We start from the raw sequence: 144,179 nt of genomic DNA on the forward strand, positions 1-144,179 counted from the left end.
TTTTTGGCACAAGACATATCTGCTTAGCAAGGCAAGACCAGAGGAGTGGTGTGTGTGCACACACAGATATATATACCCAGTGTAGTCTCTCTCCTTATTAGTGAGATGCCTCTAAAATCAACCCAGTACAGGAATGTCTTGTGTCTGCAGGCAGAACAGAACCTACACTCTCTCTACAGTGGTACAGTGAGAATCAGTAAATGACAGTGGTTTATTTTTATACACACTCAGAAAGCCAGTGCTGCTTTTTTTCCATCACAAGAATTTCTTAGCTCTTGCATTGATTTTGGTAGTTACTCTTCAGCTACCTTTCTCATTAATTCTGTATACAAATTACCCTTGTAGCAGGCATGATTAAGAACTGAGAGCCCTTGTTCACAAGTTGCTTTACTACCAGATGATTCAAAACAAAACACTTTAGATATTTCTGATATAAGGAACTGAACTTTTTAAAGGGGCTGTTTTGAAGCTTATTTCGAAGTCTGGATTCACCAAAGGCATTATTAAAGAGCTAATGATTTATTCATATGTATAAGAGCCATGCTAATAGTGTGTTTTGCCTCTTGTAATACATAACTGTCTGCCACACCATAGAGACAGTTGTCCTGTGCTTCTATCTTGTGAATGCAATCACAAAACACTGTCTTTCTTGGCCATATTGTGTTTTTGAGCCACCTTAGCCCTCTAAGAAAAATGTCACATAGTTTTTACAGTATGCCTGGCATAGCAGCATTGGTAAATAACTTCATTATATAACAGATCCAGCCTCTGAGGTACATCACTATGTGCTCTGAAGAGTTAAATTACTAAGATAATTTTTGGTGTTTGTATTTTGAGGGTAGAGGAGTTGGAAGTATTGCTGTGTTCAGTTCAGAGAGATAAACCTGAGGAACCCAAAATCAGGTAACTGACATCACACACGCAATGCAGCACAGAGTTAACACCCAGCTGTGTGTTAGTATTGGTTTTCTCTTCTTTCTCTTTCCTTATTTTTCCTACCATCAGCAAGGTCATCCTGCTTTTCTAGGCAAGCAGTGTAATACCATTCCACCGAGGAATTAAACAGCGCATGGTTTGGCCCTTTGCAGCCACAGTGAAGTATTGTGTTCAGTAAAGACATCTTTCAGCAATTCTCTAAAGAAAACCAGCAGAGAACACAGCAGTTCAAAGCACTCGAGAGGTGCCATCTGATCAGCCCTTGAGGTCCTCCTCCTTTGATCTGTAGGAGATTCCAGGGTGTGCTTTGAAGCAGGGTGGGGAGTCGTGCAGAAGGAGTGTTGTTTTCTTTATATTACCTGTCACATATTTTGAAATCTTTGGTAGGAGTCAAACAACTCATTGTAGCAGAGTTCATGCTTCACCATGTAGTATTTTTCCTTTGAGAGGACAAGAGTATCTTGATCAAACACTAACCAATATGCTGAGTATTTTCAGCACGGCTTTTGGTGTCAGGACGACTCGGCACTGGAGCTGTGTCTTATAGAGTCTACCTGATTTTCTCACACTTGTGAGAGATTCTCCCACAGTGGAAAAACAAAACCAAGTTACTTGAGGGCAGACAGTTTCGATGCCACATTGTGTGCAGCTGATTGTAATGTTTCCTTAGCCAGCAGATCTCTTCTTTCGAGGTGAAGCACGTTAACAGGCCATTACAGCCCTCTGACGGCTCTCCTGGGTCCTGGCAGGGTAGTGCTTCCACATACATCATGAAAGCTTTCATTAAAATGGGTAAAAGTCTATAGTAACACTTTCTTTCTTTCCTGATGAGGGAAGAAATGTAGCATTACAGATGCTCCAACCATGGGAAATGGGAGGATGTCAGATTGCTGGCTAATTGCAGTGTCAAACATTGGTCATCTCTGCGAAGTGCAGCGACACATCCGTGGCTCAGCTCCCTTACAGCCAGCCGGGGTGTTCTAGGCATTTACTGCTACTTCAGGTTTGAACCTGCCAGTGGCTGCTGTTACTTAGTAAATAAAGCTGATGGGGGAAAAAAGGAACAAAATCAGGGGAAAAACAGCCTTGAAGCTGTGGTAAATATCTGAATACTAACCACATAAAATCCCAGCAATATCTCCCAAGTAGAAGGGGGAAAAAGGCACAAAAGCACAAACCTCCTCAGCAGAGCACAGATTGGGATTTATTCAGTTTAGTTTCAATTAGTCAGTGGTGTTTGTAACCAGGAGTAGTTCTCTCCAGTGTTGCCTCCTGTCACAACAGAAGGGTTTCAGGATTTAAGTAAGCAACCAAATGGCCTTAAAATGAAAAATAAATACATGCCAGGAGAGAATCCATTTCTCTGCTTGTCTTTTCCCCATCTACCAACCAAAGCCATCCTTCCTACCATGTATTCTCTGTTAACAGCTGCTGGAAACATACTGTAACAAAACCTTCTGGTCTATACACCAGGGTTCAGGAGAGATTGGATGTCACTAAACTAGTGACCTGTTCAAATGCAAGCCATGACTGCAGCTGTGAAGGCAGCTCATTGCTTCACCATTTCTCACAGACTCTGTAATGATCCCTTCTAAATTCTGTGAGGACAGAACAGGACTGAGAATTAGACAATGGTGTGCATTGTATGTTGAGCTGAAGCATCTGAACACATTAAATGACCATATGCTTATTTTACTGAATATCTGCTTCACACAAAGCAGCATGTACTTGTTCTGCTTTTCTTCAGAAGCAAGTGAATGCAGGGCAAGGAAGACACGACTGTTCTAAATGGAGTGTGACAGTGTTCTGTGGAGCTGGAGAAGCAGTTCTTACAAGATCAGACTTTAGACCAATCCGGCAGCTTTGGCTGGCTCCTGTGATTATCTTTAGTGGGACACTCAGTCTTAATCTCACCTGGTAGTGATTTCAGAACACAAAAAGAGTATGTCCAGTGGCTATATAAATTCCTCTCTTCTTGGTATTCCTCATCTTGAGAGCTGTGTTTTCAACTACATGTTCTCAAAGCACATCTCTACATGCATTACAAAACTCATTCTAAGCCAGTCTGGTTTATTTTGGAGACCAAAATGACTTTACTAATCAGAATAGATGAGACTGTCTATTAAATACCATTCACCAGTTGTTTGTATCACAGTTTAGATCTTCACCTCCTTTCAGTTTCAGGTTTTATCTTCTTCCAGCAGTGTCACCCAGGTTTTGCTATCTTCAAAGGCAGATCAGTGCTTTATTATCCTTGAGCTCGTGAGCTGACATTCTTCCTCTGTTCAAAACGTGTATCTACAAACAGCACATGCTTTACAAAGCCTTCATTCTTCAAAAATCTGAGTCTGCACAAGATGAGGGGAATGAGAGTAATTACAGTTTTAATTGTGTCAGTAAAGATTACCTCCTGACTCTGGCAGGAGGAAGATGCTGATAGTGGCAGCTGACTGTTTAAAATAAAATGAATTAACCTCAATATGGTAACTGCAATGTTGAGGTTCCTTGTTCATCAGGGAGCTATGGCAGGACAGGTGTTTGGGCAGGGAAGGCAGCACAGGAGCACTTGCAGTTCCACAGTGTCCTTTACACTTTGCAAAAAAGCAAAATTGACAATGCAAAATGCCCTTGTGTTTTGGGTACTGCCTCCATTTCTGACGTACCTGAGTGCAGCAGGGCAGAAGATTTGTGGACTGTGGACTCTGTTTGTGGGGATGTGGCTTGAGGATGACGAGGCTGTCACCACGCTTCTGTGTTCAGTGGAGACCATCTCTCTGTTTCCAAGTAATCTGACAGCAGCCTCTACTTGCAATATAATTTCTGAGTGGCTGTTCACTAAATCACTATGCACTGAATGTCTTGGAACAACATATGTTATTTCTCTGCAAATAATTAATCATGAATAATTTTACAATGCCTGTCAAAGGCAGTTAACATGATGGTCCTATTTATTATTAAGGGGGGCCATTACATTATATGGGGTGTGATATCTTGGCCAATAACAACTTAAATGCATGTAATAAAGTGTTGGAAGGCTATGATGATTTATAACAGCTTGCCCCAGCATTTCCTTCTGTGTGTGTATGTATAATACATTTCATAGTATAATACATTTCATAACATGTCCCTTAAGGTGAGTGCCATATTTAGATTATCACTCTGTCAGGTCAACATAGTTGTAGTTGCAGCCTCAGTGTGTATCTTAATGTGACACAGTCCTTTTCTGGATGGGCCAGTTACCACTATGTACTGTGTCTAGCATGTGAGGATAGCATCTGGCTAGGATTTCAAGGGGCCCAAGGAGCTGAGCACATGGTACTTGTAATCACTTGCACCCCCCCCTTGTCAGGTTGCAGTGTGGGCGACAGCTTTGCAGTAATCAGAGGCTGTCTGATTGCAGGAGTAAAAGTGCCTTATTCGCTGACAGCATATTTCTGTTCTTTTAAGTGGGATCTAAGGTTAGGAGCTCATCTGTATGGGGAGGATTAATCAAGACAATGAGTTCTTATCTATCTGGCACATCTCAGTAAAGGGTATTAGGAATAAAAAGATTACATTTACATGGTTAATGGAACAGAACTGTGGCTTTGTTTCCAGTGATACAGGATTCAAAGTACAAGCACTTATTGAACGTGGAGCCATCTGCATTTTAGAGAGGACTGTGTGTACAGTCACACTCAGAGAGTTTTTGCATCTTTTGTCTTGCAAAAAACCAGAGTAATGTCTGTCCTGGAGTGGGACTTGTACATATGTTCATGTGAATAAGGCATTTAGTGAAATATCTTAAATCTCATTGTAGGTTAGCTAGTATGAAAGCAGGATGACATTCTTGAGTTGTTTTAATGTTGTCAGTAAATCTTCAGTTCTGGTCTGATTCCTGCAGAGTTTACAGGTTTTCTGGACAAAGGAGTCCAGTACACAGTCTTCCAGCATAAACTCCCATACAAGGCTCACTACAAAACCTGTGAAGCAGCCTAAAGCACTCAGAGCATCATAGAAATTAATGTGCCACCCATTCAGTAATCTAAGATGTCAGTAAAAGACTCTTTATTAATAAATAACTGATATGCAGTAATTTACGTCTGTACATTTCTCTTCAAAAGGCTATAGCCATACAATTTTTGCAAACTCTACATAAAACATCCAAACTGTCCATTATTACTTTTTCAGTACAATATAACACAGCTGTTTGGCATTACCAAATATATATATGTATATATATTTATATATGTACATGTGCTGAAAAAAGAAGCCAGTGCAGCCTTTTCCAAGGAGTCTTTCCCAAGTATTTTACTGTACAACATTCAGAATTTACATTGATAGAACAAGGCACAGAAAGTGTGGTATGAAGCCAAGGCCATGCTTTATAGTTAATGTTCTTCTGTCTCTCTTCCCTACTCCTTCAGCTTCATACTAATGAAAGCATTCCAACCTATGCTCTTTTTTCAGTTCTAAACACATTGAAACTGTGGGGAGAAGCTGGGGGGAGGGAAGAATGCTCAGTTCAGTGAGCAAGAACCAGTGGTTTCAGACCTCTTCATTGTGAAATAAGCAGGAGATAAGATAGCTCTCTCTAGAGGAATTCTCTTTCTTCCCCCTCTTTTTAAATACTTATTATTTATTATGTGTGTGATTAGGTTGAAGTTCTTCCTCCCCTTTTCATCAAAAGGCTGGTTAAAGGTTTTGAAGGTTTAAAATGTAATGGAAAGTTTTCAGTTAGCTCTAGTCATGCATAACACTGTTTTAAGCCTCACCAGACTGACCAGCATCACGTTTTACTTCTTCCAAAATAGCAAAAGGTTAATTGACTCTTTTTTACTCCCATATAAACTGATGTCTGCAGTCACAGTGGGCGTGAATTTGAGGAGGGAGGAGGCAGCTACATCTCCCAAGTCACCAATTATATGATGTCAGTTTGCTGTTCCCAAATCTATACCAGAAGTGTGTATATGCCACATCCCCAGTGAAGCATATGTGTGTGTGTATGTGTGTGTGCTGCTGACTGGTGCAGCGGGTCAGTAATGGTTATAGTATCTGGGTTTTAGACCTGAAAGTGGAAAGAATGCAAAACTCTACAGCTTCAGGTAAAAATATTCCTCCCTCCCTCTCCAAATGAAGTGCACAAATTGGGGAAAGTTGAAGGAATTGCTTGAAAAAATATGATCATCATAGGGTTAATATTCCAGACTTTAGCATGGGAATTACCAGGTCTTTTGCTTTCTAAACTGTAAAAGCTTCAGTCAGTTCTCAGGATTAGTTAGGAAAAACTCTTGTTTTCTGTAGCAGATACACTTGCTGTTGGATCCACGCTGGATCCATGTCTTCCCCCTCTGCTGTGTCAGAAAAAACCCTTTAACTAGGCTTGGTGCTCAACATCCTTAACTTCATTTTGTGCTACACATTTCCTTTTGGGATTGGACAATAAGATTTATATACAGAGACCAGATAACACAGGGTTTTGACATCTTCTTAAATCTGCAGAAGTACATTCTCAACCAAGGTTATCACACCAGGGGCAGACAAACTAAGCAGCTGCTGACAAAAACCACAGTTCTACAGTAGGTGAGTGTCTAATCTCATTAGGTACAGTACACTACATTACAGATCAGGGATGGGTCATCTATCCTCCCTATCCCTTAGCTAAATGTTCACAAGTGACTTCAGCTCGAGTTACCCTGTGACAGCAAGGCAAGGAGGCTACCCATTGAATCCTGGCTCGCCTGGACTCCCGTGTAAAGCACAAACCAGTTAGTCAATACAACTCAACAGCTTATTTAAAAGCAGCTTTTGCAATAGCTTGAGAATTACAAATACACCCCTACCCACCCAAACCCTAGACAAGAAACACTAGTAGAATCTGTACTATTCACTTCTAATACAAAAAATATAGTGGCAAGTTCCTAGACACTTATTTTGGCTTTGGACAGAACAGTGAACATGGACACTGACAGATTTCCCTCCTACTTGCAGCAAGAGAAGTTCTGTTGCCTGCATTGCGGACACTGTTACTATCAAATGATTCTCTAAGTGATTCTTTAATCTTGGAGTGATTTATCTATTTTTGTTCCTGTTGGAAAGGAGATTTTTGCCACCAGTTATGCTGGTATTGGCAATGAGAGCAAAGAGCTGGACTGTGTGTTACTAGAAAATGATTCGTGATCTTTTGCCAGCACATTGAGTTTTATTTGTTGCTACAGGGTATAGTGTGTTCTATACCTAGTGTTTTAAGGTACTGTATTTGCTCAGGAATCCTTTATGTTCTAAGTAATTTAACTAGACAATCATTATATATCCAAGAAAGGATAGATGTGCCATTTTACATGCTGCTGTGGGAAACCCAACAGCCTCCTGTGAAGCAGGAACATTGTCAAGCGAGGAGTTTTACCAAAGCGTGTACCATAAATGACCAACTCATAGAAACCATTCTTCAGCAGTTTATGATGAAAAAGATTCTCAGTGAATAGTGTTACCATCTCTGCTGCTGTGTAAAAACCCAGAGACCTTCCTAGGTATAATTCAAGTTAGTAGAAGAAAGGCCAGAAAGACAAATCTGATGACCATTTATAGTTGTTATGGACTTGGCTTAGAAGTCTAATTTCCTGCTTTCCAGACAGTTCATTACCATGCAAGAAATAATGCAGCCCTTTGCTTAAATCTGTGTTTTATAGGCAGGAACAGACTGGGAGAAAAAACAACTAAATCATGAATAGAAGTCCACAACAGTTCCTCTGCACTGTCTACACAACCTATATTTTTTGTAGTGGAAAATATGATCTGGAATGGATCAGCTACTGAATGTTTTAAAACACTCATACAGCACTATCTTTCAAGTGAAAAAAAAACCCCAAACAACAGGCCTTTACTATGCTGACACCATAGAGTCCTACAAGAAGATCCCTGGTTTAGTGATTTATACTGAATAAGCTTCTCTCATAACCTGCTGATAGCAAGCTGTGCACAGGCTTGTGGAGGAGACCAGCTGTTGCCAGAGATAAAAATAATAACAAAAATAGTTCCCTGTATTTTAAGAGGGTTTTTTTGATATCTTTTCATCTATAACAAAAAGCCCAATACCATTTTTGTGGGAGTCCATCCCGGTGTTATGGGATTTGCACTGGTAAATGAAGCTCGAATTTAAATGTATAGAATGGAGTTCCTTTCCTTGTGGCTTAAAGGATCTTAATGTAAACTAGTGAGATTGCAAAAGCATTGTTGTAAAAACTATAAATGAGCTTTACGAGGCTGCAGCCTGGCAGAGCTCTGAAGTGCACCATTTTGGTGACAAAGCCCTACATCACTTTAAAAATGCAACTATTACTCTTAAATGACTCACAGCACAGAAATAGCCAGGAAAAGTGCTTAGGAAGAAGAAAATATACTGGAGCAGACTCTTTGGTGATGTAAAATCAGAATGGCTATTTTACCAGCTCAGACTCGGGGCAGCTGGCTGGACTCTGAGCATGGAACATGCCCTTTCTCCCTTCCTCTGTCTCCCAGTAAAGAAGAGATTCAAAAAAATATTTTAATTCAAAAGCTATAATTTGTAAAATACAGGAAAGGAACCATCTCCAATTCCTCACCTCTAATCCCACTTCAGATGCTCCTTTACAGCTGTGTTTTGGATCATTATATATATGTGTGTGTATGCAGACTGCAAAAACATCTTTTTAATGCAGACATTTATGTATAGCAAATTGTACAGCAAATTGCACCTACACTGGGCTTGTGGGGGAGCTGGCAAAGCTCAGCTCACTGTACAAAATAGGATAAGAATATTAACCTCTCTTTCTTGTATTCTTTAGCTGTTTGTTAATAGTAGGAAAATCTATGTGGCTGCCTCATTTATATGGTAGCAGAAGCATTTACCTAATTCCTCCACCTCTAAAACTGTGACTGTGCATAAAAAAAAGGGAGAACTGGCGTAAACCTCCATAAGTAAAAGTGCTAAGTGCTGTTCATATCCTCTGGTGATGAGAATGCAAAACAACAGAAAGAGCATCTGAAATCAGGCACGTCTGCACCAGGCTGATCAGGTAATCAACAGATGCAGTGGGGGGTAAAGGGGATAGAAAAAACTTGTAGCCTGTTTTTCCATGCAAGGCTCTAACTTAGTGCTTTACTGTCCAGTTACTGTCTGTTAATACTTGTCATTATGGGATAGAGAACAAGTCATTTCCCCTTTTTGTGTTAATGATTTTGTCACCTTTCTCCATCACCTCAGGCTGGTTTTCTCCAGCTGCACGTTTGGATGGTCAGGATGCATTAGCTTGAGCAATCTGTGTAGTAATGTCAGTTACTGTAATCTCAGGTGTCCTGCACTCTCACTGGTGTTTCTTGTGGCTTTTATGTTACACGGAGATCTCAATCCTCTGTGGTTGCTACTGAATGTGGGAACAACAGGAAACTGAGGAAATGGAGGAATTGCATGATTTAGTCTGTGTTCCTGTTGAAAAGCAGGTTATTGGTCTCTATCTCCAAAAAGATACAGACAGTAATGGAATAAATCAGGTCTTTCAACCTAGACAGGAGGGTGAGAGGAAATGAAATGTGAGAAGCCTGTAAAATAATCTGTAATATGGAGAAGATGGTTTGGTAACAGTTACTCCATGTTCTTTACTACACAGAACAAAGAGAACTCAGCGCCAGTGTGAGGCAGCACACGTTAACCCAGGGCAGCTGGGAAACAAAGGGCAGGTTCTAAAAGTGACAAAGATGGTTGTGGTACTTTCTCCTGGATTTTGTTTAAGTGTTTCAGTGGGTTCAAAAAGGGATAAGTCAATTTGCTGAAGGACAATGTCAGTGATTCTTAGACACAGTGGTCTAGCCCTGTGCTGAGGAGGTCCCTCAGGGCAGGGCACGTTCCTTACAGCTTCCCTACACTTTCAGACCCAGTCACTATTCCTATTAAATGATTCTCACTTGATACAACATGGCAGTTTTTACAAGGCTCAGGTGTACAGCTAGACAAGCTCACATTAGAAATGTAGGCTAGTGGTTTGGTTACTGTGTCAAACCCCATGCCAGTGAGAGAAAGGTAAAGCAGCAGTACTGAGGCATTTCTAGTCCACTTCCACAACACAAGAGCATCAACACAGTACCAGCTTGGGAAAACCAGAGTTCTGGATTCCAACTGACAAATGTAAGATCAATAACAAAGATGCTGCTCTAGCAAAAGTGAAGAATAACCAGGAAACAAAACTTAATGGGAAAGGAACAATACTGAGCAATGTAAAATGAAGATCTTACCCTCAGCCCCAAAACTGAGCAGTTTCTTTTCTGGCATTGTAAGCAACTTTGACATTTACTTCCTTTTCAGTCCATGAACTTGGACACTAGACCTCATTGGATTTTGGATCTAACTTGGGTTTAGGTGCACAACCCGGATCCTTTCAGTCTGGAGGCCCTTTTAGACACACTTTGGAGGAAGTCAGTCGAGACAGCTTCTGCCTTCCTCTCTAGGCTTTACTGAGCAGTCAGTAGGCAGAGTTGGTGTTTCTGTACACAGAGGTTTGTCAAAGCTACCCAAGTCTGGGCATTTCCTGAGAAAAAGCTTTAAGATCTGAGCTCCACATATCACCTCTTTTTGACCCCATGTGCTGTGTGTAGCTCACATATATTTGGAAAACAAGAGGAGAAAACACATACAGCTCTTTGGAATGACATGAGTACATTACAGCACCTGGGAGGTACCAAGGTCATCGTTGTGGCAGCTGACCTAGGCTAGTCTGCAAAGTAAAACTGAATCTGAGTGGAAGCTGAGAACAAATTAACTGCTGGAGAGAGACTGGAGCTGGTTTCCCAGACAACAGCAGCTCACTAAACTCCACGGCTTTGCTGTGGATGCCATTCTCTATTTTGTTAATTCATGACATTTTGTCCAATGAAGAACAGGTTTCTGAGGAGGAGAACTGGAAGTCACTAGAAATATAATTCAAACACAGTTAGAAGCATGTGCTGCTCAAAACAGTGACAGCTTGCTGCCAAATAAGCTGGTATTTTTGTCTCAGTCTTAAATATGCTTGGAGCCATTATGATTTCCCACTGCAAACAGGAACTCTCTTGTCAGGCTGCATGAAACACTGAAGTGCAGAAAACGTTTGGGGAAGTCGTAAGTATTTATAAGTCTGAGACTATTCCAGCCTTCTGAGTTGGGAAAGCAATGAAATCTGCAACTTCAGATCACTGAGAACAAACAAAGTCTTATATCAAGAGTTGTTCATCATGCTTCTCAGAACTGCAGTCTTGGGTAAATAAGTCATTCCAGAGTGGTTTAGATTTGCACCCCAAGCAGCTCTTGGACAAATATGGAGGTGAAAAAAAACCCAGAATGATTCTTAAAAACTTCTTGTATTTCCATAAAGCTCCTGAAGACCTGTTTGTGTTCCTGCTTTAGACTGATTCCCTTCCCATCACAGAACTGATAGCCTAGGGCCAGAGCTAATGAGCACCTTGGCTAATTTTAAAGTACATATGTGTAAAAATAATGGTTAAATTTGGCTCAGTAAGAGTTCCACTGCAGCCCTCACAGTGACAGCTTGCTTTTTGGTTCAGTTGAAGTTAAAAATGGGGTTTTTTGGTATGAAATGGATAAAAAAGGAGGAGAATTCTTTAGCTGGATTCTGGTTTTGGTGGTAAATGCAATATGTTTGTGACTAATCACAGCCAGCCTTATAACCTGTGAAATATCCAAATTGTACAATGAAATTAAAGGCAGTTTTTGGCAGTACAGAACCATGGAATGGTAGGGTTGGAAGGGACCTCTAGAGATCATCTAGTCCAACCCCCCAGTCACATGAAGTTTATTTCAGTCTGAAACTAAACCTAAATGAAGCTGTGCTGACTGACTTCACTGCTGCATTTTAGGTTAGCCCCAGAACGCGAAGTAATAAAAACCTGTGTGAACTTGATAAATCAGGGCTGGCAGCTTCCTGTGGTTTATTTGGTTATTTACATCCACCCCCAAATAAACATTTGTTGACTAAATGAAAGTTTTCAGACCAAGAATTTGAGAAAATTCCTCTTGCACAGGCACACTCACTAATTTCAGAGAAAAGGATCTTGTTCTGTTACTTTGCCCACAGAACAGGCAGGAGAGCTCTGCAGCAAACACACATTCATTAAGTGATTGAATCTGTAAAAGAAATTGTTTTGAATACACATGATATGAATTAAATAGTCATGAGATCTTCTGATTCCTCAAACATCTGAACAGGATAAGGCCAAATTTCTAGTTTTCCTGTAGCAGATCCAACGTGATGATATCAAATGACGTTTTAAACCCACTCTTTTAAGTGTGGTGAGTTAGAGATGCAGGGCAAAGGGAACTCGAGGCCCCAAAAGACAAACCTTTAAACTAGGATTAATCTCTAGTGGCTCTAAATAGTCAGTAGCATATTTGTTGATTTTCACTAGGCATCATCTTAGCGTTACTGTTTCCTAACACATTATGTCATAATATTTACCTTTCAATGGCTCTGTGTCTCACTCCTTCCTGCCCCAGGAAAGATAGTTGTGTAGATCTGGTTTTGACATTAAAACATAAACTTCCAATGACAGAGAACAGGGAGAAGCTTGTGTTTTCCTTATTACTGTGGTGATATTTAACAGGGCTGCTTCTGCTCCTCCAACTGAAAACTTCATTGTAAAAATTAATGTCTGTTTCCATACACACTGTGCAGAAACCCTCATTTCCTCCCTGCCAAAGAGAATTTCTAGTGTTAGAGTCAAAGCTGGCCATCGGTTCTTGAATGGAACAAAGAGACTAGAGTCCATTTTGTCTGCTGTAGTTGAAGTCAGGCTCCTCACTCTCAGTTTCTGTTATGTCTGAGATTTTGGAGTGTGTCCTTCCTATTTCTTCCAGAGCACATGCTAGGGAGTCAAGGTCACCATCATGTTGATGTTGGGCTTCCCAGAGGTCCAAAATGACAGCAGATGGACTGCTTTGTTTAGCAAAATAGGAGAGGTTCCTAAAAGGAAGGGAGAAAAAAGTGAAACAGAAAGGATTTTTTTTGAGAGAACATGCAGCCTCCTGAGCACTTTAAAGCACTGCTTTTGTAGTACAGAACAGGGCCAAAATCCTTCCATGACCTTGTCCTTTAGCAAGATCCCACTCTTATGGGTGTACAAGGAAAAGGTCCAGTCCAGAGCAAAGAACCTGACCTTAAAAAGCAAACATCAAGGTAGGACAGGGCACACATTCAGAGGAGAAAGCAGTTCCTGTTCTCAGTAAGAGAATGTGTGAGTTACAGCTTATCCTTGAGAGTATGGAAATTACCCTGCACACATCTTTAATACCAGCAGATAAACAAAAATTCCCCCTGTAACAGCAGGAAATTATTCTCACTGCATTTGTACAACCTTCCAAAATTGTCTCCCATTACCTGTTAATGCTGTTTTTTTGTGCCAACATCTGCCAGTCTTTGCCTTTGGCGTTGGGTGTGTCAAAGGTTGCACAGATACGTTGTCTGATGGAGTAGGGGATTTTGAATGCTTTTGGCCCCATCTGTGCAGGGAAGTTGCTGTCATCATGTGCAAAGAAAGTGATGGCTTCTCTTTCGTTCTGCACAGAACACAAAAGCAAAGCAGTTGGTAAGGGCAGCAGGACCCTGCCTGGCTCTGAAGGGTCTCTCTAGCTCAGGAGCAGCATAACACAAAGACTTCTGTTAGACACAGGGAACCAAGACACGATTTGTTGTGCAGCGTTTGCAGAAGGAGAATAGCTGGGAGTGCAGGCAGCCTGTGCTCTGTTGGCTGCCTTGTTATGCAGGGAGCTGCCTGCAGCCAGCCTCCCTACACATCCTGATTGGGGTATCTAGTCTGCTAGAAGAAAGAAGAAGAAAGAATCAAACCTCAGCCAGAGATCCAGCTGTGGAATTGACAACAGAAAATCCAATAGCTAGGAATTTTTTTCCTATTTGTGAAGCCCTTCTGTACAAAAACATGTAAATGTTATCATCCATAAACCATATATAAAAATATCCCCTGTATAAATAGGCTCAATTTCCTTTACAAGCTTCCTCCTTTTGTTTATTTTTGTGTTTCAGAGGAAGTCCAAGAGAGCAGTGATGGGTACACAGACTGCCACACAAGCATGTGAGTTTCCAAGTCTTTGCTTGCCTAAGCCTAAGCTGTGGACACATAAGGCTCTAATTTGTGATTTTTTTAAAGAAACACCTAAATTCTTGCAGTGCCTCAGTCCTTCCATATTAAACATCTCTTTGGAATCCAAGTCCTTTTATCTGGCCTGTTATTTTCATATGAAATTATACCAGTTCTGTGTAATAGAGTCACATTTCCCTGCATTATTCATTTCAGCACAACACAGTGTAAATATTAAATAACAATGATGTTATAATATCTTCATATAACATTTATGACACGTCCCAAAAGTCATCCATACAAAGTAACAGCAGGGATGCAGATACATCACATGGGCTGACTGTTAAATTAAATATGCAGAACAACAGTAGATTTTCATACCCTGCACATGTGAGATAAGCTAGTGCTACCTGGTTAGCTCAGGGAACCATAAAGCAATGAACAATTCAACTATTCCACTGTTACTTATAGATTTGTTTTACAGTCAAATTATCCTCAGCTTTCAATCCCCTTTTGAGATGGGCATGAGCAAGCCTTCCATGCCAGCAGATCCACTTGAAGACAGCATTGCAATGTGCTCTGGAGACTTGTGACCAGAGAGATCTCTTATAAAACAACCCAAGCAGCAGCAACATTGCATTGAGGTACACACAGAATGGCTTTTTTTTAAGAAGCAACACTAAAGCACCAGAAAATCGCCAGGGTGTGTTCCACTGATGCCTTTACGCAGGATGGTGTTTGTGGTTCTCAGTCGCTGCATTCTCACGCTACACAGCAACCTAATGAGAAGAAAAGAGAACACCTTACCTCTAGAATGGATGTCTGGATGTGCAGGACTTGCTCGTGGCCCTTGAGCTGGCGCACGCAGACCTTGCAGGACAGCTGCGTGGTGGCGGGCGTGTAGCGCTCCAGCGAGAAGGCGCAGTGCAGCGGCTGCCGGCTGCTGCCCCACACGCGGGAGAACGGCACCTCCTGTGACAAGCACAAAGCAGGCAAAGATCCATGCCTTGTCCAGACAGACACCTGCACAATGGGATCTTTTCTTTGTCCCTGAAGAACTTAGCTATGTGCTGGTAACCTGAGAATACACAGCTTCAACGATGAGCCTCACCATGCACTGTGACACTCAAGATCAGGCAGGATACCATGGTGCTCGTAGCTGATCTGCAGCTCACCACCTCTGCAGTGTCTCAGGCTATCTGTGGTGATGCACTAAGTGATAATGATAAGCTCTGTGTTTAGATCCTGCATTAGTAGCAAATACCAACAGTGATAAAGAAAACATGAGCACAATATTACAAGTGGAGCAACTGTAATTAGATTTTCCCAGAGTAATCGTCTCTGCTTTCACTGAGTGGAAGAACCACTCAGCTGAAAGGAATGATATGAAACATAACACAGAGGGGCAAAGCATGGTGAAAGCTGGGTGTTTAAAGTAGTCCAGAAATGTTTGGAAGTTGTATTCTCCCTTTATAACCAAATTCTTATCAGAGACAGACAACCTAAATCATCTCATAACTACAGACAGACACTGGATGCTCCAAGAGACACGAGATGCTCAGAAGACCGTTGGTTTTTAACCCCCAAAGGTGTCTGTCTGGCTCCTTAACAACATGCTTGTCGCAGCCTCTTCCTGTTCTAACACCAACCAGTTTTTAAGGGTTCCCCCTTGTTACTTGTGAAGGCAGCGGGAAGGATTCCAAGTGCTCAGCATCTGCTCCTGCAGGACGGCCAGGACAAATAAATGCACTCTGCATAGTCTGGAGAAATTCTAACACCTGCCATTAACTGCTTTTATGCCATAGTTTTACATGATGATTTATTCATTTCTTCAAGCCTTCAGGCAGGATCTTTACTTATCTAAGAAATCATTAACATAAATCTTTCCTCAACATACTATGTGACAACAGTTTCATTTGGTGGACCAAGTAGATAATTATAGAATATGCTTTTTTTAGTTGTTCTTGACAAGCAGAACAGGCAGCTTGTTTTTAAAGTGTGGTACATAGGAGACAAACCAAGTAAACACTGGAAGAAACTCCACATAAATAAATAGATTCTTTTATATATAAAGAGGCTGGAACCGAATCAGAGCTGTCAACAGCCAGGACGTTTCACAAAACACTTCACTGAGAGGGATATATAAAGCCCAGAGTTGTTCTGCAGTTTCTGTTAGAAACAACTGGAAACTCTCTCTACATGCTTCTAGGAAAAGGGAGATTATTAAAGTTCTGTATTTTAAAAGACCAGCCAACCCTATGTGCCAGTACATTGCTTATGATTTCCAGTAACCAATATACTTACAAGTTCTTTTGTTATGATTTTTACTTTCCTGTCTTCAACAACCTCTTTAATGTAGTGCAGCAAAAATAATTTGCTCTTCCTCAAGTCTCAGTACATACACACTAGAGACTCAACACATGGCACTGAAATGCTTATATTTAAAAGTAATTTTAAGCCATATATTCATCATCATATCTAAGACAGAATGACAAAGATATGAAAAACATCTTAATAAGTGATGAATTTTAACAAGCATACAGGCTTTCCGTTGGAGGTAGCTGAAATGAGGAAAAGTACAAGCTTGCATTTGTGTAAAATGAAAAATGTAAAGCATTCCCTTCTAGCCCCTACCAACCTATGACTCTGTGATATATGAAACCTGTGTCTGGAGGCACAGACAATACATTTTTGTTGCATACTCAACAGATTAAAACCACACCTTTCAAAAACAAAAGGGACCATTTTATTCTTTGGATTATGCCTCTACCAGTGAAAATTCTCACCTCCTCTGATCTCACAGGTAAAGGGGTAAAATTGACAAGTACCTGACAGGCAGTAAATGGTTTAATTCTCCAAAGGAAAGGAGGGATATCGAGGACAGACATCTGAAGACTGAAGGTGTTCCCTTTGAAATGCAAGAGTTTTGGTTCTTCCAGCAACTGACCTCCCTGGAGCCTCTCATCCAAAACCACCTCCTGCAAAAGCAGAGCAGGAAAGCGTTTTTCAGTATTAGGAGCAAAAACCAAATCTAGTGAAGATGAATTTTTCAAAGGCTGTTTGGGCATTGTCAGCTCTATTTCCATGGAGATAACGATGGTACTTTCTTGTTGGTACCTCGGTATCAACAGCCACTCACATAACTTCAGGCCAGAAGCACACAGTACTTGAGAAGGACACTTAAAGGGTATTGCAATACAGTAGTGGTTGTCATCACGTTTTGGTGTGGCACTTTCTTTTGTTATTAAAAGTTGCTCATATCTGATTGTTGCTACTTCATTGCCTCCCACAGGATTAGTTACAGAGCAGCAGCTGACCAGCAGCTCGGAGTGCTCTCCAGTGAAGAGGGAAGCAAGACTATCTCAGCCCACTTCCAGATAAAGCTATTTCTGTCTGAAGAGGAACATGGAAACTGGTTAAACTGTGACATGATTGTAATTTAGTCCCTCTTCTGTTCTGAAATGAGACAACTATCCTTGGTATTTTAATTAAGCATTTGGATAAAAAGCTCCTATAGGTTGTGTCTAGCTCACACACTTGCATGCAAAGCTCAGCAACGCACTGACTTCACGGACTAAGAGGAAGGATAGACAGAACAAAGCATATTTGGTGACCATTCTGCTCATAATGCATGTGGTCCTTAATTCCACAAGCAGCAGCACTACAGCAAAATACAAAGGACTTGGTTCTCTTATTTTGAGAGCTAAGAGTTTCCCAACACATCAGGAACTGCAAAAGGGGCACAGTCACCTGTTAGAAAAGTAAGTTTTCACACAGGGGCAAAGGGAAAAAATCAAGGCACTCTGTACCTTATATAGGACTGCACTGTAAAGGATTACCAGCATCAAACACTCCAACACTTTACCCAGACAAATCTGCACTTTCCGTGTTCCGTGCCCGGCGTTTACACCAGCACGAGGCTGACGCAGCACGCCGTAAGGGAAGGGTAATTTCACACACACAGTCGTCTCATTATGTACAAACACCCTGTTCCAATGCCTGTGCATCCGGAAAACTGCTCATTATTCTTCAAACAATTTCCTACAGATTCATCCAGGAAAATGCTGGTAGGCCATGAGCTGTGTAAGTATTAGAAAGTGTATAATTACAAAGGTATTGTAAGTCTCTAGCAATCCTTTCAGGGGCTTTGCTTTATGAGAAGCACGCAGACGTTGGCATGTGCTTCATTAAGATTCATGTTTCTATTCTGTGTGATAGGAAAAAGAAGCAAAAATTCATCTGTCACAACTGTCTTCATTTCAGTTCCCACAAGAAAACTGTTTTGTTAGGTTTTCTGCATTTACTGAGGCTGCAGAAGCCAGTGGATTTCATTGCTTTGTCTTGGACTGCCATGGAGAAAAACCACACAGATTCGAGCCGCCCCTGGGGATGGGTTTGTGTTGGGGGGTTTTTAGGGGGAAACACACGGCTGTAATTTAATTTTTGTTTAAAAAAGATGGTGAGGAAATCTCTTTCTTCTTGGTCCAATTACAAACAGGAGAAGAAATCCTGAACTGACTAATGGCAGTGTAAGGGTAATGAGCAATATAAATACTGTACATCAAATGATAATGGCTTACATTTTCTGCTTGTAGTGGAGTGGCACTCAGCTCCAGATGCAAGTAAGCTCTGCCTGCACCATGGAGTAGTCCAGGCCCAACCTGGCACTGTTTATCAGCAGTGGCATTGTGCTGGGTTAACTGTGGCTAACTTTGGTTAGTCTAGAATGTGGGCAGAGTGGCTTTCCATCTGCCTGGCAAAACACGAAGAGAGTTTGGCTGTCCTAAAGCTCTTGCAGTGTAAATCCACAAGTGAAACAACACTGTAGAGATATTATAGGGCTTCGAATCAGTTGTGCAGCCGTGGCATTGAAAAGGACGGTGTTCTCATGCTCTGCGCCGTTGCTGTTGCCCAGGGACCATACCCAGGAATAAAGAAATAACAGTATTCTATGAAAAAAACAACTAGAAGCAAATGATGTGAAGTCATTTACCTGAAATGCACAAGGTGTGTTATCCATACAATATACCCTCAGATTGTAATCCAGAGAATTGCAAGACAGGCAGCCAAAAACCGCTACTTTCAGCTGTCGAACGGCACAGTCAGAGATCGGTTCTCCAATAAGAGCATAAGTTCCAAAGCTGTTTAAGAGAATGTGACAGGCATAAGGATCCAACAGGCAGTAGCAAGAAGTAGTTTCCTCTTCCACAGACATCACTTCCTGCAAAATGAAATTCAGGTTTAAAAAAAATACAAAAGAATGAAATCAAAAGGCCTTGACAACAGGAGTCGTGACAGTAACGATGGATTTTTACTCAGCTGGGATGTGAAGTATTTCTAAGAGCCTGTCTGCACACTCTTTACTCTTGTGGATCTCAGGGAAGAAGGCAAACTGTCTACATGAGTAAATACTAACTTAGCACTGAGTCAGCAATAGGATTTATGGCACTATGCTGGGCAGAATTCAATGTGTACAGCATATAAGAAGGATGATAATGTGTAAGCAGTTTTGGCATCTTTTTTGCAAGTGCTCTGGACTTCCCAGCTATATTTTTCCCCAATATCAAGTTTAGAAATTTCCCTGAAGATTAAAGTCAATAAGCAAGCCTTGAATGACAGTTGGTAATTGGCTTCTTTTCAGACCATTCATTACAGCTACATTTACCTTCATTAAAAAACTACCTGTCCCACTCTTTTGCCTTTACAGGCTTAGTTCTGCATTACAGCACCATGAGATGAGGCACTTGAGCAGTCTACAGCCTGGTGTTATGGCCATTAATTCCACGGTGTTTGCAACCAACACTAATGGAGCCAAGTATTGAGTGCATCCAAAGGAGGAAAACTAAGCTGAACTTGAAATGATTTAAACAAGGGCAACAGAAAACTTAGTGGTCTAGAGGAAGAAAGGGATAGAGTGAATTATGACACCCCTGAATGTTTTAATTGCTGGTTTTTAATTGTTGATAACACAACAAATGAAGTGGTTCCATCTGCAGATTGAGTGTGGATTTCTGTCTATTTACTGTGTTCTGAGGTTCCAATAACACACACAGTGAACACTTGATAGGTGGGAAATTCGGAACCTTTCTATCCTTTGGGCATTTCTTAAATGTTGAATAATGGTTTGGTTGGTGCTTTAGCCATGCTTTAGGAACATTATTAGCAGGCTGTCTCCCCAAATGCTGCAGAAAGTTGAATACATTTGAGAGTGCTGCCTACCAAACCTTTTCAGTGAAAGATGGCCAGTGGGCTTCAAAAATGCAAGTAGACAAACAGAGATGATCAAATGCCCAAGTTTAATCCCTGCAGTAAATTAGGATGTTCAACTCAAGAAGCAAATCTGTTCTGAACTGATTCTCCTGGAGTGTTGGGACCTATCAAAACAATGTTTTTAAAAATAAATGGCTCCTGCCTCCATTATTAAGTCAGTTGAGAAAATGCCTTCTCATGTCACATGGGCTACATCATAAAGGTGACCCTCTTGTTGCACATCTTGGTAAGCTAACTGAACACAGCTTAGCTGCTTCTTAACAAAATGCAAAATTGTTTGTTGCTTTGTCTCTTTCCATCACTGACATCATCTTTGATCTGTGCTTGCATGAGTAAGAGTAATCCTGTTTCCATGGTCAGTATGTTTTAAGTGGGAGCAGAAATTTAAACTCACCTCCCATTTCCCTTGCTGTGTCCTTTTTTTCAAGTGAATATTCCAGTGCTCTGGATTCACTTCTGCACAGTGTGGTATTGTCAGGGCAAATGGCGTGCTGACAGACACATCCGAGGGGCCACAAGTTACTTCTGGTCCTAGAAGAACATCTGTGCCTTCTGGCTGCAGGCTTTTGGGGGGAGGAAGACAATAACATATGTCAGGCTCCTTTTAATAAAGAGTGAAAATTTAACCGCAGATTTTAAAATATTTGAGTTAAAATTAACCAAGTACCACGCTCCCTCATCTGTTACAGAGAAGGACAAGCAGCCAACTCCTGTGCTAATTTTCATGTAGAAGCAGTAGCTGGAGATTAAACACAACTATTAGGCCACATGTACTCAGATCACTGGCAGGTCAGTTTAGGATTCTGGTCTTTAAAATACATTTCAATTTGCTTAAACCAAAGACAACACTAAAATTTCTCTACCCAAGCAAGTCTGGCTTCATGCACCAGCTGGCAGCATCACATCTAATTCTGCCTTCAAAGACTGTCATCAACAATATTTTCACAGTAGTGAAGATAAAACAAATTATGGTTTAAAAACACAGCCTCATATTTTTTTGCAGATTGAGTGAGATCTCCCTGATTTGAAAACACATTTATATTCTGCAGAAAGAACAAGCTAGGTAACTGGGCACCAGGGACAGGACTTCCTCGCTTGAATTTAGCACTCTGCAGAGGAGAGATGTGCAAGTGGGCTCCATTATGGTCAGTGGAGAACCCATCAGCCCAGTTCAAGCCCAGGGATTCATCTAATCTGAATGTAGTCACTTATGTTTTGTTAGATTTACTACTTGCTAAGTTTTTAAGATGAAATATCTGACAAGAATCATCTTCTCTTTTGTTCAAACCTAAATACAAACAGCATTTGATTTCCCTAAAGCCTTTCAGCATTGCCCCATCACCTCTCTTTGCAGCTAATTTTAGAAACCATCCAGCTACTTAGAGATACAAAGAAAAATGTCTCAAAATTATTAGAAGCCCTCAAGCCAACTTTTCTACACATTTATTTTTCAGTTCATATGATTCCTCTGCTGTACCACCACGAAGGCTGGTGCACTCTGTTTCCTTATCTCTGTCTTGATGCAGCTGCAGGAAGGGGGTAACAAAAGCCCATTTCCAGAGGGCGAGTGAGACTGAAGTTATTTAACTTGGTTGATGCATTTCTAGCCTATCTCCCAACACACTCATCCTGTGCCAAGTGGCTGCTGCTGACAAATGCATAAAATAAGAGAGGGTGAGGAGGTGGTGGCAGTGGAATTTTTGCTGAAGTCACTTTCAGTACAAAGCTTGACAACTCATCTTCAATAATGGGAGCAAAGTATAGGTTGTTTTCAGAACAACACCCTTAAGAGACATGAACCTGGAGTTTGCTACACTACTAGAGATGATTCCCATCAGATACAGCTCAGGTTTTTAGCATCAAGAATGAAACAAAACACAAATATACAAGACACAAAAAGAAACCAAATCATCAGTGGCAGAGTCCCAGTAGCAGCCTGGGTAATGGGCAAGGTGACTGGGACACTATGATTGTAGTCTACCCAGTCCACTCCCAACCACCTCCTTGAGAAAAACCCAAACAAAACAACCCAAAACACCAGAAAAGCCAAAGTGGTGTGGGCTCTGGGCTCTGGTCACAGCCACCAGCAGCTTCCCAGGGTCACGGTGTGTAACCACCACCTGCATACACCGTGGGGAGTCAGAACCAGGCTGTGTGAGTGACCAGGGACAAGCGACTCAGAAAGGAGCTATGCAATTGCTTCTAGAGAATTCCCCTCGTAGAACATATTGGACAAACATATGGGAGTTCTGGGAATTATTTAATGCCAAATGAAGGGAAATCAGTTAATTAGATGAACTCTCACACTCATTACAAGTAGCAAGAGTCTTTCTGTGTAATAACTGATGTGATACTAAGACTCTCATGCAGTTCTGAGCCATTTATTAGGCAAAGCAGGAAAGGGAAACGTTACCAAGTGAGAGTGTTTAACATTCACAGTGTTGCAAGGTAAATCAAATCAGTAACCAGATCTGTCCCTCAAATCCATCAAAATGAAAGGTCTGTAAGGTTTCCAGTAAAAGACCAATAGTCATTATTGCTGATTAAAAATGTAAAAATGTCCTTTCCAAACACACTGCACTGGAAGGAAACAGCAGGGATTGCACCCCGCAGCATTCTGCCCTTGCCAAGCACTAGTAAAGAGATTTCTTGCACTTACTTTTCATTTTCAGTTTGGAAATTGCTGCTAGAGGGAATCTGAAGCTGAAGTGTCACACCATGGGAAAGGTGACAGTACTTTCAGCGATTTTGTTCCCAGCTGCTCTCATCTGATATTTAGATTCCAGTGAAGCCAGCTACTCTGCTACAGCTGGCAAACATTTCTCTCCTTCACAGCAATCTGAGTGCATTTTTTAATTTGTTTTTCCCTTTAAAACCTCTTTAAGCCTGTCTGCTGGCAGCAGGTGCTTGTGAAGGTCTAGCTTTTAACCACACACTAGACCTTGTGCCAGCTCTTCCGTGCTGAGCACGTGGAGCTCAGGAACAGGCTGCTGTGCAATGTCTAGGAGCATCCTGAAGTATTTTGTTGCTCTCATTTGCTGCTGACACATCTACTGAAATAATGGTTTGTTTTTCTGGAAGAAATACATTTTACCTGCTTACTTGGTGGGGAGATGTTAGTGATGTGGGTGAGGAGTCCTTCCACATGAGTCACCTACAGGCTCTGGCTGACTTGGCTGGACAGAAGTAGCAAGATCTTCCAGCTAACAGTACTGACATACACAACCAAGTCCTGCTGACCAAGGGACTATTTCTAATGGCACAGAACCACCCACTAGCTCTAATTCCCTGCAGCCTGTAACTAACTACAGTGATGCATCTTGAGGCACTCAGGTTCAAGGAGCAGACAGTGATCTCTGTTGCAGCATAGCCCTGTTTAGTCTTTCTGGCTTAATTATGGAGTCAGAATTACACAAGGAGGCAAGAGACATTTCACTCCAATTCTTGCTTGGGCCAGAATCAACAGCTTTGTTGTTACTTTCACAGACATCAATAACTTGTACTTTCTGCCAGCATCAAAACATGTGATGCCTGAAGGTTGAGCTTAGCTATTTTTCTCTGTAAGCAGGCCTTTAGGAAATTCCAGCTGCGAGAAGCATCCAGGAGGATGTGTGCAGTGAAGCTCTGTATGTGTCCCAAAGGCTGTTTGGTTTGGTGTCTTTCTGGAGCAACCACCAGTTCCACCACTGATTTGTTCAGTTATACGAGACACTGAAGAATTTTCAACCCTGAATTTGATTTCTGTGAAGGATACAAGGAGGTTTTCATTCCAGAGAGGATTGTACCAATTTACAGCAAAACCGACCGATAATCTCATCCCAATATCTGTAGGGCACAAACAGGGATTTTCTTCCCCACTGCACAGTGACAGTGAACTCAGCACACCTCTGTCAGCTCCCCTACCAGCTCTGCTCCTCTGTCTTTTAACCTATAACTCGTACCAACCTACCTCAACAGCTTTTGTCTCACTTTCCAGAATCTCACTTTAAAGAAGAAGGGAAAATCTCCCTGTGATAACCTTCAGTTTGGTTTGCTACCTCTGCTTCTGCCCACAGAAAAGGAAACCGTAGGCAAAATTTGCTGCTTGTTTTTAATTAACCTATTTTAATTCATTTCTGCAGAACCCTTGCATATAAAACAGCTGTGGGGGCTTTTTCTTCCTTCCTTTTACATATCTTACTCTTTCGTTGCAAATGATCAAAAATCTATGGCAGAAGATGAGGATGGGATATGAAAGTTTTCACAAAGGACTTCAGACAGCACAGGAGAAAAAACTTAAAAACAGATGTCACTTTCAGTTTTGAAAATATTTCTAGGCTTTAAAATGTAAAGGCAGCCTTGTATCTGTCAGTTCCTACAGGAAAGTTCCAGCAATCATGTGGCTGAAACCTACTGCCAGTAAATATGCACTGCATGTGCAGTTATCCTCTTCATGTCTCCTTGGATATACCCACTAATGAGGTACAGATAAAATGATTTATATATAAATTATAAAGGGGTAGCTTGAGAAAGCTAAGAAAGACTGAGTTCTGGCACAAACTCAGAAAGGAGCACAGTGCTTCATACAGACACAGCGTATGTCACAACAGTGTGGACACACCAGCAACAGGGATGATGCAATAACTCTTGCACATTCTATTCCTTAACCAAGATTGACAATAAATCCCTTAAATGAGACCATTCCACAGATTCTAGGCTAGGTGTGTGTGATGTTTTATGCTTTTTTATGGTTTATGCTATGTTCTTACCTGGACTCCTTTTGAGTGATGGCAAGATAGATTTCCCATGAACTTTCTTCAGGAATAGCTCCATGTGGTATCAACAAACTGACTCCTACAAAAGAGCAAAGGCAGAACTTGTGTTTGGGAAAGGCCCTGGATGCACAGAACACTGCTCAACTGGCCTCTGAGTTACAAGACAGAAAGAGGGAATCTGCCAGAGCAGAAAAATGCTCCTCTGAAATAGTGTCCTGACTACAGCGTAGGACGAAAGGAAAAGACATTATGATCCACATAGTTATTAATATGTAACTGTCTTCGAGCCTGGAATCACCACACCTTCTAGTTCATATACATAACTATTAGTTAAATCCCAGTTGTATGATTTTCCTTTTACTGCACTACTATAAATTAGAAGTTAACAAGGATGCTTTCCATGGGTACCACTGACATTAAACTGTTCTATAGCACACTCAATACAGCAAGACTCTATTTTCCTTTGCATATGTCTCGGTGCAGAACCTCAGCAAAGCAGTGACATGATTGCACTATAATTTATAATTGGGTCACCAATTTGATGTTGCATAAATAGGCAGAAGGAATTGCATAAATTGCAGATCATATATGTATTTAAATAATCTAATTGATAGGGACTATCATTATATAAAGTAGCTAAATATATAGTATGAGGGACTTCTTCATTTATGACTTAACTTAGTGCCTCCTCCTTTGCAATACTCATTCCTGAACATAAAGCAATCTGGGAAGAAATGAATCCACTGAATGTGTTGTGCATGACTGTACACTGGATATTGCATCCCTGGATTATACACTCGAAACACAGAGCACATTTTTTATGGTATCCTTCAAAAGTACCCATTTGATGAAAGGTGAAGGATAAAGCTCTAAATCATTCTGTTTAACTAGATACTAAGTGATATGCCTGGACACACTCATCCAATGGAAACAAAGCTGAATTCAAAGTGAATAAAGATCAGAGTTTGAAAGGCTCTCAGCCAGCAGTGGTGGCATCAGGCCTTTTCTGCAACAGTTGTTTTGGAAAAGAAAGTATCCAACAAGGAATCTTATTGAACGTGATCAAACATTGTGATGGCTGCACAGACTGCAGAACTGTGGCTCTGACATCCTTTGATTCAAATTTGCTGATGCATGTTTTCAGCTAATTTTAAAACAGGATCCTTAAGTCTAGGCTGTGTCTCAAACTCTGAAGTCACAAAACAAACTCTACTTCTTAAACAATGCAAACTGAGCAGCTCTGCCATGATGTTTCAGTGCACAGCCCAATCTTGAAATGCTAGTTGACTTTGAAGTACTCCACTCTAGAAATCTGTTGTTAAGCTAAAAGAAGGAGAAAACCAGAAAGCCAGGAGTAGATGCTAACAAAAGCCACGCTGGAGTTTTCATTGAGAGTGGAAGCTATTCTCCAGAGTCCTCTGTTTGTTATGTGCTGCAGACTTCAATAACATAATGAAGCCTGACAATGTTAGTGCAGTCAGATGTTGATGTGTGTAGGTTCTGCTTTGAATATGACCCCATTATATAAGATGTTGATCCACTATCGACCTGCTTCCTGGGGAGCCCTTCTTTTGGATCAGGATCCAAGTAAGCAACAGCTTTGATTACTATGACTTTCATGCTGAAGACATCAAGAGAGGCAGTAATTTACAACAGTTCAAATAGGCATAATGCCTCTTTACTACTCATCCCAAGCTTTCTTCTGATCACTCATCACCTGTGTGGGCAGCATGCTCTGCTTCCCAAAAGCTGCATTAAGGGAGCCTCTGCTTTTTCATTTCTTTCATTTTTTCTCTATTTAGATCTATAATATGTCATCAGGCAAAATAAGTTTAGAAGTTTTTAATAAGAAAGGATCTGCCTACCTGTGTTTGGAACCACTAAACGGCCACCCAGGTGTCCAAAAATGGCAGTTGTCTTCAGCTCACTTGCTGTTGAAATAGAAGACAAGTTCTGAATATATGTAGCCTTGTTTCTAGCCTGTATTGTACCAAAAGCTCTGTTATTCCCATGAGGAAAAGTTCCAGAATGTGCCTTCCCATGATATTCAGGCCTTTCTGTCACCCCCAGGGACACCATGAATGAACTCTGAACTTTGACTTTGATGTCTGACAGTGGGTTGAACAGCGACGACTCTGTCATCAGCTCCTTGTCCATGGGATCCTGCAGGCAGATGGGGCCACTGTATGTTCTGCTCACTGTCAGGTCTGGCTGCATGGATGAGTTCAAAAGCAGGGAGTTACCTGGTAGGGTGAAACAGATCAGGGAGTTAGTTACTGCATTAGGATGATTAAATCAGAAATCTCTTTCTGACCTCTCCCCCATTTCCATTTTGCCCCACTCTTCCTTCTTGATACTGTCAGAGCTCAAAAATTACACGGAGTAAATGTTAAAGACCAGATGAAATAATGCAATAGATCTAACAGGCACTTGATCACGATGTTTTCCACACTTCAGGCAACTCCAGAGTGCATGAACCCAAGAAGGAATTTCCTTCTTTTGGATTCAGGTTTGGGTGTAAGCCTTTTTTCTGTCTTTTTTTTTCTCTTTTCTTCAATATAACCCACTGGGTGCAAACACATTTTCCTGCAGCCCTTTTCTGAGAGCTCACACAAAGCAATTGCTTCATGCCTGAGGGAAACTGAGTGGTAAAGAAAGCGGGACAAGAGTAATACAGGGGAAAATAGCACAGTTATTCATTTAGGAGCATTTTAGCTCAGAAAACACTCTAAAAAAGAGAAGGAGCAGGCAGCCAGGGACTGAACCCCTCAGCTGGTTTGGGCTTTTTCGTTTTTAGGGTGTGTTTTTTGTCTGGGTTTTAGTAAAGAGAAGCAACTAATGTTCTGGAAATTACCTGTTCTGTATCCTTGAAAGTTTGATCACTTTAAGCAACCGCAGGCTGAGCTGCTAGAACTTTATAATACATTTCTCCAAAGATACAGTTTGGGTCACACTGATCAGTTGTCTCTGTGAGACAGGGCAAGAGTGAACCTCTTACAAGCATCCTTGTCTAACAAACCCTTTCTCCAATTTCTTTCAATTTCTGCTTGGTGAGGAACATCTCCCAGAAAATAAAGTAACTGTAAAACCAACCACACACACAAAAACAACCAACAAAAACCCCAATCCACAAACTCTGCAGCATATTTCACTTTTCCAAAGACAAGAAGAGACATGGGGATACTTTCACACCCCACCAACACACCCACCCACCCACAATAAGGCAGGTCTGTATGTTAGAATGTCAGGACAGACTTAAAGAAACATGCTGGTTTACAGTAATCATCATTTGTGTTCTTCCCCACCTTTCTGTGCAAAGGAAATAATCTTCCACAAACCATCTGAGTGCTGCTTGTAGCAAAAGTAAATATTTCGTCCATATTTTCGTTATATTGGTGGCTTTCTGGAGGTTTTTTGTGGCGTTTTGGTCTTTTTTAAGTCACTGTGTTTACACACCTTTATTTCCTGCTGACCTCAGAATCAGGGTGTTGGCACGCCAGCAGCACCTTGTAAAAATACTTGAAATTGGGTTTCTCAAAATAGCAATGAAAATTAATCACTTTTATTAGAGTAAAGGAACCAGAAGATCTCTGTCTGAAGAGGCAGGAACCACAGACACGCTTGCTGGATCTGGTTTGATTTGGTTAGTATGTTTTGGGTTGGTTGGGCCTTTTCTAAGCCTCAAATGTTAGTGCAGAAGCTGGTGCACTTGGAGTGGAGGGTTATGTACTTGTCCAAGTTGCCGTGGTGCTTCAGTAGCACAGACAGAAAGAGACAGTTTTGAGCAGCAGACTCCAGCCCTCGCACTGCAGCTGCCCGTCCCTGCCCCTCAGCAGCTGTGCTCTGCAGCGAGCTGCGTGCCCTCGCATGGGCACTGACACCAGCTCAGGATCTCTTTGCAGTGGGAGCTCTGGAGAGAAGAAGAGGAAATCACACCACTAACCTTGTCTGACTGTTTTAAAATTAAATGTCTGGAAGCCTCCCGTCAGTGCAGATGAATCAATGACATCCACGCCGTACTCACTCTGACTGCGCCTGTACAGGGCGACGCCGACCACCAGCACGGCCACGGCGACCACCGCCGCTCCCAGCCCCGAGTACAAGGCAACGTCGCTGGCGGCCTCAATGTCTGCAAGGACAAGGAGCGGCACCAAGTCAGTCACACAGCCACGTCCTGAGTGGCCGTGAGCAAAGGGGGTTGTGCGAAGCCTCAGCCACGTGGCTGGGCAAAGCTCGAGAGCAGCCGAGGAGCAGCTCACGGGGAGCACAGGGAACACTGAAAAGCAAGCGCTGAGTAAGCAAATTCCCCCACGCATTGCCCCATGGGTGAGCTCACGTTGCTTTAGGGACTGCATCATGGTCTTCTAAATGGGAAAGTAAGGGCCTGAAGCAGAGTGCTTACTGCTCACCTGCCCTCCCTCTTTGGGCTCCTTGCTGAGGTGTGTCACCATTTTCCAGTCCAGCCCAGCGGGAATGTGTTTCCAGTTCAGGTCTGGTAACACAACCCTTGAAGCGTGGATGTGGCACAACCACAGACAGGGAGCACTGCTCTTGGTCTCAGCACCAGCCTCAGCTTTTGCTAGCTTCCAGCAACATGGAAGTTTTAGGTTTGAACTATGGAGCTAATCCAGGTCATGAATCCTGAGAGAAATCTTGGTTAAGATTTCCCCTTCCCCGCTCTTTATTTTCTTTATTTCAGCAGAAGCAGGAACAGTCCATCCTCTGACAGCTCAGAGAGTGGCTGAGGACATCAGACCCCTGCAAGCACCTTCAGCCTTTAAAAACAGGTTGGAAACCAAATCTTCCCTGTGATTGCCCCCATGCATTAAGTTTACAACCCAGACTCCTAAGACTTCAAACTTTTACAGCAGAGAAAAAGAATTCATTGCTGTGAAAGAATAAATCCAAATGAAACCTTCAGCATTATGTAATTGAATTATCCAGTCCTTCTATTCTAGATCTTCCGGGATTTGGGACCACATACCATGAAATTAAATTGCTTGGTAGGTCCTTAGATTGTTCCCTTAATGCCAAACTCCAGCTTAGAGGAAGAGATAATCATGTATTCAGCCTATACATCATCTGTTATGCTACTATGTGGTGTTTCTCCTGTCAAGTGAGAAGCACTTAAAAATGACAGTGACAAAAAATAGCTAGGAAATTCAGACTACTCGCCACCACTAACCAAACTGCAACGTACAGAAATAGGGTAGGAAGTTAAACTCAGCATTTAATAAATAGCCAATTACTGAAATGACTTAATTAGTGTTTGGGAAGAGGCTTCTGTTGTGCACATGTTCCTGCAGAAAGTCACATAAATATATTTTAGCTGAATTTTTGGAATGAACCTGAAGCTTCAGGCTGTTGAGATGAAAGAAACGAGTCACCTACGGGCAGCATCAGAAAAGCCAGTTTTCCTGGCTCATGTAAACTAAACGTCTGACAACCAACACAACCAGCAGCTGAAGTTCCTGGGAAGGCAAACTGGCTGCCAAACGCAGCAGCCGAGCAGCGACTGTTCTCCAGCAGAAGTGAAACGCCATCGGACTTGAAGCAGCGAGGAACTGTCGTCCGTGAGCACAGCTTTGGGTGGGCTGGGGCACGGGCAGGTCTGCTGCGGACGAGGCAGCGAAACCCATTTCTTAGCTGGGCAGTTGAATCAGAATTAATCTGTTTGATGCAAACATCCACTGTAGAAAACACCCTTTTCCATCCCTGTTCTCAAACTACTCCCAGTGAACCCTGAGTGCAGCACTCCAACATCTCTCAGCTTTCTGTCTTTTCTGATGGACAATTCCTCTTACAGCATACTAGAAATTAAAGGAAAAAGAAGAGCCTGGCGAATCTGGGCAACAGGGTAATTTTTGGCTTCTACTTTTTCCCAGAAGAGAACAAAGTGAAAAACAAACAAAGAAAAAAACCCATTTATAGTCAACCAATTACTCTGTAATGAACTGCATCCTCCCAGCCCAGAGGAGGTAGGGACTCTCATAACGCACTGAGGTTTTTATACACTGCAGTTCCAGGATACATGTTTGTGATAATTGTAGCCTGTGTTTCACTCCACCTCCTGATGCTGTTACACAACATTTATTGAAAGCACATTTGATGGTAATGAAGTTTCTATTAACTATGATTAAGTTTCATAAAGCACCTGAAGATAATTTAAGATGTGCAGGAGCAGAAAATGAAACATTTGGTTTAGTACATTAGGAAATGTAATTGATTAAATTATCTCATTTACAGTAAGTGCTTTCCAGGAGCTGTGCAGGGCACACACTTCCCCCTGTCTGTCATTAGAGTTTGATGGGAGATGGGAAAGACTCTTCCCAGTTCCCATCCTCCTCCAGTTCTCCGTCTCTCTCCCTTTTGGTGCCCTTTGCAACTTTAATCTGTTTCTTCACACAGCCAGTCTTTGAGGAGGATCAGAAGTCAGAGAATCGTGTAAGAGGTTGTTTAGTGGAACAGGCTGTTTCTCAATTATCTTCATAATTGGCTTTGATTTTACATCAATGATGATTCATGCAGTCTTAAACTAAGTTCCTGTTTCGCTGAACAGCAACAAGCTGCATTCTGTATTTCTAACCCCAGAGCTATAAAGAAACCCTTTCATTCTCCCAGGCATCTTACAGGCTAAAATCAATGCCATGAAAGGTGCTTTTTTAATAAATCGGAAAATAAAGGGATTTGGCTGATATTCTTTCCAGATTCTCTGTTTATCTGCACAATTTCCATTTAATTAAACAAAACCATATCAATTGCCTGAGTTAAGTTATGACACAGACCAATTGTACGTGACTGATGAGGAGATGAGTCCAGTGAGACAAAGACAAGATAATTAACAATGCTTTACCAGTCAAGGCAACCACAGCACGTTTTTGAGCTGCCTAAATCTGGGGTTGTGCACCCTTAGAAATATTCTCACACAAGCATTCCACACACTCAGAACCATTCACCAGGAGATGCTGCTCCCATGCTCCCTACAAAGTTACACCACATGAAACACTGGGAGCTTTTCACTCCCCACAGTTTGGTCCCATCTGAGACACAACTGGGCTCCTCTGTAGTCATTATCTTCACGTTCAGAGGTTGTCTGTGGGTTACATGGACAGGAACTTGAGCAGTGCCTGTTTCAGCAGAGCCAGGACCACGCTGGGCTCGGACCACCAAGCAGCTTTATTTCAAGCCACCAGGAAATCCCGCCATGGAACAGTTTTGACTTTGCAGTCCACAGCATCTGAGCTCTGAGGAAACACACATCAGGATCTCCAAATGTTTTCCTAATGATTCAGAGCCAGAGTTCCATGACATTTCTCTGTCCTGGAGGAACACTCAGACTTAAAAGCTACATGTTTTATAAAAGAAGCTGTCTTCAAAGCAGTCAATTCTGTGTTCTGTGTCTCAGCACAGGTGGATTCTTGGTTTAAGCCCTTCAAAGAAATTCAGCCAAATAATGTGTTATAAATCTGTTTGCCAAAAGTCTTTTTTTTGTTGTTGAAAATTAAGCAGCCCTAAGTGCTTAAAACTTCCCAGACAGCTTATTGAAGAAAAAAGCACCGTCTTTGCTTCAGAAGAGACAGACCTGGTGGAACTGTGGCTTTGAGGAAATTGTGTCCTTTTTTTTCTTCTTTTAAACAAAATCTTTCCTTACTCAATTCACTGAAAATGTGCTGCTCTAAACTAAAATTCCACTGAAATCAATCTGAGATTAAGAAAGAGGGCAGGACAGAAGCCTCCCCAAGCAGTACAGAAATACTACCCACACACTCATCATGGGGCAGAGCAAACTTCCCCCGTAGCAGTCGATAAATGAAGGCTGCAGTGAGCTGAACAAGATCACAGTCAGTAGCACAACCAGAGCAGAACCAGGAAAGCCAGGCTCCCTTATTAATGTCTTTATCTTTTTTTCTAATGACAAGTCCTCAAGACAGCAGTGCCTTATCTTAAGCATGCCTGTAGGAAGGGCTCCCAGTCACATACAAACTGCTAAAGAGTGGTCACTTTTCTATTCTCAGTCTAAAACCTGTGATCCCAAAGTTGCTGAGAAGATGCTTTGAGTGGATGTGAAAGCCTTTCCTATAACCTTCAGTTTTATTTAGCTCCTAAACAAACAGAACAGAATGGCAGAGATGAGAAAAATCATATTTACAAGAGAAAAAAAAATAACTTACTTTGGGATTTTATTTCATGAAGAGGTTTTTTATCTGAGAGAGAGAGAGAGAGAAAGTTGCACTTAATAAATTTACATGGAGCATATCTATTTCCTATATTGCTTCTGTCTAGCTCTATAAATGAAACATTTTCTCCTTGTTTGCTGACAATATGAATATTTTATGTTGTCCATATTTTTCCCTTCATCTCTTTTTTCTTTTTTTGTAAATCTTTCTCAGGATGTCTCTTTGCAGTAATTTCTCACTTGGTTAATTCAAGTATTTGTTAGCGTTATTGGATGCTTCTATTTAGAATATTAAATCTCTCAGCAGTGGGGAAGCTCGGTACTTTGCAGTGGATCACTTGGCAAAGAAGCCAGATAAGAATGAATAACTTCTTTCAATGTTTGATATATGGAAAAGTTACCATGGACATATATAAAAATGTACAGTGTGTTCACATTTACATATCAATGTATCCAGCAATAGTGACATCCCTGTGTGTGTACAGAGGACAGACAGGCTCAGTGCACTGCACACACATGTAAATACAGACTAACCAGGTTTTCTACAGTAGCTCAACTCTGAAAAATGAGGTTTCTCTGTCTCGTAATAAGCACTTGAGTTATGCTTTTTAACCCAATACTCGAGGGGAGACTCGAGCTTGTGCTGCACTCACACTACCTGAGCACAGGCACCACAGGCAGATGCAATGAGGCAGCCCCTGTGCAGCAAATCGTGCTGGGGAGGTGCCAGGACTGTCTCAAGCTTCACTCTGCAAGTGTCATCTCGTGATTTATGATGCACTAGTAAAAACACGTTTGTAGTTCGTGTGTTTACAGACTACTTGTTTGTATCTCTTTTGGGCACTGGGAAAAGAAATCAATAGCTTTTGAAGTTACAAAAAAGAACTTTAAAGCAAATAGATAAAAGTAAACCAAAAAACCTCTACAAAACCCTCTCTTTTATTAAGCAAAGAAAAAGCTTTCACCTCTGCAAGACAGAGAGAAATCCACCATGGCAAAGTATACTACCAAGAATACTGATAGGGAACAAACAAGGGAAGAACAAATATGCAAGAAACTGGTAAGTTATTAGGACTGTGTTGTGTGAAAGGGACCTTTGCATGCAGACTGAGGCAATCTCTATTTGTCCCCCAGCGTGGCAGGCCTGGCCATCTGTTATATATACCAAACCCCCAAAGAGTTCAGTTCTATCTTTCTCCTGCATATAGGTTCATATCTGTTAAATTGCTACAAGTTCTGGAAGAAATTCCCTGATAGAAAAGTACTTTCAGTTGCTCCTCAGTGTAGGACACACCAAGAAAATCAAACAGCAAAGTGAGAAAAAGGATGTTGCTGTGAACAAAAGGGAGTTTTTTGTGTTCTCCCAACCTCTCCTGCTGGGGACTGAATAAAGGGCCTGAGAGCAGGGTCTGGTTTATCCCTGTGTCATTTACTGACTCCAAACCTGAAAGTTCATGGTAAGGATTGGTGTTTTGTCTGGCAGTTCAGAAATCAGGTCTATGCTTTCCTGGCATCTTACCTTCTCACTCTTACTTTCAATTAGTTTCTTAACCAAAAAAATGCTTCATTTCTATTTCTGTCTCACGAAAGGAACAAAGTTAACAAATGGTGCCTGATAAATAACCTCCAGGATTAGTTTTTGGTAGCACAGGACAGCATTTCCCTCACAATTCCCCATGGGATGAAAAGCAGAGCAGGGCACATCGAGGCAGATGAGCAGAGGAAAGAGATTAAAAAAAATAGGGTAATTGCATCAATTCCTATTAGCTGAGAAAGCAATTACAGTCCCAAAAATAATGTGACACCCAGTATATGCACACAGCAGGACCCATAAAGGAGTAGTATCACACTCCAGGATGAAAGAAACAAGAGACACTCATCCTTGGGTCTGAGCGCTGGTGGAAACGCAGCATTCAGAGCCAGCACATCCCAGCACAGCCGAGGAAGGAGACGGGTGGGTTTAAGACACAACACACACATCGGCCAGGGCTGATGTCGGCTCTGCTCAGCACCAAACGCTCACAGCTCTCGCATCACCAGGCTTTAGCTTCCCCTTCTAGGACTTGGCTTACTCAGCTCCAGGGAAGCACTGTTACACACCAACAACATGCTCAACTCCAAATGACACTGGATAGGCTTTGTTTTCCCACAGACTACCTGGAGATCCGTTTCAGATCCCAGCATTAGGTGAGAGATAGTTGGTGTGTGCAGCAGAGACAACTCCTCCATTAGATCTGTGTCTGAATTAATTTTGGAGCATTGTTAGTTCCCAGTTTCCCTGGCTCCCATCTCATCTGATAAAAGGAACACAAAGACTTTCCCCAACGAGGCTTCTGCATGGAGCAATCAGCAGATTTAACCCCCCTCCCCGATATTCAGCTTAAACTGAGGATTTAATTTGTTAATTTTCAGCAGTATGGCTTTGATGGCAACGTGTGCATCCCATGTAGGCTGAGATTTTAAATGGCTTTTCATTTCAGTCATAAAATTCGAGGTTTATTACTTATGCCACTTATCCTCTGTAAAATGATTTTGATAGTTCATTTTCAACATCGAGGTTCCGTGTGACAGCCTTTGTGATTCACAGCTTACACAGAGTTGATTAAATCTGTACAAAACATACTCATATTTTAAAAATGCTTTTGTATCTTTTTACTGATGATGAGTAAGAGAAAGCAGTCACTAACAAAGCACGTTCTCAGCATAGGCAGAGCACGGAATGGATGCACCTACACGTACAGAGCTCACCCCTGAGAATTTTACAAGGCAGCTTTTATACTTCTTACCATGAAAACCAGCCTTGTTCTAGGGAACACAGATGTACCAACCCCAAAACCACCCAGTCCTGAAGCTGGCACTGGCAGTGAGTGTGTGGGCAGAACTCCAGCACCCAGTCCCCTTTCCTCCATGTGCAGTAACTCCTTCCGCTTGACCAGTATGTGAAGCCTTTGCTCATACAAAAAGCTTCAGAGGGCTTTATCCTAGAATAGTCCCTGGAAATGCACTCCTGGAATTAGCAGTAAATATCAGAGGTAGCCCTTCAAAGACAGCTAAGCAAGCACAGCACCAACCTTTCACACTTGTGTGACATCTGAGGACTGGCACTGTCACTGAAGTGGTAATTCACCAGTGTGCAGAGCATGACCTGCCTGTAGATGGTGCCTGGGATGACAAACCTGGTATAGAAGAAGGTGACCCTGCCCATGCAAGGACAAACTGAAAGGCAAATCCTTTCACTAGGAACTCACCATGAAGTAGAATTGCCTTTATCTAACTTCTCTGTTAAAGGCAACAAATGGAGTAACATTTGACCTTAAACAGCTCTTGCACCTAGAGCATTCATGGTGGCGTGCTGCCAGTTTACTTGCAAATGGAACTCAGGAGTACATTCTGTGAAAGATCTTGCAGCAGGTGGGTGTAACTACACACTGCAAAACTCCGTTTAGACTTCTAGAATCATCTGATAATTAATAGGTAAAGTGTCTGCTACACAAATCCAGTGACTTGCGAACCACTGTGGGTTGCAAACTTCACACACACAACCCTCTGAAAACAAGCAGTTATTTCACAGCAACATTTCACCCAGAAGAGTTCTACTGACACGAGTGTGCAGCAGACCCACTGCAGTACCCAGATTACAGCTCACATCTCAGGCTGTACCTCCTAAATCCAACTCAGTGCAACTGTTGCTCACCTTGAATGCAGAGCCCTTCCGTGCAATTCTCTGACTCCTGATTCAAGCCCTCACAGTACTTCCCCCCGTTCCTCGGAGGCGGTGCGATGCACTCCCGAACCCTCAGGTGCTCGCACTCCGGGCTGCACACCGACCACTCGCTCCACACCTCCCAGCTTCCATCCACTGAAGAGGGAGGAAGAAAAAACAAGCATCACCACTGGATAGCAAACTGGTGAGGTTAAGAGGTCCTACCAAGAAGACTTGTTTCATCTCCTCTGGCCACAGCAAGTAAAACAACATGCAGTTCTCAGGATAAGCAAATACAGTTTTATCAGGTGCAAAGTTAAAATCCAGCATTAGGATCTGCCACCTCAAGTGTGCAAAATGGAAGCCTTTAGAACAGTAGCAGTGTATCATATTCTACAAATGCAGGCAATTAAAACTGTAGGAGGAAACGTTTCCCTTGCCACCCAGCAATTAGCTTCTCTTTCAATACAAATTCTACCTTAACCCAGGCTGATGGAGAGAGGCTACACACTTTCCTGCCAGAGAAATGATGCTGACATTCACAAAAAGAGCACAGCTGGCCTTGTGGACTTCTGGCTAATACCCCGAGCAAGACAGTGGATCAATATGTTGTTTTGCTGACTGATTTATAGCTGTCTCTGACACCGTCCCAAATGAGAAGGGTTTCCACAGTTCCCTTCCTTTTTCGTGTATAAATCAGATTGAACATTGGTCAGATGAACACAGACATATATGAATAAGTTCTTTAAATCCCTGTTCAGGACATGATCTATCTAGGAACTCATAAAGCTAGAAGAGGGATTTGCCAGAACCCAGACAAGTTGTGCTGTGACCACAGGCAAACATAGTCCCTTAAAACATCCATGCACACAATCCTATGAACTTCCCTTAGCTGTACACTTGAACCACCAATTCCAAAGACAGACAAGGGAGGTTTCAGGTGAACAAATGAGGAAATGTTAACACCATGCTCCATGTATAGTGTAAGCTCAATTTCAAAAGGTTAATGTACTTGAAAGGAAACTTCTGCAAGCTAAATAATACCTTAAAGTGAAGCTCCTCGCTTAGGTTTCCGTGTTTTTAGCGTTACTAACACCAGCAGCCCTTTCCTCACCCACTGCCTGACTTTCATAGTGAACCACCTGCTGTCACTGACCATTTCATCAGCTTCAGTGTAAGTTGGAGCAGGTTGGGCCACAGGTGCTTGTGACTACACAAGGCTCTCAGTGTATTCTCTCTGAGGATACAAGTACCTCCAGTTTCCCTTTAGACCTCAGGGGGCTTTCCAAGGCAATTGTCTGCCTGGAACGAGCTCTCCCATAAATGTGACATCCAGAGTTACTGAGAGCAGACTGTGCATGTCTCACCAGGGCAGAGAGAAGTGCAGGTGATTTTCTGCACGGACATTCCCTCGCAGAAGGCACCTCCGTTGAGAGGAGCAGGGTTGGTGCAGGTCCGCGATCGCTTCTGCCAGCCCCGGCCGCAGCGCGCGTTGCAGTTCGACCACTCGGTCCACGACGACCAGCCTCCGTTAACTGCACAACACAAAGCCACAGGCGTGTGCCGAGGCATCAGCTAACAGCTCTGATCAGCTCATTTCCTTCAAAGCCATGGGTTTACATTCCATGGGGTAATTCCAAGCTGAAGTAGGAGCAGTGCTGCCTGTCACACACAGCTAGGAAAGGGCCACGGGGTCACAGAAGGGAAACGTTTGGTTTAGAAGAGTAATGTGCAGTGACTGCTGGAGTCTGGGAGGGAGCGAAAAGCACCTCAACCCTCATAAAATGCACTTTGCTTAAACCACAAACAAGACTCCTTTACTTCATAAAGGGTGATTTAGGAATGTTCAAGACACCAAGGCTCCAGCAGTCAAAGCACACACGTCTCAGCTGTTCCATAACTGCCACGTGCTCACTGACCGTACACCACGACTGTGGCAGACATGCTTCTTCTCTTGGCTACGATGTTGGCGGCCATGCAGGTGTAGTTCCCAGAGTCAGACAGACGTGCCTGTCGAATGATGAGGTTGTGGTCTGCTCTGGTGTCAATGTTCTCATCCAGGTTGGAATCTATGGGCTCCTCATTCTTCAGCCATTCCACCTGGAGAGGGATGGAGCAGAGAAGAATGTGAAATAAGGACGCAGCTGAGGCACAGCAAGGTGCTGCCCCAGGAGTGAGAAATTAAAAGTCGAAGCAGAATCAACAGATTCTATTAAAAGACGGGATAAATGCAAGTTACTTTAATAGCTTTTCCAGGCCTGAAGGAGGTATGGCTGTACCCTGAGGCCAAGTACCCTTCTCACGTCTGTTCAGATGAATAACCTCGTTCAGGAACTTGCGGAAGGGCTTGCAACTTTGCAGTAATGAGCTTATGGATCTGCTAGCTACAGGCATTCATTAGCACACTGCTCTGTGCAGATGGTCTGCAATTTGTAGATTTTTCCAGTTTATAAACAAATCTGCAAAAGCTGACCATCAAAGCCAATTAGATTCCACGCCAGACAGCAGGTTCCCCTTCAGCAGCATCAGTCATTTGGGTTGGCTGGGGACAGCCGGCGTGTGCCTGACACATCGCGGCTCCTCACGGCCCGGCGCCACAGCCATCAGCTGGGGATTCACCTTGGTGAGAACCTGTGTCCATGGCACTGCTCTCCTGCAAGGAGGTTTTAGCTCTGTCTACTCTTTTCGTCACACTGCAGTGAACCAAGAATGATAACAAAGACAGAAGGTCACCAAAGCTCACATACAGACAGACCTGTCTATGGCTGCAAAGCTCTGCCATAACAACACTGCTTTGGTTTGGTTTTCTCCTCAAATCCTCTCTCGGCACCATGAGGCTTTGTTTGCTCACCTCCCTAGGGAAAGCCAGAGGAGACTTTTCACCCAAAGCATTGCTCCCTGGATTTGCTTTCCTTTGTGTTGTTAGGAGTCGTGGTCCTGTTTTGTCATGAACTTAACATACCCAGTAGCTGAGGCACCCTGATTCCCATCACCAGGAACATCCCAGAAGTCTCATGGCTGGCATTCACACTCACTGCTGTTCCTTCCCTGAGCAAAGGGACACTGATGCTTTTACCTGCAGCAGCTGCAGGCAGGCTCAGCTCTGGAGCAGGAGCCCAACAGCCTCACTGCATCCAGCAATGCTGAACTCTTCCCTCAGCAATGTCTCTTTGATGCATTTTCCTTTGGTCTGAGTAAAATGAGGAGCAATCAGGTAATCCATTTACTATTCAGTTTCCCTGCAGTTAACTTTAATACTAATGATCAGAGGGGTTTTCAGCAAAGAAACGAGGAGTGCTCTCTGAATTATGGAACAGCAGCACTTGCATAAATCAAGTGACAGGAATCCAATGGTCGCAGACAGAATGAAATTCACTTTATGGGCAGTGTAATGACAAACAGCAACCTCCAAAGAAATGACAAACGTGCACTATTGCAGAGTTCAGTATTCCACAAGTATATCTGCACGTTTTGACTCCCCTCGGGTCGGGGCTGTTCCAGGGCAGTGACGGGGGCACACGAGAGCCCCGGGGTCCTTGTTCCTGTTACACTGACATGGTACCAGAGGGGAGTGCACATCGACCCGTGAGTTACCAAGTCCAGCACTGCATGGCTTGCTGAATGAAAAACACTGACACTAAAGCTCGGCATTTATAAGAATGATGATCACAGTGAAGGGAGAACATTAAACTGATGGAACACAAACATGAAAGTGTGGAGAGAGGTGTGATCAAAGGATGATTTGTGAGGGCACGTGTTGCCTTTCCTTCTTATCTGGGGGCTGGGTGACACTAAGAATCCTCATCTCTAATTCCAGCCTCTCCCTCCCTTGAAGAAGAAAAAGACTTGCCCAGACTCATGCACTTCTTTTGCCTCAGCAGACGAGTGCCTTCAGAGATGGAGAACTAAAGGATGAATTTATAGGATGAACTGATATATTCATAAGAATCACGATGAAAAAAGGTTGTTGCTCCTTGCAGTGATGCAGTCTGTGGAAAATGCAGCACACACACACAAATACACACACACAAACCAACCACATAAAGCCAACAGAAAACCTGCAGTGTCTCCATCCTGAAATGAGGCAGCGTTCTGAGTGCAATGCCTGAAAAGTAGACTCAAAATGCGTTTGTTTTTACCTTCCCTCGCTTTCTCATCAGTGGGGGTCGTGCAGTCGCTTGTAACTGAAGTAAATACATTTATTTTTAAGAATTAGTCTGTCTGAAGATCTTAAATGTTTCTATCTTGAACTAGACTTACAGACTGCTACAATATGCTATAGGTTTATATAAAGTTATCTGATTTTTCCCCCCTAAATTAAATCTGCTTCGAATTAAAATACTCCCATCAGTTTCTAACAAAGGCTAATCACATAATGATCTACAAAAGAAATGCAGGGGCAGATATGGATTAACTCAGCTCTGACATCCTGGGTGGCAGCAGATGAATTAGCATAATCATACATTTGTTCCAATTACAGAAAGCAATTATCAAGTACAAGCCACAAGCATTATCAAAGTAAAACCAGTGGAATGCCCCACATCCTGGGCAGACTGTGACAGGAGTTAGCAAACTCTTTTCCTTTAAAAAGAGAGCTTCTCCCAGCTGGTCTGTCTGTGCAGTGCCCACACCACTCCAGCAGCCTGTCAGCTGCGGCAGGGGACGGGTGCTAAATAAACGATGCATGTGTGTCAGCCCTGGCTCTACACGGATCCGTACGGGTGCTGCAGACGTGCGTCTGCCAGCAGCAAATCCAGACACTGGGGACAAATCTCCATGAGAACATCGATGGAGGCAGGAACCAAGCTCTGGCACAGGTTGCAATGGTTTCTCAAAACCTCAGCCCACCATGTGGGTTCCCAACTAGGAGCAGAATGTTCAGCCCTCACACCTCAGCTGCTCTTGGTACCTTTGACAGGCACCAGGTTAGGTCACCTACAGGCCTGAAATGATTCGATGAAGTTCTGATCAATCACTCAGTCTGATTGAAACACCCTGAGAGCTGGAGAAAGCTGCAAACTCATCCTTAACCTTCCAGCAAGCCAACACCACTGTTCATTGTGTTCTTTGAGAAGAAGCCAGTATTTGTGTCTTTCGCATGAAACTGCTGTGTCAGTCCCAGGTTCTCTTCAGCTTTTAGATGTAGGGACAGCACACCAGCGTTTACAGCGTATGGTAGAGAATGCAGCGAATAAACAGGTACATTGCTGTGCATGAGACTGGAGAGAACACAACACTGACACCTTATGCTTCCCTTGTCGTGAGGAGGAGACTGTTTGTGACCCAGACGAAGCCAGAAGTAGCCCACCAAGAAGTATGACCGAGCAGCAAGTGACAATGATGGCAAATGTTCTTCAGATGCTGCGCCACACCTGACTAGACATTAATTTAAAACCAATGACCTGAGATGAAGTGCTTTGCAACTCCACATTTTGTCAGTGGCTCATATATTTCTCCAGCACTTCTTTGTTCTGATTTGTTTATCCTCCAACTTCTCCTCCTCCATACATTTGCCTCCTGTAGCTGAAGGTGCCCAATGTCTTGTCATTGCTAACACGAGCTCTAATTCTGTGAGGGTTGGAACCCTGTGTCTCAATAAATATTGTCCCCAAAACATGTTGAGTGTGAAGCTGTTAAAAATGCCTATATAAGTTCAAGACTTCTGTGATATAGAGGACCAAAAAGTGTGTTGTGGGGCAGAATGGAGACCCAGCATGTCTTGACCATAGACCATTTAAAGAAAATGTGGCAGGAAAGACTCTGGAATAAGGTGCCTTTTTGTCTGTAACACCTGTTTGACATATCCTTCATCTGGGTTTTAATTAAACAATCCTCCCCCACAACTTTCAATAGAGAGAATTAGTTTGCTTGTGAAACGTTGACCTGACAGAACTAAGGTATTCAAAGTGACAAAAAGTCATTAGAGTAGGTCTCTGAGAGACACCTCTTTGGATCTTAATTCTTCTTACCCTGCCACAGTGACAGCTGCAGGACAGTGAACATTATCTTTAAGTGGATTCCAATACCATTTTTGCTGTTGCCCTTAAAGGTACTTAATTAATTCAATATAAATCATACAGAGGGCAACTCAAGCTCCTGGCTTGACAAAATTAACACCGTTACATATACAAAAGAACTGGGCAATACCATAATTTCCCCCTAGAACCTGACATTGCATTAAAAAAGAAGGGAGAAGAAGGCTGAGAACTTCTACAACTCAGAACATCCAATTTTGAACAAAAAGCTGGTTTTGAACTGGAGAGGAAATTGTGTTTGGAGCACATTGCTCTTCTGCAAAAACACTGAATAGAAAACACTTGCAGTAGGCTCTCCTCCCCAGCATGGCCAACAGCAGGAGCATCAGGCTTCTGACTGGCTCTAGAGCAAGCTCAGGGAGGTTGTGGCACTGGCTAAGATGAACTGTTATGGATATTCTCCCCATACTATCCCTTGCCTGAGCTGATGGGATTTTTCTGCCTTATCATTGATTTAGGTCTCATGTGCCCCAATCTTTAAAAGCCTTATTAAGGATGGCTTCTTCAGTGACCTGTAATGTTTGGTGGAAGGATGCAAGATACATTCCTTTCAGCTCCAGAATGAAACTCCTGTCTCTAAAAACTCCAACATGTCTAAGCTGGAGAAATCTTCATTCCTGTTCTGGTTAGAATGGCTGGATACCAGCAGGGCAGGGGCTCCAGTTACAGTGATGCATTAAGATGGCAGCATGTCTTTCTTACAACCTTATTTTGCTTTCTACCCTAAGACTCAAACAAATAAGCAGGAGAAGCCTCCATCAGCATGAATCATTGTGGGAGATTAATACAAAACAAAGGCCAGTTTGCTGGCTACGAAGCACTCGTATCTACCTTTATGATCACACAGTTATTTTATCAACACAATCAAAAAACATTAATCTTCCTCTCTAGGAGCCCATTGCCAGCAACACACCAGAAGCAGGTCAGCTGTACCTGCTGCAGGTTTTTGTAATTAATCCACAGAGGGAATGGTGTTAGGGAATCATTTAATCACAGCCCTGTCACACTGTGCTGGTAAGCATATTTTTCCTTCATTAGATTGAATATATAATCTCATTACATAAATCTGACACACCGAGTAACTCATAAATCAGCCTGGGCTTTTGCTGGCTGTACTGTGGAAAGCAGCACAGGAATCTTCTCTTTGAAGAGAGGCACTCAGTTGTTGCAAGAGGGATCATCTGAAAGGCAAGTGCTGCATGCTGCTAAAGCACATTTTCTTTCTTATTATTTCACTTTATGTGCCATGCAGCTACTGCATTTGCCACTTAAACCTCCAACAGCAAGGGATGCCAGGAGAGATGATCTGTGCTCGTGGCACTCTGTACCAGAGCTCATACGCTGAGCTGTGTCCAGTTGGCAACGAAGGGAGCAGTTCTGTTTGTGTGCTTTAAAATCACAACCCAAAATGCATACTGCTGAAAAATCCAGAGAAGGGAATAAAGGCTGATGTGGGAGAGGGTGAGCAAAGTGAGATTAAAATACAGCTGTGAACAAGCACAATGGGAAGGGTGACAGCCTGCTTGGAGACCTCTGTAATGCTGAAGGTGGGCACCAGTTGACTCAGGCATGCTATTTTAAAACACCGGTACAAAGACACATTGCTAAATATGGTACATTGTCTGACTGTTACAGATACAATCAGATGCCCAAACAGGTTTATCTTCATTGCCATGGAATACTGGCTTTTACCTCCATGTGAAGGTTATGAATGAATCAGCATTGATAACCCCACTGGTTATTACATGGGCTTTTGCAAATGACCTAGTTGAAACTTAAATCCTCATCCCTTGACTATAAAGCACTGTATCTTTGCTAATATTGTGACTTAGGATGGTTAGAAGCAAACAGCTAAAGCTCCAGGGATGGTGTTTGTGCTGCCACACAGTGAGGTTTTATTTGTTTTTCAATGCACAGACATTTAGAAAGTAATTTTAAGTGCAGTTGAGACTGAAAACCAGATAAGATTATTGGAACTTATGTTTACAGTGTTCTCCTAACATGGCACCCTGATATAGGCAGTATCACTCTTACACCAAATTCTTAGAGATAAGGAAACAAGCTTACAGTAATTGCAAACAGAGAGTACAAATCCAGATACCTCTCCTCTTGCATTTCTAACTGCTCCTGATGAAACAGCACTGCATGGCATTACGAAAACCCAGCAGCATCCCTACCCATGCTGCAGATTACTGATCTCAAGAAAACCTACACGAAAGGTCCAAGCCTCTGGAAGCTGCGTGCCAGGAGTGGTGCTCAGTGGCAGAGCTGTGAGGGAACAGCACCCTGCCTTCAGCTGTCACCTCTAGTGCTCGTTCTCTCTATCATTTTATTTCAGTTCTATCAAGAAAAGATTGCCAAACATGCTGAAAAACGGACCCTCCAGGATCTGGGCCAGACAAACCAGGCACTGACACACCACGAGTGAATGCCCACAAGAGCCGCTGCTTCTGCTGACCGCAACAGTCCACGACTGATAAAGCCTCCAACAACCTTGTTTGGTCAAAACCTGCACCCAGTAAAGTCTCCAAATCCTTGTAGGGCTCTTTCACACAATTACCTTTATTATTTGTCATTATAAACATAATGACAGAGTCTTACAATTTGCCCTTTCATGTTCCAGCATTCCAAGTTAAGAACATTTCTGAAAGTACCACCAGAAAAACATCTGCCGCTGCAAAACAGCACATCAGAAAAGAGCAGCCCCAAAGCACGTGGCTTTATAAAAAGGAATTATCTATTCAGGGGAACTACAAAGTTATCACACTTTTTTTCCCCCTCTCCTTTTAGCAATCTAATTCAGAAGTGTTTTGCTCCAGCATTTCAATTTCATGACCTCAGTACCTCCCGGGTGATTTATGTAGAACAAGCCAAATCTCAGAAGGCAGAGCAGCACTTTTTCTACTGGAGGAAAACACAGTACTCGGTTCATTTGCTTGTATGAAATCCAGCACACAGACTTGTTTTGGAGACAACATCCAACGATATTTTTTCAAATAAAGGGTATATATGCAGGAACTAAGATACTGCCAATAGCTGCAAAAGGTACAAAATCAGCGAAAGAAGCACCTGGAGATACTATTAAGCAGACAAGAAGAGAGCTGGAGAAATGCCAGTGTTTCAAATAATTGCTATATATAAGAAATGAAGTGACAGATTCATCATAGAACATGGTCACCTGGGACTGAATTCTCTTTTCACTCAGTGATAAACACTTACTAGGAGAGGGGTTTCCACAACATCAGTACATTGGGTATTTCTTCTGGTCCGGTCAAATAGGCAGATGGGAAAACTGAATTTAGGTGACTGCTGTGTCACAGATGAGAACAGAGTCCAAATAAATAGGCCAGTTGTGGGCAGACCTTGGACGATCCTGAGGACAGTCTCAGTCCCTGAGATTGATCACATACAACACAAAGTGTTTTGTGTATGAGGCTGTGCAGACTGGCAGGTCCTTTAGGATGAGCTTAAACAATGGGCAGCATCAGTGAACACATGAAAATATGCTCAGAGCATCTCTGCAAGAAGCCACACAGAGATTGGTCTTGACTCCAGTACTGGAAAGGCGTTATTTTATCTGTCCATGGCATTTTGTTAACACTACTGTTTGAAACAATACAAGACAGTCCAAGTATTAAAACATATTATTATATGCAGTGGCTCTCCATGTGACTCATCAGCACACCTGCATGACCTTGTTTGCTCACTCGAGCATGTTTTAAGAGAGAGATTTGTTTTCTCATCAGCTGTCTGCAGTAGAAACAAGGACAAGTAGTAGGAAAAAAAGCATTCCATTAACCACACCAGCTCTCCAGAACATTTCAGCGTTGCCAGTGCCCAAATAATAGCATCCACAATATTGCCAGTTCAATGTCAAACAGCTGAGCAATATTTTTCTTTTAAATGGGATTGTAATGAAGCAAAAAGAAAAAGAATTAACTCACCTTTAACCTAACGAGCAACCGGGTATCCCAACTTATGTAACTGCTGTGTTGCCCTGATCGCTGAGATCTCTGCAATGCATTTAAAAGACTAACAGTTCCATGCCAAACCATGTCCTTTTCATTCCCCACTTACACAGAATCAATGGCAGCTAAGGCTTTTTATTTTAGCATCCTGAGCAATAGCATTAAAGTGGTTTTACAAGCACTGATAATCACACGCCTTTTCTGCCTTTGAAACCTGGTCTTTGTTTGAACCTCTGCAGAGCATTACTCCAGGCTCTGTGCTGTCTGTATTACAGCTCCTGTTGTACTGCCTAATCCATGATCTAGGCTGAGGTAAAAAGAGTGCAGGGCATTGAAGATGAAGTACTTTAGGGAGAGATGCAGACATTTGTCTCAAAGGCGACAGGTGATGAAGGGCAGGAAGGAACATCAGATTTGACCAAAGATGAAACAGCATCTGAAACAAACGCCACTGTGATTCGGGTTTGTGTTGTCTGTGCCTCTACAAAGCAGTCACAGGCTTGAATGAAAAGGTATGATCCATAATCACTGCACATTGTTAGGTGTGAAACTGACAAATGAACATTCTCAGGTTGCTTTTAAAAGCAGGTAAAAACCTGCCCGACCAGGGCACGTTGGTGTCTGTGTGTGCAACAGAGAAATGGTGCCATTTTAACATGCACAGCAAATAAACTGGAGAAGAATTTACCAGAATAATGAGCAATTATCAGGTGGTTCTGTTTCATTCGACAGGGTGTGTTGAGAACTGATAAACAGAGATTAAGGGAAGGTAATTTGGTGGTTCTGAAAACTGTAAGGACTCTTCAATAGAAATTTAAGTGGGTTCAAAACTGCTTTGTCCACACATGCAGCCATCCACTCATTAGCTGAGAAAGGCTGCTTAATCTGTGCTGGATAGCGTCCAGTAAAGAAAAATCTGAATTCATGTTGATTCTTGAAGGAATAGCAGACTTCATGCCAAAACTGATGCTGTGAACAATTCTACATGAAGAACACTCATAAGTTTGGTATTTGTGGAATCCTTGGCATCTCCAGGAGATTCACAGAATCACAGAATGGTGGGGGTTGGAAGGGAACACTCATAAGCTTGGTATTTGTGGAATCCTTGGCATCTCCAGGAGATTCACAGAATGATGGGGGTTGGAAGGGACCTTTAGAGATCATCCAGTCCAACCCCTCTAGATCAGGTTCCACAGGAACGTGTCCAGATTATGTGGGATATATTTATAAACTGTCACTAAAATGTGTCTTTCTAGAATAGAGGCTTTTTTCCCTCTCTGAAATGTCAGCATTTTAAAGGTACCATTCATAAACAGCAACACCAGAGAGTATACAGACCAATCCACCTGAATTTTAAGATCTTGTATTTGTCAGCTGGCTGTCACCCAAATGACCTGAAGGTTGTGCATGTCCTGCTGTGAGTGTAGCATCTCAGAAGACCTTATTAATCATTTTAATCCCTTCTCAGCTCAGAAGTCTGTCCTGCTAACCATCATAATATGGCACAGCCTGTTTCAAGGTGAATGTGTCTGTTTAGAGACACCAGCAATCGCCAGTAAACTTGGATTTGTAATGTGACCAATTTCTTTTGCAGAAGCAAGCCTCCTCATTTACAGTCTGCAGCAGCACCTCACCCCTGGGCTGAAGATCTGAAGCGCAGGACAAGATTCCCAAGAACAGGACAAGAGACCTGAGAGCGCTCACAGACACGTGCCACCAGTCAGCAACACACAGTCGCTATCAGAAGCGTTGGAACCCACTTTTCATCGTTAACAGTAAGAGTTAAGAATTTGCATCATTCCCTCACAAAGCCAAAGGAACTTCCTTCCCCGTTCCCAGTGCAATGCCACCTCTCTGTGTCACGTCTCAGCTCACTCTCCATTTCTTGCAGCTTCCCATACCTTTATCATTTCTAAAATGTGAACGTTGGCTGCAACAGCTGCTGAAAAGTAAAACCAGTCTGTGGGAAGAGCTTACACGTAGATATCTACATCTATTATCTACATCTACATGTAGATAAGCAGAGGCACACTGCACACAGCCGAGCTCAGTCTGGAAAGTGAAATGCCTTTGGTGAAAAATGAAATGCGTTTATTGTAACTAATATACCTTAAAACTAAAGCAAATATTGATATTCCAGACACAAGGCCCAAGATCTATAACTACCCGTATAAAATGCCTGCTGTTTGCATTTAGTAATCATACTCTGTTTTCTATAACTAGAAACAAGATTCATTGAAGACTATAACTCATCAGCCTTTTTTTGCCACAGAGTTTTACTACAATACCATTATCCTGCCATATTCCATTTTACTATATGTGCACAAGTCCCATAAATACACGAGCCTATGTAAAACAGGCAGCAACGGCTCTCGCTGCTCTCGGAGTACTCGCTGCTTTGGAATTTTATGTGGGTTTCACATTTTGTTGATGTGTTTGCAATGGAGTGTGTACTGCCCAGAAGAGAAACGATTTTACATTTCCATTAGAAGCTACAGCAGTAAATAAAGCATCGGAACTCGTGCAGATATTCACTGGAACATCTACAGGAGTCTATTAAAATGTCAAAATCTGTGTTAAACGTTTGATGAAGTGGCACTGGATACAGCACATTTAAAACTTAAATACACGCATATATTAAGTGATAGAGATATTTTAGAGTATTCCAAAATCCTCTGCAGAGAGCTCAACACAAGTTCACATCCATCAGTTGTAGTTTAGCACAACAGCTTCTCTTGTATTTCAAAAAACCCACCAAAGAACCCACAATCAGATGCAGAAAGAGCTAATGCTCCAACATGAGCAACTCACAGATTAGGCTCAAAGAGTATTTATTTACAGTAAAAGGGATTCAGAATGAATTCTAAGGTCAGCTTTGGCTCCAAGTCACACCTCATGCGTGGCAATGGGCTTCACCCTCTGCTGCCCAGCAGTGGTTGCTGTGGCTGCAGACCCCACAGCACATACTGCAGCATTGTGCTAGCAAAGATGAGCTAAAGGTTTTCTGGCTTTTGTTTAACTTATCTGAAAGCCTGAGGTTTACAAACACTTCTCTCTAATATCCTGGGTTATATGCACTTCAATGCAACGGGACTGACAGTGCTACGAAACAGCACAGACCCACAGTACCTACCCAGGACGATGGCTGCACTGACCAGAGGCCACCCGTGCACACTGCACTGGCACGGTTAGAAGGCTCCATTTCACAGCACTATCCCTTTCATGCCCTTCCTCCAATTCAAGACACAAAGTTCACATCAAATCAGGTCTCAAGGTGGTGACAGACACTCCTTCTGATGGTTAATGTCAGTGCAGAATATGAAAGCTCACTATTGAATTAGAGACACTCAAGAACCTGATTATCAAACCCAGTGAATTAAACAGCAACACCCTGTGACAGCCAGAGAAATTTAAAGCCCTTTTGTCACTGGCTGAAGATTCAGTAGCAATGACTCCAACATACTCCAGCAGCTGTCTAGAAAGAATACTTGTTACAAAAGCAAGCACATTTGTTCCTGTACCAAAAATAATTAATATGTGACTCTGAAGCACTAATAAGGTAGAACACAGAACAGAGATTACCCTAAACTTAATTAAAAGCATATTGACCAAGTATTGTCCAGGTTTCAGTTCAAGCCTGGTTTGACACCAGTCACAGAGTGCAGCACCACGGCTATCAGGAACCAGACAGTGAGAAGGAATTAGCGTCAGTGAACTAAAGAGGATGTTGTAATTCATTGTGTTTGCTGACTCTGTCGCAAACTGCCAGGATCTATTAGCTGCATTGATTCCAGATGCTACACCTAAGCTGGTTCTGAGCTGCATAAAATGAAAGAATCAAGTTGTTCGCATCCTTCATTGCTTCACTTTGAAAGTAAATGACTGTGTCACAGAGGCAGTGACTGCAGTGCTCAGTGTGTTCCTTAAATTAATAGAAAGAAAAACATCCTTTGCCAAGAGTACAGGAAAACACTGCAGGATGATCAGGGTTTACCATCCTGCCAGCTTTCTGGGTAGGAAAGCTTTTTGCCTCAGAAAAGAAGAGTTTTGAGAAAGTGAAGAGAGCACAGACTAGAGAAAAACTCCTTAAAACAGGAGGGAAAGGTCAGCCAAGAAGACAGGGAGAGAACAGGTCTGGAGATTCACTTGAGAGGATGTACAGAAGAAACAAAAGGTCTTATTATCTATTGTACTCTATAAAATGCAACACTGCCTAAAACCCATCAGAATTACACGAACAGAAAGCCAAATCTATACCACTTTTTGACTGAGGCTCTGACTTCAGTGCATTACTACCTGTGTGATCCCATGATGGGCCACACAATGGCTATAGGTTAAGAACACGCTTTAAAACCCAGTGTGAGACAAAGGAGAGCACCATGAGTAACTGCTGTATCTTCCTGGGAAGTCACAAATACCACCTCTGACAGACATGGAATGGAAGAGTGTCAGCAATGCCAGAATCAGGTCAGAGAGCCAGGCACAGGTACGCCCGGGCAGCCCAACAAACACGACCAGCACAGGGGGATCCATCAGGGAGTTCAGCTGATCCCTGTGCGACAGCACAACTGCCTCACTGCACACCCTCCCAGCCAAATGAGGCCTCTAGTGCACACAATTAATAAACACATCTATGGGGAGAATCTGTTGTGGCATTGAGAGCCAGAACTGTCTCTTCCCTAGGCCAACTCTGCATCGAAAGTGAAAGAAATGGCTCTGCTCCCATCCAGCCTGTGCCAGCAAAGACTCTGTTATATTTAAATCAACATTTGCCACAGCAGGGGATTATCAGATGCTCTACTCAAATGCTGGATCTTCTTTGTTATTTTGCTGTTTAACTCATAAAAACCTGAATTTATTTGGGCTGGGTGGTGATGCCTGCAAGCACAGCTGCTCACCAGCTCTGTTCTGCTTGCCATGCAAATGCACGAGAAGAGGATTTAAAACCTTTTTCCTGTCTGCCTAGTGTCAGCATGTGGCTTTTCTTACCACTATGGCCATGCACCCAGGATGTCCCAAACCCTCAGCAATGCCCCAAAGCAGACACATGCAGAATTTTCTCATGTTTCCTTCTTCACAGAGGCAAACTCTGGAGGTAGGAAACCTGCCAACAAAGGCTGCAGAGAGAGAAATACAGGGTGGGCTACAGAGTGACAGTCTGTGCATGAACTGACAGCAGCCCGTGGCAGGAGTGGAACCATGTGCTCCAAGAGAGGCCACGTGGCATCCCTGCATGAGAGGTAAGTGCCTGTCCTGTCCACACAGGATTCAGGATGGCTTTGGAGTCTGCTAAGGCTCTCTAAACTGTTGGAAAGGGCAGAACAATGGGTAACTCCAATTACTCAGTCTTCTTGACTGCTGTTGCCACATCAGGGTTTTTTTAGTAGTAAAATCAGGCACTTTCAATAGTAATTCATGCCCAAGGAATGGACTTTGGCTCCATGAAGACTGTAATGAAATTCTTGGAATGAGAATGCAGATTTAGAGAGATGCCCCTTTATAAGCCTTTTAGTTAAGACCTGGCTGACACAGCGACTGGAATGTGCTGCTAAATGAATCAAGACAGCGCATTTCAAAGCAGCATTAAAATCAGTGCTTGCCTCAGCAGGATCTCTGCTCCTGATTCCTGCCTCTCTAGCACTAGAGCTGAATTAGAATACTGCCTTCTTTATTTGTAATCCTCCTTGATTGTTTGCTTTTGCTAATGTGTTACTCAGCTTAAAGACTATTTACTAAAACTGAACCAAGCATGCAGAGCATTGACAATGTCACAGGAGCTTCCATTATTTGTAAATCATTTTCTACAAGCCAAGTTTAATCCATATAGAGTTTAGATGCATTTAAACTATGGATCCAAACTTTCAGTCCATACTCTCCTAACTCTTTTTATTACATATTGTATGTGGAAATTAATGCATACAAGCAGACTTAATCAGAGTATTTTCCTTGCTACTGGTGATGAGATATGGAAGCCTTACTCATTCTGGAACAGATGGTAGAAACAGACATTTCTCCCAACCAAGCTTGATCTAGAGGAATTCTCTGCAAAGAGCCTCTGTGTGGGGTTTGTCTCAGTTGCTGTATGATCTGTGTCATCCCTCCTGTCTCATAAGTAATAAATAATAACTGGAAAAAAGGGTTAGAACTGAGAGGCACCATTGGCAAAGCTGCCAGCTGTGGAGACAGCTCAGAGGTTTTCAGATGTGGACCTAAACACTGTCCCCAGCCCGGGAAGGACTTCCCATTATGCACATAATGGCATAAACATGCCCAGGAAATGTGGATGGAATGAGTAACAAGCAGCTCTGCCTACATCTGCTCACTGAGTTTTAAACAACAAAACATGAGCAGTGGCTAAAGCCAGCTCAGAGAAAATAGTTGAGGAGCAACTAGAAATGCAGAAGAGAACAGTGGGAAAGAAAAGCTGTCCCTCCTGGTGATTCTGAGGAAACATGGTGTCCTCCATCACTAAAAAGCATCCCTGCTCTCCACTTCTTCGAGCACTAATGACAGGATTTTTCAGGTTAAGCTCTGGTGTCAATCGAGAACATTTACTTTTAATGCTTCTCTCCTTAGATTTCAGCACCTCTAAGCTGCAGAAAAACAATTACAGAGATGAAGATTTATATTCCTGATAATGGGGCAAGCTCACATAAATAATTGAGCTGAATTTAAATTTCATTCCAGTTGTCAAGTGCCTGCCTCTCACTGAGCTGCACTGCATGAGGAGGGGTTTGACTCCATCAGTCATTCATAGCCATGGCTGGAAATAAATCACTGGGATTAACGTGTGGCAATGACAAGCACAGGAAATGCCTGTAATTCCTCCCTGAGAAAATGATGTTCCTGAACTTCTGCACTTGATGGAATAATCAAAACCTTCCCAAGGGATTCAGGCAGATATTGGCATGGTAACATGAAAGGGGTTGGAAGTCCCCTGTCTGTTTTGTTTTCAGTTTGCACTTCCAGGTCCAGGCAGAGTGTGGATTAAACAAACAATTCTCAACAATCCCACAATTAGCATCTATTTTGCATCTAATAAAACAGAAGACAAGCTTCTTTGTCCATAGTTATTTCAAGCCTTATGTTTTCATCCAGGGCTTCATCCAAACTCTAATGACATCAATTCTTGCATCAGATTTGTTGCCAGCACTGGGTTTTGAAACCTTCTACACTTCTTGATACCCACATCACAATCACTGAGCAAGACTCACTGGTAATCTCAGTTGTTTCTCAGCCACATGTTTAACAGGGCAACAAGTCTTTGACTTAAACCTGTTAAAAGAGTTTACAGCCTCAAGCTTACTGCCACGCACCTGAGCCATTTCTTATTTGAATCTAGTACCCAGTTTCTAAAGACACCGGATTATTTCTAGTAGACCATTTACCTTGATGAGCATGGAATTAGCCCTGCATCCTGAGCCTTTTATGTGAAATTTTATTGTCCAAAGCAAATATGACCTGTTAAGATTTACAGGCTTTATTAGCAGCAATAACAGTTTTATAACCGACAGCAGTGAATCAGGGTTTATTGAGAAGTCTACAAGTTTTATCTGTAGAAAGCAATTAAAATGCCAGTTTTTCACTGGATATAATTCCTAACTTCCCTAAAAGACAGAAATCCTGTTTAATTGTTGAGTTGAGAGCAATGTAGCTCAAATCATTCTGAAATACCCAGTCAAATTTGAACAGTGTTGACTGAGAATTGCTGTTTTATCCTAAATGGCTGAATTCCAACAGACACCCTTTTTTTGTCATTTATCTATACAGCATTTGGAAAACAGTCAAATGTGTGCAGTGGGTCCAGCAAACCCTCCCTGCTGGGAACAACTCGACCTCTCGTTGTTTCTGTTGTCTCAAAGCAAACGTTTTACTCACCTTTAGACACTGTCTTATATTAGAATGTGAATCAAACCCAAAAGGACACACGTGGCAGCATCCACTGTGGGCTGTGGAAAGACCCTTCAGCTCCCAGGGATGGTGCTCACCTCAGCTCCCAGGGAAGGTGCTCACCTCAGCTCCCAGGGAAGGTGCTCACCTCAGCTCCCAGGGATGGTGCTCACCTCAGCTCCCAGGGAAGGTGCTCACCTCAGCTCCCAGGGAAGGTGCTCACCTCAGCTCCCAGGGAAGGTGCTCACCTCAGCTCCCAGGGATGGTGCTCACCTCAACTCCCAGGGATGGTGCTCACCTCGGCTCCCAGGGATGGTGCTCACCTCGGCTCCCAGGGATGGTGCTCACCTCAGCTCCCAGGGATGGTGCTCACCTCGTCTCCCAGGGAAGGTGCTCACCTCAGCTCCCAGGGATGGTGCTCACCTCAGCTCCCAGGGATGGTGCTCACCTCGGCTCCCAGGGATGGTGCTCACCTCGGCTCCCAGGGAAGGTGCTCACCTCAGCTCCCAGGGATGGTGCTCACCTCAGCTCCCAGGGAAGGTGCTCACCCTCGGCTCCCAGGGAAGGTGCTCACCTCAGCTCCCAGAGGAGGTGCTCACCTCAGCTCCCAGGGAAGGTGCTCACCTCGGCTCCCAGGGATGGTGCTCACCTCAGCTCCCAGGGGAGGTGCTCACCTCAGCTCCCAGGGGAGGTGCTCACCTCGGCTGCAGGGACTCCCTCGGGCGGGCGGCAGTGCAGCACGATCATCCCCTCGATCGGAACCTCCTTCCCCTGCGGGTCTTGCTCGAAGTTCTTCCGTAGATCTGCAGAGTTTAATGCCATCATTCGTTACAGCTCCAAAAGCCATTTCTCCACAAACAAGACTATGTGTGCTGCAGAAGTGAGCAACAGAACCACTGGCTGATGACAAGGCTGCCCAGCTAATAATTCAGGATAAGGAGCGGGGCATCTTGTGTGCAGGTCACATCAACCACAGCGCTTCATGGGCAAGTGCCTGGGTACAGCAGAACAGGCCCAAAGGCACCTGCGTCCCAGGACATGTTAACACAGTCATCGCTGCCACATGATGCATCCCAGCCAAGGTGCTGTGGGAAGGCTCTGCCTGCTGGCACACTAGTCCTCCACAGGGTATTCCCAGAAACCCAGGCCCCACATCACACAGCTGTTCTGTTCAGCACAGAGAGGCTGAGACGGGTCTGAGCTGAGCCCTGGAAGCGCAGGGCCAGGGGTTCATAGACATCCATGGGTACCTGTTCATTTCTTCTGCTGGGAGGACTGACGAGTCCCATCAGCTCTGCACTAGCAGCTGCTGCTCTCTTCAGAAAAGCCACGGCTTCAAGTCAAAGCAGCAGAGCAAACGGGCAGCACAGGACCAGAGGCGTGAGACAGAGCAGCCCGACACACTCGTCTGCAGCCAGCCAGGGCAGCTGGGATGGGGCTGCAGCAGAACTGGGCTCACAGTCATGGGTTTAAAACTCCCAATGCACAGCTCCACCTGCTTCTGCTCATTCTGATTTTTACTCATATTGCTGCATTATGGGGTTGGGAAATCACAGTGCAGAGGAAAGTCAATAAAAATTCAATTCAGAATCATACTCCTTTGCAGCTTGGCAGTGCAGGGAATTATTGTCTCATTCAGTGTTATGACAGTTAATGCAGTAAAATAAGAAATTGAATTTACACATATTTACACATCTGAACTAAATCAGCCAACAACAAAATCTGTCATTTATACAGTCACGAAGTTGGTACATTATCCTATTAGTTATCCCAAATGTTTAAGTTATCTTGTTTAAAAAGCCTAATTTTAGAAAGATTTATCAAGAATTGCTGGGCATCACCTGACAAAGTTATCATTCAGTTTCTTGCTTGAACCTCCCCAACCTGTTCCTCCTGCCCCTCATCTGCTTCCTAGAAGCATTTCTCCCAACTCTCTGCAGACTTGTTGCCATCACTTCTGGGACTCAGGTCTTTAAAGACCTGAGCTGGTGATCTGAAGGAAAAGGTTTGACAACAGCGTGGAGGAAAGTAGTTTCCTGCACTCTCTGCTAGCAGCACTGCTGCAAAAGGATGGTTTCAGGCTCTGATTCTGTTAGAAAAATGTAGAAGATCTAATTGCAAGGGAAAAATGGGATGAGCCTTTGAGTATCTCCAAAGAAACAACTGCATTTCGGTTCTGTCTTTTTTATGTCCCTCTTGCCATGATGGCATTTATTGCATTGTCCATTTTTTGTGTCTTTCAAACAAGCATCAGTTGATTGTGAGCTGTAACACTGCAGCAGATTTGGAGAAGAGAGAGAAACTGAGTCTGAACACTTCCTATCTGGGGACAGCCGTTGTCTGCTGCTCCCCACTCTATTACCAACTTTGGAATGAGTCTCCTATGCTTAAAGAGATTAAACCAAATAAACCCTCTTCCCCATAACTCTTAATTAATCTACAGTGTAGGTATTTAAAACCTAACATTTGTCAGCCTGCAAGACCAGAGTTATTCCCTTTGTTTAAAGTAGGAAGTAATGATGTCCCCGAAGCAAACAGCGACAGCAGCTGCCAGAACCACGTGGCCTTCAACATTACCACTGGTAATGACTCTGTCCCTTGGTATGACTTAGAAAGACAGACATTTTAACTGAATAATTCACAGCTCTTCACAGTGCAATTCCTTTCTAATCCCGTGGTGGCAGGCAGCAGGCACACAGAACCATTCAGCAGTAGCTTTAACAGCACAGTGTAGCCACATAGGGTCCAGCTTCTTCAACACTGCGTGTCACACCCCGTGACTCTACAGGGCTCCACAGGCAAAGCAGAAGGGATGTGAAAAAGCAGATGTTAGCACCTGGGAACACACCAGCCTCAGATCCATTCCCATCTCCCTGTAGTAACCTTCAGCCACAACGGGGATGGTGTGAGATGGAATAATCTGGAATATCAAATAACAAGGGAAGTCCATGCTGAGCTGCAGCTTCATTGCAACACATGCATGCATGGGCTGACTTTGAGAAGCTGTTGGCTGCTCTTCCAGTCCAAAGATGATCTGCAAGAATAATACCTTCACTTGGTGACAAGAAGAGAACTTTTCCTAAGCTGCTTTGACTTATCTGAATGACAGATGCAACTATCTGATCACACCAACTGCGTAGTGCAAGTGAAGACCACTGACCTGGCTTAGGAACGACTGATTACCTTCTGGATGTGATCCAGAGTCTCTGAAGTGATGAGTGTAAATGCAAATCAAGCAATCCACATTAAAAGAAGAGAGCTCTGAAAAAAGCACCATGGCATGCTTCCTGTGATACTCCTGCAGCACCTACGAAGGCAGCAGGACCTTTCCAGCATCCATTTGTGTTTAACCCTAAAAGAAGAGGGTGTTCCCATACCTCAGGGAACACTGACTACTCACAGGCGATGCGGACAGATGCCTTCCTGCTCTTGGAGGTTCCCAGATGGCTCCACGCAACACACTGACACCAGTAATCTTCTGGGCCATGAAAATCTTCCACCTGCTGCCTGGTCACGTTGATGAACACCTCTCGAACCTTCAGTCCTGAAGGGAGAGGACACAGACAATGAGCTGATCTGAAGGGTCTTACTGGGGCATAAAGCTGCAGTTAGCCAAACCTTCTCCTTTAATTAAACTATTCCATTTTTAATCAAGGCAAAGCTCTAATTAGTTTGACAATAATATATTTCCACTAATTAAAGTCTAAAAGCTGAGTAGGTCACATTGCATTGAGTTCCAGGAATCACCCACCCACTGTGGTCTTTGTGAGACTGTGTCACCTCCTTCAGAAACCCTGTCTCCCGTGCCTCTTGCACACAGAATGCTTATCTGGAAGTTTTTAATACAATATACTGTGAAATTGTCTTCTGCTGCAACATCTCAGTGCCTTTGAAAACCCGCTGCCACAGTGTCCAGCTACTGCTGCCAGTTCCACCCAGCAGCCATCTCCTCATCCAGGAGAAAGGCCGTGCCTTGTCCTGCAGCACAGACACAGCTAAGCTCCAGCCATTACAGCCAGGAAGGAGGAGAAATGAGAGAGGGCAACAAATGTCACAGCTCACAAACAAAGAGGGTCCTCTTGACCACCCTGTCCTCTGCCAAGTGAGCGAGCTAGATACAAAACTGGAGTCTTTTCCTTCCTACCCTTCACAAACAGAAGCGTTCTCAGCATCAGACATTCCTTGCTAATTTACACAATTTCACAAAGTATAACCTTGCTAAACTCGTCTGCAGTGCAGCATTGCTGCCTACTGCAAACGTGCTGCTGCCTGTCAGGGTGAACGCACAGCTCTTTCCTGGGGAAGGGCTCCGTTACGTCTGAAGAGCTGAGGAAAGGATCCGAGGGAGCAACGGAGGCTACCAAGGAGAACAGGCAGGAAAAGCCCTGTGCCTTCTCTTAGCCTGCTGCCATTTTCATCACTTCCTGAGCACAGGGGAAATCCCACAGGACTGCCCTTCAGACCAGAAGCATTTGTTTCAGCCAAAGCTTGACGGTAAGTTCAAGTCTCCAAGCAGCTGCGTAAGGGATGTTTGCTAGAGCTGCAGCCACCTTTGTACAACAACCTTGGGGAGAGGAAACACCCTACAGGTCTGGGTTAGAAGGCATTAGGAATCATTTGAAAGAGCTGTTCAGAAAAACATTAATTTGAAAATAGAAAACATTCATGCCTGCTACTTTCTTCTTTCTCCTCGTGTGTGGTCCCAAGATACTTATTTCCCCTTCACTAGAAATGAATGAAAACTCAATCTTAAAATATTTCATGCCTGTGAAGTTTATAAAGCAGCAAGAAATTTCTAAACCTGAACTCCATAAAAATTGGCATCATTAACAGCTGGGTATTTCACTTCTGAAAGGCACCAGAAGGCAACACGTTCCTCTGGTAAACGGAGAGGTGAAGCCTGCTGGGGCTGCTCCCTGAGGAGGGGTGGGGAAGGTCAGACAAGCCCTAAATGCTCTCAAGCAACGCCAAACTTGTGCTACTTTCCCAGCAACAGGCAAAGAGGATTTTTACTAATTCCCACTCAGTCTGTTTGGCTTCCCACACTTCACAGTGATGCCTAAAGACACAGACAAACCTGCAACAGCTTCCCAAGTTGTCTCAATTACCGTTTGAGCCACTCAGATGCTCACTCTGCTAAACAAACAGAGCTTTCTGAGTTGGGTTTATTTGTTTTTAAATGCACTGATGCAGTTTCTAACAAAACTGTGTACAAAACATCCCTTTATTTTCTGCCACAGTGAGGACAAGCTGTTGGGAAGTACAGAGAGCACACTGGACTCAGCAGCTCTGCAGGAACTCCTCTCCCTGCTGACACACTGACAGCAGAATGGTACCTGAGCAGCCCATGACCAGCTTATTCCCACTGTGACCTCTGAGGAGCATCCTCCTTGGCAGAGAATTCTCCCTGTCTGCAGACTGATGTTCACCTCCTGCTCCGGTTTCACCACCTCCTGAGCTCTCTCCACTTCTGAGCTGCTCTGAGAGTTTAGAAACAGCAAATAGAAACAAAGGTAAGAGAACTGCATTTCCTACAGCTTCCTGGTGTATCTCTGCTAACAACAACAGTCTTCACTGATACCAAACAAAAAGTGATCACATGGTGACTTTGTGAGAAGCTGAAGCCATTTCTAGGCTTATTGGTACTGTAACAGTCATCAGTGAACACAGGCATTTGGAGCTTCAGATTTATTAAGGTAGAACACTCTCCAGCCAGCTCTTCCTTCCATCAACACATTATTTAATTACTCTATATATCAGCCTGTATTTTCTGAAGCAACATTTAATGTGGTTTGAACCAGGCAAGCAAACAGCACATCCCTTTGCAAAGCTGGTGGTTCAGCATTTTGAGAATGGGACAGGTAGGAATTCACACACTTTTAAAAGTCTCCCAATTTGCCAATACACAAAATAAATGCATCCAAAATAGCAGAATCAGAGATTTGTTGAGGTTGGAAGGGACCTCTGGAGAATGTCTGGTCTTTGGGGAAAGTTATGTTTTGTTTATGGAGAACGAACACCTATTTACATTTGTTTTAGAAACTACTACAGAAAGCAAACCTATGGGGAACAGAGGCAGATATTCTTCATTTATCATCACTATATTTCTCCAACAAATACACTCAGCTACCCTCTGCATCTCAACAAGGGCCAGAAGGCGTTGGTAGGAAATGCCACAGAATGAAAAATCCATGCAAAAACCCAGGCACGTAATAAACAAGAGCAACATTTTACCTGTGACTTGTAGAACTCTAATAAGCACAGCAAGTCCAACCCTTTAAATTATTGTGCAAATTATAACCATCAGCTTTTGTTATACAGTACAGCCTCACAGAATATAAAATTATGAGTATGGTACTGATATGCTAATGAGCTTTCTGCACTGTTGGATAGTTTAGCTGCAGATAGACTAATGCTGGCAGCAGATGAATAATTGCTCTCCATGTACTAAACACAACAGAGCTGCACAGAACTTCAGCATTTGTCAGCTTTATTTGTTTAAACGAGAAAAACACTGACAGCAGTTATTGCTGTAATCCTTTTATTTATCAGACAAGAAAACTCTAGTTACTCTTAGCAGGTCTGATCCTCTGCTGAAACTAAAAGCTGAAATACTTGTGAACTAATTCTAAGGTGCCTGCTGCAATGTTCAGGCAAGAAAAATCAAACAGAAGGAAATGAATCAAAGCATAATTACTATATTTTTATCACAGTAGCAAATACCAGCTCAGGCTCTCACTTCCTGAGGCAGAGCACACAGAGAAGGCAAAGTTACTGTTATGCCACCTTTCTGGATAAACAGAAAGGCAGACTCTGGATTACCACCCCTTCAGCAGGCAGGATGGGATGAACTTGGTCTATAACTGGCAGTGCAGCCTGCACCAGAGCTGTGGCACATCTGCTCTGATCCCCTGCATGGGCAGCAGCAAATGCCCCTCAGTGCAACCCCTGCGGGCACCCCCAGCCCCTGACCTGCTCCCACAGCCAGCACGTGCCAGGCCCCAGCTGCAAACCTTACACAGCCACCAAAATCCTTCCTCTCCTGCTGCTCCTCCTCTTCAAATTAGCAGTGACTCCTGGTTTATTCCTGTCCTATAAAAACCGAACCATGTGCCACTGGATTCCACGTTGATGGCAGTGACAAGTCACACCGGCTGTCTCCCACCAGCTCTGCCCTCTCCTGCCGACACGACTCGGTGCTGGGGTAACTCCAGAGCCACGGTGCCATCACCTGCCTGTGCCAAGTACCTCTGGCACGTGCCTGCAGGGATTCACTCCAATGCTCCGAGACAGTCCTTGTGCTCAGCACTGAATTGTCTCTTGTTTGGGTTTCTTGTTGCTGTTTTTCACTGCTTTCCTGTACATCTCAGCATTTTAATCACATAACAATGGTGGAGGGATGGCAAAGGACAGACCCATTGCACTGCAGTGAAACTCCCCTTCAGTGAGCACACTGGAATCACACCCTTTAACCACTGACACTACTCTTGTCATAAGTTCTAGTGCAGTTTTTCACAGATAGAGCCCTCACAGCAATTAGAACACTCTGCCTGCTTGGTAACAGACATGCTTTTTGCCCCAGATTTGACTCCAGAAATGAGGGCACTGCCAGCATGCACATTAATTCTAAACAAACCCAATAGTCTGCTGTTTACTGAAGGATAAGGAAGAATTCCAAAGTAATTTATGGATATGGGTCCATCACGGTGAGAAATGCAGAGCTGTCCTTCAGCACTACACCACACACAGCCTTACTGTCCTGTGGGGGCTTTTGGAACACACGGACACACTGCACTGTGCAGACCACACGTTTGTGTAGAGAACAATGCTTTTCGGGGTAGTTCTGTCCCTGGGCTAAATTTAAACCTGCAACATTTCCATTCCATTTGCCTCCATGCCTCAAACCTCAGTGTTACTGGTGTTACTTAAAAAAGCCCCCCATCTAATGTTGCTTTATCTCGTTTTCTTCTGTTATTAATCCAAGGCTTAGAAAACATAATTGCAGTATTCACAAGACAGATTTTCATTAACCATATGGAAGAAAAACATTTAGGGACGACATTTCTTGTCTATTGATTCAGCACTGTCTCAGAAGGAAAGGTTATGCCCATTACATTATTTTTGAAAAGGTAACTGTACAAATTAAAATCCCTCCAGATTAGCATTCACAGCAAGCCATTAGTGTGAGATTCCTTCAGAATGTGTCACTTACAAAGAATGTCAAACACCACTGTAGGAGATGTAAGTTATTTTTAAATGGCATTTTTTCCTCCAAAGAAGCATTTGTGGTATTGCTGGAGAGGATGTTATGCATACACTGTGCTGCCAAGGCACGGGGTTGCCTAGCAATCTTGGAGTTTAAAAAGAGGAGAAAAGCAATAACAAAACAGAATTGTGAAATTACAAGACGGTGCAGCGTTAAATTGGTCTGCAGCACTCATCAAGATGCTTCTAAATGAGAAAAGATACAGAGTGTGCTGGGAGCAGGATCAAATCTGTTGATCGTTTGCAACTTGAGCCCTTCTCGTTCTCTTCCTTTAGATCCAGACTTTCCCACGATGGAGTTCTCCTGCTTGGCTTCTTTACCTGCCCAGTACCCACCACTGCCTGGGGGTGAAGGCAAATTTCAGCCACATTAGTGGCTTTTCAGGGTTCATCCTGACAGGAATTTCATAAAGGGAAATGTTCCCTGCTTTTAGTCCCACTACAAGTTACAGCATTGTAACAGAGACCTCTGTCATGTCCTGTCAGAACAAGCCTGTGGTCAGTGTCTGCTCCGGCCCTGTGTGTCTCCACCTGAAGAGCTGGTGCTGTGTGTTTGTCACCTACACCAACAGTCACTTCACTTTCCCTCCTTCCCCCCTCCACACTCTGCTGCTTCTGCCAGGATCCATACCCCTCAGCTCCGGCCCTTTCTTACCCAGTTCCAGCCACTCCTCTCCCTTTTGCGCTTTGGGAAACTGCCCCTCCCAGCTCTGCAAAGCTGTGTCTACGTGGCACATCCCCAGCAGACACCAGCTGGCTTTGCCAACACACCCAGGCAACCAAAACACGGCCACAGGAGCCACTCAGCACACTTCCTGGCTGTGCCCAGAGTGGACATGGTCATCTCATCATCTCATCTGTGCCAGTCCTTCAGCTCCCTGCCACGACACACGACTCTCCTCTTGGTGAGTCTCCGACCTCGCCCCGCTCCTGGCTCTGTTCTGTGCATCACTGACAGACACATCTCCCCAGGGACACGTGAGCCCTTACCTGTGGTCTCATCCATGCTCTCCTCAGACACGTGCTCATTCTGATGGACCCATTCACCGTTGCACTTGAAGAAAATCTGCATAGCTGGCATCGCCTTGCAGCGTAAGACAATGGGGTTGCTTTTTATAATGTAGGCATCATCTGGCTCCTCCATGAAGTGAGGCAGAGTTCCAGGAGCAGATGGGATGGACTCTGGAAGGGCTTCACTGTTATCATTTCCTGAAAGGGAAGGAAAAGGACAAACACACATTTCTCGTGTTGTTGCAGCCTTTGTATCGTCTCATTGAGTTGATTTTATACTGTTTGGGATGTTCCTAGAACTCCATAGCTGTCAGGATTGTCCTGTGCAAGGAATCTGACACATACACACACACAAAAAAATCCCAAATAATTCAAGAACTGTCAAGAAAGCTGACAGAAAAGAGGCACCAGAATCGTCAGAACACTGCATCATCAATATTGCAAATCTTACGATGGGGAGCTGAGGCACGGGAAGATTAAAGGAGTCACCTAAGGTCGTACAGAAAGGCTGTGGAAGAAGCAGAAACTAAACCCTATTCTCTTGAGTGACAGCCCAGTGCCTTAACTACCAAATCTTCCTTTCTTTCACTGAATTTAATTTCCTTTAGACGGTTGCTGCAGATTTAACAGGGATCAGAGCGTTAACCACAGAGAAATACATTGATATGAACGGCATTGCTGTAGCACTCCAGCACTGGAATAAGCAAACTGTGATTTCATACCCACTTAGAGGACATTTTCAGTATGCTTTTACACTGTTCCCATTTACTGCAGCCCCTTTAAGGTGACATAAAAGTCGAAAAGTGGTTTCTGTAGGGCCAGAAACTGCAAGATAGTGCCTTCTCGGCTTGTATTACAGACAGCAGGATCCAAGGGCATTTGCTCAGCCATCTATAAGCCTAGGTGTCTTATTTTCTGAGTTGCTGTGCTTAGATAAGACCACAGAAGCACTGGAATACAGGCTTTTCCTTTACTGCAGCTCTTCTAATTGAGTCAAACCCTAAGAGCTGCTGTCAAAACCAGGAAATTCCCATTGATTTTTAGCAACACTGGGGCTTATTGCAGCACTTTGGCAGTTTTGAGAGAAAATTCAGACAACAGCAACAAAAATAAGTCTGAGGGGATCAATTTACGAAGGCAGATTAGAAAGCACTGAATACCTACAGCGGTGATAAGAGAGGAGGACACAGCCTATATGCAGATGGAGGGAAGGGAGTACGGGAGAAAGAGGAGCAGCTGAGGGCAATATTCATGTGGGTTTCCCAAGCCAGTGAAATCAAGGTAGATAAAAGTTGTGACGAAATGAATTAGGTCTAAAAACCTTCACAGGTCTAGTAGCTTGGTCTAGCAGATTCCAGAATAATGAGAACACATTTTGTCTTTCTGTTAATGACAGTAACACAAGCTCTCACTTAGCTCTCAGTGTAGCTGTGTGCAAATGCACAGTGCGTGTGCTGCAAGGTCATTATGCTTTTCAAATGAGTTCTGTGGTTTAAACTGCATTCACCGTGTACTTTATTAAATATGATCATAATTTCTAGCATTTTACTACTGAACATTTATGCCAATTTCCATCTTGTCAGTCTTCAGCAATACAGCATCCCTGCAGGCCCTATTAAATCCATGCTTGGGAGGAAATAACAAAAATGTCATTATACCATCCTGGAGAGGTTTGGAACTCCCCTGCTCCCACCAATGCTCTGCTTGTTTCCCAGGGCAGCAGCACGCTTGTGTTGAGGAAGAACAGCAGACAGCATCATGAGGCCACTCAGAATGACCCATTGCTATGCCACTAAGTTTGTTGTGTAGAGCAAGACGTAAAGGAGGAAATTCCAGCCCCACTGAAACAATTCTTGCACATGGCACCCAGATTTAGTGCTATGGCTTTATGTTCCTGCTAAATGTGGCTGCTGAGCACCTGAAAACAGATTCTGCAGCTTGGAACTACACGAGCTGCTGAACAAAGCAAAGCTTGTCCTAAAGGTCACTTCTTACCTGGAATTTTCACCCAATATCACCTTCTTTTGTGCATCACCTTTTTTGTATCTTAGCTCATATTCAAATTCATCTGAAAGCCTGCTGGAGCCTTGTAAAGGGTTTGATTTCAAGTTAAGGTCTGTAATTTATAACTGTCAGTTTTCAAGACTCAGACCATTCACAGTTACAGAAAAACTGCCTGTTTGTCTGCAACAGGGAACGACAGAAGGACCAAAGCATCAAACACAACTCTTGTATTTTTCACTCCTGGAAAATTACCTCTCAGGAAGTGCTTTGTGTTTTATGTTCCTCACACGAGTCCGGGAGGGACTTTAAATCTTTTTATGACAATGATAAAAACAAAAATGAAAAGAGAAACAAAACCAAGTTAGGAAAAACACTAAATTGTAGGAAATAACTGAACTGCTGTTAGCTGTCAGATCACATGAGGAAAATCAAGTGTCCTGCTTCTCTCATTACCAATGATCCCAGACTGCCTGTAAAATTTCCATATCAGGTTGATAGGATTAATCAAATCTGAACTTTATTCCATCAGTAACTCATCTGGGGGAATCTCTGACTTACACTTCACTGCTGGTATGATCTCGTTACGTGTAGCTCTGTTTACTCACATTGTTTTTTGCCTCCTTTCGTTTGGTACATCAAACTGGAAGGAACCAAGAACCCTTCTTAACGTGACTTCTGTGCCTAACCCAAAGCTATGAGATATCTGAAGCACCTTCAGGCATGTGGAACAGCTAACTGCAACTGAACCGTGTACATATGTTGTATATACATATATTTAGGTTCAGTTTTCTGTCTCCCCTGAGATGTTTGTTCCCTTCTCATTTCAGTGGGGCTGGAAATCATAATTAGGTTGCCAAGACAACATCCCATAAGATCATAATAAAATATTAAAGTGGAAAAACATAAAGATGTCACTGATGTTTGAACCGAAATGATTTTCTGATATGAAAACAGAACAATTCCAGTACAATTCTGTAGAGAAAATGATCCAATAGGAATGCAAAAACGTCAGTGCTAACACAAATCTGCATTTACAATCATTTCCTCTGCAGGAAACAGCACAATGCTGTGGAAATTGTGATTTCTGTAGAGCATCTGTCATCTATCTCCTCTCCAGCTCACGTGGCACTGGCGTGGCTGTGTGTGCACACGGAGGGGAAGCTTCCAGGGGAAGTCCTGAGAATTCAGAGAAATTTCTCATCCTGGCATTTCAGCACAAGACGAGGCACATCAGGAACCTTCCCACTGCAGTGAGACAGCTGCCCACCTGGGCTTCACTGAAACTAAACTGAAAGTAATTACCAGTGATACCTGAAACACACATCAACCAAGAGTGTTCTGGGTTTACTGAGATGTCGAGGCAGAGAACTGCCAAGCAGACATCACAACAATGTATGCTTGCACTGGTTCTCTCTGGTTTCATGTATTCTCAGTGTAGTTTTTGTGTGAACCCTGAAAAATCAAAGGAATTCAAACCTGGAATCACCTCCCCTAATCAATTTTGCTGAAAAAAAACCTGGCTAATATCACATGTTAAAGGCTGATAAAATCATGTTACAGCGAAATCATTTCCACTCAACTTCCAGAACAGTCTGAAGCTTTCAGCAAAACTCATGGCTTAAGTGTCGAGCACCTACCCAAAAGGCTCAGGAGGAAACCCTTTTTCATGATTTATTTTATACCCAGGAGTAAGGAAGACTGAGAAGACAAAAAAAAGACTCTGAACAATTTTAGAGCATTCTGCAAAGCAGAGAGAATTTTAAATGCCTCTGCAACTAATATGGTGCTTTTTTAAACTGGATAGCCACGTCCTCCCTACAAGGAGGGAGCGTTTCTCCTGCTTTTAGGTTCCACATCTGAGGTAGCAGCCACTTCTACTTTTAAGATACTGTCTTAAAACCTCACTTCTCCTAGGATGCCGTCTTGTGGAGAAGATGAAGTAAATGCTCCAATGAACAGGCTCCATCTAACTCCTTGTGCTGTGCTGATGAAATCTGCCACAGTTATGGTCTGAGACCAAGCAGCACGTGAAAAACCCAACCGTGAAAGTGAAAACCGACCTGCCTCAGTAACTAAGGCAGACACCTAAAAGGACAGATGTCCCTCTGAGCCAAAGGGAACACTAGTGAGGAGTCAAGGGTTGCTTAAGAACGTACTGTACTGCCGTGATCCTTTCTGTACTTCACATTTCACAGACAGGGCTCCTAAATTTCCAGCACGTGTTGGAAGTCACAAGTGCTGCATATACATCTAAGCAAGGCAACTTTTCCTATCAGTATATTAGCTTCATCCGACCCTCTTGCTTCTATGGATATAAAGTATAAACTTCCAGCAGCTGTACCATAATCCTTCTCATCAAATATTTGGGCGACAGGTGGAAAATTGTCCTGCCAGCTGAGGAAGGCAAAATCCATCCCTCCTGGCAATTCTCTGCAATGAGAACTCAAAAAAAATGAATGTGCAATAAGTTGTGAAAATAAATCTCAAATATTATCACACAAAGGCAATGTGCTCAGAATCTTTACCTGCACACTAGCCCTGCTTATCTGCATTTTAAAGAATCTCATTTCTTCTTCTGTTTGCATAGGACTAGATGTTAAGCTGGATGCTTCTACCTGAAAGTATTAGTTATACACCTGGGGTTTTCTCCATTTTGCTTTGCTTTGAAATGCTCTGTGGCTGCTTTCAGCATTACCTTCTATTTTGTTCCTGCATGCATCAAGGAGATCTGACAACAAATCTGGGAAACACAGATTATCAATTTCATTTTACAGAAGGGTAAGCAGTCAGTCTGAAAATGGACTATGTGAATGAGAGCCATGAAACTAGCAACCCAATGCCCCCTCTGTGTTCCAGCGCTCAGTGAAACCACACTGAGCTGCATCTACTACTCCTCTGTTACTTAGAAGGCTTTGGATAACATTGTCTCCAGCTTATTAGCAGGAAAGGGGGGTGAAAGTCAATATATCATCATGGAAAGAAGTTGTCTTAATAGGATTAAAAAGCAAGACAACTGTGAAGTATAATATACACAGATTTAAGTGCCTGTTCTATTCACAGAATCACAGGACATAGCTTATGCTGCATCTACAAAGCTGTAAAAAGTGAAATGCTTTTCAATAGCACTGAAACAGACCTGTAAAAGAAAGGCAGAGTGCACAAAAGACTTCCCACAGACTGACAAGTGGTGAGTGGAACTGTCTGGAGAATGACAGAATGACCTGCCACAGCTGCAAGCAACCCAGTGAGGCTGCTTTCATAATTCACTGCTCCCTGCCCAAAAACCATGACAGCTAACCATGTGCACACCATTTGCCCATTAAAAGGCAAGTCAACGTGTTAGTCTGAACCCCCTGTTCTCTCTGACAAGGATCACACACAGGCTCCCTTAACTGTAGCTGAGGAGGAAAGCTGTACACGCCTACAACGTTCCCATTTCTTGTATTTCTCTGAACATAATAAAGTTTAAAGCATCACACTTTATCCACAACTTCCAGCCTCGGTTCTTCTCTGACTCTTGGTCAACCAACCCAAGTACAAAGTACAGGTCTGCACAGGACTACACTTCCAGATGTTTAAGTGACTAAGACAAAACTGATACCAGTTCTACAACTGATCGCATCACCTGCACGGAGCAGGAATGAAAGCTGTCACCTTTCACCATCTCACCTACTCTTAACCCCAACCATAGACTCTCAACTCACTTCAGACTGCCAAGTCCCAGAGTGAGATTAGTGAACAGTCTCAGCAGAGAAATCAAGGGAAGAATGGCACATGGAAGCCAGTTCCCATTCCCACAGCTCCAGTGGGTTCTTTTTATAGCAAGAAAAAAGAAACAGAAGAGAAAAACATCCCTTTTCAGCAGCACTTTCCCCTGGAATTTCGTACTCAGCTGATGATGTTGTACCCTCTCTTCAGCCATTTCAGGGGACACTTACAGTGCAATGACATTCATAGAAGTAACCTTCCATAAAACCCATAGTTAATGGGTTGCAGGAGGGCAGGGCATTTATTTTCACCAATGAGGATTATTATGTTCATAAAACATTAGTGGTCTTTTCTATGCCAACAGAGATGAATGTGTTATCCTACTGAAATCCCTTTGGTATTCTCCATCTATTTATATCTGTGCCATACATATTTATTAAAATGATATACTGCATTTATTAAATATTAAGTGGATTACAAACTTGAAGCATCTCTCATACATTCATACATTTATTTAAGATCCAGATTTTTTCTTTAAGCAGTGTGCAAGCAATATAAATCTTTAAAGGAGAAGACATTCTCCAGCATTCTAAATAGATGAATCTGTAACAAAAAGTCTTCAGCACTGAATGTGCAAAGAGCATCAAACCAGGAAAAAAATACTTTCAAAATGCCAAGAGAATATGTGGTAATACCAGGCTTGTAAAGAGAGTCAAATGGATGAGGACAATGAATGTACATTTAGCTTAGAAACAGGACTGGAAAGACCCTGGGCCAATACAGTAGCTGCTGATGCAAGGACTTCTAGCTCAGCAACAAAGCAACAATAAACATCACTAATTCATACCCCGTCCATAGTTGCATCTGTGCTACAAAGCTTATTCTGAGCTACAGCAGCATTTTATTTACTGAATGAGCCACAGAGCTCTTTCCTCCAACTTAATTCACAAATCAATTGCCATTATTAAGGCTAAAGGCTTTGATGTGCCCAACTGCTAATTCAACTGCTGGAAGAGAGGCAAACTGCAGAGCTGTTCACAGTCTGCTTCAAACTGGACTGGAGACAAGGTTTTGTTTTGTTTGCAGGCAAGAAATAAGGCTGCTGCACAACTGCTGATAATGCATCAAAAAAGAAGGGGCAAAATAACCCACACATATGCCAAACTGCTCTAAAACTACTGCAGCATTAAAGCTGTTGTGCAGATAAATGGCAGTTTAATTTCTCTTGTAATGGTTGGAGGGGAAGAAACCCCCCACCATCAAATGATAACGCACACGGTTCCTCACAGCAGATGTCGCGTAACAAAGCATGGCAACGTCTTTCTTGGCTGCCAGTGTAGGAAAGATGGGCCATACTTGTCCAGTGCTCTACTTATAACCTCAGCAGAACCTCTTCCCATCTTGTCCATCTAAACTCCTCAAATTTCCAGGAAGAAAGGTAATGATGACCTGATATCTCAAACTCTGAGGGCACGTGACTGCACTGAGCCAAGAACAGAAAGCAGCCTACATCACCTCTGAAACACAAAACCAGACAGATCAGGGAATCCTTATTATCTCCAAGTAAGTCTTTTTATTTCTAAATTCAGATGAAAATAACGTTCTTCAACAAAATGCACAGAGGTTCCAGAACTGGATGCTTTGCTATCAGAGCTTCACGTTATTAAATACTACCATTTATCTCCTGTTCCCTTCAAAAAGAGCATAGAAACCTCAGGGTTTGTGCTGACTCAAAGTTCAAAAGTCAATTTCTTCCCTTTTAGTTAATATTTAGACAAAGCCTGTACTTGGAAAGCCTCAAAAAAAGGTGAATTAGTTCAGTGCAAGTTGCTATGAAGCCAGCTCAAACCTACTTGGTCAAACAGCTCATTCTAGCATTTATTTACCTTAAGATTAGTTCAGCTGCACCACTGTTCAGGCAATGCCTGGTTTGGCATGAAAACTCACAAGGTCTTGGTTTGATCCCCAGTAACACAAGGCAGCCATCCAAACCCCTCATGGATTTTCACATCTAGAGGAGTTGTGGTAACTAGGGATAACAATGATCCTGAGTGGTATGCAGAGAGATGTAAATGCATCGACCTTATTCTGCTCAGAAATAGCTCTATGCCTACATGCACTACTTGTATTATCAGCTAAGTTATTGTTCCCATTTGAAAAGTTGGCATTTTCCATTTATTTTCTTCTTTTGCCTTGTGCAGTAACCTTGCTGTGAATCAAACTCAAATATCAGTCACTGTCATGAGGAAATTAAGCATGGGAAAAAGTGAGTATGGTGCTTAAGTCATTAATATCTGAATAGACAATAGCACAATTGCAAACACAAAAGGAACTTCCCCTCCCACACATTCCCTCTTTTAGCCATAGCCAGTTACCAAACACATGAGTAACGTAGAACAAAACATGAATCACGGGGTTGATGTTAAAGGTATGGTGTTATAAAGGTATAAGATAAATTAAACCCAGGAAGAAACAGATATGGTGACTTCTCTGCCAAGTAATAGATAACAAGAAATAGAAACAAGAGAAGGTCCTATTTCTTTCCCAGCACATGCAAGCAGCTCTCCAGCAGCTCCTCCTCAGCCAACATACAACTACACTAATCACTATACTTAGATCACTTATTCCATCTTTTGTTAAAATTCCCGTGGTACTCACTAAATAAGCCAATCTGTTACCCTTAAGAAATCATCCCAAGAAAGGAAAAGAGCATTTCCCTTCAGAGGTCACAGCAGATTCCCCAGAACACGTTCATACACACAGAGCCCTCAGTGCACAAAGTGTTCACTTACGAACGGCTGCCCGTTATTTTTCTGGTCTTCTTGCCATTGGGTAACAAATCTGTTCCTAGTACTGACAAATACAATGTCTGGAAGAAATACATTAAAAACAGAGGAAGAGAACTCCCTAAGTTCATTCATCTGCTACTAAAAAAAGGGTACGTTTCATCTAATAAAGTAACGGTCCTTCCTCTTATGTTCACAGAAGACAACGTTGAGCCTATGATGAGATCTGGGTTCAGTTACTCTTACCCACTGAGACAAGGATATGGAAATGCTTATTTGAAAGCAACATCAGCTAAGACAGAAATTCAGTTCTGTTTATTCTAGCCTCCAGTGAGAAAGCAAGCTCTTCAAAGATACGCCCTTTATTTTTAATGCTGATGGGTTTTGAGACCACTGCAGTTATGCACACAGCAAAACACAATTTAGGTACACTCAGTAGCAAGAACATCACAGTGCAATTCTCATCAACCGAGTCTTAAATCCCTAATGATCTAATTAAAATTGGCCTAAAGATTGCTGTAGTTATTCTTGCTTCTTCAGGTAACTCAAACTTTGTAAGGAAATAGGGAACATTAGGTATTAATATACAACATTCTAACTGTGACACAGAGTGCACAATTAGATCTGAGGTTGCACGAGAAGAATTCTGCCTTTTCAAATGCCACTGAAATACAGAACAGCAAATGTGCCATTAGCTGGGTTTGCATTTCCACTCCTTGTCACACTTTACAGAAATTAAAGAGAGAGGTTAATTAAATTTAATGATGGTAATGATATCCTGAAACTTCATCTGCAGCTAAATAACACCATTTTGGAAGCAAACATTTACACTGCTTTCTCTTGATAAAGTTGGGTATTTCATATATGAGGCTGATGAAGTGTCCAGTACCCCTCAGAGTAGGAAAGATCCAATTAGTGAATGTTTTCCACGTATGTAGAGGGATTTGAGTCATAAAGAGGTTTTAGATCTTTCTGTAAATTCCATTCATAGCAACAGTGACATGTAATGTTTAAAATCGTTCAGGTGTGTTTGCAGCAACTGAGAGTGACACAGCACAGGGGGAAAAGCCAGTGCCATGGGCACCCCAGGCAGCTCCAACTGAACTAGTACAACATTCCAGCACGCTGTAATGCTATACCCATAGACCTGTGAGGCACTGCATTTGTTTGTGTTGCTGCTGTTCTCATAAGCTGGTTTTTGCACTAGAACAGGGTGAGATTCCCGTGGTGCCCTCCAGTTCAGTGTTCGAACAAAGAAATGTGTTGCAAATCATCTTTTGTGGTTCTGACCATCAGGTAGCTTCTCCTGTCCTCCAGCTCACGGCTCTGGCAGACAGCTGGCTTAGCATCTACTACCAGAACCAAATGTCTGTAGTAACTTGGCACAGAACCCTTTCTTACTCAGCTGCTCACCAGTTTCTTACACCGTTTCCCCCCTCTGCTTGTGTTTCCCTTCACAGTGAATCCGAGTCTGGGAGTGGTAAGAGTGAAGTGGTTTTCTGAGCTCTAACTCACCTCAGTTTGCTGTAACTTTTGCTACCTGACAGCTACTGTCCTAATCACAAACTTTAACTGCCTGTTTATTCAGGCACCGGTGGGGGAAGAAACAAAAGAACTCCAAAACAAAGCAAAAAGAGAAAAACAACAAAACTGCCTGTGCAAACACTCTCTCAGAACCTCCCACACCCAACGCCCCTGCAGCTCACAGCTCTGTGCAGCACAAAGATTAATAACTTTCAAAACCTGACATTTTCCATCTGAATCACATGCTACTTGGTGAAAAATCTTTTCTATATCCTGCTCCCTGCTGCTTTTCAAAGAGATGGGCATTTGAGGCTTTGACTGCTTTTGTCATATTAAAGACCTAGAAAGAGTTACAGCTGTTGGCTTGCAGAGCTGTTCCTGAAAGCGCCCTTCTGGGTGAGACTGGCAATCTGTATCTGAATAGATTATCCAGTTATGTGTGTCCACTACAGTCTCTTGTACTGAAATCTTTATAATGGCATGTAGACACCTTGAAGTGATCAAACTCACCTGCCCGTTCCCCTTCCTCCCCTAAAGTGACTGGAAGCGTTCCCCTGCAATACAGCTCACCCTTGCATCAACTGCATGGTTTTCAACTTTGCCTACCCATGTGGTTTCAAGCAATTTTACTAAATGCTCTGCTTCCTGATCTCCCTCAGTGCAGAGTGCTTTGCCAAGCCTACAGCTGATTGCTCTTTAATGCAAGCTCTGCAATCCAGACCATGCACTGACGTTAAAGATTCCTGCATTTTGGGTGGAGTGTGTGAGCCCCTGAGCTTCAGCATTTCACAAGGTGCCAGGCCAGCATCCCAAGAGCACACCTCACCAGCCTCTCACACAGACTAGAAGAAACTTTGGGATGGGATTTTTGGTTGATTTTTGAAGGAGTATGTTTTCTCTTTTTTGGATTCCATTAAATTAGATCTTTCTCTGCTTTGTCTGCTCTTGCTTAATTAGCAACCTAAAGTATTTTCTCCATGGGAAAAGAAACACTGTGACCCAACCAATTTTCCTGACAGATAAAAGGCTCCAGGGATGGAAGCCATGGCACAGTGATTTATCCTGAAGTCTTGGTAAGGTCTGCACTTCTTGCAGAGGACAATGCAGTCCCTTCAGATTCCATCCAACAAGGCATTACATTCATCTTCATAACTTATAACTGATGATAAACTATGTTTTTTTGCTAACAGGGGAGGGAAAGGGGGGGAAACGGATGCCTTTGTGCTCTGACAACTCAAGAGCTGCTCTCACAACAAGCAGCACCAGTAACAGCCCAGAACACTTCCCTTTTTTCCCAGCATGTTGAAAATAATGGAGTATGAAATTAAAATCCATCTCCTAACAAAAATATCAGCACAGGAGTCTTACAGTGAGGCTGGGTGAGTTTCTTCATTATGAAAACAGTGTCTAGAACCTTCTTTTCCTGATACTGTGAGAGCAGCTACAAATAAATTCAAACTGATGACAGTGAAACAGCATTAAGTTTCCAATTTAGCACCGAACAGCACTCGTGTTGCTTTAAAAAGTCAATGAGATTTAAGCACATGCTTGACTTAGAACTTATGCTTAACTCATTTGCCAAGTCTAGTTAATCTGAAGAATTGCATTCCATCAGTGACTGATGCATCCCACCTCCCTAAAGCTGGTATCAATTTATGACAGAATATTTAACTCTTAAATAGGATTATTTAGCTACGTGAATAAGAGTTTGAGTCCATATCATCCCTCTATGCTCCTTGGCCTTAAAACAGTTTTGATCAGCAGCATGGAAAATTGCACTGATGAAACAGGCTCCCTGCAACTCATCTGTGCTTAAATTTGAAGCTCTTACTGCTTTTCAGCTTGATCCCACTGATTTGTCATAGGAAATGAAGTGAAACACAACACAATTCATGTACAACTGTGATATACAACACATAATATATTCAAAAGGACCAGGACCTAGTACAGTAGCATGGCAAATGTGTTCTGATGCTTAAAGTCTCAGCAAGTTTGTTATACACACACAGGTATCTCTGCTAAATCAACAAGTACTCAAATGTTTCTTGTTGGGAACTGAGACCAGAAAGAAATTATACTGACAACAATCTTTTCATTAATGATGTACAAAACCTCTCCTCAAGCTCTGAGGTGGCATGGCATCAACAAAGGCATCTCCAGGTTTTTTTGTTGTGAGCAGAACAAACTGTGGTGGTTTTAACCTTCCCTTCTAAATGCCAACCGATCCTAGAGAGTCCTGCAAACGCTGCTGGTGCCTTACCTTTGAGCAGTGCAGGCTGTTACACAAAAATATATTGCCACAGATCCATGACTCGCTGAAGCAAGTCACAAGAGATGACACTGACAACTAATCCCCAGCATCCTGTTTACATCCAGCTATTCATGTATGTCGTCTCCAACAAAGTGCTATCTGCCTACCTTCCAGAAGCAGGACTGCAGTGAAATTCCCCTCTTACAGCTTAACCAGCAGGAGGCCAGACTGGTGATGACTAGAAATAATCATAACTTTTAAGAAGAAAAAAGGAAGTGAAAGAAGCATAAACCCTCTATTCAGACAGTGGCATGTCCTCAGAAAAAGTCATGCAATTATAAGAAATTAATTGAATGGTATGTTAAAAAGGGGGAAAGGGGAAAGAAATAAGGTAATAATCCCACTGGGATTCTGATTTCTATTTAATTCCTTTTAAACTTCAGTACCATTTGCTTCTTTCAGTATTTTTCCAATGTTGGAAAGTTCCATAAATGTGTATGTACAAAGAAACAGTTTTTAAATTATTTCAGAGACAGAAAACATTTACTCAACGTGGGCCTTGTGTCTGAAGCAAAGAGACTGGGCTTCACAGCAAAGCTCTCTTGGCAGTACAATGGCTGGTACTGCTTAACACAGCAGACTGTAATTTAATGATGTTTGGAAACTACAGCATGTCGAATAAGAAAGCCATTAGAGCAGTGAGAAAGGGAATGAGCACCACAGAGAGAGCAGAGTGAATAACAGGCAGAAGTGCAAAAGCACAGATTTTGAAATGTAAGGATTTGAGTGGGGATTTTTATTGTGCTTTTGAGAAGATGGGAATCTGCAGCCAGCTTTCTAATTAACACTTCCCCAGGTGCTGCTTGTGAACTATGAACATAGATACAGTGGCTGCATCACACAAACACCAACAGTCTCACATTACTTCAACACTTACTACAAGTATCTGACATCCTCAGACATAAATAACGAGTGTAGCTTTTGTACATCCATGACATGCACCACGACAAACCAAACTATTCATGTTGGCCAATTGGGGGGAAACAAAAAGCATCTCTTAGCACCTGCCAGAGCACCATAATTACCTTCACGTGTCTGAGACCATACCAACACCCACACCTAAGGCATTGAACCTGGTAAATGATCACAAACTGGTTTGGGTCTGCCCCCAGTCCTGTCAGCTACATCCTTTTCTTACCTCTTACAAAAAGCACCAAGAAGAATAAGGAACTATTCAAGAACTATGTTCAAATGTTCTATGAACAATATTCTTTTCATATCTGCAAGATGATACAAATCACTTGTTACCTCACTGCTGTTTGAGTCACCTGCTCCCTAAGAAAAGCAGCATTATTAACCCGGTGTGTTTATCACCAGCTCCATGATTGAAAGCCTTTTTGTTCCAAGATGTGAAGATTTATTTATCAAGTCTGACAGCTCTGGTGTAGCCTTGCAGTGAACATCAGTGTCTGAAAAGGAATTTATGAGATCGTGAGCTGTAGAAATCTGCCAAAATCATGGCAAGGTGTATTTGAAATGAGGAGACAAACTAAGTATCGAGATAAGAATCTGCATTTCCATTACAAAAAACCAAAAGCCTGGTGGTTTGGAAGCATTCTGGAACACTGAAATGCTGGATCTCACGTGTCTAACATACGCTTTCCACGTTTTACAGAAGCTACACACATCTAAATTCCCTCTAGATTCCACCTAAATTCCATCCTAGGTCTTGAAAAATCAACAGGTACAAATGAGACACAGACATTCAGTGTAAAAGTCTCGGCTCTTGCCTTGGTTGTGTGTTACCTTAGGCTGAGTTTGACTATATGAGTTTGGAAAATAAGCCCTTGATGAGATTAACTGTGTCACAATTCCAGAGTGCAGTATTATGACATCTTTTAGGTAATTTTCTTACTCAGAAAACTCCACAGTGTATTCTGAGAAATCTAACCGAGGGGATCAGGATCGAATCAAAGGCATGTACAGCAGCTTCAGTCGATTCCCCACACGGGAAAGGCAGTGCACAGATCCCAAGCAGCGTTACACACCGGGTAAGAACATTGAGGTAACAATAACCTACTTGTGTACGTAACTGTATGTTACATAAGCACGGGAAATACTGGCAAGATGCCTCTCTGCACAGCTTCGTTTAAGTCAGGAAACAAACACACAATCTTTTTATTATCCACAGACAGGCTTCCAGATTTATATACGTCTATAATTGGCTTTAACACCGGACTTGACATTAAATCTGAAATCTGTCAGAATCTCCATTATGAAACATACACAAGCTGGAGTGTAGCACAGCAGTGAGAGAAGCTGCCAGGACTCCCTGTCTCTAGCTGGACTTGGATCCTCTCCAATTACACCAAAAGCTGTTTTGTCAATGCGAGGAGAATAAATCAGAGAAGATGTATTTCACCTTTTCGAAAGCCAAGCAATCAGCTCATCCATCATCTTCCATCAGTGAGAACTTTAGTAAATAGAAGCAGAATAGGAGTCGATAAAATATGCTTAAATACCACCCAGGCTATTACTTGCTGTGCTTTTAATTTGGTAAATAAATGCCTTCCGTTGGGCACACACCCCAGAGCCGCTGCCGTGACGCAGATTAAGTGCTCTGTTAGCACCGCCGTGCCGGATGGATCTCAGAGGTATAGCTAAATATAATGGCCTGGAAACATGCAGCCTAAATCTCCCTGCTGCGTAATTCCAAACATTAAAAGGTGCATGTGGGGGTAAGAAAACTCTGGAGTTAAAAATATAACCCTTTTTATGGTTTTATTTAATCTGTTAACTACACAAACAAGAAACGTGTCTTACAGGCAACAAGTGTAACAATATCCAAGGAATCCGGTAGAATATATTGTTAATTAAACTGAGTTTAGCCCCAAAAGGCACATTCTGCCTCTTTTTTCGAGACTTAATTAAGAATAATATCAAGGGGGAAAAAAATCACCATGAAATCACCATGTATGAATTAAGCAGGAACGCGGGGTTCCTGCTGCAAGAGCTCTCACATGAGGGTCTCTCACTCTGGTCATCTTGCTGTTGATCTGTTTTTAAAGTAATGCACACCAGATCTTGAATATTGAATAACTTTTTATTATGTTGATATAACAGGTACTACTCTGTCCATAAAACAAAGTGAAAGAGGAATAAGGATGCACAAGACTTAATTTTCAACAGTGCCCAGTGTTTACGGCCATAAGTTAATTCCAGAAGAACTCGGTACCAACGCCAGTCAGCACACGTGAGTAACGAGGGGCTGACAAGTGAAAGCATCTCTTCTCACAGCTGCATGGGATTGTTTCTAACTTACCATTGCACTGTACATTAGAAATACAGGCCATCAAGTAAAGAAGTCAGCCCGTGGTGTTAACACATACATAGCCAATGAGGCTTTTCATAGTGAACTCACAGATTTTGATGGACATGCAGTGGGCTTTTAACACCAGTCTGTTCTGAGGTGGGGCTTAGCAAAGCTGCCAGACATATGCTATTTGTAGAATCATGTTTCCTGCCGTTTCAATGACCTTTACTATTTTTCAGTAATGTTTGCCTCTAATCCATGTCTGGCATAATACTGAATTATTAATCACGATGCCTGAAGTCTGTCCAAAGGCTATTTGAATGCCAGAATGAACCACCATGTGTGCTCAAGAAGGGAGGCTAAGGAGAGGTTAGATCCCTTGCAGGCCACAGATGTAGAGCTCGTACTATTGCAGGAACAGCAAAACAATTTGTACAGAGGAGGAGAATACACCATTTCCCTGGACATGAAGGAATCCATCATCTGTGCCACTTCCTCAGTTAAGAATTTTACAGGGGTAAGGAACAACCTTTTGTACTTGGTTCCAAAGACTGAGACATAAGAGAAGATCAAGTGTCTGTTTACTCCTGGTATCAAACAGCATCACTACAGCCTCTTCTGAGGATAGAATCAGTTTTGCTTGCAAAACTACATCCTTATGGCCATGGGGTAGAGGTGGCAATTCATTGTGGGGTTCAGTATTAGCCAACAGGGCTACAAGCCCTAGGAAAGCATCTACACATCAGCCAAGGGCATTTAGCACAGCACAAGACAGAACGCCAAGGCAACAGGGCAAAGGAGGAAAGAACAACACTGGCAAGACAGGGATTCACGTAAGGGATTTCTACAGGGGATTAGCATCACCCACCAGCCTAAGTGTTCTTCCATCCTGCCTCCTATCACACTGCAGCTGCTTCTGGCCCTGCCAAGCAGTGAGATCAAAGATTTCTTTCTAGAATTGCATAACCAAAATGCAGAAGTCTCTTTGAAAATACACAACTGCTTGGTTCCTTTACATTGCTGGCAGATTTCATACATAAATTAGCTGATGTTATGGACACTTCAAGAACCACTTCTTTTTATTCCCCACACGCTTTCCTATTATGCTTAGTAATGCACTGCACAGAACACAAGCATTGTCAGGAACCATAGGGACAGGTAATAAAAGTATCTGGAGGGAAGTAGCAAAATGAGGAAAAAAAAGTTCAGCAGTCTTTAATGAGGTGTTTTTGGTGTGGAGCCAAAGCTCCTGACAGCAGGACAGGGAAACTGCAGGGCTGGGGGTTTAATGTAAAAAAATATCAAAACTTGATTAAATCTCAGTTTCTCAAGGTAATAACGTAACTGTTTCTTCTGCAAGTGATTCTGATGTCAAAAACTACTTTCAGTAACAAATCCCATCCTTCTTGTTTTTATTACGTTTCAGCATGAAGTTCTGAACTGTAAATGAGCCTTATGTTTGGAATTCAGCCAGTCACATTCCTGCTTGTTCTTTGTTCCTGCCTCAAGAACGGACGTTTTCATCCGAGTACAACTTTCTACCTGGCAGTGGCATCTTGCATGGGGTGAGAAATGGGTATTTCAAAGACAAGAAGAATAGCATAGGACCATGGTCTCAGTCCCCTGGCTGAGTAAGCCTCTGTATCTTGATAACCTTGCCCCCAAAACTACTGAGCTGGTATTTACTCTGTTTTTCAAAGGGCAAGTCAAGAGAACAGCTGAGGATATAAAACCTGACACAGAAGATTCCATCAAAAAATGTAGGATGCACCCACATCTCTTGAGTCATTGGGGGCCAGCCACCACAAGGCACACGTTAGGTGGCTGGGGAATGTCTGTCTGGAAATGCTGATTTGTTGAAGCTGCAACTGCTGGGTCAAGAATTTGCTCTTTTTTTTTGCCTGTTGGAGCTGTTCCAGTTGAGCCTGGTCCATATTATATAGTTAATAAAATATGAATGGAACAAGAGAAAGACGAGGCTATTCCAGGCAGGTAGGAGATAAATTCCACCTCTACACACTGCAGGACGATAGCCCAGCCCCTCAACTTCTCGCTGCCTTGCAGTGACTGTGTGGCTTTTTGTGCTATTAGTTTGCAACAACCTCAGAGGAGTCCTCTAGACCCTGCTGTGTGCCTGTCAAATGCCAGGCAGCTCAGGCCAAGCACTAGAGTAGATCCTGCTACTAAAGGGTTTTGCACATGAAACGGGATTCACGGCTCCTGCTCTGCAAAGCAAACCCCGGCTCATGGAACTCATGGGCTTGCTTCAGCAGTCCGGGCTCAGCACCTGCACATGCATCTGGGTGACAGATTTTCTCTCCATACACACTAGAAGCTTTTCCCCTCCCTCAACACCACCTCTCCTGCTGTTCCACCAAACCTTCCTCTTTGTCTCCTGTTTGTTCCTGCATCACCTAAAACTCTTGTTATTGCCCCTCTCCCTGCTCCCCTGGAAGCAGTCACACTCACAACACATTTTTATCTCTTTTTAAAAGCAAAATAAACTTTTATCTCTTCCTCTGTAGTGATATGTAAAGGAAAAGCTAAGCATGGGTGCTCTGAGGAGAATTCTGATGGCCTTGCCCAGTTTGTTTCCTAGAAGTCACGTTTTATGAGAACTATATTATCACTGTGAAATATTTCCTTCTGCTGGTGACACAGCAGGTAATAAACCTTCTGCTACTGCCAGGATAACAGTTGGGAGCTATTAAGGAACAGGAGACATCGAAAGGACGGGAGTGCAAGAGAAAAGGCACACAAGAATTGCTCTCTTTTAATATTCATTAGTACAAAATGGAGGCACATAAAAGCATTTTTCAAACTCCATAAATACTTGTGACAACCTATGGTGCACCTGGAATTAAACACTCCACAGCTCTGAGCACTGCTGCCAGGAACAGGCAAGGCTGTGACAGCAACGTTGCCCCTTGGGGCAGTGAGATCAGTGGGCAAGCCGTATGTCAGGGCAGTGCCCCACCAAAATCCTGAGCTTGCCTTAGAATGGACTGATACAGCCCCTGAGCATGAGCAACAGGCCAGAAAATAACAGCAGGGAAAAGCAACACCACGTAATAACGAGGAGGAGTTGACAGCAGGACAGCTTGTGAGAGCCTCCTCCTCACATGCTCCTTTTGGAGTGACAAATAGCACAAAACCTGCAGAGTTTGAGACCTGTTCAAAGCTGCTTTTTAAAGGATGGACTGAAACAGTTACCAGGAATCTCCTGGTGTCACTTTTCCCAGTATAAAGAAATCCTAAGTACGAGTCGTAACTTTATTATACCAGGATTAGGAGTGAAGGCACAGAAGTGTGCTATGAGTTCACACCACTAAGGGAAATAATCACATTTGGGAAAAGCCAAACAGCTCCCTGAGTGGGTTTGACTAGCAACACTGCAATTTACTGTAACCTCCAAGTTTACCATTCTATTCCATTCGTGTGTTTCCAAATTACACCAGAATTGTGCTGTTTGCACTTTTAATCTTGTAAAACTCCCTGGCAGCCATACACACTCCACTGGGGAAGATTCCTAATTTATGTAAAGTATTACAGAAAATGATCTATATGACAGTTTGGTATAAAATGCTAAATGCAAGTCATTACTCACTGAAGATAATTTGAGAGTATTTTGTCAGGGGAGACATTAGACTACAGAGGATAAAAAGCAGGAATAGGTATTCACATATTTATCTGTATTTGCATAATCAACCGGAGGAGACAGTGGATGTTCTCCTGGGCCCAACTAGCAGACAATGAAATGAACAACAGTTTGCAAACTTTCTATTATTCTTCACACTATCATCACTTCTTTTTTTGGCCTTGCAAACAGAAGCAGTTCTCATCCCAGAAAGGAGTGCTCTCCAAGGTTCTGCTGTTGCTTGAAACCAGCAGAAGACATGGAATAAGCTGGCTGGTGACTTAAGGAGATTTAAGTAGTACAAGGTCATTTTGGTAGACAGTATGATTAAACAGCTTCTTTCTCTATTGCTTCAGTTCTGGCATTGCAGGATTTCTCTCTCATTCTCTGTCATGGGGAAAGGGTGCCCCACATCTCCCTTCTTTCAAGCATGGAATAAAAGGCAGTACAAGAAAACTTTACAATACCTACTGATACATGGCAGCCTGTGAAATTCATGGCTGCTTCTGTGCTGTGACACACAACCCAGAGACCTCTGCTAACGTGGGCAGCGAACACATCTCTACCAGAGAGGTACTTCATTGTCCCCTTCAAGTAGGAGCTATTTAGTTGATACTTCAGAATGCAATACTCTCAATGGCAATTGTCTCGCTAAAAATGACTCTTTAGTTTTTCCCGCAGGCTCACACAGCACTTACAATGCATTACAAAGCAATTATACCCACCAGTTGCATGGCTGGATTTACACTGGTGAACATCAGCATCCAACCTAGACAGTAGCTGATGAGCTATCTGGAAATGGCATCTGCACATCAGCAGCTTTGGAGCAACTTCTCCAGAATTAACGACCTGCCAGAACTTCATGAACGCACAGAAAGATACTCTGCAGCTCTGCTTACCAGCCAAAAAAACTACATGGCCCCCTGTCCCTCCACAATCTCCCAATTCTCCTTATTTCAGCTTCCATAGCCTGAAGGTTTTATCTTCCCGTGGAGTTTGTGCACTCAGAACTCTTTTGTTTTAATGATTCTGTCTCCTGTTGTGCCCTCTGTGCTACACGCTGTTTATACTGCCCTTTTTCAAAAGGCTTCTAGAAAAAGAGGGCTGATAGAGCTGATGGTGTTTTATCTTCCGTGGTTCCTTCTGTTTCTGATTATCCTGGATATGCATTAACACTCTTTCAGACAGATAAGCAGCTCAGTACTTCCAGTGCTCTAATAAGCAAGTTTAGTCAAACTTGCAATGCTCTTACTGCAGCACATATTCCCTGCATCTCCATTCTTCTCAAGTGTAAGACTACATCAGCCAACATAATTGGGGTAGGGAGGGGTCTGAGAGAGCCATGTGTATTTCCCTCAGCTTTTCTGACAGCAGGATCCCTCTGCAATGCATTAAGAAAGATTTAGAAGGGAGAACTAAATCCTCTGTGCAATTATAATCTTGCCTCACTGCATACAGGTATTCTCAGATATGCTTTTCACTGTTTTCAGGACAGTGCATCTGTCTGGCACAGAGGGATCCTCATCCCACCAACACACTTTTTCCTAGGCAAATCACTCATTTGATCATACACTGAGCTTTGGCATTATCATCCCAGTTGCAGGTTTCACACACAATCCTGCAGTAGGGCTGGCAGATCTGATGGCCAGACTGCAACTGCAGGAAAACAACCAACCTCCCAAGGGTGAAAAACAGGGTTTATTGTCCTCCCATGGCTGTTAAATAATAGTGAACAAGTGATTCTAAGCTCATTTTAAATCCACTTATAAAGAAATAAGCATTCAATTCATAATTTGTAAACTACTATTCCAACATGAAACACTTAGGCAAGAGTCTAATAGATTTTCCAAAGGAAGAGGATTTTATTGCAAGAGAAACCCAAATCCTGCTCATTACTGAACTGTTTCAAACACCAACAACTGTAGCCTTCTTTTCCAAATCAGTTTTCTTACACATAACACCTCAAGAGGAAGTTTGGGGGCAACTTTTCCTTAACTTTTCATTCTATTGAGTGACTGAATCACTTTCAATGTAATTTCTAATACATAACCAATGTTTCTGGTCCAGCTGTTGCAGAGAAATGAATACGGGAACCCCCCAGCTGAACGATTTCCTCACACAATTTAAACAGGAACTTTACCATAACATCTTTCATTTTTATTTGTAATTTAAACAGAATAGAAAGCCAGATAAAGTGTCAAATCTAGAACACTGGCAGAGCATGTGTGTGTATGTAGAGTGTTGGCAAATTGTGCATGTCACATGCCTTTATGAAGTGGCACGCCACACGTACAATCTGACCAACATCTTTGTTTGGGCACTTGTCACGCACATGCTGGTATAAAAAGCCATCAGACAGACTTCTAAGCTTGTATTGATATACCCTGTGATAATCCAAGTTTGAAACCTTATGGCAGTATTTGCATATAAATAGATTCTCTTCTGTAGAGCAGGGGCTCTGTGCAAGACAGCTCCGAGCACCCCGCAGCCACCCCGCCGCGCCGGCAGCGCTGCTGCCACACTTGCCATCTCCTGCCAGCACACACACATTCACACACAAACCATCACCCACAGCAGTAAATGTCATTTGCAATGCTGAATGACTTATTTTTAACATCTGTCTGTCTGGAGGATGAAGCACTGACAAGTGGGGATTTATCACAGGTCATGTTCCACACTACCTCACAGATACAACTCAGGACAAGTAGGATTCAGATACCAGCCTGATGACCTGCCTTGAAGTACCCTTCCACTTCTTAAAATCAAGAGGTTGCAGAGGGTTAAAAGCCACAAAGCTTTCAGCATCGAAGAAGCCCACAAACATGCAGCTTAACAAAGCAGTTGCCTGGGTAGGTGGCTGAGTGTACTGAGGAAGCACAGATGGTGTCTGGTGAATGGTGCACATTCAGAGATCTGCGAGCCAAATGAGACACAACCTGAATTTCATTTGTGCTTTCACTGATTCCATCGGGCTTTTCTGTCAATGAACAACATCAGGGCAGAAATTCTTCCATTTTCATTGGTGCAGAGGGAGTACTGGGATGGGTGCCACAGCGGTGCTGCCTAGCTCCTGATCATACTCCCACACTGCGAGTCTTCTGCCACGTCAAGACTGCACACAGGGATATAGTTTTAGCAGGTTAATTGTTCAAATCCAGTTTTGAGTGTCTTTTCCTTACATGCAACACTCAACAACAAACATGCATCAAAATCTCAATGAAATCATTTTCCTTCACACTCAGATGACTGTCAGTTTTAACCACTCAGTATTCATGTGCAGGTTCCAGACAACTGTATTGAAAAGGCGTCATATATTTTGAAAGACTATGACAGAAGAGTTAGTTAAATGCTGTATGAAAGATTCATTGTAAATTAAAAATTTAGAAGTACTCAACAGCTCCAAAAAGAGTGCAAACCCATCTGCTACTATAAATGTCTTCTTTTTTTCCCTTTATCTTAACGTAACCATATGCCATGGGATAGTAACAGCCATTTAGGCATTCTCTTCAGATCTCTGTTTAGGATTAGAGTGTACACAGTGAACGCTGAACATTTACTGTAGTAAAACACACATTTTGCATGTTGTTAAAGGGTCTATGACAGAAGCCTCAGGATGATTTCATGACAAGAATGTAATTCAGGAGAAGTTCAGAATTACTGCACAGGGGACACACGGAGAGAGAAATTCAACTGTCAGTCCAGCAGAAGCTCACAGGTATGGCAGAGAAAGAACACCAGACACTGGAAAGACTCTCTCAGCTCTAAAGGTTAAACCCCTTAGAGGCACATCTGAAACACAGCTTTGTGTAAGCTGCACATTAGGACTGTGCAAAATCTGCAAAGATTAAAAGGGAGACTCAGGGCAAAGGGAATCACAGTCAAAACAGAAGTGGGCTACTTCCAATTAATATCACTGCACTACCTTGCACCAGAACAACATGTTCATTTTATGATGTAGGCTTATATTTTCAGACCTTCAAAGGACAGGACAGGCAGAGGTAGGGGAGGTTAGATACAAACCAACCACCCACATGCAAAGGAAGGTCATTTGAGTATAATTTCTGACACAATTTCAAAGAAGACACGTTCCATCCTGCAACCACATGACAAGTAAACTTGGTTCAAAAAGCCAAGAGAAAAACTTAAAAATCATCATTGTGTTTCACAAGAAGTCAGAGTCTTTTACTGTTCTGTTACAGTACAAGTAGAGGCACCAGCACCGCACCGTAGAGCTGGGAACCTTCATCGGTTACACCAGTGACATACAGTTACCCTCCCTGGCACGTGATAGAGAGAGAACACACAATGGCTGATGTTCATTGTTGTGACATGAGTTGAGAAAATAATTTCCATTCATCTGAAGTGATTAAAGTTAATTTTGCTTCTGTCTGCTGCACACCACAGGATAATGTGCCTGAAGTTTCAGTAACATCCTTTAATAAACCTGCTCTCAGTTCACTTTGTTTTAATGGTGCTGTAAAAGTTCACGTAAACCCACACAGTGTTTGCTCAAGTAACTGAGATTTAATAGATAAAAATCCCCCTTGGATGAACGTGGAATAGTACATGCTTGACTTAACAGGCTGCTGCTGTTAGAGATGCAGACACAGACAGGACAATCTTCTTGCCTGGCAATGACTAGAAACGAACAGACATTCTACTAAGCAAGACAAATTGCAGAATACAGGCACAGTCAGCGTTCCAAAAGAATGCAAAGTGACACATCCACCTAGGCAGCAATTCTAGCCAAGACAAAACCACACTCCATGTCTTCCACAGCACTGAGGTAAGAAATAATATTTTAAAAACCTTTAAAAAACAGGAAAAAAAACCCCAGAGTGAAACAAAGCCCAAGGGCTGCAGAAAGCTCCTGTTTTGCTGGTTTCTGAATTAAAACCCACACAAAAGCTCTAAACCAGAAAAAAAGATGAGCTCAGTGAGCAAAATACAAACTGATCCACCACTTTTCTCCTTAAGAATGCATCTGGGAATCCTAGCAGTGCTAAAGCTAGAGGACTGATAGGGACAGAAAGGAACATCTCCCTCCTTCCTTAATCTCTCCATAAGGATTTGTCTGGCATATCACAGCAAGGCTGGGCAATCACCTGCCAGTGGTCAACACACCACCCAGCAGCCTGGCCAGAATAACAGCTGATTGTGTGACACTCTGAAAACCACTGAAACTGGGAAGCACCAGCTTTCATTTGTGTGGTCTGTGAGCATCTGTCATTTACCATGCACTACCACAGCCCAGTTCTCTCTCATCCTATTTTTGGTTACTATTTACCTAAAAATATGGCAATATCCAGCCTTAATGGAGGAAATAAAACCCTCTAACATTCACCTCCCCAAAAGCAACCACCACCAAAACCCCCACAACCCATCAAGCCAGAGAAACCCCTCAGAACACGTTCTCCCTTTCCACTCAGCTTGGTGATACCTGCTAAGATTGGTTCCTACTTTTAACTTACATGTAATTGATAAAGCTGGACAACCTGTATTTTGCTCATAAGTATGAATGAAAACCAAAGCAAGGTCATCTCCACAGAGGTCCCCATCTATTCTTGTTAGCTTAAACAACAGCAATTCCACACCTGCATACTCATGACTTCTTACTTAAAATACTAAATGAAGATTTAATACTCCTTGCCAGTGAAGATGCATATACTCCACTAAAGAGGAACTAGAGGCAGTCCTGCCTGTGCTTCAAGGTCAGCTCACAGGGAAAAAACTCTTTCAGGGGGGCAATTTTTACAGCAAGTCATTGCCTCCCCTCCAGAGAAAAAAGGAGGGTTACCTGAGGGAATGTGCTCATACACTGATCCATGTTACAGGCAATATTAAACACAGGGGCTTTGGTCTGTGTATGCTCATCAGAAGCCTTCACAAACACAGAGCACATAGTTTAACAATAACCTGCCAGCTATGGCAAAGAAGAAAACAGATGGGGTAAAGATGAGTTGAAGACATAAGTCTTTCACTTCTGAGCATTAATGCAACAAATGTATTAGACACATTCAGCTTGTCTTAGATAAATATGATGCATATTTTATATCACCCAAGTTTTTGTGTTACTACTCATGAGAACATTGAAATAAGACTTCACAGAGCAGATCCAACAGCATAAAAAGCCCTTTACTGTTTTGTGAGATGTCCAAACAAGGTTAAAAATGGATTTACTGTACCTCTCATGCCAACAGAGCAGACAGCTGAAGGTAAGAGCAAACAATGGAGTCTCCTTGCCACACACAGAGGTTTCCTTACAAAGAAGTATTTTGTTTGAAAATGAGGAAAAACATTCCTGACAGTGAGATCTGAGAATGGGGAAGTTTTCTAGGGAAAAGTGGTGGAAACATGACTGGAGCCATTTGTAACTAGGCTAGATACATTAGAAAGTGTTCTGTAGGGAACAACTCTGCACTGACAGTAAATGAAGGTGAGTTACAGGTGGGGCCGAAAACTGCTCTTTCCTGATAGGAATCATGTCTGTGTAAACACACAGCTGCATGTCTTGAGGAAGGATCATCTCAGGCCATCAGGGAGTGATGTGAGCTTTATGCAACTCACATCATTCACTCTCACTCGTATCACAATACTGAACCTTCCTCTCAAAAAAAGCTTCCCAGGTAGAAAACATCGGTAAGAGAAGCGACTGTGCCAGTGGAACTGTGACACAGCAACTACACAAGGGCAGAGACACAACAGAAGAAGTTTGGGGTCAGTGCTATAACTTTTAAAACATTTTACTATTAAAGTCTAAACTTCATTGAAAGCATCAAATCCCAGCTCCACACAACGTGGCTTTCAGCCCCTGCCACAGTTCAAAAAGGAGTCCTGCATCTGTTAGCATTCCATTCTGCACAAAGGAGAGGAGAAGTCCTTATCAGTGTGAGGATGAAATGCCCGGAGCTAGATAACTATCCACAGAAGCTCAAGACTCAGTGTTGTAAACCCCTTTATGAGACTTTAGCACTTAGAAATGAAACTGTAAATGGGGAAGTGTAGATTGCTTTGATTTAGAAAATTGTTGCCATTAAACAGTTTGCAGAGAGCCTGGTGTTTCAGCTTCATTATCCCCAATGTGTCAAAGTAAGTGGTTCCACAATATTTAAAGCAGTCCCAACTTCCTCGTAAATATCATTTGTATTCTGAGGCTGCTATTTACTGTATCAAGAAATATCATCTACATTCCTCTGTAGTTACACAGCATCATTACCTGATCAGACACAGCCTTACCTGACACAAATAATGATAAAACAAAAGGCCATGTCCATTCTAATGTTCAATAACTGAGATGGGATGGAGAGTTGTGCCCCAGTTTACATTTCCTAAGAACAGAGAAGCATCTCAATATACAAGGGCTGAAAACACGTTCCAGTCCTTTGCCCACAGTGTTTACAACTAACTTCTAGTTGTGCACATGAGTATCACATACACCTCAAGGGATGGTCAGTGCCATTCGGTGCATATTCTCTACCTTTCAACAATTTCAGCACAGATTCACAGCACAAGAACTAAACTGACACTTCCTTTGCTTAATTGCACTGCAATTGTGCACTGCTGGATATCTAATTAATATCAAAAGCTGCTTCTGGTTTCTGAGCATGAAACCACTGCAACTCCATTTGCCTGGACAGGCACACATCTTGGAGCTGTAGGTTGGGATTTATCTGGACTATTCTCCAACTTCCCAATGATCCATTCCCAGGTTTGGATTTTGCTCTTTGGACAGCTGGCACTCAGATGACAACGTTGGGTCATCAACAGACCTACTGACAGACCATCAAAAGGCTACAAAGTGCATACAAGGTTAAACTCTTCAGAACTAGGGCAGGAGAGGGGGCAAGAGCATCACCCCAACTACCAGCCCTCTGACATCAGCCCTGTGACAAAACGGAAGCTGAAATCCCTCATATCAGTGTCTGTAGCAGGTCTGCAATCAGTAGCCTGATGATCCAGGAGAGAGAGACAGACTGTATTGATATTCCAATTACAGATAAAAGCTTTATTTGGAGCACACAGGTTACTAGACTCTTGTGTCAGTGAACAGGACTTCACAAATTCCTACGTGCATGGAGCTACCCACTTCCATTTGTTCTCTGCCTCTAGACTGGATAACTGGCACAGAAGCAGACACAAAAGGGCTATCTGTTAGCCATAAATCGAGAGGCACCTTCAAGTAGACTCTCATCTTCTCAGCATAAGCAAGTGAATACTACAAAGAAGCAAACCAGATGGTTGAAGTAAACTGTTATTGCCAAGGAAATGGCTGCTTGCTGAGAAAATCCTGACACAGGTAAGACAAATTCGTCCAGAACGTATTAAGGAATCTAAATGCATCAAATAAGGACAGATGATCTGCTATCTAAGTTGCTTTACAGGCCATTTCTCATGAGCTACATTGCTGATCTGATAATTCACTTTCAAACAGTGACAAAGGGAAAGGAAAAGCATCGTTGCAGAGAGCATGGAACAGCAAAGATGAGGTTGAAAGGGAAAAGTACTGGGGAATGCAGAGGGACATGATGCCAGAAACACAAATGTAGACAATATTTTACAGAAAATCTCCAGGAAAAAAATAAGCCCCAAACAACTAGAGGAGATTTCTTCACTGAGGAAGCACAAAAGCAGCCTCTTCCTTACCCACCAATGTCTGGCTAAAGGGAACAGGAGACTGTATTCTGCTTTAACAATGGAAAGAAGCATGGATCTAAAGGGAAAAAATCAAATCATTAACTATTCAATAACAGTTATCTTCCATATAAGGGAAGATTTATTTATTCAAATGGTTTATAACATCACAGAGGTATTAAATCACAGCACAGAAGTCAACTCTCCATATTTCAGGGGATAAATTATTCTTTTCTAGAATTTATGCCCATGTATTTTCATCCCAGTCTAAGGAGCCCAGTGAGCCTCAGCTACTGTCACACAAGGAGCAATGCATGTCTGATTAGGGGTGTGCATTAGAATTCTGTGCCAAAAATGACCCTGGAAATGGCTACCTCTGCTTTAGTGAGGGAGCACTGCTCTGTCTTCTTAATGTGGGTTCCTTCCTCTCTTCAGTTATCCAGGTGTTGACCTGTGCAGTTTACAACTGTCATGTTTATGAAACAACATTTTAAAGCAGTGCAGCCTCCTATGCAAATGCACTCAAACAACAACATGTGCTCATCTCGATGGTCCATTCCCTCAATTATATGTACAAAGCAGACTGCACAGCATCAAAACCATCTAAACCTGAAGCAGCACCTATGTCATACATACATACACAAGTACTGATATTGCTTTATTTTCCAGGATTCATTCATTCTTTCCCCACACTCTTCTTACTGAAATGACACATCACATGGGTAACCCTGTGAGCATCCACCTCCTCCTCCCTTGCCATCTCTTTGCTACTGGTCTGCTTGATTTTGCCACGAGCAAAACCAACCTGGTGAGTAGCTACTGAAAAACAGAGATATTTATCCCATATTATTTCTTTCTGAAAGAAAGCCAGCAATTGTATATGTTTGAGAGGAACCCATCTTTCTGCACAGACGTGCATCTTTTGTCATCTGGCAGAGCTGCAGCAATTCCAGCCCTACGATCCTGCAGAGAAACTCAATTGCTCTGACATCCCAAGGCAGTTTCAATTTACAATTAAATTGTTACAATACAGAGGTTTGTTTCACTGCAGCACTGATGCAAATTGCTATGCAGGGCTTCGTTTCAGGGGTGAGCCTTCTACACAATTCTTCCTGCTCTTGCCTATCTGCTCAGCCCCTTTTCCCACACCCGCACTCTCGGTCCCGAGGGGCTTAGACGGGAATTCTCCTGTTTCTCTCTAGAGCAACAGCTTAGGAACAGCTTGGTTTGGACCCTTCAAAGCATACTAAACTTCACCCAGGCCTCTGAGGACAATCTTATACCTGATCTATTTTTGCTCTGTGAAGGATCTGAGAATACAAAGAAACCAAAACCATCAGACTGTTTCTCCATCATAGATCAGATTTTCACAGTTGACCTGCAAATCAACACCCCATGACTCTAAGAAAACCTTGGCTTCCAATTAGCTATCTTAAATAAGATGGGTCAGATTAAGTGTTTTCACAAACTCTGATCTGTTCCTAAGAGGAGCTGGCTGGATGCTAAATAGGTCTGGAAAAAAATCTGATTGATAGCACTTATCTTACTCAGAACCACTTACAGTAATGCATTCATTGATTCTATTACTTCTCATCTTCACCTCTCAAATCCAGGAGGAATAAGGACAAAAAAAAAATCCAGCTTCTGATAAAGCACTGAAAGACTTAAATAAAGTAAAAGAGCAAGTCCACAGAAGCAGCCAGTGCAGGACCCAGATGTCCTAAAGTGTACTTTAAAGATTATGAGCGTATGAGCCAATGTGGGCCACCCCTTTGGTGACACAAACCCTCATAATTTCAGTCATTTTAGTAAACCAATGAGATCTTACAAGATCCTGAGAATCCAGTTCATTAATTATTTGCATTCACCTCACAGAGGTGTAATCTGAGATTCCACCTGTGCCAGACCAGAGCTCGTACTGTGACTGTGCAGTACACAAAGAGGATGCTTTGTCTAAATCCACACTAGATCAGAAGCACAAGCCATCAATGAGATACATTTTTATCAGCAAATTCTTTCACACTCTGTAATTTTTTCCTATTTGATCCTTTAATATTAAGGGTGCTTTGTGCTTCAAAGACATTAAGACAAGGACTTTGTTTCTAGGCTTGTAACAAACCTTTACTGCCAGAGCACTGTATTAGAGTACATTTCATACCAGAGTGAAATCTCAGTGCTTCAAGAGGCCTGCTGTGGGGTTTTTCTTAAAGATCATCATTGGTTAATAGAGGTCTAAAATCTAAACTTGGATTAACATGAATTGACCTCTGAAATGTTATTGATGGAACCACTGTTTCATGCAACGTGTTCTTACAAACGCTCCTTAGATTTACATTACAAGCCTTAATGGTAATCCAAGTTCTTTAAATAAGTTACAAATGAAGCTACAAACATCTTCTCAGAATAAAACAGAGATGAGTACAGAGGTAAATGCTACGAGGTCAGCTTTATTCTGACACCATCCAGATTAAACTTCATCATTTCGTCTTGCATTGAGTGACTGGTTCACTCTACAGACAAAATGAAATGAAAGGCATGTGCAGGCACTCCATTCTAAACACCCAGCCCTTCTTTTAATCTCTTTAAGGACAATGATTGTTTTCATAGCCAGAGTTGTGTTTATCCCCCTCTTTCCAGCTCACAATGTAACACCACTTTGAATAGGAAGATTGAGAGAAATAACAACAAAGAGACTTCAAGGAAACCACAGCTGCAGCAAACAGGCACTTTTAAGAGATGGAACAACAAACACCCAGCTACATTCTGCTCCCCCAGGGTAAATGCTTTACTGTGTGACAATGTGCTGCACTTAGACCATAATTTTTAAACACACTTATCACTTCATCCCTATTTTGTATAATGCACTGGAAAAACCCAGTAAAGCTCAAGCATCAGCACATTGAACAGGCCTGTCAGGTTCACTCCAAGTTCAATTTCATAGGCTTCTATATTAGAGCCTCCAGCACTATCACTGTGTGCTAATCAGAGCCCTAAAATGATCCTCTCCTCTATGAATATTTCAAATCTTCAAAACACAGGTTGGAAAAGATGATATGCCACATCATTTATTTGCACCTTTCTCTACACAACATGCAGAGCTTGAAAACAATTTCAGATTAGATCTCAATGAACTACACCACTTCAGTTACTGCTGCAGCAGTTTCAGCCATTGACCAGGCTGCCACCTGGGGACCCTCTGCTTTAGAGGCACCAAGGCTCCTTCTGAACAACTTAGAGCTCTCCACGTTCTGTGCTACGGTTAGATGGTTTCAGTCACTGTACAGCCACCACAGGTTGCAATTGTGTTTTCTTCTCTCCTACTACTGAATCAGTGATAATGTAATGTATCCTATCACTCCGAAAAAGGATCAGCTTTTGGTATGAGGGGCTTTTACCTGAGCTAACATTCATTGCATTGATACTTAAAAGCACCTCTGGAGCTCTTATGGTCTTACCCAGGAAAGCACAGTAGTTCTTGAAATAAGATTTATGATAGCTATTTGTGTAAGCACAGCCTAGAATCAGAACTTAGATAGAACAGACATAACAATATGGAATAGGTAAGGAAAGACTTTATTTCCTCTGCCCATAAAGAATTGCTAGCCCAGAATTGTTAACCCACCAGCATCCTGACAATCACCTGGACATCATCACTGGACAGAGAGTCCTATTTACAGATGTTTTATGCAGACATTGTACTGTCAATAATGGCAGATTTTATTGCACATTTGTACACAAATCAAGATTCCAGAGGTTCTATTCATACCTCTCCAATCCACAGCCTGCCCTTAGCTCCTACAACATAAAACACAAATACAAGAAGAAAATTGCCATAAGTTGCCAAATTTCAATCTTTAAGCATTTTGCTGCCATAGCTCTCCTGAGAAGTTGACTGTATGGATTCCTCAGGACAGCTTCCAAGAGCTTAAGCTTAAATAAAGAGTAAGAACCACTGTTACATGCATTTGCAGGAGCTTGCAAAAATGCAGTCATCATCATCAGCCATAAAACATTTTAACTGAACACTAATTTAAACAAAACCTTTGGCAACAAGCAGCTTTACACCCAGCTCACTGAAATAGTGCTTTGAAAGCCAGATTTATCACGGAGTTGAGTAATGGCACATGCCAGGAAGATTTACCTATTTTAGATTAATCAAGTCACAGAACAGGAAAAAGCTTCTTGCCTAAGGTCATTGCTAACATCTATAAAAGCAGAGCCAAACCTCCTGCATTTCAGGCCAATGCTTTAAGCAAATAACAACTGCTCCTTCTACATCTGTAAGCCAAACACTACACTGCAAAGTAGCCTTTTGGCAAAGACGATTTTCAAGGATTATCTCAAAATGCCACTTGCAAGCCACGAAAAACAGGAGGGAAGAAAAGCCATAAGGTGTCCACACACACACTGTGGGTGCAAAGGTGTGGAGCTCCTGGGACATCAGTTCCACTAGCTTAAGTGTCAGTATTTCTCTTGTAAAAGCCAAATATCAATATTCAAGGCAGCAGTCAGGGATGTCTCTCCACTGTTTCACCTGGATATAAACACCAAAGCAACGAGAATGTGTTTCAAAAGAGAAAAATACTTCATTACCTAAAACATGTGCCTCAGCTTGACTCCAGGAAGAAGAAAAAGGAAAGGGGGGTGGGATGAGGTAGGGGGGAGGCAAGAAAAACTCCTGTGCTGCTATGTTTAGCCACTCCTTTACACTTGTCTAGATTGTGGAAAAAAGACTGTCAAAGCCCAGACAGGGATGCTGGTGTTTCCTATCTTGCCATTTAGGACTCGTTTGTCTCACATCAGCATTCCTGCTTTCAAAGAGAGCAGTACTCTGAAAATGTATTTGTGAGAGGCAGCACTGAATGGCACAGCTGTCAGACTTCTGTTTCCACAACTGTGTAGCTGGCACAGCGCCTTTCACACTGCATCCCAGCCAGAGCTACGCCGTGGATCTCAGCACCTGGGGATGCTGCGACGCTCGGAAGGACAGATCCTCAGGAAGAAAACGCAGCACAGCATTGCCAGAGCTGAGAGAGAGTGCCTTCCCCTGGATGTATTGCTCCCAGCAGTGTGTGCTAACCTCTCACGCCGGGTGTTTTCCCCCTCCTGCCAGTTTGCTTCAAGGGCTCAGCAAGACTTCGATGGCCCCAACCCAAGAACAGGCAAAGAGCACGAGCTGGGCCGCTGTCTCCTGCGGACCGTTCGAGGCTCCATTAACGAGGTGTAAGCCATAAGGACACTCTCAGAGGTGAATAATAAAGACAACACTTAAAAAGCAAAATGGAAGGAAAACGTTCAGAGTAAGGGGAAAAGAAGAGGAAACATCTCGTGAGTGGCTGGCACGGGCAGGCAGAGGGCAGCAGAGACGGCAGCAACCCCAGGCTTGGCCACACGCCGAAGAGACACCCTTGGAAAGTCACAGCATTAGCTTGCACAGATTTACTACTACTGCACTCAAAATATTGTAGTTGTCATGAAACACTGAGATCTTCAAGCAGATGGACGCTTAGGATTGAGGCTGTCGAGCAAAAAGCAGCAAAGCACCAAGCTTAATACAAGAGAAGAAAGAAAAGGGGGAGGAGAGAGAAGATAACATTCCAAGGAGTGTTTCTGTCCTCTGAAGAACACGAGCTGAGCTTTCTGGCTATTCCAAGTGCACACTACCTCCAGCACTCGTTCTCCTGCTCTACAACCCAGCAGCAGAATGTTCCTGGCGGGAGCTTGTGAAGCACAAAGTTCCTGGGCAGGGGCGAGTTCACTGACAAGCGGGACACTTCACACTCTGAAGCGTGTCAGTCTGTCCGTCAGAAATGGCAGGGCACAGTTCCTCTCTGTAATGGCAAAGTCTGTTTCCAAAAAGGGGCTTTGACAGCCCTTTTGTAACAACAGGGATTGACTTGACCCCAGTAAACAAACTGCCTCTTATAACCATGGATGCTTGGAAGAGCAATTCCAATAGAGCTCGTGACATAGGTCAGTTGCACCCAAGGAGTAAACTGCTACTGGACTGTCACTGTGTCTGTTGTTAACTTGTCATCATCATTCAGATGTGTGCTGAGACACTAATAAGTTGTTTCTAACTTCAAACTATTTAGCAGGTGTTTCTTTCTAGTTGCATATTATGACAGGTCCCATTCTGAGTTCTGTTTAAAGGATTCTAAACCCAATTCCACCCAATGATTCAGAGCTCTGGAGGTTTTTTAGATGGAATCTGAAGTGATCCCTAGCCATCAGAAAGCTTGCACTAGTACACTAGGCATTGAAGCCTTATCATCAAGCAAAGAATATACTACAGGCAGATATTTAAATGATTGCATTGCCTGTAGTAGCAGTTTCTGACATTTTCAGTGACAGCAAGTGCTACGGGCAGTCAAAGCACAATTATGTACTTGACAATTGTGTCACCATGGTTAAGCAGCTTGGGCATTTTTGCAAGCCTCTGAGAGCAAGAGCAGAGGTCAGAGTTTATGAAATTCACTGGCAGCAGTAATCCATCTAAAAAACCCTTAATTCACATGCAATTAAATCATCCTTTAAATGGGAAAAAGCAGAACAATGCTCTTCTAGCAAATGCTTCTGTAATTCACTGCTGAGGCCAAGTGCACTCATCTCGCCACTTTTCCTGGTCCATGGCTGACCAGTAACCATTCTCCAGTGGCAGAATCTTGGGTTTGTACATGGAAGGTTCACTGCAGAACCTTTCTACTTGCCACTACTTGATTGGGTGCAACAGTGACTTCAAGAGATCTGGCAGGAGCATCATTAACATTGTCAAAGATTTCATTGAAAAATCTTCACTGTGCTGCTCTCTCTTTGTGTTCTGAGCAAGAGCCACCAACAAATGCAAAATCCTGGGGCTTTTCCTGCCAAGTTATCGCATTCTGCAGCTACTAGAAGTTACCTTGCCAGTCACAGACACTGTGAAACACCAAGCAAGACACCATCCTCAGCCAGATGTTACAAAAACAACCAAATCCAACCCCATCAAAAACTAACCTGACAAATAAAAAGCAAGGTTCAAGCAAGGAAAGGTGTAGTAAGAGGATAAAACCAGAGGATGTGCTGTTGCAAGTGGCTGTTTCCCTCCACAGACGTTCCCCAGCGAGGCAGGGATTTCATTCTTAACATAGACACTCTATACATGAATGGCTGCTTTCTGTGCCACCTTCAGACTGTAGACTTTGACCCATGAACATGACTTTCTAACCTTCATTCAGCCCCTCTTACTGCTTACTGCCTCCCTCACACAAGCTCTGGGTCACAGGGTGCATGGATGCTCCGTCGCTTTTGATGGGTCCTTTATCTCAGTGGTACCTGTAGTGGTCCGACCCCCTTCAGCCTGACACAGCCAATTTACCAGGCTGTTAAAGTGCTTCCACTCTCCAGTCTCATGAGGAGGACCTAAAGGGCATGGTTTGCATTTCTGGAGGTTCACAGAGGGGAAGAAATACAGCACTGGAGCTTCTCTGTAACTCTGCCTCCAATGAACTGAGCATACCTCTATGGCTTCCAGAGCAGTCTGCTGCAAACGATCCTAATAACTTTCTTTTGTTCATGACCAGGAGCACTCCATCAGCAGGCTTCCAGGCCTGGCTAACTGGCTTTCACCATACATAACAGAGGAGCCTGTAACAGTCTCAGGCACAACTTCAGCAGGATCACAAAAAAAAAGTAAATAGGCTGAGAAGTCACATGCCACAGATGTAATTTAGCAGAGGCTATTTTTACACTTTCATTTTAATGCAATTTAACTTATTAAACTAAAAATGGTTCCTGTGAGATGCACTGCACACTGCAGCTCCAGCGGCCGCTCCAGTCTGAACGACAATGTGCCGCAGCTCAGCTGCGTGCCAAGAGTTTATCATTTAAAAAGTCATTCTCATTTAGGTTTTGATCCATTTTATGTTCCTTGACACAGATTAAGTTATTAGGAAATTAATGAAAATTGTCTGCATGACAGCAGATTTTCTTCTTTGGGCCTGCAAATATAATTATTCACTCCCAGAAGAGCAGGAAAAATGAAGAGAAGGTCTCTGGTGCTGACAGACACTGTCCTACATTTTTAACACAGGGAAAAGAACTTGCTGTCAAACATGCAAATCATATCCCAGTAAGCACCTTCCCAAGGGACGATGTTTACAACAGATAAAGTATTAATTGGGAATGCAGCAACTTTTGTTTTTATATTAGCAGGAAACAAGGCAGCATCAAAGCAAATCTCTGGTGAGGCTCCAGCACGCAAAGTCAAGTCGGTGGCAATTTTCCCTGCCAATCAAAGGATTTCCTCTGGATTTCACAAGCTTTGCAAGCCAGACCTCCTCATGAGTAGATCAGTTCCTCTCCCTCGAGACAGGCAAACCAATATCCTTTGGTTTTACTGTGAGGACAACAAAGAACTACAACAAGGAAGGACATGGCGTACCATCAGTGAAATACAGACGAGTGTTGCTTATGACAAAAAGGAGCCATTTAGCTGGCTGACCACTTGGCCTTCTGTGATATTTTAGCAGTTTTACCTCTCAGAAATTCCTCCCCAAAAACCTTAAGCTGAAAAATGAAGAGGAGCTTGAAATGAGGAAACCAGAGGCCCTTGTGCACGGTCACAGGAATGATGCTGATTGGAAAATCACTGCTCAGAAATGAACCCATGAACCTTAACACCTCCACCAAAGCCTCCACATCCCCGGCTTCCTGGCCTTGAGAATTGTTCTCTTTCCATCGTACTCTTCAGCTTCTACCCTGTAACACTCCCATCTGCTACACTGGATATATCACAGCTCACAGCAGATGAGTTCAGCCTTTAATCCAGCCACTTTCCAGGCAGCACGCTGCCATGAACTCCAATGCCATTTGGAACTGCTCAGATGTCTCTGATGCTGGTGAAGTCCATTTATGATGATAATACCATTAAACAGTTGTCAAGACAGATTTGAGAGAAGACAGCAGTTTAAGGTTCCAAAACCAGTTTTTCAGTCTTTTATAAAGAGACAGAGAATCCGTAAGACAAAGGGATTCGTTTGAAGTTCCTTTGAACACCGCAGAGGCTGAGACACGCCATTTGTGTTTCTGATAAGCAATAATTTATCACTCCACTAAGGATTTCTCAAACTTTGTAAAAGCCAGCACTGCTCTGTGTTTTTTATCTCTCACGGCCAGACTGACACAAAGAGCTGTCTGATAGGGATATTCATAGGTGAAAGGCATCTATTTAGGGCATCTATTCCGCTTGCCTTCAAGTGCAAAATATTTCTGGTAAAGTATTATTTACATTAAACTCTCTGGGGCTAAGATAAGGCAGAAAAGGACAAAACATACTGGATATGTTTACCTTGACACTTTGCAACTGCAAGGCATCTCTGCAGAGCAGACACAAGAGTTAGGCATGCAGAGACCCCAAAGTGTGGCTCAAGTGGCTCTGGGGCTGAAAAACACCTGGAAAATCCTCAGCTGCTCAATCTTTTAACTGTGAATCTAGTAGATCTCTACTGTTCTGATCAGTGCCCCAAAAAACAAGCACAACTATGCAAGGATGTGTGTCTGCAGTGCACTAACAGGGCTACCTAACTTTTTGATTTAAACTCTTAAAGATCCTTGACATGATAAAAGGACACTCTCAACAGTCACCTTGTCAGAGTCCTCTCTTTATTAAAACAATCTACTCCTGTTGTTACTGAGAAATTTGTAGTGCCAAATCAGTGGAACAGGTTACCACAGCAATAATAGCCACAAGAGATTTGCTGATCTCCAGCAGAAATAGTTTAATGACAACCTAAAGGTCAAAATCTGTTTTCATAAATACAGTGCATCATCTCAATGCTCTGTATAGGAGTCTGTGTGTGGAACAGTCTAGATCTTCATTAACACTTGCCAGTGACAAGTCTGTGTTACTGAAAAGCCACTCAATAGCCCATCTAATATTTTCACCAAAAAAAATACGGCTTCAGTGCTTCTGTGAACCCTGTTTGCTCTGTGATTTTGAGCAAGTTCTTCCAGACAATGCACTAAACAAAACAAATACCCTTCTTTTCACACGTATTAAAAACTATCAAGACGCATTATCTGTGGCCAGTTACAGAGCAATACATATTGCAAAGTAATCTATACAGAAAGGGTTGCAGAGGTGACTGCTTGTCATCTGCTTAGCAAAGTCACAGTGCTACTACCGAGCCAGAAATCACAGACTAGAAACAGCAGCAGAATGCTTAGCTGCCCTGCTCAAAACCCTGCTCCCTGTTCTCTTCTGCTTCCTTCACAAAACCAACATGCATCTAACTGCAGGTACTCTGGATGGGATTTCAAGGCCAGCTGGGAAATGGCTCAAACATTTCATACACAGTACCCACTTTTTTATCAATTAAAGGAGACAGAACAGGGACAAGAAGTGCACCAGAACCTTCCTCACTAACTCATGAGATGGTATGCTGGAGGCACACATCACTACCAAGAGTAGAAATAATACCTGTGTTTTACTGCTCCAACACGTGGCATCAGATTCCTGAGCAGAATTTCATGAATTGTTTTCGTTAAGTGACCGAGACAGCACCTTAAACAGCCATGAGGAGCGTTCCTGCTGCTGCTGCCCACAGTGCCAGGAGATTCAAAATACACAGATGTGCAAGAACAACAGTTTGGGCTTAAAACAAGTTCTGTGCTTGTTCCTAGGAAGGGAGGTTGTTTTATTTAAATAGATTTTATTTCCCCATCCTCACTTCCTATCTAACTGCTGTCTCTTTCCAAACTCTGATGCAACTTAATCCCACCCAGGTGAAGGGAAAGAAAATCTATACTTCAAACGAAGAGAAATATCACTGGAAGGGAAACGAAAAAGCAGCTAACAAATCCTGAGACAACGTTTCCACCTGGAGGTTTTCAGATGTCAACTACATTGTGTTGAAAATATTGGAAATCTGAAAGTCATAGATGCTGCTGGGAACTCCAAGGAGCGAGTGTGGAGTCAACCTGACACACGGCAGCAGTTGCTAAAACACCTCACAACGCTTGGTTAAATAACAAAGAGTTGATAGTACATGAAGGGCTTTGCAAGACAGTGACAACTGTGGTTCATTCACAGCAAAAAACATTCAAACACAAACAAAGCTCACATTTGCTAGGTGTGACGTTGTTTCAGGTATCTGCTTTAGCATTACCAAGCTAAAATAATGATATAAAAATGGAAAGGAACTGCCCTCAGCTGTGGCAGATCTCATTATAACAACCTGTTGTGTGCGATTTATAGAAGCTATTTATTCCACATGTGCTCAACTCCTTTTATTAACTCCTTTGCTCCTGCATCATCATTTCAGAGATAGCTGTCTTAAGAGGTTGCTTCTAGACAGCAACACGCCAGTACAGCAACACACTTGCATGGCAAAGGAGTTTTTTCTCTCCTTCCCCCTCCAATGTAACTGCAGAAAGGAATAATCAACTGTTGAAAGATCTGAATAGTTCAGTGGGCATAAAAGAGGTACTGGCAATAAATTAGAATACTGCAGTCCTCTTTATGGGCTTCAGACATTGCTTCACAGCTGACACGATACATTTTCAGCAGCCTGCTGGGTCAGGCTAGCTCTGGAGAAGCACTACGAGCCATTACCATGCATCATCATCGGCTAGGTCTGAACAGCAAGCCTTCACCACAAAGACATACAGCCTCCTTCCAGGACACTGCTCAGCTGAATGAGAGCACCACAGAGGGGGTGATCAGCTCTATTTGGAGGGGTCTGTCTCTTGTCCCCGTGGGGCTGAGGAGTCTGGAACCATAACTGACATCCTGCACGCACAAAAACCTCCGAACGGTTCCGTCAGGTCCTTAATGGCTTCGATTCTGTTGGCAGAGACTAACCATCCCCACAGCAGGCAGCAGCAGGACACTGAGTTTTGCTCCAAAGCATTTAGCCTCATTTTATCTTTTATATGAGGTAAACCTCTAAGAGAAAATAGTCTACACAATGCATTTTCAGACCAGTAGTAACACTGGCTAGCAGAAAGAAGATCATCCACCTTTTACCTCCACTGTCCCTTCAACCACAAGGTGCTAGAGAACATTTATAGAGAATATTTCAGTAACCTTCAAAAAATATAGAGGTAGAACAGTCAGTTTTCTGTGCACTCCTTCCTCCCTTTTCACTAACATTGCTCCTGACCTTTGAAAAAATATGAAATCTCTTGAGCACTTTCATATCTTCAAGAGGTAGAGTGCTAAAGAGCATGGCTGTATTTCAAACAAACACACAAATCAGTTCACTACTGCTGAAGCTGTTGTGCTGGAAATGCTAAAGCCAGTGAGAAATATCACGTAGTTACAGACACAACCTCACATCAAAGCAATAGGTGATGAGACCTAAGAGTGCTGTGGTCACCATTTACGATGTTCTACCAGCCTCCTCCCCTCCTGCAGCGCTACTCCATCACTGCAGGGCTGCTGAAGTGGTCTTGCTCTTCCATTCATCACCTTTGCTGCATTTAATGTATTCATCAAAAAAAAAGCCTTGGTGATTAGGAAGAGCAAACTGGAGGAAAGCAGTAAATAATGTTGGGAATTGAAGTCCTTAATTTATTCACAGGATTCAAACAGTTTCTGAAGCACACCGTGGCGTTTCGGTAGCCGTGTAATTCAGTCTGACATCATAAGCCACAGCACTGCAATGCTAATTTGGGAGATGATTACAGCTCTAAGAGGTTGATGCAGTCTTCATTTACATATATCTCTGGTCTGCCTTCTGACAGGACTGAGGATCTGCTAAATTCTAAATTCAGTGGGAGCACCAATCCACCCAGATGTGACTAAGACAACGTCACTAATGAGCCAGTAACGTGCCTCCCTCCCACTCACTGCTGCTTTGCACCACTGCAAACTTTTCACATAAAACTTAGGGAAATACCACATATGCTGCAAAATCTTGAGGTGGAAAATTCAGCATGTAAGGTGAGGGTGGGATTTAATTTGCTAGGACTCCCTTTACTACAGCACTTCTAATTGTTGCACCTCAAGATCTTCGTGTGGGCATTATTACACAGTTACTGAAGTCAAAAGCTATAGCCCAGGCTCTGTCTAAAATTGGGAAGTTGATGTATTCTTCTCTCTCCTCGACCAAGTCTGCCTGGGGACACAGAAGGAAGATACAAGTGCTCCCATCCTATTTCTTTATGCCTGTTTCTCTCAAAGAAACATAAAACACCACTGTCCACTGGTTTTCATTCTTGCTCTCATCAGTTCCTCAGAAGAGAAGAAAGGAGAGGTTGGTGCATAATTAGTTAAACTCCAGCTCTCACACTTGAACAGTTGAGTCATATTTAGTACAACTCAAAACAGAAAACACCACACAAGCTTTACAAAGCATTAAAGACACAAAAATGAGAACTTGTATTCGAGTGACTGAAGCAAAGTTATCAAGCTCAGCGTAAGCCAGGTCCCACATTACCAACTCTCAGACTCAATCAAAACAGAGCAGGAATATTTAAATTGTAGTGTAAATTAGATCTGTAACAATCTTCACAGAAATAGGCAAGTCAAGTGGCAAAGTTATCTTTGGAAAAAATCTATTAGCCGTAATGGAATGATAATCCTCTTAGATTCATTGATGCTGACAGATTAAATACTTTAAATTCATCTTTTATTTTGTTAGCTCATTTGACACAAAATAAGTCCTACATTTTTAATATTATAGTGGGAGTAGAAGGAGTTCTGCTGTTGCTGTGGCAAATCCAGTATTAATGGAATGCCTCTGGGTATTCAGCAGAACCATAAACTGTGTTACCAGATGACAACTGGGAAGGACTAACTTGTTTCCATTTTTAACATACAACCACTACTTATTAGAAACCAAATATTAATGAATTTGCTCTCTATTTAGGAAAAGCCTAAATGACTGGACTGATAACAAGCCAGAATGTATGAAATACCAGGCCTTAACCACACATTACTCTAGCTTATTATGGATCCCCAAAACACCAACCAAAACCAGAAGGGATGAAGCAGACAAAAAAATCATCTCCAGCTTCTGCCCTCATTGTTGCTCCATTTCAGCCTAAGATACACCAAGTTACTCAATTTTGCATCTACAGATTCGAGCTATTGATCCTTTGGATCCACTGATTCTATCAGCATTTTGCAGCTTATAATGGTAAACAAGAGGTTTTTGCAGTGCTATATTTATCTCTGGAATACTTGTCAGCTACTTTCATGCTTTTTATAACAGGGAAATTGTGGATCATTTGCCCATGAACTGTATAAGGAGGCTCAGAATCTTGAAAGTGTATAATTATACAGGGAAAAAAAAGTTGAAGTCCAGAATTAGAGAGCTATTTGAACAAGTCTGTATGTTGTCAAAATTACTGAGAAGTACACAATGTGAATACCAACATTCAGAACTTGACTCAGGCAGGACACAGCGCTGAAGAGGAACGATGTGCATTAAATACACATCCTACCCAGTGCCTCCACTACATTTGTTACTGGTCCACAGCATGCCCCTGTGATGGTCAAAGCGTTGTTAAGTGCTTGTCAGCATCACTTCTTTTATTCCAAATAATCCATGTTCTTTCCACCCAAGTTAAAAGACACAAAACAAGATGTTCCAACTAGAAACTGGCATTAGGTGTGTCAGCAGCACCTTACAACACACCACTGGCACAAAATACCTCCCAAATTGGAAGCTGAAATTAATCCTTGAAAGGGTAATGGCTTACCACAGATCTTTGGCAGCTTTAAATGTGGCCTAGAACACAGCTAACCTGAAGCATCTGTCACCATAAAAGTCACAGACACATCTGTTGGGCTGCAAATCAGATATGGTTTTACCTGAAAGGTTGAATTCAATTAATCGAGCAAATTCGTCTTCTGTAATGCAAGTTGTTAAAGGAATGGTGAAAGGACAGAAGCCATTTCGTGAGTATCTGTTCACAATGTGTAAGAGATCTCTATGTCTGCTCTTTTTACATTCACAGTCCACCAGGAATCAAGCAGTTCAGTTTCACATGCAGAAAACTTTTCACAGATGTAAAGCTTCAGTTCCACAACAGCACTTCTGACTGAGAATAAAGTCATCAGACCCAACCAGAACACGGGGCATGTAACACTTGGTTTGACCATTTGTTAATTTAATGCTATAAAAACTTCTCCTATTGCTTCTTTAAAACAGGCACAGGTACAGAAAACAGCTCAGCTGTTTCCATTCATTTTGATGACACTTTTTATATTTAGGCATATTTAATACACTTTACCTACAGATTAATTACACTCTTTTATTACAGCATTTCAAATGCTGAAGCATCCATTGGACCTTCAAAGTACAGAAAGCATTTACAATTACATCTGACCCCCTACAGCACAGGTCCTGTACAGAGGGCAAGGGAAATTAACTCTCACCACCCACGTACAAGTCAGCTCTGGAGCCAGGACTAAACTGCAGGTACACCCACGTCCCAACCAAATCTTCAACAGCCAAGTTCCCTGGTTGTGGTTACAGAACTGGGAACAGTTGGGATTGCACAGGCTGGACAGTACAGAAAGCTGGGCTGTAGCATTCACAGATGGGATGTTACAGCTTCATGTCATCCCTACTTTGCAAAGCTGCCTGGCATGCCTGTTGGAGGCAAACCTTGACTTCAAATCAGTTTGGGGTGAAACAGTAGACTCATAGAGCATATATTTGGCATCTAAACTGAGCCATCTCACAGGCCAGCATCCCCTCAGATGGCAACCTACTCGCTGCCAGCATCAGTTGGATGCAAAGCAGGTAAACAGCAGTAGGACTTTGCACTGCTTTTCCATCAGAGCTATCCAGATCCAAGCTGCTTCTCCCTTCAGTTGCCTGCAATGGGTTTGTGGCTTTTCAAAACTCTTCAGAATATTGTTATATACAAATTACAGTAATTGGTGGCTTGCATTTTTCTCTTTCCCTGACACAGTAAGCAGAGGTTTCCAGTAAGATGCTCACAGTAGGATCTGCAAACAGGTATGGCAGCATTTTATATCTTTCAGGAAAGTACAGAAAGACTAGGACAGCTGTACACTGAAATTACACCCATGATGCATGCATGCAATCTCACCTACATATTGCTGTCTGAGAAACCACGTGAATTTGTCATTGTCCTACCTCAATCTAGACATAATAACACAACAAAAATCTTGTACAAGCCTATTCATCCTCTCCAATAATCCAAAATTAAGCTAATTGCTGAATAAATTCACACCATGCTAAGCTTCCTGAAGGAAATATGTTTAAGCTAAATGGAACTAAATGAGCTCAGTTCATCAGGGCTGGAATGTTTAAAATTCAAAACCAGGAACAGGTGAAAATCAGACAAAAACACCTACAGCAGCAGCCAGCAGAATGACCTTCAGGGAACATCCCATTTCAGGGTGATTGCCCTCTGACATTCCCTGCATGGAAGTCTCTGTTGAGCATCTGGCACCAAACTGCACTGGGCAGTAACTGCACTCCACCAACCAAGAGCCTGCAACCACTGTTTCTTTATTAACAGGAGTTGGATGGCTTTAACCCAGACACTAAAGGTGGGTGGGGAAGGGGAGATGGATGAAAATTACATCGATCACAATTACACAGGACAAGGCTCAGATTACTCAAGATTGTGTGCAGCATTGGCATTTTCCAGCACCTATTTGCAAGATGCTCTAAAATGTGATGTACTGATCTCTAATGAGAGTGGCATAAAGAAACTTCATAGATACAGACACTCAGGCTCTAAAGCCACGTGGTAAAACGTGACCATCAAAGTTCTTTAAAGGTATAAATAGAAAATGAAACATTTTCCTGTTTTATACAAATGAGTCTGACCATCTGCTTCACTGCAACAGCAGCAGCATCCAAAAACAACTGAAACAGCAGCCTCTGGTGTTAAAATGCAGCTCTTCTCCTCAGACTCCACCTTTCGACAGAAAGCAGGACTCAAAATACAGAAAAGATACATCAAGTGGCCCTGAGGAATCCTTCCATCATAAGTAATTTTCCATCTTAGCATACATCACACTATTTGTGTTTCCCTCTGTAATTCACTGTGAAAATATCATCAGATGAGTTTCTGCTCTGCCCTGGCGAAAAGTCATCCTGATGCAAAGTCTCCTTTTGTCACGAAGATGGGGAATATTTTCATAGCATGGAAAGCTCATCTCACCCCTGCACAGACCAAGCTTTATTCTCTACATCTGTAGAGAGAAATTACACCTCTCGAGCACACATATGAACAAGCACATGTGTACAAACGACAAACCAAGATAAACCACCCCTGGACACACTACCTCAGAGGACAGAGTTCTCCTCTGCCCAGCAGGGGATGTGTGGATCAGAAGCGCACGATGGAGCTGTGCACACCTCGCTTCCAGGGCAGCAGCACATGCTTTTGAGCAATAGAAGGAAAACTCATTGCCATTCAGATCTGTAGCACTCCAGCAATTCACAGTATGCTCTCTGTGCAAAGCAGTAACATGCTCAAGTAACATCAGAGTGCAAATTAAAGCAATCCTCATAAGAATTAGTGTTCTGTAACGGAGGAAGCCAGAGTACAGTCACGTCCAAAGTCAGTCTCACACCCAGCAGCAACGGTCAGACTTTCCCACTCTTTCTCTGAAAGATGTTACCACAAGTTACAACAGGGGCAATGAATGCAGAAAGATTTCAGGACTAAATAGAAGCCTTAAAACTAGACAAGGACTTACAAAGAGATTCACACATACTTTGTGAGTTCCAAACAAGGCAGTTTCTGCACCTTGCACCCAGCTTTGAAACACTGCTCCTTAGAGCTGCTGAATTCCCTGTGGTTGTAGAGAAATTACTCTTTCAAAACACCTCTCCCTATGAAAGCAAGAACAACACTGTACCACAAGCAAGCTGAGCTAAACCATCTCTGAGACCTGAGAACACTGATGGACTATTTAGTAAACAAACTCAGGAATAAAACAGTTTATTTTCCGAGCAGTTACAAAGTTAAATAACACAAATATTGATGGAGAAACAAGGAAGGTCCAAAAGCAGAGCACACAGTTTGTTATCTCAATAAATGCTTTCTCCTAACAGAACCAAAACACAACATGAACTGACTGGAGCCATTTGAACTAAGTCATACAAGAGATTCCTAGAGCACCCATGCCTTCCCCTCATTCCATTTACTCCTGTAGCACCCCTTCAGAACATTTCAAGTCTACCCCTAGCTGAGGTATTGGTAACACGCATATTTCAAGATCAAATAAACCAACACACTGACACAGCACTCAACTGGGGCTGGCACATCAGAAATATTTCAAATAGTAAACTGTTGAATGTACTTACAGATAATCAAACAGCACTGCTCTCAGCAGAGCATCGGGAACAGAGAACAAGAACTTGAGGCAGGCTAATGAAGCAACAGAAATAATATACTACCTCTAGAACACAGAAATCAGGACACCTAAAAAAACCTCCCTGCTCTGTTAATGCAAGCTCTGAGGCAGAGTGGGCCGCAGCAAATCAACAACACTCCTCAAACACAGCGACAGCTCGACAGCTCTCACACTGCTCCGAGCTGATGCCAGGGAAGGGTTTTGCAAACATGGACAGAATCCTCAGATACATGAATTAAATTCTAGCCCACTTACAGTGAAATAAAAGGAGGCTCATCTAATTTGCACAGGGACATAATTAAATCCCAGATAAAAGGTACAATCAGGACACAGATAACTTGCTACCGGTCCTGTCTTCACCACTGAATTCATTTCAGCACAAACAGAATTTGCTGGTTTTACCTCTCTAAACAAGCCCCAGACCTCCAGGAGCTCTGCTGTCCAGAGGCTGCTTTGTCTTCTGGGTTCCTAGATGCAAAATAATACTTTAAACTGCAGCTCTCTGGACTGCATGTCATCAGTGGTTTTCATGTGGAAAAACCCAACAAACCAACAGCAAAAGCCCCACAAAAATTTCCAGACTGAGGGAGATCTTTCCCCCAGCTGCCTGCTGGCCACACACCCACCCAGATCCCATTAAGTGGCTTAGTGGAGCATTTTATCATCATCTAACCAGCAGCAGCACGCAGTGGCTACCAAGCAGTACAGTAAGTGCCACGTTACTGGAAAAGGAAAATCCCCAAACAACGCTTATTTAGAACAAAATGTACTCAGATCTATAAACACAGTCTAACACATCGCTTCAGGCTTTAATATCAAGACACAGAAGAATGCTAATGCTCGTGTTTTACAGACATCTTTATTCAGATACACGCAACCCAGAATTAGTTTTAAGGCATCAGTGAGATAATAAATATTAGTGACTCTCTTCTCATTTTCCAATTACCATCATGTCTATGCATTTTTCCCTGTAAAAGAAGAGCCCAAAGCCACATGCATGCATATTCATTGCAATAGATTTCAAACCCTGTGAGAAGGGTACCCACCATCACTTCATTTTTCCTCAATCCCCATTCAGAACAGACTCCTGGAATACAATTTGTCGCCGAGGCAGCTTTTCAACAACTTCATAAACTAAAACCTTACAGCTCAATGGGCTGTTAACCGAGGCTGAAGCTTTGGCTTAAGCAGTTAAGTAAACGCTGTGCAACATCGCAGCTGAGAGACTACAGACACCAAATTGATGAAAAAACATACAGTTCTTCCTCAGAATAACAGCCAAAACTAATTCTGCCACGGTCTAGAACTTGGAATGTCCTGTATGGTGGGGTTTTTTAATGAAATAGTTGAAATTTGTTCCTTAAGAGCAACAGAAGAGTCATCCTGCCATGCATGACCCACAGTGTGCGACTCCAGGTGCTCAGAGGGCACGATCCTGACTGTACACACTGCACAGGAACCGCCATAGAGTTCTACCAGCTGTGTAAAACAAAAGGCAGTAAGCATCTCCCATCACTGACTCAAACACATATTCATTCTGTGGCAATCACAGATGTTTCTTGATGAAAGTATTGAAAAAAAATAAGAAACATTATCCTTCATTCTATTCTCATTAATTTCACTGTTCTGCAAAGCATTTTTTCCCCCAACCAACCACCAAAAGGCCACACTTTGCCTGTCACACAGAAGCCTCTCAGATTCCCCTCTGCTGGGCCAGCCACCGGACTCGAAGGAGAGGACAGAGCAGATGAAGCGGCCAGCGAGGCTCCCAGGAGGGGTGGCAGGGGGTCACAACCCACCAGACCGTTCCCATGGAGTGTAGCCAGAAGGGAAGGGAAGCACAGACACAGCAGGCATGCAAAGAGACATCCACACAGGGGCTGGTGCTGAAACAGCCAGAGGAACCCTTCAGGATCGACCAAGTCTGATGAGCCCATTCTGTAAAAATAAGCCATTTGTAACAGACCGTTTCAGACTCTAAATACACAAGCAATGTCCTATCAGCAGCGTGTTCCAAAAGGGATAACACAACACTGGATCGTGCCCCCCACGACCTCCCGGGCTCTTCTGACTCTTTGACAAGTCCAGCCAGAGCGTCAGGGATGTCGGACGGCGAGGAATTGACATCCTTTGGCTATTTGCCCTAAACAGGTTATTTCACTCAAGTCATTTACCAGGGAAAAAAGTTACAGCGAAAGACGGTCTGTGAGCATCTCAAACACGCACCCCGCGCGGACACAAACCCGCACGCGTGTGCGTGAGCACCCGACCCCAGCACCGCAGCGTGTGACAGCCGAGGAGACTGCCAGAAGAGGTCACCGAATCTCCCAAACCGCTCCATTTTGGGATAACACGACTAGGACCACGGTGAAGAACCCCTGGTGCGCAACGGGTCCGCGCACACGCCGCGCTCCCACGGACACCGCGAACCTGCCAGCCTGCGGCTCTCGCCGTGGGGTCAGCCGTGCCCCCGCCCGTCCCGCACGCTCGGGGCTTCCCGGGGTGCCGGTCCCCGGTGCGGGGTCCCTCATCCCGGTGGAACCCCCCGCGAACTTGCCCGGGAGCGAGGGGCGAGCCCGCAGGACGGCGGCGAGCGCTTACCTCGCAGGGCAGCCGTCCAGCTGCACAGCCCCAGCAGCAGCAGCAGCCGCTCCAGGCGCAGGGGGCGGCCGCTCCTCGCGGCCCCTCCGCCCATGCTGTCCCCGCACCTCCCGCGCCTCTCCCGGCCGCTGGAAGGGACGCAAATCTCCTCTCGGTCCCTCCGGAGCGCAGCTCAAGCCGAAGAATTCACCTTTATTTGGTCAGTGTTCTGAAGGGGGGGGTTGGTTCCCCGCTCTCCCGCGCCCCGGCCGGGCTGTGCGATGCGGGGCAGGGGCTGCAGGGGCTATGGGGGGCAGCGGGGGCTGCGGGGGCTATGGGGGGCTGCGGAGGGCTGCGGAGGGCTGCGGGGGGCTGCGGGAGCTCCGCTCCGGCCGCCGCCGCCGAGTCGCGAGCCGCGGCGCGCGCCCGCAGCCCCTAACGAGCCGCCCCTCCCCCCGCAGCCAATTAGGCGCGCGCTGGGCGGGCCCTGGCGCCCCCGGCACCCCCCACCCACAGCCCCCCGCACCCCGCACGGCCGGGCACCCGCTCCCTGCTCACGGTGCCAACACCGCACCGCCACGGCCCCCCCTCGCACCCCCACTTTGGGCGTCTTTATTAATTGCGCGCTGTGATGGAAAATCCTTCCTCCTGCCAGCAGTGTCACTGTTCCCCTGCCCCCGCGCCCCACACCTCAGTATTTTTATTACAGACCCGAGCGGGAAGCCTGACACACCCTCAAGCCCAGGAGAAGGCCAAAACAACAAAATCAAGTGCAATCGCTGCTGCTGTAGCGTGAAGAGATTATTTGATCGATAACAACCCAGAAAACAAAGGTACGGCTTGAAGCAAAGGTGAGCTGCCAGAGGAGTAACTCCCACTCCCAACTTCCACAGGCTCAGCTGCTAACAGAGCCAGGGCACAAGGGTTTGGGGGCTGGTGGCGTTTTCTTTACAAAGGAATCACTGGGGAGAGTGGGGAGGAAACGGGCAAAAAAAGCTACCGTGAAGCCTGAGCTGTCAGTGGGCTCCAGAAACTCCAGTAACAGGGCAGGAAAAGGTACAAAGTACCTTATCTTACAGTGCTCTAGCAATCCCAGCTAAGAACAAATGGATCATCTTTGCTTTCATTGTTGACTCTCAGAGAATCATCCCAGTGGAAGCCAAACACTGCACATTCCCAGCCAAGACCCTACAATGTTGCATTGCTGTGCAAAATACCCCTGAAACACTGTATTTGGTCTCCATTTCCCTTTCTTTTGGAAATAAACACTTTCATCAGATGCCAAGACCACGGGAGTCAGAATAGAGGGTGTTATTCCCATCCATGCTTCACGCATCAGCAAACACACTAAACTCACTCTGCCACAGCTTCACAAAATTTGAAGTGTGCAAGTTCAGAGAGGGATTCTGCTCCTACTCACAAAATGTTTTGAAATCCCTGACTGATAAATTCTGGAAAGATGCAGCAGGATTAGTTTCATATACTTAAGAACAGGGCTTGCCAACTGGTCCTGCTGCAGGCTGGCTTTGTACTGTTTTCAGGAGGAAACAATTAAAGCAAAACGAATTTGTAAACAGAATTTTAAGAGAAAAAAAATCAATATCTGAGAGCATCACATCAGAAGATCTCCTATTCCCTTTCCATCATGTGTTTGCCAGACTTCAGCTCACAATGAAGAGCAGAGCTGCAGAGAGCAAATATATGAAAAATACATTTTCTCCAAGAGCCTTTTAGGTCACTCTCCATATTCATTGTGTTCCAGGGGAAAAAATCCCCAAACAATAGCAAAAAAACAAAACTCACGGAGGACCAGAACTGGGAAGCTACAAAGTAAAGTTTTTACTTGCCAGAGCATCTCTCACACTCCCTTTAAACTCTTAGCACGTCAGCACCATAGCCCTATTTTCTAGCACACACATACAGCCACTTTTGCTTCAAGACCAACCAATTATCTATTTTTGCCTGAGCCACTGAGTCCATATTTGGTGCTTTAGATAAAAATACCAAGTTCTCAGTTTATAATGTGATTATAATGGAGAAGAGAGAGCAAAAGTAGAAAAAAGGGCAACAGCTGGTAACTTCAATCAGTGCACTTGGAAATATAAATGAGCAGAATATTCCACAGAGATAAAACCTCAGGGTGGGGGAAGTATGTGGCAGTTTCTGAGCTGCTGAAATGCAGCTAAAGATGAAATTATATGTTCTTTAAGCATTGCTAATGTACAGCACCATGGAGGGGAAAAAACAACAAGAAGAAAGCCACAGGTAAAGCAAGAATCCAGCTTTGATATCCAGGTGTGAACAAGAACTGAAGACAGGAATCCAGTCCAAGGGAATTGATAGCATTAATGGAGGAAAATGGAGACAAAATATTGGAGAAGCTGAAGATGCTACAAGGAACACATCTGCTCTTCCCCAGCACTTCAAGGGTTAAGCCTTACATTGAGTAATATTCATTTTCTGACAGAGCCCAAACTCCACATCTGTGATTCCACATTTCCTAGGTCTGAAAGTCTCAAGTTTGATGCAGCTGCTGGGGAAAAAAAAACCCTCAAACCACTAAACTGAATTGAAAGAAGAGAACAAAGGAAAGCAAAGGCAGCTTCCCCCAGCACCTGGTCACTGCACCCACATCCCCCAGAGCAGCCAGGCGCCTGTGCGGGGCACAGACAGAATCTGCAGCCAACATTCTCACCTCAAGTCTTCATCTGTGCCGCCACCTCCCTCGAATGATACTTCTGAGCACGTTTTCTTCCACATCTCAGGTTACTGTCTCCTGCTGTGCCATCGAGCTGGTTGCTAAAGAGATTTCTACAGTCTTCAGCTACATTAACTTATTAAACTCACAGCTCTTTACAACTACGGAGTTTTTTTGTCAATACACTAATAATTTCCAATAAGCCTTACAGCTACAGCCCACAGAGGGGAAAGGGAAATAAATCACCTCCTCTGCCCTGGACGCTCAGCAGAACGCTCCAGCTGAGTTTGCAAAGGTGCTTTCAGTCTCTATCTCTTCTCAAGTGCAACATAAAAATTTGCAAGCCAGGTGACTGCAATTTTGTTTTCATTTGATGTATGACCTTGCAGTAACCCACCTGTGACTCCCAAAAACAAGGCCTCACATCACCTGTGTGCAGGCAGCACTGGGGAGGTCAGAGCTGCTGTGCTCCGGGGGCAGGTGCTTCAGTTTGCAGCACTCTCCAATGAAAACGTGCCTGAGATGGCACCAGGGTCTGATAGAACACACCATTGCTACACTTACATAAGGATAATAGGTGAACACATGCATCTAAACCACTGATGTGTATCACAGAGCATCAGACACATACCAGTTGGCTCTAATGCAAGTATTCACATCTGCACAATAGATAAATAATTCAGAGGCAAGCAAGAACATCTGACTGCAACAACAAACAAGTTACTGAAGTACTTTGAAAAAGCTCAGTTGTAGTGACACAGAGCCAATTAAAAAACACACACAAACCAAAACACCTACTTGCTTTTTGCATCTTTTCAACACTTATCCTTCCCCTCTCTCAAGAGTAACCTAAACAAAATGAGATCTGAAAAGCAATCCAGTCCTCCTGGAAGAGGACCAACAGATTGTATGAGCAACCTCCAGTTCGGGAAGAGCTGACACATGAATGGTTAAAAGATGGGAGCATGGGAAGGATGCTATACTTTGTTTGCCTAAACATCCAGGACTCCCCTCTGAGACAGGTTACAGGGCAGATGAACCATTAAGAGTCTGACCAGCAAAACCATTCCCCCACACCAAACAGAGAGATCACGGAGGAGTGTGCACTCCATGACACCATGAATATGCAGAAGCAGAGCTGAAACTCAGCTCTGCATCAGTTCCTCCAGTGGCTGAACAGTTTACTGTATTTATACACAAACATGACTTATTATTTAGATTTCCTGACAGAAGCCCACATCTACCTTTCTGAAGCTTCACAAGACTCGGGAGCACCTCAGGATTTCTGCAATATTCTCTTCTGCAATAAAACCCCAGCTCACTGCTGGACAGAGTACTTCAAAGGATGAGCACGAGAGTGACAGGTACATATGCTGCTTTCTACTTTATCTTCTCTCAGGATATCACAGGGGCATGTTTACCTCTGATCCGTAACACAGTCTTACTCTTTGCAATGTAGATAACTTCTTAGCTTTAGTTCAGCAACATTTTCCCTTATTCTACGTTTTAGTAACTTGGAATGAAAGAATGTTGCTCTCAAGTTTTATCTTACTTTGCTTCCATGTTAAAAATGAAAAAGCCCCTTTTAACCCAAAGGATAAACTTCAGCCCTTCTCTTTTCCTCAGAGATGGGAAAAAAATCCCCAAGGCAGCCCCACTTTAAAAAGCCCATGATGATTCTTTAGATGATTCCATCCTGCTTGCTCTAAAGCCATCATCTGAGCTGTCATAAACCATCATTTCTGACGAGTTAAAATCTATATTGTTTTAAAATGGATTAATCTAAGATGAAATACAGCTATTTACATTTTCCAGTGTTTACTCACTGCACAAATCGACAGACACCACAGAGCAAAGTTACTCTGACAAAAACTGACATGCTGAAGCGGTTGGCTCTGAGTCAGAATAGGGAAACGAGGATTAACATGCCAAGGGGGGGAACATCTGAACTTCACTAATCGATTTTCAGAATCATAAGGCCCAGGCATTTAGAAAATGTCATAATCTTAATACCTAATTCACACCTTGATTTGTGAAATAAACTGCACTTGAAATTTTACCTGCAGCATCTCCTTCCATTGGGCAAAGAAGGATTCCTGCCTCAGCATTAAGTATTATTTTATTTCCATGCCCTTTCAGATGTCTCCACATAAATTAACACTCCAAACCCACCTACATTCACTTGTCACACATTCAGGCTCTTTTGTGCTGGCAGCAGCTGGATTACAGGCAAAGGGCAGCTGCTCAATGTGCTCCAACCTCTGTATAGAGAGCTCAGACTGCAAATAGAAAGCACACATCACTGGTACTCCCTATCCTTTACAGTCACTCGCTAAGTATCTGTTCCAGATTCATCATCCTGGCTCAGATCCTCCCGTCTGAACTTTTACTTGGAATGGGAGGCACCCAACAAGAAATATGCGATGCAAGGGCAAGATGAGTGTGGATTAGAAAGTGTGCTTTGAGAGCAAACAAAGAGAATCAAAAGCAGCAGGACATTAGCTGAGCAACTCAGTAGCTGAGCTATTTGTAATTTGTGGTTAAGAAAGAAAGAAAAAAGGTTACACATTCAGCAGTAAGAGACTATGTGATAGATTCTTCAAAACATTGCAGCCATTGCTGTACAGCGCAGAGCCGGCAGGGATGCTCCTGTCTGCGAGCACGAGTGCAGTTAGAGGGCAAGGGACAAGAAGCACTGGGCAAGTCTGTTTCTGTTCTGCCAGCACAGAAAAAAAAGTGAGTGACATGTCTAGCTATTTCAGTCTCAGTCAGAGGTAGTGTTGTTCTCAAAAGCCTATTACTGAACAAGTTCAGAACCTTCTCATCAAGGGGGATGTTATTGCCACCTTTTTTCATCCAAACTTACAGAGCACCAGACAGCAGAATTCACCAAGACCTTCCTCTGGCAGTTAACCAGTGAAGGCTGAGATACAGAGTGACTATGCACAACCACAGTCCACCACAGGCCACAAGGCAGCAGAAACTCATCTGAGAACTTTCTAATTGGACAGGTGAATCTCCCCCTCATTCTTCCCCTCCCAAAAGAAAAATTCCAACTTGAAATGCTCAGAAAATCCTGGTATAGAATCTGGCAATGACAGATCATCAGCCAACTAGCAAGATAAGAGGCTAATGCTCCAGACTAGGGTTAATGAGACAATCTGAGTTTTAGTCTGGATGTTGCCACGTGCTTCCTGAGAAGCCTGAAGTGCTTGGGGAAAGATGCTGAAGCAGGCACCAGTCATTTAAATTGCAGACATGTTTGGCTTGATTAGGGACACTTCCCCTTCTTTGATTTGCTGAATGTATTGGATTAATGGCACAGAGTTCCTGTCTCCCCTTTTGCTAACCAGTGCACTGAAGCCTCACATTGAGCCATGAGAAACAGGAGATTATTTTTACCCTAATTAAGAACAATTTTGTCAGGAAAATGTGCAGGTGTCATGTTATTAAGTTACCTAATTATGCCTCTGAAATGGCCACATAATAATGATTTTTCAGTAGCAAAAGGAAAATAAAACGTGCTTTGTTGTTTTCATTTTATTCTGCAGCACAAAAGCAGAGGGCAGCCACCCAGTAACTACAGCTCTGAATTATGCATAATTAGTCACACATCATGCAATGCAACTGTTTGATGACCTCAAGTGTGAAAGACAAGTAGTTGAGTAGTTCCTTAACCATTAAAACATTACTTCAGCTACAAGGCAGAGAAACAATAGAAGCACCTGGGTGCAAGTGACACCGTTTTCCTAGAAGTGTCAGTTAACACCTATCAATGCAGCACCAATGTGCCAGCTAAGCTGTCCTCCCCATTTCATGGGATTAGAAGGCCAAGAACCCAATCCTTGACAGCTCCCCCATTCTCACCAACCTGCTTGCTAAGCCCTTGCTGCCCAAATGCTGCAGACATTCTGCTGTGTACAGGTCCCTGCGGCTGTTGCCCGGCTGCAGGAGGGCAGAGGAACCTGCCTCTGCTCCACGCTGGGGGCTGCAGCAGGAACATGCAACATCTGATAAATCATTCCCTGATGGAGGCTGCTGTAGCAGAGAAATGATCACTCTGTAGCACATCCAGCTGTGGAGCCAACCATGATGTACTATGACACACGGGTCTTGCCAGGAAGGTAACTCAAGTGTTGCAGACAGAGAGGCAAGTTGGATGAACGCAGCACCACACACGTCTGGGAGGTGGCAGATCCACTGGCCACACGCTCACTTCTACAGTTGCTGGAGGATTATGATTCTCAAAGGCATTAATTAATAAAAGAACTGAGTATGGACATTCAATGTACCACTTAAAAGGGGTTTTGTCCAAGTTGGTTTAATTTCTTGATGTGGTTCAACACACCACACACATGCACAGTGAACAGGAGTGGCACGTGGGTGGAAGTGACGGGTCTAGGCCATAAAACCCTGCTGCAGCCCCTGAATTTAACTGCAGCCCCAAAGCCTGACAACCAGTCCCCTTCAAACCCTCCACCCTGGGCATCGCTCTTGCTTTGCCAGCTGGTCTGGCTTCCCATCTCCTCCCCAAAGAGGAAGTGCTCCTCCACATCAACAGCGTGGAAATGACAGCAGAAGTACTGCAGTGCCTTGCAGACAAGTAATGCACTAATGCCATCTATTGTAATGAAGAATAAGTGGATTCACTGCAAAGGAACATGCAGTTAAAAAGCAAAACGTGTAAATTAGAGAAAAGCCCTACAGAATATAGGAGTTCACTGGTGGGTTGTGCCAAACATCCTGATGTTTTGATAGAGAATTTTACGTTCAGCTTAGGCAACTTGCTGCATTTTGTTAAACCTAAAAGTTTTCCAGCATAATTCCCAACATGACAGGTTCAGAGAGCCCTACAGGCCTTTGTTCCTATTAAGTTTTACAGGGTTTAACTCCTATTATCCAATAAGCTCCATCAGGCAGATAACATTCCTGCAGTGGCAGCAGTCACAGACAATTCTACACCATTTCTGTGAGCTTTTTAAGTCCAGGCTAACGAGTGTGTCCAGATGCACACCTTGTTTACTTTCTTAGAGATGGAACTGTTGCAAGGAAAACTGTTGTTTTCCACCATAAGTGGAAAAACCTCACAGTTACTGTTGTTCACATCATGGGATGATTCCTTCTGTCTCCAAAAAAAAGACCATTTATGATACTACACCCTCTAAAGCTGGGTATAAACATCTCTTTCTCCCCACTCTGAAGCATCTTCAGTACATCATTTGATCAGATCTCTCAGAAATGAAGCTGACGTGCTCAAGCAGTCTACAAAAACATCCTGCTTGTGTACAGGAAAAAGAAAATGACATCAATTGGTTTAACAGGCTGCAATGACAGTGTTCACACTTCCAGCTTAACCCAATGTCCCCTGCCTCCCGTGTATGACACTACCAACACCGGGAAGAACAGCAGCTCTCTGCTGCTAAAGGCAGCAAGCCCATCACATGACTTCACCACCTAATTTGTCTTGGGTCCACTTTACTGGATTTGTGCAATTCAGCTGAAGAGCAGATGAACCCCTCTGTACACCCACATCAGCCTGCACTGCTCAGAGGCAGCTTGCTGGAATGAACCCTTTCTAGTGTTTTCAGCACAAGTGGACAAGTGGAAAACACTATCCTGTGCTTGCACTGGATAATAGCACAATGTTCAGAGTGTGCTTTGCAGTATCAGAGAACCAACCCATAGGCAGGGATGGCAGAAAGAGCCTCTCTGTTCAGCATTTCAATAATCCCTCTGCCATCAAGAGAAACAGTGCTGCTTTTTCAGATGAATTAACCTATTCCACCTGTCAAGAACAGGCCATACCAACGCTTCTATGAGGTTTGACATATACATTACAGCGAAAATTGATAACAGGAGCTGGCTGTATGGAATGCAGTAACTCCTCCTGGAAGTGGTACCAAGCTCTGGGGTTTATTTCCACCATCTTCAAAGTTATTAATATCACAGTGACATTTAGCAGATTGAACCACAACTGGGGGCCCAGGTGTGATAAGCACAGTCTGTGTGTGCACATCCTCCCAAGTGACAGCAAAGGCCAGCAGCCCTGCCTCCCAGCTGTGCACACCCCATGGCTCCCAGCTCAGGGACCAGGCTACAGCATCAAGGACACTGACATAAACCACCGCATCACCCAACTCAGATTCAGCTAAAGTAACCTGTAGCAACAGGACCTTTGCTGGGAAGCTGCTGTTTGAGGGGGAATCAAAAGAGTGAAGCACTGTTAAGAGGCAGACAAGGTAGTTTCAAACATGTCAAAGCAGTCGCATCGCTGTGCTGCACAGGTAACCCTCAAACCATCTGCCACCGAACCGCGTCTCTGCAAGAGGTTTATGGGAGGCAGCCAGGCAGTTCCAGCTCTGTGCAGCAGAGGGGAGCAGTAAGCACTGTAACATTGACTGGCCACTCCACTGTCATGCACTAAAGACTTAATTATGTTCTCAAACAAAATACAATGAACTCTGTCATAAGTAATCACACAAGAGACCATGAAGCCAGTAGCTTAGTGGAAGTGGCCTTCTATGAAACATGAAGCAGAATTTTCTCTGGCTTCAGGGAAAACTTGCTGAGCTCTGAAAAGCAGAAAGTGGCATGCAGGGGATTTTTCTTTACTTATCAAGGTCTGACTTCATGTGTCAGTGTTTTACCAGCAAAACTCACTAAAAAAATAGAAAAATGTCCTCTGATCTTGGCTCTTCAGGCTTTACAACCACATCTGCTTTAGGGAATGAAAGTACATCCCCGTGTTCGAGTGTGGGCAGACAGGCAAAGGAGGAAATATTTCATGTACAATGTATTTGTACTAATTAAAGCATACACATTTTTTGTTTTACTTGGGTGTAATTTACCTCTGCACAGGAACTGAGCATTGCACCAAACTCCCCTTTGGCAAGACTCAGACCCCTTTCTCCCATAGTGCAAGTACTTGCCATTGAAAAAGAAGTGGAAGAATGCAATGCCTGTCATTACACACAATTCCTCCTCCACTTTTACAGCAGGCAACAGAGCCTACAGAAGTGTTTCTCACCAGTGCATTGCAACTGCCAAACAGGTATCAGAGAAAATGGTGACACTGAAAATCGTATTTCAGTCCAGGTAAAGAAAATGTAACTCTGCTGCTGTCACCTCGCTTCTTGAAAAACGCTCCGAGGTCAAACAGTCCCTCAAAATGCACAGATGAATTACCCCAGGGCACACTGCTGTCTCTTTTGGCTCTCTCTTATAAATCAAAGGGAGAAAGAATACTGGAACACATTGGTTCAGGTTGTAGGAAGCCACTAACCTGGATGTAGACTTCAGTACAGGTGAATCCACTCCTCCCACGGCCACCTCCCCTCTCATTCTTGAGGCTGTGTGCTGTGTTTGAAGCACCCTGCATTTGGGTCTGGCATCAACCTGCAGTTCACGCACTTCCTATGAGCCAGGCTCCCATTTTTGCTTGGAGAATCCAAGCACAACTGCAATGTAAGTCCAGAGAATGGCATAATTGGATCATATCAATTCATACATCACACACAAGAGACGCAACACAACAAAAACAGGGCATGTAGATAACTTAGAACAGCACAGTACTTACTATGGAGTTTTCCCTTCAGCCTCCAGCCAGGGCACTCCATGCTTTGAGTCTTCTTTACGCCTCCATGCACAAGCAGCTGAAGAAGACAATTCCTTTATCATGTTACAAAGAAAATCTGTGAGGAAGGGAGGTACCAGACAACAGCCCAGGTAAGGGTAATTATGAAGTTATTAGAAGCACACATCACATGACAAAATCTTAAAGTAAATTGCTTTGAAATACAGAATTTCACTTTCCTCAACACTTCAGTTAAAATCATGTTCAGTAACTGCTGTCTCAACTTGGAACTAAAGGTTAAAGGATAGTAATTACTGATTATTTAAAGGGTAATGAACTAAGATAAAAAGACATGTCACATTTCTAAGCCAGATACTGTATTTTTGGCTGGGAATGTGACTCTAGCTGAGTGCTACCAGGAGACTGCACTTGAGTAGAAACAAAGATGTGACTTCTTATAAAGTCCTTAGAATAGGAGGGAGTCTGCAGTGTCTCTTGCACAGCTCTGTTTGTGGTCTCTGGATCAGAACACAGACATTTCTTAATAAAAAGCCTGTCTTTCTCATGCAGTTAAACACAGACAACAGATACTCTGATAAACCCAGGAGTTCAGCAGAGTAAGACATAAACCCAATTCTTCCCTTGTTGTGTAACTGTAATTGCACTGCAAGTGACGTGACCTTGATATGCCAAGATTTTAAACCCAATCAAATTATTGTGTAATCCATTATATAACCAAAGCAGAATATCACATCAGGCTTTTAGAACACGGCATTCCACAAGGAAACAAACCCTATAAATCCAGGGAAATAACTACATTGAGTTATTTTCTTTAACCTCTGATTTCAAAGCCAATATGACAAGATATACAGCACTTTCACACAGCTTTTAGAAGATACAAAATATATAAAACAAAGCAAGAAAAAGCACTAAGGTTAACAGGAAAAACTCTGTCTCCTGGGTGGTTTCTATGAGGCAATTCAATGACTCAAAAACATTAACTTCAGCCTTGCTGAGTGAAAGTAATTATTTTCCCTTAAGTCAGCTGATTTCTGGTGCCTTTTCATCCATTGTCATCTCTTGTTATTTAGGACATCATGTAACTAGCCTTGATTGTGTTATGGTGTTAAAAGGATGAAATTCCAATTTAGAAGATGCTTAGTACTGGAAAACCCTCAGTGTGTCAGCTTGCTTAAAGGCAGATGCCTGCTTTGATGTGTTGCTGTGTCACAGTTGCACCTTCAAAGACTGAAAGCTTCCAGAAGTTAGAGATGACTGCACCTAGTTAGCAACCTTGAAAATTAGGTTTAACATCAAGTCCTGTGTGAGGCCACTGTCCCCTAGAACTCTGCTGGAGAGGGTGAGGGAGAACAGGCTGTCATCACCATGCAACAGACCTGGGGAGCAGGAGCACAGACTGCAGAGTTCCTGAGGTGGCAGATGGGAAGAGGTGAGGCTCTGCATGTTGCAGATTTTTTGATAGCCAGCCTTTTGCTGCAGATAAGGCAGGACTCACTATCCCTTGCCTGATTTCTCCAGCAGCAAGCATTAAGTAGCACGAAGATAAGGAACTTCTGCCTGGCTGGGGGTTGCTATTGATTTCTGAATTCTGATATGTGAACTTTAAAGAAGCTGGAGCTCTGACTCTGCATGGGGTATGGAAGAGTATGTTCAGAGAGCTGACAAAAGCTTCTCATCTACCTAGGCACTCAGTACCAGCACCAATCTGATGCAAGACACTGAAGAACCAGCTAGGAGTTACACATTTCCTTGTGCAGCAGGCAGTGCACAGTGGATGGGATTTGCCTCCCCACTGCCTCAAGTTGGGTTTTTTTTCAGTCTTTCTTAATTTCTAAGTTTCAAAGTTGATGAAGTCTCAATAGAGGATACTGCTTGTGTTTTCCAAACCAGCCCACTGCCTTCAAACTGCTGCTTATAACATTTCTTTCATGATGGCATGCACAGGCTCAGACTGTTGGGGTTGTTACTCAGCCCAGGCACAGAAGGCATCGTACCCCTACCAAGAAACAGCCACGGACCTGCAGGAAAGGTCAATGATCTTGCATTCTGCATCACAAGACCTGAGGTTCCCATCAGTGATGACTGAAAAGAAAGATGTAAACCCTGCTGTGTCAGTTTTAGCACACTTGGGGACCCATCAGCAGAGCATTGTTACTGCAGGCCTTCAGAAACAGCTTACCTTCGAACTTTAAAGCAGCAGCTCCAGTCAATAGATGATTAATATGTCAGCAAAATAGTTCTCTACCTTCTCTCTCATACCAGATGAAAGACATTTATTACCCTGTCCCTTTCTCATCTGACATTACAGAGATGCCAGACTAGGGAATCTAACCTCAGCTGTCCTGTATTGTCATTTTAATTAAAGCCATATCCTCTAAAATACTATATGCTGCTGAAGCCCTGATAAGATCCCATTATCAGAAAGGAGCAAATTTGTGATGCTATCTGGGCCAGCCCATGATTATCTGCCAGCACAAGAAGAACGTTATTAAACAAACTCTGTTAGGTCACTGCGGGAGGACAGAATGAAAACCATGCTCCAGCGAAATCCCTTATCTCCCTGGGGTCACACCTGCAGCATGCAGCCCCTGCTCTGTGCTGAAAGCTAGAGCTGAGAAAGGGAAGGACTTGCTGGCTCCTGGTTTTACTGTGGAAATTTTGTTCCTTTCCTGCAATTGATTAGTAGGAGAAACACCAGCTCCAGTATCAATTAAGTGCTGGGAGATGGCAGGTTCTGAAGCACATCTTCAAAAGTCTCATGAAAAACCAAAGTAACTGTATTTACTTTTCTGAACACAGCCACTGTTTTTAGGACATAAGGAAGAAAGGGTTGCAATATCTCTTACCTTTAAGGTTTAATGATCCCCTGTGGACAAAAGCAGCGGGAGGGAATTGCCACACTTTGGTTTCTTCACCCTGGCTCCTTTCTTTCACTTCTCTGAGTCAGCCAAATAGCTCAGCAGTGCCCTTGAGGTGGATCCTGGTCTCTGTGCAGCCAGAACAAACATTCTGTAGTTCCCGGGGATGCAGAGAGCTGTCACAGCCCTGGATTCCCCTCAGTTATCTTGGTGTTGCAGGCACTGAAACCGACCACACATGTCCAGGCCATTTCAGTTCGTCCAAGCAAGCAGAGAGCCAATGCACCAGAGTAAGATGGTGCACCCATCCCATTCCAAAACAGCTTCTCTGACTTCACAGCTCCTAACAGACAAGTTCTGAATCTGAAAAACACCAAAGTGCAGCCTGAGTATCTTTTTGATTTTTAATTACACCGTGTGTTACTACATGAGTAGCAAGAACAGCCCCATCACACTATTCAGCTAATTAACTATCCTCTGCTGAGAAGCCCAAACAAAGAGCTTAAACTACTTTGGGAGTGGTGTTATCTGGGGCCTGTGCTGATGATCACAAACAGCTGAAGTGCTCTGGCTTCATTAGTTACCATTCATCAGCAGAGCTGCAGTAACTCCCATCCCCGTTCTCTCCCAGGAGGAGAGCACAGTACTTCCACACCATCAGGTAGCTTTATGCACACAGCTGCCTCCTCACTGCTGCAGTGGGTGGGAAGCACCGGTGGACCCTTCGCACAGCTCAGCTGGGGAACAGGACCTGCTGCCGTGGTGGATTTACAGCATATCCCACAACACACACAACCCCCCCAGGGGATGCAGCCCCTCCTACTGAACTTAGGGAACTTCATGGACCAGTCATAGCAGTTCAATTAGGAATAAAAGGCTAATAAGAGGAAAGAATTCAGACCCCAAATAAGTTTCGAACTGAAGCTGTAAGAGAGAACTCAGCTTACAGCTCCAATGTTAGAGTCAGGGCTTTTTTAAAATGCATTGTTTCATCTCAAAAAACCCATGAAAGAACAGTCCCTAAAGGGAGCTGGCAGCTGATGAAAACGATATTTGCAAGAAACTAAAGAGCAGTAGCAGGTGTATTATATAAATTCATCAGAACTTAATGAACTGGTCTTTTAAAGAATAGCTTTATCTTCCTCATCCATATGCATTTCGATAGGATAAAACACACAGATACAATTTAAAAGGGGTGCCAGCTCTCTTTGAAGTGTTTTCATATTCCATTCCGACTGCAGCACAAGCCCTGAGCCAGAGCGCTGCGATCGATGCGCGCTGCCGCGGCTCCCCTGCGGCTGGAGCGGAGAGATGCGCGAAGGCATCCCGCGCCATCCCGCGCCATCCCGCACCATCGCACCATCCCGCGCTCCCCCGCACCATCCCGCACCATCGCACCACCGCGGTGCAGCGGCACAGCCCGGCTTGGGCAGCCCGCACCATCGCACCACCGCGGTGCAGCGGCACAGCCCGGCTTGGGCAGCCCCTCGGCACGGCTGAGAGCAGGAATCCCTCCCGCTGCGCCTCCCGGCTCTGCGCCCACCCTCCTGCTCACACGCTGATGCTCTCTTGGTGTTTTGTGAAGTTTGTGGAAGCATGAAACAGCTTCAAACCAACACACTGAAAGTATTGCTGCTGCCTGGCAATGGAGGAGGGTTCTCAACCCATCTAGTTGGGCTTGTGAGGAGCATTCCAGAGAGCGCAGGATGCAAGGACGCTCACTCCTGTTTCCCTGCTGATGGTTGCTGATGAACTGGGCATGGCTGCTTCTGAATTCAATCCAGAAATATCTGCACACAGCAGCTGGTACCATTTGTTCTCCACATCATATCAGAGAGCAAAGATCTATTGCAATGACCCAATTCTGGTTGCAGAGGAGTGGTCATTACTGAAGTGAGCTTGTGAGGGGCTGCAGAAGCCTTGCAGTTCTATTTTACTTAAATTGTTTGCCATTCTTCCTAAAATTGATTCTGATCTAAATAGGTTTTTTCCCCCACAGTCTTGGCTCTGGTATTTTTCCATTTACTGATATATGATGCTATTTGACCGATTTAACCTTACTTCTGTGATCTAAACAGTGTATGCTTTCCAATATCTGTCTTCCAGTCATGAATGTTATCCCTCCACATGTGTATTTTCCCCACAATATTCAGATTCAAGTCCCATATGCACAACTCTGCTTGCTTCATTTTGGCATCCTGTCACCAGCACATCAACATTCTGTTCTTAATGGTCAGGCAGGGAAATGGCAAGACAAAAAAAGGTCTTCAGATTAACTTGCAGCACTTGTGTTTCACAGACACTCTTCATTTCCAAATCATCTCAAAATAGGTGTAATGCAATTTGCAAGATGGTGCAGCTGAGTTCACAGCCAGCCAGAAATTTCCCACGTGCCTGGGAAGAATGTCTTTGGCAGTGTGCTGGCTGGCTGTGGCCAGTATCAGCTGCATCAGAGAAAGGTGTGAATGTTCCACATTGATTGTTGGTTCCAGTGATTTCTTACAGTAATATTTTGTTTCTTTTGCCCTTGTCCCTATATTTATGTTGTAGAGAAAACATAAGCCAAACGAAGTATGATTTCTAGTTTTCTCTTGGGCTGTCCCTAAATAATATTTGGTTTTATTTAATACATATCTTGAAACTGAATATCCAATAGAGAAAAACATCTTTCCATTTCAACCAGCTTTAAACACACACTTTTTGTCAAAACCTTCAACAGAATCTTCCTGCCTACCCAAGCATCGAGTGCTTCTGCAAGTTAAACTGCAGCTGCCATGGAAAGGTGAGAATCCCGACTGTGCTGGCTCTTAGGGCACAGCAAGTCATCTGTAGTTCAGAAGAAGTTTCAAAACAAAATACACAGCTTCCTCAATCAAAAGAAGAGGAAAACACAGACAGATAAAATGCAATTGCATGAAGTATAATTAGCCAGGATATTCAGAATATCATCTCCTCTTCCAAAAAGTACCAGGGGACCTGAGCAACTTACACCATCTGCTTTTGCTGCTGCAGTTGGTATGTGTGCACCTGGCTTAGAAAGCTAAGTAAGATAAAGATTTACATGTTTATCAGCAATAACACCTGTAGAGAATAGTATTTTAAAAGATGGAAGTAAGGAATTAACAGAGACAAAGGTGGGATGATATTTCCTCCCCCAAACTCTTTCACTGACCGACTCTGAGACAGATTTGCACGCAGGCGGCTGCTGGTTTCAGCCAGGATCTCATCCTGTTGAGAGAACTGATACTCTCCTTGGATGGCTCATCCATGAAGCTGACATTTCCTAACCATGGAACGTTGTGTCACTAGCACAAGACAGCAGTAAAACAAGAAGCTCAGCAACGACAATCTGCCAGCTCAACTGCCAGCTCTGCTCCAAAAATATCACTTCATCCCTTCCCCCCTCAGCCGAGCCAGCAGCGCTGCTCTTAGCTTACAGTGTGCATTTCCCCAGGTGAAATGCAGATGGACAGTGCTGCACAAACCCTGGGAAGCCTAGGAGATAATTACCCACTGCAAGGACCAGAAGCAGCGCAGATAATTCAAAACTACTTACCAATTCCACTACCAAAATAAATAAATAAAGCATAAGCTGCTCCAATTCATTACTGTTTATTCATCCTTTGTGTGCACTACACACAGCTGTTAAACCGCCAACACATTCTTCCCATTGCAGTGAGCACTCCTCAAATCCAGAAGAACTGACTGGCAACTTTTTTGGCAACACTTGATGCCAAAGCATTTTTGCACAGAGGAGCAGGGCCACGGCTGCTTTAGACTGAGCTCGGGACACAACTCATCCCATTTCCCTTCTCCAGGAAAGGTGTGTCCCAGGTGCGTTACAACAGCCTGGGGAGCTGCTGTGGAGCACCGAGAAAACCTGCTGTTGCCTTGACAGTTGCTTATGCCAAGAAATGCAAAGGCCTATAGGCCTTTTAACATGGTTTTATGTGACTGTAAGTGCTCTTGTTTAAACATAATGCCTTTAATATTACACATCAGAATCATTTTAATAAGCACATCCAACGTGTCACTGTGAGACTGGTTACTGGCAGAAAGCATGCTCACGTGCAGTTTTAAGGATATATTTGCTGCTTCTCATGAAGACATTTCAGAGCTGTCAGTAGTTCATGCAGTTGTACACAAAGCATCAATAGAAACCTATACAGAATCTGTCTTAAGGGCAAGGAAAGCAATTAAACCATCATTGCATCATCAGCTGAGGCAATGTGTTTACTACCAACAGAAGTAGGGTTGAACTTAAGTCCCTTTGAGTTCTCATTTCCTAAACCAGGAGTGGAGAGCCTCATACAGCACAGCTTTCTTCAGGTGTCCAAACCAACCTCCACTGCTACACAGCAGGCCAGAGGAAAGTCCAAAGACAAACTGTTGTGTGAAGTAGGCACAGACTCCTTTTGCAGGTTGTGCAGTGCAGTTACAGATACTCTGATACACAGTGTTATCATCACTTGGTCAACAGCTTTGATGGTGATGGCTGGAAAGGAGTAAAAGATGTTCCTCCAGCCCCAGCTCTATCAGACACTGAAGGTATGAGCTCATGTGAGTTACTATGCACAAGAATCCTACAGCAGACTTATTTACAAGCAGTCTAATTTCTCTGCATTAAATAAACTCAGATTTCAGCTGCTCCAGCACTGGAAACCCTAATCCAGATAACCTGCTGACTCCTCCATCTCTGCTTCTATCACTCCATCACTTTGCTGAGAGCCAAATCAACGGTGTTAGAAACACCAGAGGCCTCTTCAGCGAGACTGTCACTGTTGCTGGCACTGACACTGTCGAATGTGTGGATGTGACAGTTGTGCCTTTTTAGAGCATTTTCTTGTCTTGGCTGGCTGAAAAGCCAACTATCAAAATCCCAGGGAAAATGAGTTTTCTTTTCTTTTTGAAAGAAAATGTGACTGTTGCAATAACAAGACACGTTCATTTGTGCATGTGCACACACACGCACTCACAAGCTTAAACCAATGGGGCTTTAAAGTGGCATCACTCTTACATCTCTGTGCACCCTCCCTGTGCAAAAAAATGGCTCATCAATTCGGGCACTTAAAGTCTAGTTGTCATCTAGCTTTATGCTTCAGAAAAATCTCTTCCACTCTATCTTTTAATCAGTGTTTGTGGTCTTTGGAGATGCCGTGCTGAAGGATGCCAAGCTGAAGAACCGATGTCCACACGTGCACTCGGCTGACATCGAAAGGGAAGGCAGCACGATGGGCAGTACTACCAAATAGCAGTATTACCTGTCCTCTACTCATCTAGTATCAGACATCATTAGCTGTGAAACATTGCAGAGTGAGAGGGAAAATCTCCTACCTTTTTCTTACAAAGCTCTGATGCAATTTAGTGTCAAAAAATAACCTTTTAAATGTAGCTTTTGAATTCTTTTAAACATAAAATTCCTCCAACTGTCTGTGTGGAGGCTACTCAGGAAGCTGAGAACTCCATATGTGAGAGGCAGAGCACTGTCATGATTAACAGATGGCTACGGTACAGAAAGACAAGGAGCAGAAATGAGAGGTCAACTTTCATTGTGACCAGAGCTCAGAAGTCAGACGCCACCAAGTGCACATTTTGTTTAATATATTTATAAATTAACTTGTTGGCAGTGACTCAGAAGAAAAGCTGCATATTAGTCATTGGAGGCTTCTCCTCTGGTTTTCATCACACTTTTTGTTTACCTAGAGGTGGATGTGGGCTGGCTTTTAATTGCCTTTAATGCTTTTCCCCTTTGGTCTGTCTGATTTGAGATTTTAATGACCATCAGAAGCCCACCATAACACAAAGTCTTCAACTTATCAAAACAGCTGATACAGATGCTTACAAAATATCTGCATGAACTAAGTCTAATTATGCTTAAAGAGGCAAGCCCAGGGAAGGGGGAGAAGAGCAGAGACCGATTAACAATGCTAAACAGGATCAATAGCCAAGATTCAGAAAACAAGGGTGAGAAAAAACTGGATAGTTGCACTTGATATTATTACCACCACGATCAAGAGTCTAGAAGGAGGAACAGATGTTCTGAAAAAGTATCAATTTTATCCACTAATTTAAATGGAACCCTCTCTGGAGGGAAATTCACCAACTCACTTAGGCTCTCTGCACCAGTTGGCTCTTTAGTGAAGGAGATGACATCCAATTTCCATGAGATCCACCTTGTGACTGCTGAGGCATCTCTCAATATGAATAGCTGAAAAGGGTGCGACAGTTTTAAAGACAAAGCAGAGATCCTTATCCTCATCCACAGAATAAATAATGTGAAAACCTGCACTGATTTCTGTCACATTAATTCTGTCTGTTACCTCATCCCAAAATAGCCCAGCATTCTGGCACTCTCACAACACAGGAGATAGAGTGTGCCCTGCTCATTCACACTCCCAGCAAGCACCATGTGTTTCATTTAAGACTCTTAAATGAAACAGCAAGTCCTTCACTAAACGTGGTTATTCTGGTAAGTTAGGAGAGCACAAATACTAAGCAGGGTTAAACACAGCCATGTGGTGAGCACAGGCCTCGTGTCAGTACAAATCAGAGGAAGCTCCACTGATTTCTGTGGAACTAAACACCCCTTTCTTACTTCAGTGATAAATACCAACAAATTCAGACAACAGGAAACTGTCTGATGACAGTTTGAAGCCAGGTCAGTGCAAGCCAGGGTAACTCCCGTGACACTTGTCAACTCAGCTTTCCAAGGCTTTGCACTCCGGGTAGAATGAGCAGCGCTTTGCTCTCCGGTTACAGCCACGGGTGTGAGCAGCTGGGGGAACAGCACCTCGGCTCCTTCCGTAGAAAACCTGACATTAAGTCACATCTTGAGCTCATTACGGCTCATACTTTTGCTGGATAATATCACTGCATTTGCTGCAAGAACCAGTACAGACAGTTTATCAGCAGAGGCACAACTGCAAACACCCCAGTGGTCACTCCAGCCTATGTGATATGTCACCTGCAATGTATGAGAAAGAGATGAATTGCCAAAGAACACGTATTTCCAAGGTCTGAAAATCACAGTTCCCTAATAAACCAAAGCTTCTGAATTCAAGAATCCGTTTAGCTTGGGCTGAAGGGTAAGGCAGAGAGAAAGAGCTGAATGTCATTAAGGAGGGGAAATAACTAGCTCAGAGATTCTGCTAGCAGGAGTTTCAGGTTTTAGTGTCTGCATTTGTATTAAATGTATAATATAATACATACAGCAAAACTGTAAACCTTGGTGCATCAGCAGCAGTGCTGTTCTCATCTAATATTGCCTTTTGCACCAGAGCATTTTGGGGCAGGGGGGAAAGAGATTCCAATTTCCATTGAACACAGATGTGATGCTACATGAAATGATAATGAAACAGAGGCATAAAACCAAAGGAGCAAGACCAGTTCACCCTAGATATGTCCTAGTGCCCTCCCCTTTTGTTTCCTTTCTCCCCAAAAGATTTGGGTTTTATCTGAAATGAAAAAATAAGACTTAAAAATAACCCTATGCACTAGTACCTTGTAGAAATAATTCCATTTCAGTTTGATACCAACAGCTTGGTGACATGGATGGCCACCCAGAGCACGGAGACCTGCGTTCCCAAGTGAAGCTGTGCTTCTTGGGTCATTCTTGCTACACCAAGGAACTGTTTTTTCCCTTTACACATGAATGCATAGAACCCTTTGGGGAATGTTAAACCCTGTCAAAACAAAGGCATGTAGATTTGTAAGAAACAGTTGTGTGAGCAAGTAGGACAAAATTTACAAAGAGAAGCATGAGATAAGAAAATTCAGATTGTTATAAAACGGAGTCAGGAAGAAGTCATGGACTGTGCAATGGTGTGTGTGCATCACACATGCACAGTTACTGCCTTCCTAGCCACGGTAACATATGCATAGGTGCACCCTAATTCCTGCTATCATCACTGTAATGCTGTTGCAGAAAGCCAAGATCTTCTTAGATCTTTCCTGGAGAGCTCAGGCACTAAGAAAAGTGTTTTCATACGAACTAGGGGGGCTCCCTGCTCAGAGTCTCTGCCAGAGAGGAATGTAATATCGCAGAGGGACAGCCTCATTTCCAGTGCCTCTGGTCTCCTGACAACTCTGCAGTCATATAAATAACAACTATGCACACACCCTATAACATTCCCCCCTGCTCAAACCTGAGATATGTTGGCAGGGTTAATGAGGAACTTTGGATAGGGAGGGAAGACAGGGGATTTGTAGTACTGCTGCTTGCTCTGGGTCTGCAGCAGAGATAAACACAGTCTATGCATTTTAGAGCTGCCTGTTTGGAGTCATTAACTATGCCTGACTTCCTGCAGACACATTCTCCAAAACTAAATGAGATGATACATATTTCCCTATCATGATGGACTGTCAATATAGCAAAGTTCCATGAGGCAGCTTTTGATAGCAGACAAGCTTATTCATAAATTTTTCAGTAGCTGTCATCAAAATTAAAACCAATGTGGAATAATTTCAGAGAGGCATGAGAACTTGGGTTTTTTTTCCTGGGTAGTATAAAGGAAAAGTGCCACAGGAGATGCTTCTGACATCAGCAGGCATTTTAATTGCCATGAGTGACTGTGGCACATTAAAAATATTATATGAGAATGCTAATGCTTAACAGCCTGCAAAAGACATTTTTACCAGGGTTTTATAATTCTGGGTTGTAAATTTATAACCATCATAGGAGGGAACATGCAATAAACCCATGAAAACATTCATATATCATATGGAGTCTGAGATGAGCCAAGGACTTGATTCTCCTATGTCAGGAACAGTTACCCAAAGGTAACTTCTTCACAGAAAGCAGGAACATTTTGTCTTTTGGGCATGTTCTGAGTGTTTCAACCTGTAACCTAAAGGAAGCACTGACTGACAAACAGAGGTTGTGATGGGGACAGAGGGTCAGAGGATGCTCCAGCTCCGTTTCTGTCCCACAAGGAACCCCTTCTGCTGAAAGTGAGTGCAGAGGGGCTGGAGAGTCGGGGTTGCTGCTGGGTACAGTCAGATCAGCACAGGGAGCAGCATTCCCCAGCCACACAGTCTACACATGGACTATGGGCAGAGACCAACAAGCAGCTACCGAAAGCTGACAGTGAACAACAAAGCAATGGAGCCTGGATCAAAGCAATCAAGGCTAATTATCTTCCTGGCTTCTTTCAGATGGGAGCATCTCACAGCCATAATGGCACAGGCAAGCTCTGAAGAGTAATTGTATCAGTGATTTAGAAATCTCTACATTTAATTTAATGGGACAGAAAGGCTTCATCTTTCATGGTGAAAATCATGTGAAAAGATCCAGCGCTGAAACCCCCTCAGTGAACAGGACCATTTACCGTGAAAAGCCCCAAATATTCAGAATACATGACCCAACAAAGCATCTACATCAGCTTGGACATTCTACCTATTACAGAACACAGGAACCTTATATTTAAATTCCTCTTGGCTTGTACAGCTTTGCCTCTATAACTTTTAAGCCCCTGAAAGAACATAAAGTTAAAATTTTAATGGCATTTCAGCAGAACCTCTTTGAATTTTGTATTAGATCTCAATTTAGCCTCCAGTAAGGCCTTTAGGAAAAAAAAAACCCAATGCTTAAAAATGTAATAATCATACAGGAACCTTCCCCAGTCAGCATCAAATAGAATAAAATATATTTTATTAATGATACAATTCACAAAATTACCAGCCCTGCCACTCTGCCCAGAAGAGACACCTCCTCTGCTGCACTGTACTGGATATACATCAGCTGCTGGTGTTTGTGCTGTATGATTCCTCCTCCTGATTGTTCTGAATGCTTAATGAACTAGGGTGCTTCCACTAACGAGGAAAGAAACACTGGCCATAATCAGGACATTTTAGTCAGGAGTCTCCACTGATGAGGAATGATCATTCTTCATGAGGACAGCTTTAGTTTGGACTAAATGCAAAGGCTGAAGCTGACAGAGCACTGCACTGGATTCAGCTGAAGCTGTTGATGTGGAGGGCAGCTGACAACACTTGCTCCTGAGCTGCAGTGCCTCTCTGGACACAGCCTTATAGTTTATAAAGGCCAACTGAATGATATGTGAAGTGGTTTTTTAATGGTTTGGGGAAATGTGTAAAGCAGTAACTGTCTACATTGTAATGTATCTTCACTAATCTACATACTCCTTCAGCATGGATTGTTCTTGCGAGCAGCAACAGCGGCGTAGAGCCCTGCAAGAACAATTCACACTGATGATGAAATATTAAGCCCCTTTATAACTACACTTCATAGAAAGTGCATATTGCAGAATATGGCTGGCACCCTTTACTTGCCAAACAGCTCCTGGGTTACTAAGCAGTGATGTCTGCCTTTTGTCTGGCCTCTGACAGAGAACACAGCCTTCCCAAGCTGGGTTGTTTTCCTAGCTAGATGTATCTTGGGTCCTGCTCCACTCCAGCAGATCTGACTTATTCTATATTGGATGCTGTCCATGCCGAGATTTACCATTTAATTATAACTAGGAACACTGAGTAAATCCCAGTTGCTTGGGGAAATCACTTAACAGAAATGCTGGATCCTCAATAAAACACTGGGAACTTATTGCTTAGACATCATCCCCCTCCTTCCTCAGCTGTTTTCCCAGCAGAAGACGGGCAACTCATTACCAGGAGCGTAAGACATTCCAGAGGGAGCCTGAGAAACACAGAGGAACACAGAAAGGGCAAAGGCATCAGAAAGCTTTCAAACATCTTCAGACTGTCAGAAACTGAGACTGCTACAGCTTGCCAGCTATTCTTTCTTTACCTGTATCACCTATTGCTTGTGTCGTTTGTTTTGGCCACAGCTAAGCAGGCCTTTGCCATGCCAGAGCACTTGAAATAGCAGCCTGAAATATTTAGAAGAGGTTTATCACTCTTCATGTCTTCTGCACCACTGACAAATAACTATGCCTGAAGAGGTAACATTTACCACACTTCATTGTTGTAAGGGGTGACACAGGATGTCACAACATAAAATGCAAACCACTTCAGACACAGTCCCTTCACGTTCAGGCCTTTTCTCTTTTACCTGCGGGGAAGGACTGAGACTCTAATTGATTATTGTTGCTAACCTGAAAACCCCAATATCAAAGGCAGGCAATTATGACTTCTCCTGGAACTCTTGTCAATTTTGCATAGGAACAAGCAACCACACCGAGTTTCTCGGGGTTTCTAAGGGTAGAACTGAGCCATGGGCAACTTCTGTGAAATCCTGAAGACCAGAAAACTGCAAAAGTGAAGACTGGGTTTTAAAAAGCATGAAAGCAATCAACTGCCCAACTGCATGAAATGCTCTGAGTTCCCCCCAGGCTTCACCACAAGCCAGAAAGACACAGTGTTATCCTGGGAGTGCTTCTGAGCAGCTTCTGAGGGTTGCATATCCCGGTTATCATGTGTAACAGCCTGCAAACATTCTCAGTGCATCATCAGGGCAAACCAAACAAAAAAGAAAAGAAAAAGATAGATTTACAAGCACTTCCACATTGAATATCAAATTTAGAAGAACAAGGAAGCCTTTTCTCTCCCCCATGAACACTTACAAAGCAGCAATTACATGCAATTGCAGTTTATAATATCTCTTCCATTGTTTGTTTTTTCAGGCATCACTTTCTATGGGTTTGCAAGCAGTGCTACAAACAACACAGTGAGGAGCTGTAAAGTATGGGAGTCATTTGTCCCAGAAAATACGTCAAAAACACAATTAAGAGGATTTGTTGTTAATTTAAAGCATGACTGCAACCAGGTCAATACAAGAGACTGCAGTTAAATATTTGTCCCTGGTTTCTGCATGTCACAGCTGCAGAGTCCACAGGCCTGCTACTGCTTTTAAAAGCATCATCTGACAGACCAGAATCATAGGCTCTTCCAGTAATTTACATTTGGAGGGATTCCTGGAGGCCACCTTTTGCAATCCTCTGCTCAAGGCAGGACCAAAACATGAGGGATTACGGTCCAAAGTGCTGATTGTATATGAAGATTCAGCTGATTGCATTGTTTGACCTCAAGATACAGTAGTTTAGAGTTTCATGTCTCTTGTAGCTTCCAATAGCAAAGAAGAAATCAGAGTTCATTGTTAAAAAGTGTGAAGGATTCTTCTGAAAACTGCAGAGAATTTATATAAGAAATAGTAATTTATATAAGAAATTCTCTCTCCAGCAAATGGAGAAGAAAACAAGATTAAGAGGAGGAATGGAAGATCAGGATACAGGGGAGGAGAAAACAGTTTCAAATCTTCCCAAGTAAGCCAGTACTTCATGCTGCTAGAGCAAAGAGGCATCCAGATACAGAAGAGAGTCTCAAATTGGAAAGACCAAGCAGACAGCACATTCATATTCCACATGTGCTCTCTGCAGGCTTCTCGCTTCATCAGTCATGTTTCTGTGAAAGGCAAGGCCACATGTTGGTAAGTCTGACAGTATCTTCTATTAGTTAGGGCTGCAGGAACACTTGAAAGCAAGTGGGGTGCTTGGTGACTAAGTAGGTTTGGCTGAAGAAATCATGTTCCTTTTAAATTCATTGTGATAATGTAATTTAGCTCAAGAAAGATCTCTGTTGAAAGCCTTGCAGTGAATAGGAGGCAATCCACAAATACAATTCATTTACCACTGAACACATGCCTCAGTGGGCAACGTTCTAGCTTGCTTGGAATCCAGCCTGTTGGAAATACTCCCTTGTGCAGCAATACCTTGACATCCTTTGCTAAGCCTTACATCACGCATTCCGTCCTTTGGAAAAGAGATAAAAAGCAGTGGGTAGAACAGACAGTCGAGTGCAGTGTCCAGATTTACCTTACTGCTTTAGCTGACCAAGAAGTGATTTCAGACAAGATGGCACACGGAGCAGGCAAACTTGCATCCCAGCTCTTGCTTTGTCTTCCTGCAAAATGAATCAGAAATTCAAGTCATACTCAGGAAAAACTTCATTGGCTGCCATTACAAATCTGCAATGTTAAACCCTGCTCTCACAAGCTGCCTTGCATGTGGCAGACCCTAATCCTTCATTCAGAGAAGCTCTGCAAGGTCAAAGGCACAGATGAGATTACAAGGTCAGGGCTCTTGGGGGGCTCAGTCTGAAAGGCAGTCAATTTGAAGCAGATGGTTCTGTGTAAAGACCAAGTGAGGTAAAGGGCACTATTGGAATATAAATGCTTATTATTATTCAAGTAAACAGATGGGCAGGTCTCTGCTGGATCAGGGCCACTTGTAAAACATTTTGGGATTCTATAGTTGTAAGGCTTGATTTTTGCATGATAGAACGAAGCACTAAATACCTCTTAGAGGAGCAGAGCTAAAAGGAAATGTTCTTCACACAGGTTATTAAATAACAAAGATGGAAGTAATCAAGATATAAAATAACACTACTTGTACTGGAAGGAAGAGTGTCTTGCAAGAATTACAAGTTCATTTCCATTTTGGTCCTTGAATTTGATGGCCCATGCAATTTGCCATCCAGCACAACTTCTGCATCCAAACTGCCATGATCCCCAACCAGGCACCTGTCAGAAAAGAGTCTGACAAGCTCCTTTTCTTTCCAGAATGCTATTCTGATTTTCACACTTAATTCATTGCTCATGGTGTCTACTAGAGAAGATTTAACACACACAAGTGTAAAATTGTGCTGCTATTTAAATAGAAGGGAGAAACCTAAATGTGGCATGTAAAGCATTGACTATTTATCAGCTGACATGATCCACCATTAATACAATGTCACTTTAATTGAGTTATTTCTTCTTTTCCCTTAAAGGAGAGGAAAAGTGATCCAGATCTGGATGAACTGAGGCAATTCCATCCTGTGAGAATAATTCCACTCCAGTGTAAGTGCAGTTGTGGAATTTTAAGTGGGAAATAGAGATCTCGCATAAATTTCCCTCAGTACAGTCAGAGCCCATCTGAGCTAATTGAGACATGGGCCTTGCTATTTTCCTTCAAAAGGCACAGACGGCAACGTTGTACATTTTAGCCAAAATTAAGTTGAAATCTGAATGTAATGTGAAGGTGTTTCAGACTGACACATCTCACATATATTTCAAAAGCTGGTAAATTCGTCTGCTTGCAGCTGGCCTGCAGAGTCCTGCACTTCCAAGCAGTTTCCCATCATGTATTGATTACTAAACAGTATTGCATATTATCATCCAACAGCATTTCCATCCAGCTAAATCATAAATCCCACCCATTGTTCCCCTTCAATAATCAAACCAGAAGTTGGATTTTTCCATCCCTACTCCCTTTTCTTTACAAGAAATACTTTGAGAAACACTGAAGGCTTAGAAATGAATCTCTGGTTGGCTGATCAGCTTAGGAACCAATGATTAAGGGGAGAGATTTCACAGAGTTAACTTCTTTCCAACTCCCTTGAAGTCAGTGTCTATGGTTTCTCATCCCTAGATACATTTTGTGTAATTCATTTATATATTTATGAAATACTAATCCATTTGAGAGTGTTTGCTGCTGGAGAGAATGTCAGGTGGATTTACACAGCCCCTTTCACACAGGTACTCTCATCCACTTTATATTAATGGATTTGGTGCCATCAGCACGAGGCAGATACACCCAAACAAGCAAGGCACACAGTCACAGACAGCTTTGCAGAAAGCCCTGGGCTTTAGGTAACTCCCTTAACTGGAGGCAAACTGCAGGCAAGGCCACAGTGCTGCAGTCTCTACAAGGGCTATTACACTGTTAATTCCTTGATGTGTTACTGACAGCAAAGAGTTGCTTCTATTCTTTCTGTTTGAGTGCACTCCTGAGAAAAAGCATCACCTTCTACTGCCGGTGGAACTGAGAAATTAAGAGCTGGCTTCGTGTCCTGAACCTGTCAGCTTCACGGCATGAACTTGGGCGTTTCACCTCATCTCCACTCCTCGTTCAGGAACCTCCTCATTTCATTTCCAGGGAATTCCCTTCTCCAGAGCTCTTGAAAACAGTTAATCAGTTGCATTTTTGGAGCACCATCCAGTCTTCCTCTTATCTCATGTCTGTATCTAACTGTTGTCAGCTGGCTTATCCTTACTATAAGCTCCTTTGACGTTAAAACCACTTTTGGTTCTCAGTTTGCAGCCAGTTTGTTAAGGCAGGATCACAAATTCTAACACCACCAAGATCTAATGAGCATCTTAGACAGCAAATTTTGGCTCCAGACTTGAGCTGAAGCAATTCACTATTAACACACAGTGGCATAGTTCAACACAACAAACGTTCTTATCTTCTAGTTAGCTTTCCTTTTCTTTAACACATTTCATACCTTGAGAAACACCTGCACTACTTTAAGCCAGAGAAGCGATGAAAAGGTGATGTAGCCGTGCTGATAAATAAGGGTAAACCCGAGGGCAACAGCAGCCCCTACGTCTGCACCCATGCTTTCAATAAAGGACAAAGCTTTTTACCTGGTATTTTCATTTCTGAGATACAAAATCAAGTCTCTTTTGCTTTTCAGCTAATCCTTACACTGTCTTGGAGAAGAGATACGTTTTTGTCACTTCCCCATGCTGATAAGACTTGTATCAAAGTTGTGGGAGAATGAGCTGCAATTTTTCAATTGAAGAGACTGCTCATATCAGCCTGAGTCTTAGTTAAACAAATCCCTCGTGAAACAAGAGATATGGTGCAACATATTTGTGTATTAAATAGAAGATTTGTTTCCTGTGCTATGTGCAGCAAATAAATACAATTTCTTCCAGTGTTCATTGATGATAACTTGCTAAATAGTGTAATTAATGTGATACCCAGCCAATTAGGCTGAAACAACTCTCTCCTTTGGTCTGCACTTCACACTGATGATAAGTTGACAAAGATGTCTCAAGCACTATCTCTTGAGCATTTATTTGATCTCCACACTGCAATATTTTGCTGTCAGTATCTGTCAGGTTTTGAGTCCTTCCTACATTAAGAGACACACAGAACCACTGTGTAGCCAGGTAGTCACAGTATCCACACAGCTGTAAAATGCAATTCACCCCTAAATCTATTCTGATACCAGTGTATTACATCTTTGTAGGAATTTGTTGAAAACCAGTTTAAACTAGGGACAAATTACTTTTAATCAAGTTCAGCTGAACTTGGTGTTGCTGTCTGCCAAAAAGATTCAGACAGAATCCATTTTCCCCTACCAAGGCAAACAAGGTGTTTACCTTGTTTACCCTGCATTAGAAATAAAGGGAATAAAGTTTATAAAGCACAAAGGTAGCAGACAGTTGTGTGCCACTATGCTACTAGAATGTGCCTGCTTCTTCACTGTCATCAGCAGTCAGGAAGAGAAGTCAACTGCATGATGTGACACCGAGCAGCTTACCTGCACGCTTTGTATTGGCTGGGGCCAGGGAAATTATTACAGCTTCTTTGTGAAGCATCCAGCATTGTCTGCTGTCAGAGACCAGGCACAGGGGCACACAAATCATTGTTCTGTTTCATTCTATTTCCCTTTATAGCACTTGGTTTCTCAGTAATAGTCTGGCTCTTCCATTTGAGTCTGAAATGAGAGCCTTCAAAGCAGTGAAGTATGTCAGGAAATTGTCAAAGGGGATGGACAGAAACAGTGTGGGTGCCTTCTTAAGGTACAGCCAGGGCAAGAAGATGTGCAAATGCAGGTATCGTTCCTTTTGAATGCTATGTGGACAATTTCATTCTAATCCACTGACAAAAGGGCCCCTGCACATGTCACTGGTCAGAGGTTTCTGTGACCTTCACAGAGCAAAAGATTAGTGCTGCCACTAATAGTGTGCAATGGACACGTGCTGAATGAGAACATCCAACAGAATCTAACACTGGTCTCTCCCTAAATCATTAATCAAAGCCAGTTGCTGGGTTCATAGAGCAGAGAAGGCCATTTCCAGGATTTACCTTCTTAGAATTCAGTGTTTTAAGAAAAAGAAGGGTTAAGAGAGAAAGAAGTGTTAAGCATTGTTCGCTGTCAGATAACAATCTCCTGGGTGAAACAGCTAATGCAGTGCCGAGTTTTAAGACTACCAGAGGTTTTGATTATCCAGTTATTCTGAATACTCTCAAATAGTCAGCTGGACTTGTGACATTTCAGCTCCTGTCACTCTCTAGTTATAACCTGTCTGATCCTCAGCCCAGAGGGTTGTCACATAACCTTGTGCACTCATCTGGATAAAGGACTTTGATTCTTACAGAGCAGAACTCACAGGCATTCAATTTCACACTTGTGACACAAACGCAGAGGAGCAGCAGCAGCCAAACTGCCATCTTCCTTTGGAAAATAGGATTAACTGTTTCCTCTGGGTTTTTTTCAGGAAGAGCTGAAGAAAAGGACTTGCAATGATATTGATACTTCAGCTGATGGGTTTGGAAACCTGCTGAATGACTCTTAGGCAGGAGGGACAAATACTTAGAAGACTATCCAGAGAAATACCTGTTGTATGAAAATAAAACGTAGCTGCGTGCAGAGGACTGGCATAAGACTTAAACACCACTTAACACCCAGTTCAGCCTCCAGAATAAAGCCAGAGGATGAGCACTGGCCTGCTGTATACCTTGCATGGAAAACTGCAGCTTCATCTGTAGTTGCCACAAGTCCCTCAAAGACCAGCAGACAAACTGCCCTACAAAAATCCCACCACCCATCTCGTGTCTCCTCTGACATGTAACATGAGGGTGACACTCAGGACTGCAGCACCATGTCTGAGGTTGTTGGAAGCACAGATCAAGTGAGGCCATCCTGAACAACCCTGGTTTGTCTGTCTCCATTGAGGAAGGTAACAGACTGCCTCAGCACACCTTTACAATGGAGAACAAGATCTACAATAGCTGCAGTTTTTGTACTTTATATTAATATGGAAAACTCAACTTAGAATTTAAAAGCATTTTTCAGGAAAAAGCAGCAGAGCTGGTTGAGGAAACCACAGCAGACTTTCCCTGAATGCCAGTCCTGTTCAGCCACAACAGCCACAGCACCCTGTGAAATGCAGCAGCACAGATTTATCAGCATTCCATGCTGCTGCTGTTTTTCAGAAAGTAAAGCCACATTTTTGAGTACAGATGCATCTGAACAAGGCACAAAAACACTAATGGGAGTGATCTTGCCCTAGAGTTCATCCCATCACTGTGAGCTGAAGAAGGAAACCTTAGTGTTGCTTTTGCATGTGTAGTCGTGACACTCATTAAAGCAAGTGAGTGTTAGTGGAGCAAATGATGAGAAGT

General features: G+C 43.1%; 1 protein-coding gene across 5 annotated transcripts; it reads right to left on the reverse strand.

Annotated features, from left to right (window-relative positions):
- Nucleotides 1-6,769: 6,769 nt before the first annotated feature.
- UNC5D (unc-5 netrin receptor D) lies at nucleotides 6,770-113,261 on the reverse strand. 5 transcript variants are annotated; one of them, XR_009820495.1, is made up of 18 exons: nucleotides 112,899-113,261; nucleotides 64,086-64,304; nucleotides 58,231-58,374; nucleotides 55,530-55,633; nucleotides 38,857-39,037; nucleotides 38,305-38,472; nucleotides 36,929-37,093; nucleotides 33,230-33,262; nucleotides 29,002-29,187; nucleotides 26,924-27,301; nucleotides 25,053-25,137; nucleotides 20,699-20,867; nucleotides 19,028-19,255; nucleotides 16,863-17,012; nucleotides 14,842-15,006; nucleotides 13,317-13,495; nucleotides 12,399-12,902; nucleotides 6,770-12,067 (listed from the first exon to the last, which is right to left on the reverse strand). XR_009820495.1 is itself a non-coding variant. In XM_062015802.1 (17 exons), the coding sequence occupies exons 1-17, from the start codon at nucleotides 112,990-112,992 to the stop codon at nucleotides 12,698-12,700; spliced, it is 2,772 nt and encodes a 923-aa protein (XP_061871786.1). In that variant the 5' UTR covers nucleotides 112,993-113,261; the 3' UTR covers nucleotides 6,770-12,697. The 5 variants fall into 5 exon arrangements, 4 of the variants coding, with proteins under 4 accessions (XP_061871786.1, XP_061871784.1, XP_061871785.1 ...); XM_062015802.1 differs by having other exon boundaries at nucleotides 6,770-12,902; nucleotides 29,083-29,187; XM_062015800.1 differs by having other exon boundaries at nucleotides 6,770-12,902.
- Between the last annotated feature and the right edge of the window lie 30,918 nt (nucleotides 113,262-144,179).

This window comes from Colius striatus, chromosome 27 (genome assembly GCF_028858725.1).
Source record: "Colius striatus isolate bColStr4 chromosome 27, bColStr4.1.hap1, whole genome shotgun sequence".
Lineage (NCBI taxonomy): Eukaryota > Metazoa > Chordata > Aves > Coliiformes > Coliidae > Colius > Colius striatus.

Coding starts and splice junctions, on each gene's coding strand:
- UNC5D (XM_062015800.1), bottom strand. CDS start 112,992: ATGGGCGGAGGGGCCGCGAGGAGCGGCCGCCCCCTGCGCCTGGAGCGG. Junction 64,305..112,898: donor CTGGACGGCTGCCCTGCGAG/GTAAGCGCTCGC, acceptor CTTCCCTTTCAG/GAAATGATAACAGTGAAGCC. Junction 25,138..26,923: donor TTTAGTGGTTCCAAACACAG/GTAGGCAGATCC, acceptor GCTCTTTTGTAG/GAGTCAGTTTGTTGATACCA.